Below are 134,415 nucleotides of genomic sequence, written 5' to 3'. Positions count from 1 at the left end.
GGTCTCGGTCCTCACATTTGAAAACCAGTGCTGCGTATCCCAGGTCTTTAACCTTGAACCTGGGTCTCTAGATGAACTGCGGTGGGGAAGGGGTGGTCCGTGAACCCCCTAAACTCTGGTGCAAGTGAATGCGTCCATGTCTTTTCTCTGGGCGGAGTCCAGAGTTTTGATCATGTTCCTCAGATTCTGAATGGAGTTAAGAACTACAGGCACACGGGACACCTGGGTGGCTCAGTGGATTAAAGCCTCTTCCTTCGGCTCAGATCACGATCCCAGGGTCCTGGGATCAAGCCCCACATCAGGCTCTCTGCTTGGCGGGGAGCCTGCTTCCCCCTCTCTCTCTGCCTGCCTCTCTGCCTACTTGTGATCTCTGTCTGTCAAATGAATAAATAAATAAATAAATCTTTAGGGGCTCCTGGGTGGCTCAGTGGGTTAAAGCCTCTGCCTTCGGCTCAGGTCATGATCTCAGGGTCCTGGGATCAAGCCCCACATCGGGCTCTCTGCTTGGCAGGGGGCCTGCTTCCCTCCTCTCTCTCTGCCTGCCTCTCTGCCTACTTGTGGTCTCTGTCTGTTAAATAAATAAATAAAATCTTTAAAAAAAAAAAAGAACTACAGGCACAGTGATGTCCCCTGTCCTGGGAATCGGAATGCTTGGGGACCTCCCATGCCAAGCCCAACCCCCAGTGCCCCCGAAAGGCCCTGCCTGGGGTGGCTAGCTGTGATCTTGCCAGGTGGGCACATGGCACCCCATGGTGGAAAATCTCACAGCACACTGGGGGTATTTACAAGAAGAGCCACCCCCCCAACCCTGCATCCACGGGGAAGGCTTCCCAGAGAAGACGGCATTTCAGATGGGTCTTGAAGCATGAATAAGAGTTTGCCCAGTGACACAGTGGGAACAGGCATGCCCACTCACGTCATTAGTCCCTTTCTTATCACGCGTCCCATGTATTATAAGGAGCTAGAACTGACTCTTCCCTGTTCCCCGCTAGACCGGCTTTCCTTAAATGTAGAGACACCCTCTCAGCTTTGAACTGTCTCCTCGTCCCTTCACATAGCACAGGCTCTGCGTCAGTGTTTGAGGCGTTGAATGAATCAGAGGAGCCCGGAGGGGCCAATTCTCAATGCAAAGGGGGGTAAATTGCTGATAGCAGAAATTCAAGCCACTCTCGCTCAGAAAGACCGCTCACCTCCGAACCTGTGAGCCTCTCTCGGGAGGCCCAGTTAGAGGCCAAACCTCTTCTGCGGCTTGGACCTCTCCCTGCCCTTTCTTCCTGATGACCTCCCCCCATCCCTTGGTTCCTGTCTATCCCTGCCTCTCCCTACAGAAAACCCTGAGAGTAAAAGAAAGCCTCCGATATCCTCACTCTGAGCCCACACTGAGCCTGGATCATCTTCCGTGGGACCTGCCATCTGCCTGCCCTAGCCAGACACTACCTTTAAAATGCAAAGCTTCTGGAAAGGAAAGGCACCCCAACTTGGAGCAAACACCCCTGGGTGGGTGAGCCTGCCAGTTTGCCCCTGCCCGAGGACCTTGGATTCCTAAAGGCTCTGAGCACCAGGCCTGGCAATGATGTGGAGAATGGCAAAGATCCCCTTGGCATTGGCTCCTCCCAAGGATACCCCAGGCTCATTGGGCTCAGAGCAGCCCTCCCTGATCCTCCAGCCCCAACCTGTCATCACCCCAGGACCTCATCAGCCCTCCTGAGCCTGGGACACTGGCACTAGGAAGAAGCTCTCTGGACGCTGGGCTCATAGGATCCTACAAGTTCCTCCAGCTCCTTGTTATTTACCCCAGCTGCCAGGTTCCAGGCAAAGCCAGTGACACACAGCATCCTATGGGGTCTTATGGGAGAGGGACTAGTGTTGTCCCCACCATTAGACAGGGTGCAAAGAAGAGGCCACACAGTCCTGGTCACACACCTAGAAAGGGGCAGTCCTGGGAGGACCTGAAGGTCCTCCTCAACAACAGACACACACACACACACACACACACACACACACACACACACACTCCTCCATTTCACAGGCCGGCAGACTGAGGCTGGGCCTTGGGAAGGCCCCCAGCTGGCATCCCATTTTCCCCACCAGCCTATGCAGAGCTCCCCTCCCTGTTCCTCGGGTTCTTGAACTATTAAGATCATGGGCTCAAACCCCTGGAATCTAAGGATCCTAAAAATAGAACGTAATTTCTTAGAACGGAGTTATGGAGGCCGAGATCTTTAGACTCCGTGTCCTTGAATCGGAATGTCAGAATTCCTGAATGCCAGAATCGGCCCTCTTCCACCTGGAATTGTGCACTCTGAGACCTTGGAGTTCTTTCTGGCTTCCTCAGCCTGGGAGCCCTACGTCACCCATCGGTCCACCTTGCCGCCCTATGCGTGCATCCTCCTACTGCATCCCTGTGGGGCAGCCAATCACAGCCCGGGGCCGGAGGAGGCAGGAAAGTGCCAGGCTCCTGAGAGAGGAGCAGGGAGCTGGGCAAACCTAATATCCAGGATGCGGGGACAGATGCCCCCAGGGAAGCCCAGAGGGAGCTCTGAGGATGGGCCTCCCCCCTGCTCAGACACACGCATGTACACTGCACGCACACACACGTGCTAACACACAGGGTCCCGGGAACACAGCATACCCAGCCAGGCCCTGCCTTTGTACTGGGCGGAGGATGCCACAGACCCTCCCAAAACCGCCTGCTACCCCAGAAGACTATGCCTCTACCCTCATCTGGTCTCATCTTTCTTGTCAAAGTTGAACAGGCTGGGCGCCAGAAGGAGGAAAATTACAGCTTCCCGTGGGCATAAGCCAACCTACAATTTAGGTGCCGTCCTTTCTTTAAGGAGCTGGAGTCCTGTGCATGATCTAGTTCATGCTGGGGGAGGAGGGACTTTTCCTCCCTGTCTGGTTTATCTTTGGCACAAGCTTGCCTGAAAGCTGGGGGCGGACTCCTCGGAGGACTGTTCGAGAGGCGACAAAGGCCCAGAGACAGCAAGTGGCTGTCCTGAGCCACACAGCAATTCAGGACAGCCCCTCAGAGATGCCAGACACCCCAACCACTTTCCGTTCGTCTGCCCCCATCCGCTTACCCTCTTGAGCGCTGGCTCAGGGGTGCGGGAACCCTGAGCTACTTAGTTCTTCAGCCTTAGCACCTGGCGCGGTGCCCAGCAGTGGGAAATGAGGGCAGACCAGCAGGTCAGCAAGTAGAACTCGGAGCGAGGTGAGGCATTGCTCCCGGGCACCGGGCTCAGACCCACATCAAGAGATCCTCACAAAGCCCAGGACAGAGGATTTTTAGAGAGGAGGACGCTGAGTCTCAGAGAAGTTCGGTAACTTGTCCAAGGTCACTAGCTGGTGAGTGCGAGACCAGAATTCAAACCCGGTTCTGTCTGTTCCTCAACCATCAGTACCTCCTGGCCCTGCTGGCTTCCCTTGAAGGCCCCCGGCTGAGAGGAATCTAGGACCGGGACCTGGGATGGCCCTGAAGCCTGCAGGCTGATGCTCCCCAGCCAACCGAGTTCTGCTTTACCTCTGCAACCCCAGGCCTTCCCCCCAAAGATCTAGATTGTGCTAATCAGTGCCAACAGACTCACTCCCATTCCAGGCCTGGGTGTGACCCCCAGGAACACACCCCGCAAGCCCTGGACTGGGGGTTTGGGCTCTGCCACGGAACGATAATCCCTAATTACTGTGCGACCTTGGGCAAATCGCTTCCTGTCTCTGGACCTCAGTTTCCACCTGTTCCAATGAAGACAGGTAGATCCACCTCCCAGGGTTTCTGTAAAGATTAAATGGGAGTGTGCTGAGCATGGTGCCCAGCACAGAGGGGGAGCTCAGGGAAGCTGGCCCCGGGGCCGAGGCCCAGGGTTTCTTCCAGAGCTCGGACACTCGGCTGCTGTGTGATTCCAGTATTCTAGAATCATGGCACGAGAATCTGAGATGAACTTGTCCCTACCCCCCACAGCCCACCAAGAGGTCACAGGGAGGCCTTCTTCCTCCCTGGGCCTGCCCACTCTCTCCCAGTCCCCAGCCGCAGCTTCCCAAGCTCATCCCGGGCAGAGGATGGGCTCCAGCACCCCACCCTCAGGGACCCCCCCCCCAGGCCCCAGCCTCCTTACCTGCCCATGGGGTTGCCGCCAGGCTGGTTACCATTCTGCTGCCCCCTCTCCCTGCCCAGTCCCCAAGTGCCCAGAGCACCCTTAGCTGGGGTCCCCACACACTGCCCACTTCTGGACAGCTTACGGCCCGAGCCCCTTCCTAGGCTTGCAGCGGCCACGGCTGCCCACAGAGACTCTCCCATCTGGTCTCCGGCCCTGACTTTCCACGGGCGCCTGGTGCGTCACCCCCCATCTCCAGGACACGTCCTGGAGAAGGGGGGGTTAGAGGCACAGAGGGGGGGTCTGTGGGCAGGAGCTCAGTGTGGGGGCGGACAGAGAAACTCCCAAGGAAAAGAAAAGGGGAGCAGGGACTGTCGGAAGCCAATAGAAATAGAGGGGAAAGGGGGGTCGGTCGGTGGTGGAGAGAGAGGCAGAGGGAGAAGAGGGTGAGTGGGTGGAAAGCCAGAATGAGGGGGAGTGATAAGAAATGCGTGGCAGGAAGAAGAGAAACAGGAGCAAAGAGGAGAGAAGGGGCGAGAGGGAGATGCAGAGAGAGGCAGGGATGGAGAGCGGAGAAGGAGGAAGGAGAAGGAGGGGGTGGCAGGCAGAGTGACAGAGAGGGATTGTGCCACAGATGGTGACATGGAGAGCCAGGGAAGGAGGGAGCAGGAGTGGGGGGAGGGTGCGGGAGGGGCCGGAGAGCAGGTGCAGGGAGGGGGGAGGGGTGGCAGGTTAGGGAAGGAGTGAGGGGGATGGAGGCAGACCCTGTTACCGAGGAGATTTGGCCACCCACGCTGGCCCTGGCTCGGGCAGGGGGGGGGGGGGGGGGGGGGGAAGAGGAGAGTGTGGTGCTCAGAAAAGCTGGGTGCTCCCCTAGGCCACCGTGGCACATATCCCCCAGGGCGACAGCTCAGTCCCGAGGCCAGACAGGTGAAGGGATTGGGCAGTGCTGGGAGGGCAGGGGGCGAGCACTGGGCTGTGAGTCCACGGTCCTGGGAACAGGCTGGACACCAGCCAGAGGAAGGGTGGGTGAGGCAGCCTGGAGAGCCCAGGGCGTTGGGGGGGGGGGGGAAGGGGGGTTGTGGAAAGACAGGGTAAAGAATACATATTTCAGGCTTTTGGGGGCCAAGGGCAGAATCAAAGATATTACACAGGAGAAAACAAATGTCCACTGTTTATAAATTGACACAGTTCAAAATGTAGTAATAATTGAGGGCAACATTGTATGACCCAGGTCTGCTACTGAGAAGGGTGGAATTCTCTGGGCCAGGGGACGCCATGCTAATTAGAGTTCAGGTTAGTATTTCCTATCCTCAGATCGGTTGCAAATGCTTATCTATGCTGACTCTCCATTAGGAGTCAGCAGTCTGGACAAAGGCAGGTGGCGGGCAGACTTGGCCAACACGTGGTCTAGGTACTCTGCCCGGGGCCTGAGTGGCCCCTGGATGTGTACTCCGGCTCCGTTGACCCAACTTGAGACCACCAGTGTGAGTCGACCCTCCTCTGGGCCTGTTTCCTCATCGGGATCGTTGGGAGATTGGACTGGATCATTCTTCAACTCCTCTTTCGATGGGACCATTATAAATGTCTGGGGGTCAATTAGCAGTGGCAGCTTTGAATGAACCCCCACCCCCCGCTTCACAGGCATTGGCCACGGCGGCGGGGAGCAGAGCAGGGTATCCGGTTTACAGATGGGAAGCTGGGTCCCAGAGAGGGAAAGCGATCACACAGCCAGCGAGTGGAGAGAGAAGGGCCCCATGTTAACGGTGTGTTGCTAAGCACCTTCCCCGCAGAGCAGCCTTGCCCCTGCTCAGAGGGCGAGGGGGGACCAGTCAGAGAAGGGAGGAAGGAAGGGCAGTGAGTCTTGCTTGAGCACCTGCGGTGTGCCAGGCACCATCCAGACCGCTTCCCATGGCGCTCCATTCCTCACGACTGGGGCAGGGTACACTTTGTCACGAGGCACCCAGGGCTGGGAAGGAGTAGGTCCTCAGACAGGCCAGCATCAGATTTTTCCAGAAGAGCTGCTCTGGCTGCCGCAGCGCACAATAGGACTAGGAACACATCTACTTTCAGAGGCTTCTGGAGGCCCCGTTCCTCTATGCTGTCCTTCCACCTGCGAGGGGTCGAGGGGTCGTAGGCAAGCCAGCCCCTCCCTCCAGCCCCACTGTTCTGTCTGTGCAAGTTCCTGAAGAGTAGGGGGGCTCCAGAGAGCTTCTGGGAGGGAGGGAGGGGTTTCCAGGGCTCTGTCCCTCTCCTCCCCGAAGCCCAGCTAGGGCTTCCCATCCCCCTCAGAATTAGGCCCACCCTGTGCAGCCCTCCAGGCTTTATAGCCCGTTAGCCTTGCCTCGGGCCCCGGCCTTCTCCTCTGCTCATTTCCTTCTTCCCTGAGCTCCAGGCACACCCAACCTCGCCCATTCATTCATTCATTGACTCTAGATGGGCAGTTCAGGCCTCTGGGATAGTGAGAGGGACAGAGCAGTATTTAGGGAGAGGGCCCAGGTGGAAAGCAGAGTGGCTGCAGGGGAGGGAGGCAGGGGAGGCAGCGGAGGGCCCTGTCTCAGTCCGCATGGGTCAAGAGCTTCACAGGTGGGAGCAGAGGAACTTCTTGACCTAATTTCTGTTCTTCGAAGGCTCACCAGTCAGGTACTGGTGACAGTGTTGGTCTCCGCAGGGCCTTTGCACAGGCTGCGCCCCCACCCTGGCCACACTCCTCACGTAACCCCACTATGTGGGAGATAAAGTCCTTCCTGAGGTGGACTCCTCCTGGAGGCTTCCCCGTCCTAGATTAGCTAGACCTCTCCTCTAGACTTCCCAGCGACCCCAGCCTCACCATGTCCCCAGGCCTGGCACCAGCTGGCACAGAGTAGGTGTTCACTGTGTGTCTATGGAAGAGAAGAAGATGGGTGGACATCAAGCAGCAGGGTGTGGAGGAGGGGAGACTGTAATCCATCAAATGTCTGCTGGGGGCTGAGGGGTGGTAAGGGGTCCTGGGCAGCAGGTTGGGGCAGGTGTGGCCTGAGTCAGACAGCGTCCCCCAGCCAGGGGCCTTACCCAAGCTGATGTAACCCAGGGATCCCTGATCAATCTCTCCTCCTGAGGTGGCAGGGCAGAAAGAGGATGTGCGACTCCATGCCTGTGAGCCCTGGGAGGCTGGGGATGCTAGGTGTCAGAGCCGGGAGGTGGCCCCACCTGGCCTGGCATCGAGGTCCTGGAGCATGAGAACCTCTGACCTCAGGTCAGTGCTGTCGTATCTGCCTAGTATCCTGGAGGGACTGCCTGGACTGCCTCTCAAAACCAGGACAGTGCTATGTCTGCCCCATCACACCCTGACCTCCCCTAGATCATGTCTAGGGCCGTGTCTCCACCCTCAGACTAGAGGGCTTCACCCTTAGGCTAGAGACCAGGGACTGCATCTCTGCCATCAGACAGGTGGTTTCCCAGAATTTGGGGCCCAGGTTCCTCCCATTCCTGAGAGCCCAGATGGTGCTGTCTCCTCGCCCTTTTCCCCTACAATGACTAGGCCAGAGCCAACCGTGGTGTAGGCTGGGGGCCTGAGCTACTGATGCTCCACTCACTGGCTGTGTGACCTCGGATATGTGACTTAGCCTCTCTGAGCCTCTGTCCCTCAGCTTCAACACCTGCTGCGCAGGGGTGGTGAGATAATAAAATTAGTTAATCCCTATATACTGCAGCAGTTCCCAGGGACGCTGAGAAGCTGCAGGCAGCGTGAACCCCCCTGTCCTCCTCTGTGGTGGGGACAGAAGGGCTAGCCGTCTGCACCGGTGCGCCTCAGCCCCTGCTCTGGCCCAGTCAAGCAGCGTGACTCTGTGAAACCCCTCTGCTAACTTCCTCCTTCGGTAGAATGTGTCCACCTTCCTGTCTGGCCCTGGGTTCTTATGATGGTCAAAAGAGGAAATACCTGCGGGCTCCTGGCCCCCAGCACCACGCTTCATGGCTTCTACCTCGGACTCTCTGCTTTCTGACCTGATCACTGCTCTCCATCCTCCAAGTCTCCCTTCTGGGCCAAGCAACCATGGCCTCATCCGTCCCCCTCCTTCTGCCCTTGCCCCACCTCCTCAGTGGGGAGAGTGAGTCCTTTAAAAAATAAGTCATGCTGGTTCCTTCCTCCTTGAGACCCTCTAGGGCCATGGGCTGGCTGCTGTAGAATGAAATCCTCTATCCTTTCCGTGGCCTGAGGGGCCCACAGAACCTGCCTCTGCCTGCTTCCTTCTCACTCGCCCCTAGGACTTGGCTAAAAATAAAGGCAAATAAAAAGTAATTGCATTACAGATTAAAAAAGAAGACAGAGGAGGGAGCGTCAGAGAATGGGAAGGCAAAGTACTGTTTGCAAGTAAATTTTAAAAACCAAAGTGATAAAAAGACTTCTAAGAGCAGAAAATAGCTGTCCTCCCGTGGCCTTGACCCTTCCCGATCCTGAAGGCAATTCTACCCTCCGAGCTCTTCCTCCTCATATTTTCTCCATCTTGCCAAATATTGGATTTATTTTTCTAGCTCCCAATCCCCCAATTTTGTCCATTATCTACTGACTTCCTACTACGGTAGATGAGGATTGTAGATTTCTTACACACTCTGGTCCCTTCTCTCCACCATCTCCATGAAACGACATTTTCAGTTAAGGGTGTGTTCAGTGGTTTCATTAGGAATGGACTGTAAACATTATTTTCCGCCCAGCCTGGAGTTCATAATTGTTTCACTTTTTTCATTTACTTCATTGTTGTTGTTGTTGTTTTTAATATCTCAGTTTTGTAGGACTCTGTACTTGCAAACACTCCTCTGCTTTTTAAAAAGCTAACAGGGGAGTTTCCAGGGTCTGAGCCAGGTGAGGATTTCTGCCTGGATGCATCTAAACTGCTCCCCTCTGTCCTGGTTGTCCTCTGTGCCTGTGCGAGGGTGCTGCCCTGAGAGTCTCCCTTTAACGCTCTATCAGCAATTCCCTTCAGCATTTTCCTGTGTTAGATCCCATTTCTTGAATCTTCCTCCTTAGTAGTTTACTCCCTGATTTTGTGGGTGCACGTCTTCTGGTAATTTCCTGAGCAAGTGCATATGTTTGAGAAGAGTTCATTCTCCTCACACATCATATGATAGCTGGGCTGGGTATAGAAATCTAGGTTGAGAATTATGTGAACTCGAAGGATGGAAGGCATCTGTCCATATGTCGAGCTCCCAGTACCACTCTTTTTTAAATTTAATTTTAATTTTTTAAAAAAATTTATTAAACATTTTAATTTTAAAATTTTTATTTTAATTTTTTAAATTTTTAAATGTTTAAAATTTTTATTTAAATTTCACTTAGTTGACATACAGTGCCATATTGGTTTCTGGAGTAGAATTCAGTGACTCATCATTTACATACAACACCCAGTGCTTATCACAAGAAGTGTCCTCCTTAATACCCTTCACCATCTATCCCATCCCCACACCCACCTCCCTCGTCAAGCCTCAGTTTGTTCTCTATTGTTAACAGTCTCTAATGGTTTATTTTCCTTTCTCCTTTCCCTCCCACCCTTTCCCATATGTTCATTTGTTTCTTTCTTAAATTCCGCATATGAGTGAGATCATATGGTATTTGGTCTTTCTCTGACTGACCTATTTCACTTAGTATAATACATTCCAGCCCCATCTGTGTAATTGCAAATGGCAGAATTTCATTCTTTTTTGATGGCTGAGTAATATTCCATCATATATATATAATCTCTTCTTTATCCATTTGTCCATCACTGGAGATTTGGACTCTCTACGGTTTGTCTTCTCAGTACCGTTCTTATTTTCAAACCATTGTGTGTAAACTGAGGTTGTTTTCCCTTTATTCTGGAAACTTCTAGGATCTTTGCTTTATCCCTAAATTTCTGCAATTTGGAAATGCTTGTGTTGTGCCTCCCCCACTACAACCCCTCACAACATGGTCCCCCCCACCAAGAGTTTGGGGGCACTTAGTGAACTCTTTCAATCTGAAAATTTGTGTTCTTCAGTTCTGGACAAGATTTTTTTTCCTTTCTTTTTTTTAGAGATTTTATTTGCTTATTTATTCATTTGAGAGAGAGAGAGAGAGAGAGAGAGGAGAAGCAGAGGGAGATGGACAAGCAGACTCCAAGCTAAGCACAGAGCCCAGTATGGGGCTCAATCCCACGAACCCAAGACCATGACCCAAGCCAAAATCAAGAGTCAGACCCTCTGCTGACTGAGCCCCCCGAGGCGACCCTGGACAAGATTTTTCTATTATTTTCTTTTGAACCTCCTATTATCCACCTATTGGCCTCCTGGAGTAACCCTGTGATTTTCTTTTTGTTCACTTTTAACATCTTATTCTCCCTTCTAGGAGTTGTTTTTATTATTGTTGTTGCTCAGTCTGTTTTAGCTTCCAAAACTTCTATTTAAAAAAATTTTAATAAACACATTTCTAATTTCTTTTTTTTTTTTTAATTTTATTTTTTAGGGTGCCTGAGTGGCTCAGTTGATTAAGCGACTGCCTTTGGCTTAGGTCATGATCCTGGAGTCCCAGGATCGAGCCCTGTATCAGGCTCCCAGCTCCACAGGGAGTCTGCTTCTCCCTCTGACATTTTTCCCTCTTATGTTCTCTCTCACTCACTCTCTCTCTCTCAAATGGATAAATAAAATCGTTTTTTAAAAAAAGGATTTTATTTTTTATTTCTCAGAGAGAGAGAGCACAAGCAGGGGGAGCAGCAGGCAGAGGGAGAAGCAGGCTCCCTGCTGAGCAAGGAGCCCAATATGTGACTCAATCCCAGGGTCCTGGGATCATGACCCAAGCCAAAGGCAGATGCTTAACCAAATGAGCCACCCTGGCATCCCACGTTTCTAATTTCTAAGAACTCTTCTCTGTTTTCTGATTGTTCTCTTGTTATGGTCTTCTGTATTTATTGTGGGTGTGACAGGTGTCCTTCTCTCCCCAAGGATAACAGTGATGATTTCTTTTAATTTTTCTTCTGCTCACTGCCTTGTCTCTATTTCTTGCTAGTTCCTTTTCCCCGGTTTGTTTGATTGGGTCTCTTTCACAACAGAGTTTCCCTCAATTGTCCCTTCATCTTTGTTACCCATTCATTTTTCAGAATGAAACATTAAAGCTCGGATCGGGAGCTCCGTGTCAAAGGGTAGAGCTTGCAAAATAGCGAACATCTCTGAAGGGACAGCTGGCTCTTTTGTCAAGGATACCTACCTGTTACTGAATATCAGCCTCTGTAAGACTTTTCTCTAGGGGGGTCAGATCCTGGCCACAGATTCCCATCTGGGATAAGTACATGCCTGGGTTCTAGCGTTCCTGAACTCAGCCAGGGAAGGGGCTAGGGTCTCCCTTTTGAGTATTCAGACTTCCACTGAATTCCCCTGCATCAGTCTGCTATTGCTGTGTAACAGACAACCACACAGACCTCTACAGTGCCCAACAATAAGCATTTCTTTTACTTCACACCTTCAGGTCAGCTGGGATGGGTTGATCTAGGCGGGGCTAAGCTAAGCAGATCTGCTTTGAGCAGCAAGTCAGCTGGATACCTCTGCCCTTATGTTCCTGGCACCAGTGGGCTTACCAAGGCATGTTCTTTCATCAGGGCAAGAGAGCATGCCCAAGGGTACAAGCACAACTAGGCTCACTTATGATGCACAGGCTAACATCCCACTGGCAAAAGAGCAAGTCACAAGGTCAAAGCTAGCATCCAGTGGAATGGGCAAGTAGCTCCGCCCCTGGAGGTGGGCGTTGAAGGAGTGATATCTGCCAAGCATAACCAAACCACTACATCCCGAATAATCAGTCTGGGGCCTCACCCCCAACCTGCCCTGTAGCTGGCATCCTTGGGTCCAGAAATCTCTGGTTGGATCTTCGCACCGAGCCTAAGGACGGGTGGTTGCCCGGCTGCATAATGTAGTGGGGAGGCCCTGCAGGTCTGATTGCTCCTTAAACAAACTTACAGATAACCCACCAGTTTTCAGCCTCCCGCCTTGCCATCTGTGGTGTCTGGATCCCCTACTTCAGGGCCTCCCAGGGGTTCTGCGAGGTCAGTCAGTTTGCATCTCTCCCACCTCCAACCCCCCCCCACCCTGCCCCAAAACAGCAGGCACTTAAGTTTGCCTTCCCTGGGCTCTGTTAAATCATTTACCACCCCTCCATCTGCTCTCCAGACTTGTATGCTGTGGTTCAGGGTCACAGGTGTCTCCTGGTTTCTTTGAAGATGAGAGTTTATGTTTCTGTTTCATGTTCTCCTTATTGTCATGGCTCTTTTTCAGCAAGGGGGAGGGGGCTGAAACATCTCTACCCCGGCACCTTGAAACCAAAATCTCGTCCTTGCTCTGTTGTATTCGCTTCTGCGGTATGTGGATCAACCACATGGCGGGGGTTGATTTGCTCATCTGTCTGTCTCATTAGCCCCTGAGCCCCCAGGGAGCAGAGGGCGAGATCTCACCATCTCTGTACCTCCAGCCCCCACACAGCTTGGCATGGAGCCCAGGGTTAGTACATGAACTGAACTTCAAATTACATGGATGACTGCTCATCATCTCACCTACCTTAGGGCCTTCAGAAGTCTTCTAGAACCATCTTAGATCCCTGTCTCCCTCCCCAGAGCCTATCCTACCTTCCCTCTTACAGCCCATGAGACCCAGGTGGAGTCAGATGTCCCCAGAGGTGGCTATGTCTCTGTTGGGGAGTTAAGAGGATAGGAAGGAGAGGGAAAAAAAAATCAAAGGAAGAGATAACAGGGACCTCAGCCCCGGAAAAGTCACTGTTTTAGTATACCATGGTATTGTTTCTCGTGATTTTACAAGTTCGCTGAACTCAGTTGGAAGTTCTTCTGCCTCATGTGATTTTGGCTGGGACCATCATCATCCGGGAACTTGACTGATTTCTGATGCGCGTGACAGGTCCCTTGGCAAGGACGGCTGGAAGGCTGGGCTCAGCTGGGTCACTGGACGAGCTGGGTCTCTCTCTCCATTAAAGTCTATTCTTCCATCTGCTTACTCATTTACATAAACAACATGCACTTATCCAGCATCTACGACGTGTCAGCTACTTGCTAAGTTCATGGTGAGCCATCCAAGCAGGTCATTTCTCAGGGCTCTCTGCTGGCTCTGAAGGGCTCCCCTACCTGGGCTGCGAGCTCCTAGGAACAAGCCCATGTTTGACCCACCCTCAAACCCTGTGTTTGCTGCACAGTCCCCATAATGATTCGCTAAATGAGTAGATGACTGAATGAAACCATGGTCATACAAGCATTTGTTAAGGCAAGAGGCGCACACCGTGGCATCTGAGAGGCACAGCTGTTTGTAAATGAGAAGGAGCCCCTGAGCTGCGCCTGGCAGGGACAGTGGATGCAGGGAGGCCCATGAGGTGGTCATGGCTACCGTCCAGAGAAGAGACACAAAAAGCCCGGAACAGGGAGCAGAAGCGGGGCCAGATAAAGGGGTGGAGTTAACATACAACGAGATGCCAGATTTTCCAGTTTTGGTGACCACTGGATGCTGGGCGAGGGAATTAGGTGAGCCAGGGGGACCCCCAGGCCTCTGCTTTGGAGGAAGGAGCAAGGAGCAGCCAGGCTCTGAGACCGGAAGCCCCAAATGAAGTAGCTCATCCGGCAGGTGCTTTCCACGCCCACCAGGAAATGATGTCATGGCAAGGCTCCCAGTCTGATGCCCTGATGCCTATCCCGGGCCTAGTCCTGCTAGGTGGGTGTTCAGGGATGGTTGCCTTTGGAGTGAAGAATTACCAAGTTGTCAGCTTCTGCCCGCAACCAGCAGCTCTTCCTGTTTCAAAACCAGCTCCTCACCTACTCCCCTGGAGGTTTCTCTTTCCTATCAAAAGGGCCTCTGGTGCTCAGCCACTTCGCAAAACAGAAGTGAGTGACTCACCCCAATGTCCAGTGATCGCTGGACACAATGATACAGTGGAAAGAGTACGGGGTTAAGAAACCTAAAATCTCAGTTATAATGCTGTCAGCTAACAGTAACGGAGGCCTGACCCACCACGGTGTATACCATCCGTGGTTTCATTTTCCTTTTGTTCCTATAACAAGGCAGATTTTGACATTGGCTCAGCTGCCGACCAAAGGTGTCAAGGATCCAGGCTCTTTTAATTTTTCTGCTCCTCCATTCTGAACATGTTAGCGTGTATCTTCATGTTTGTGGTTTCAAGTGAGTACGATGGCTGCTGCAGCTCCAGACATCACATCAGTATTCATCAGGGAAGGGGATGGGACAAAGGGCAGTGTCCATTATTTGGTGGTAGAGAACAAACACTGTTGCAGAAGTCACCTCTCCAGCTGACTTACCCTTGCCTTTTGGGCCAGCGCTGTGTACCCTTGGGACCCCAGCTGCAAAGCAGGCTAGGAAAACAAGAGTTTTAGTCTGGGGCTGGACACCATACTGTTCTGCACAGAACTAGGTGTCTGTTAGCAAGAAGGATGGGGGTAGTGGAAGAAGGTGGGAGAGTAGAGTGTCTGCCGGGGTGAATTGAGCTCTAGCTCTGGCTCCCATTCCCTCCTGGGCCTCAGCAAAACCCAGTGGCTAGAACCTCCTTTGGAAGGCTCCTAGGGATTAAATGAGATAATTTGTGCTAGGTGAGAACACACAGAGGCAAGAGAATTTATTTACTGACGTTACTGGCATAAAGCAAGGACTGTGCCCACTGGGATGGGCTCCCAGGAAGAGATGTAGGGCAGAGCCCCGGCCCCTACCCTCCCCCACCCTCTGCTTGCCCTCTACATGCAGGGAAGTTCGAGGAGCAGAGGAAATCATTCGAGGAAAAGAGGACCAGACCAGGGTGTGGAAGGGCGTGGATGAAAGAGGTCTCAAAATGGTTTTGAGGAAATGAGAGTTCAGTCCCAGGGTGGAGGGGAGGAGAGAGGGAGGGGAGTGTGACCCGCCCCCGGGGCCCACCAGAAAGGGGCCCAGATTTATCAGAGGACCCAGGAGGGCTGGGAGCAAAAAAGGCTCTCCTCCAACTTTGGCCGACTGGAGGGGGCGCCCCAGGGCTTCTAAACAACAAACGTATTCGGTGTGGGGTCTGTGTGTGCGTCATGTATGTGTGGGTTTTTCACGGGGGTGGTTGGTTTCCAAGGAGAAGTAACCTTAAAAACATAAAGGCCTTGTCTGAGCTGAAACTGAGAAGCGCCACGGGGTACCCCCACCCCCGCAACCCAAGCCCTTCCAGGAGGCCAGTGAGCTGGCGGGCCGCCTCCCGAACCTCAGGACATAGGGGGCAGCCCTGGGGGATCAGAAGGTAGAAACCCAAAGCATCTCGCTGGCTGGGAGTTGGGCGACTCCTGTGCTGTCAGGGGTGGGGGCTTAGATCTCTCTTTTTATTCCTTCCCTGCAGCTTCTCTAGAGAGTCAGCCCACAAGGGCAGGGACTCGTGTGCACCGCTGGACCCCGCACCTAGAACAGAGTGAGAAGGTGCTCAAAAAATGTGCATTGAATGCACGGGTGCCTCTGGGGTAGGGAGGAGTAATCATTCCCCGGCGCAAAAGGCCGGCACTTGCAAAGGAGCAAACACTACGGTGGGACCTGCTCCACACCAGGTGCCGTCGGACTTGACAGATGAACTTAACTCCTTTCAACAGCTCCTCCTTCTCTCGTAAAGAAACTCGCCTTGGCTTAATGCCTGCCGGACAGGCATTGCTTCCTTACACCACCGAGACACTTCCATGAGCTCCAGCAGTGGAGGCTGGGGAGTTCTGACTGCCTGACACCCACAGCCCCACATTCCAGCAAAGTCTCACTCTTCATTTAGAAACAAACCCCTCCATCCTAAAACGCAAGGATTATGCCCGGTTGCCTCCACTCCTTGCTCCAGCAGGGCGAGAGGTCAGGCCTGGCCAATCACAGCTCAGCAGCCCCCCCCCCCCGCCCTGACAAATATGATTGGTTGAGGTGGGGTCCAAGACGTGGGCTGGTCCAATCAGAGTAAACCTTAATTAGAACTTCACCTGGGGCGGAAACTCGACTTTTTTTTTTTTTTTTTTTTTTTTTTAACTAACTTTGAACCTGCAAGAATGCTCTGAGTGTCACCTGCCAGAGAATGAACCAGATGGCGCAAGGCAGAGCAAAGAGGTACAGGAAAGCAAGCCCTAATGACATGCTTTGAGCCCCCTTGATCGAACTGCTCCTGAAGTCATGATATTTCCAAGTTTCATAGGATCAATAGGTTTATTTTCTGCTTAAGCAGGTTGAATTAGGTTTTCCATTTGCAGTAGCAAGAGTCCTTGACTCGCAGGGTCTGAAAGTTTCAAGACTCCTACAGGCAAATGTAGCTCTGTGAATGACGGAGAAAGACTTGAGCGACCAGAGGAGTCAGTGGGATCCCGGTTTTTGACTGGCTGTTGCAAGGACCCACTGACATGCAAAGAATTTGATTTGATGTTGTCCAGAAAAGGAGGGCTAAGGCCGCAGGAGCAAAGTTCTGAGACACCCATTTTAGCTCAGTAGAAGGAGAACGTTCAGACAAGCAAGACCATCAATACTGGAGTAGCTACCTCAGGAGGGAGTGAGAGACCCATCCCTGAAGGTATTCGAGTGGTGGCTGGCCACCATCCTGCCCGAAATTTCCAGAGGGGATTCGGGCATTGGGTGGGACTGGGGTCAAGGGGTAGATGCTGCCACGTGCGGCAGCTGGCGCTGACCACACTAATGGCTCCCTTCTGGCCCCTGCAAAGGCGGGAGAATGAAGGGATCAGAGCGGAGCCTGCAAGTTCACAGCCTTCCAGCCCCCAGGGGCTTCCAGCCTGGAGAAGACAAACAACCAATCTGCAGCCATCTGCTAAGAAACACCACAGGGAGGGGACAGCAGGGCCAGCCGGGGTGCCACTGGGCTTTGGGTGAGGACCCCGGAGGTCACAGCCATCTGGCTGGGAGGGCTGGGCGCCACCTGGAAAGGAGATATGCAGGGGGTAAGGACCTGGGGACAAGCAGAATCGCGTGCCCCCTCATAGCTTTCCCCATTCAAGGCTCATGGCCACCTCCCATCTTTTTGTTCAGGTTGGCCCTCCCTGCTCGGCCCACCCTGCTCGTCCACCACACCGAGGGCCCTCCATCCTTCTTGTCCCAGCTCTCCAGGCTGCCTCCGACCCACACGGGTCCCTTCTCCGCCCAAAGAGCCTCAGCTCTGTCTGCCCTGCCTCCACCCTTATGGATGGGTGTTAGGTCTCCTGGGGTCAGGGGCCAAAGGCATCTTTCCATCCCTCTTCCCTCCTGCAGGGCTGGCAGAGTAGAAGCCTCATGGGACCCCTGCCGTGGCTCTGGCTTTTTCTGACACACCTTCCTTCTGAGACCGAGGCTCCCCGCAGAGGAAGCTCAGGCAAATAGGGAAACTGAGGCCGCTTTGATACTCCCCCTTCTGTCTTGGCCTAAATGCCATCCCCCTGTGAAACAGAAGGCCACAGAGCCATGGCAGGACGCCCCTTCCTGGTGGGAACATGTTGTGTTCAGGTGGGGACGGTCACGGAGCAGGGAAGGAAGCCCTCTTACCCTACAGGATGCTGCAGGGACGCTTCTGTGGCCGCGCGGGCTGGGGGCACAGGACGGCCCGGATCGCCTCGTCAAAGACGGTCTTCAGGCCTCGCTGGGTGAGGGCCGAGCACTCCAGGTATTTTACAGAGTCTAGTTGTGGGGGGGGGAGCAGGGGGAGCATCAGGAAGGCAGAAGCCGAGGTCAGGGACGGCCCTGGGCAGAAACCTCTCCCGAGCCACACACTGTGCCAGGCCGTGGGGCCACGGGACCACCGCCCCGCGCCTCCGCTTCCTCGTGCCTGGAATAGGAAGCTGGACCTCAAAAGGAGAGGCCAAGACCCACAGGGGCAGGTCTGAAGTTTTCTTAGACACGGCAGCCCTTAATTTGTGGAAGGCAGGCAGGAGTTTGGATACATTCCTGTGGGGAAAGGGGGCTCAAGTGACAGTGACTGAATCTCTCTCTGCCTCTGTTTCTTCTAGAAACTTCCCCAGGAGGCCCGAGGTGCTCGCCAGGACCTTCCAAATGTCATCTGACCATTCCTTAGCGTCACCTCATTTTACAAATGAGGACACCGAGGTTCATAGGTGGGGAGTCGTCTGTCCAAAGTCCCATGCTGGATGTTTCTCCTCCCCTGAGGGGTGGCTGGGGGCTGTCGGTGAACGGGATGAGAGTGCTTTCCCTCCCCCACCTGAGGGACTGGCCTTCTCCCAGGTGACAGCTCAGGGCAGGAGCTGGGGGCCCAGACAGCCAGAAAGGCAGGCTGAGCCCCCACTCCAGGGGTAGCATTCCCTGACCTTCTGGAAGGAACCTCTGTGAGTTCCCATGAGCACTACAACACAGTTTCCCTGAAGTAAGGAACCGCAAAACCCCTTCTTTGAGAGGGCTGGGGGCTGATTTCAGGAACAAGAGGAAAGAGAGGGGCAGGAAGGGGAACTTTGCCCCCATGCTGGGGTCTGCTCTTCTCTGGGGAAGAAGCAGACAGACTCTGATGGGCACCTGTTCCCTGCCAAGCACTGGCCTGGGTGCTTCCAAAAAACCATGTGAAGAAATACTTCCCCACTTACAGATGATTCCCCACTTACAGATCAACAAACAGGCCAAGAGAGGGGAAGCCTGGGTCCCAATGACACGCAGCTGGGGAGAGGGGAGCCAGGACTTCCAGAGAGGGCAGCCCCTGGAAGGAGGAAGCCCACGGAGGACCTGGGGTTGGGAAGAAAGCAAAAGTGGGGCAGGGACAAAGAAGCTGAGGTTCAGAGAGCATGTCCCTCGCACAAAGTCACGTGCTGGATGTCTCCCCTCTACTCGGGAGCACTCTCCCACCAGGCAGCGTGGGCAGTGGTCCCAGGGCCTGGCTGGGGGGACAGAGTGCCCTTGCTTCGGGTCTGGAAGCCTCATCACCTTATAACATTCTGTGCCTAGAAGGGTGTCCCGGGCATCCGGCTACTGTCTCCCTGCAAGGACCATAGCCTGTGTCCACTTCTTCCACACCTACCAAATGCCTCCTCCCTAGAACCAGCCACCCTCTTGCTCTTCTTGGCCCAGTGGCATCCAGAACAAGGGTCCTGAGTGGGGATGCTGGGCTCACTTTGACTCTGCCTCTGACCACCCGACGACTCCCGTCAGTCTGTTTGTGCCTGAGTCTCCCATCTGTCTAAGACATGGTGACCTAGGACAGCTTGTCAAGCTGAGACAGGCAGAGCCAAGCAGCTGCAGAGGATGTGGTGGGGGGCAGGCTAGGAGGCAGCTGCTGTTCCCCCCTCCCCCATCAGACCTGCAGCTCTCCTGGGCCTCCCCTTGGGCCCAGACTGGTCCGAGTCAAGTTCCAAAGTCACTGCCCCTGCCCTACCACTTGGGATCAGCTCCAGGAGGGATCATCCAGGGACCAAGGCAGGACCCCGAGCCACCTCCTTACAGAGGAGAAAGCACCTTCGGGGATCACGCAGGCCAGCTGGTGCAAATGGAGAAACTGAGGCCCAGAGGGGGGACCCACTTTCCCAAGGTCACACACACTATCAGTGCTAGAGCCAGGACCAACATCCAGGCTTCCAGGCCCCTTCTCCTTGCCCCAAAGCACATGCTTTAGAAGGGGATGGGTCACATGAAGGCTAGAGAGTCAGACCCCCGGGGCAAAAGGAGTTGGGGGATGGGCTGGTCAGAGAACAAGAGAAGGCAAGGGTACAACCCCCGCAGGGCTGAGGAGCCAAGGACCCCAGGGTGGGGCTCAGGATCCAAGGCTTAAGAGGCAGCCCACGACCCCTTGAGGGAGATGGCCATGTCGCAGGACTAGTCACAGGAAGGGGGAGGTGACAGCTGCGGTTTCTCTTCCTGTAGAGATGTGAGTCCCCAAAGCCCTCCCACTTCCGGCGGAAGGAAGAGCGGTGGGGCTGAGGCAGTGCTGGGGCGGGGAGACCCTACCTACTCAGGGGCCAAACCCTGGACCCGCAGGACCCTGTGGCGAGGCAGAGTGCCCCAGGCCGGGGTAGGGGGTGTCACTGCTCATGGGGGTCAAACCCGGCTGGGGACACCAGGTTCTAGGGCAGGTGTCCCATCCCCAGGCTTCAGGTAGGTCAGGACTGGACCTGGGACAGCAGGCACAGGTGCCGGGAGAGAGGCCAGACCCCCCAGTCACAGCCTCCCTGGGGCGGGCAGCTCCAAGTCCCCACGAGGAAGCCCCCAGACCAGCAATTTGCTATCTTGCATTCAAATTCCAGTTCTGCCACCCCCTGTCTGTGTGACCTGGAGAAGTCACTTTACTTCTCTGGCCCAGGGATCAGGAGGCAAAGAGCAGCTGCGCTGAGGAGGGGGGCTGGGGAAAGGGAGGTGAGAAGGAGGCAGCAGGGAAGTCATCCTTCAAATCTAAGGCAGAGGCACGTCCTCCAGGAAGCCTTCCTGGATAACCCGAGCTTGACTTGGCTGCTCGTGCTCAGAGCAGCCACCGCACATGTCACTCTGTGCCTGCTTCTGTCAGCTCTAAGGCACTTCTCCCAGCCAGCCAGCTCCCCTCTCCGAGCCCGAGCCCCGTACCGATCTCCTTGGCCAGGGCCAGACCCTGCGGGTAGGTGATGGGCGCCAGTTTCTTCTCCTTCAGCCTCTCAATGGTGTCCTTGTCGTCCCGCAGATCCAGCTTGGTGCCCACCAGGATGATGGGTGTGCTGGGGCAATGGTGTCGCACCTCGGGGAACCACTGGGCAGGCGGTTGGTGGGGGGGAGGCCGAGGGGGCATGGGCGGGGGGACAAGAGGGGCGCCAAGTGTGAGAAGAGATGAGGGGGCATGAAGGGGTGAGGAGAGGAGGCATGAGGTGGTCCAGGGTGGGGGGGATGTGGTTACAGGAAAAGAAGAAGCAAGATTCACGAGAGATAAAAGGCAGGCAGAGGTTGTATGCAGAGGAGAGAGGGGACATGGTTATAGAGTGTGGGGAGGAAAGCGAATGACCCCAGCCCCCTCTGAACGCCCTCTGAGTCTCACCACCAGAGTCCCCAGTGCCACCACCCAGCCCTGGTTGGCCCTGGGAACGCTCTCTGCCGACGCCCCCTGCAGCCCCTCCCTCCCTCAGGGTCACCTGCCCCAGGCCCCCAAGGTCCCGCTCTGTGCTGCTCACCTTGGCCCGGACGTTCTCATAGGAGGCCGGGCTGACAAGGGAGAAGCAGATGAGGAAGACGTCCTGGGGACAGAGCAGGCAACGGTCACCCAGAGAGGAGGCCTGGAGGCATCCCAGCCCGGCCCTTCCATACCTGGGCATCCCCTGAGCTATTTATCCAACCCTTCCGAAACGCCTGTCCCAAGTGGTGAATCCTCAGGGGACCCTCTACAGGCAGTGTGGCTACGGCCCCATTCTATAGATGGGGAAAGTGAGATCAAGGGCTTGCCTCCAGAACCCGTACTCCTCACCAGGCACTCACTACCTGTCAGCTGGTCGCCAGTCTGGAAGGAACACCAAGGATGCCAGGGCCTAGCAGCCACAGAGCCGCCTGCAAGCTTGCCCCCCATCTCTCCTCCCCTCCCCAGAGCCCCTGGGACTCAGAGTCCTGGGATCCCTATGGAGGCCCCATCCAGGGTCTGCCTGGGGAGCCAGGAGGTGCCAGAGCCCATAGAGGCAGAGGGGCTGGAGAGACGGGCACAGTGAGAGCAGGGGTACTGAAGGAGGGCAGGGAGGGGCACGGGGAGGAGGCCCTGGCTCCACCCAGGAGGGCACTGCTGCGATGGGCAGGGCTCCCCAGCCACTGGCCCCAGGGCATCGTCCCCAGCCAGAGCAGGCTGAGCTCAGGGCAGCTCACCGTCTGTGGGTAGGAGAGTGGCCGGAGGCGATCGTAGTCCTCCTGCCCGGCCGTGTCCCACAGTCCTAGGTTCACGGGCTTGCTGTCCACCATCACATTGGCTGAATAGTTGTCAAACCTGTGGGGGGACAGAAGAGTCAGTCTCCACGCCCAGAGCGCAGGCCTGCGGTCAGCCTCGCATCGCTCCGTGTGGAGGCCAAGACCCAGGCAGGGGCGGCCAGAGGCAGTCGCACAGTGCTGGGCACTTGGCTTTTCTTTCCTTTTTTTTTCCTTACTGATTCATTATATTAAAAAAAAATTTTTTTTAAGATTTTATTTATTTATTTGACAGACAGAGATCACAAGCAGGCAGAAAGGCAGGCAGAGAGAGAATTGGGGGAAGTAGGCTCCCTGCTGAGCAGAAAGCCCAATTCAGGGCTCCATCCCAGGACCCTGGGATCACAACCCGAGCAGAAGGCGGAGGCTTTAACCCACTGAGCCATCCAGGTGCCCCTACATTAAAAAAATTTTTAATACAGGTAAGCATCAAGAGGAAAACATTGTCTCCAATCACCTTTCTGCCCCTGCCTATCCTTTGAGAGGTGATTTTTTTTAGGCCATAGGCCATTTCCTCTAAGGCTTGATCCGACTTTCCCAACCTACTACGCTGGCCTGAGGTTGGTCACCCCCATGGCAGGAAGGGTCCCCCTCAAAGCAAACCCTGAGACGAGGAGGCAACACAGTGGCAGCCTTGGGAGGGGAGTGGGGAAGAGACAAGGAAGGGCCAGCCAGTGAGCTGTTACTGTTGGGGCCCCTGGAGACAGGGTGCCTCTAAGGGGCATGACTTGGGGTCTCTATCCAGCCCTCTCTTTCATTGGCAGAAGGATGTCCTGGGGAGCTAAATTCCTGGTCTTCCAGCCCACCCCCGAGTGCACACCGAAAGCCATCAGTCACAGACAATTTCAAGAAATGCCACCAACACACACAGATAAGACATGCGCCAAAGGGATGGTGGGGCAGGGTACTGACAGGAACAGCCAAAATCCCCTGCCAGCACCAGCGAGACCACCTGGGCATCAAACAAGCTTCTAGATTTTCTTTTTATTCAACCCAACAGTATTTCTCACTAGAGGAAGGTGCTGGTTTCTCAGCCTGTGGGAAAGAAGACTGGGATCAGAGAGGTATAGTGGCCTCCCCAAGGCCACACAGCCAGTGAGTGACCAAACTAAGTGGGAAATCAGTTGTGTGTGATTCTAGCATTCACTGCCCTGTGCCTTCTGGAGATGCCCTCACCTCCTGTCCATGAGATCCAAGGATCATCATTTTGTCTCTCCTCACTGAGGCCACCCATGCAGGCTCTGCTTTGCATCCCTGGACCTGGCCCACTGAGACCTCAGGCTCCTCTGCCTTCTCTTCCCCTCATACGCCAGCCAAGCTGTTTCTTGGGCAAAGCCTACACTGCCTACCTCCCTGGACTTGCTCCTGCCCAGAATGCCCTTCCCCACCTCTCTTTGTCCAAATGTTCCCACTTATCCTGACCACACAGTCCTACCCACTCTCCAGGACTTTTCTCCCATCTGTGCCTCTGTCTAGAATAAACTTTTATACCCTTTCACCCTTGTCTCCTATTTGTGCTTCAAAATCCTGCCTGGGCAGTTCCTCCTCTCTGGGGAAACCTCCAGGCCACTTCCTTCTCTATCCCTCACCTGGAAAGAGCTCATTGTTCCCTCCTTCTTTATCTTGACTGAAAGAGGCTGTTAGAGTGTCTCTGTCTTGCCAGGGGCCCTGGGCTCCAGGAGGGCAGGGCCTGTGCCTTCTTCCTCTCTAGTCTCAGGCCTGGCACTTAGTGAGTGGATCGAAATTAAAGCGAACCGAACGAAGCCCTTGGAATGCCACCTCCTTCAGGAAGCCCTCCCAGAATGCCGCTCAGTGACAGGCGGAAGAAGCCCTAATGTTTCAGAGTGACTCCAAAGACACCTGTTCTGAGAAAGACACACACACATATCCAGAAGTGAGCAGCCTGGCATTTTAACACACCATGCTTATTCATCCGTGGAGCGTTCCAGTCACCTCTCAGTTCCGCAGATGACCGGTTCCCCACTGCCTGGAAGTTCTTACAGACACTCCTCCTCTGACTTCCCACTCTTCTTCCTCCCTCACTCCTCCTCCCCGTGCCCGGCTGACTCTTACTCACCCACCTCTAGCCCCATCTCCAGGTCACCTCCTCCAGAAAGCTTTTCCTGGCCCCCAGCCAGCCAAGCCAGCAATCTTTGCGCCAAAAGCAGGCGCCGTGCCTGGCTTGCTCCTCACGGCTCCCTGAGGCCAGCACAGTATAAGGCACATAGTAAGTGCTCCGTGTACCAGCTCTGGATATCACCCACACTGCTGGGGGATGTCAGGAAGAAACCGCTGTCCAGAGAGACACCACAGGGCACGATGGGAAAAGAAGGGCCTGGGTTGTCCTTGGCTTCGGTCAGCAACATCCCTTCGGGACACACTTACAGGGTTGGGACACTCTTCTCTCTAATGTCCAGCCTGAAATTCTGGTGCCCAAAATCCGCCTAAGATTCTTTGAGCCAAAGGCCTGTGTCCTTTCGGAACCATCCCCACGGTCTCAGGGTCCATGGCAGTGGGGAAAGAGCGGGGTCCTGGAATCTTGGAGCAGCCCCAAGTACCAGATCTGGGGCCTGGCAGAAAGTTAGGGACCTTTCTATGTTAGGTCTTGAAGTCCCAGGTAACCGAAGACAAAAGAACCTCAAGTTACTCCCATCAGACAGATGGGGAAACTGAGGCCTCAAGATGTCAAGTAACTTTTCCAAGGCCAACCATCTCATAAGCATAGGAGCTGGGATTCGAGCCTTGCTACTTCTGTGACCTCAGTTAGTGAGCAAGGGGCCGGGGCGGGGGGTGGGGTGGGGAGACAGCCACCAGAACTAGGAGGGACCAGAGTTCCTTGTGAAGCCTCGTGCTGGCTGTGTGACCCTGGGTGAGTCACCTACCTTCTCTGAGCCTCACTTTTTTCAATGTGAAAAAAAAGTCCTTTCTCTTAGGGCCATTAGGAGGATCCGAAGAGACAGAGGACAGTCAGGTCACCCCGAGGGGAGATGCTAAGCTGCTGAGATCACATTTCCAATGTCCTCACACATACCCGCTTGTCCCTCCCCAGAGGCCTGGCCGCCAGGGCCCAGGGGATCGCTACAGGCACGCAGCAGGGGTCCACGGCCCCCCAGGATCCCCCTTATTTGAGACTCAGGGGCAGCCGGGACCAGAGGAACCGTACACCACCACTCTGGCCAGCCCCCACCGCTTTTTCCAGATAAGGAAACAGGCCCACAGACAGGAAGGCACTTGCCCAAGATCTCACAGTCAGTTGGCGGTGGCCAGGACTAAGTAAGTCCTGTTCCCCAATTCAGAAAATCCCACAGGGTAAACATGGGGGCTGTTTTGTGGCTGGAGAGGCGGAGGTTCGAGCCTGGGCGTGGGGCTTCCCTGAGCTGTGGGAAGACAGAGAACTCACATTTGCTGAACACCCAGGGGTGTCAATGACCGTTCCAGGCCCTTCCTACTTAGACCATCTCAGTGGGCCCAGGGAGCGGTTACCACCCTTGTTCCCATGCTACCCATGAGGGCACAGACTCAGGAATAGGAAGAGACCTGCCCAAGGTGACACAGATGGCGTGTGTTCACCCCAAGTCCGTGCGGCCTCCCTCTGCATTCTCAGGGCTGCAGGCCCAGCCCTGACCCTGGAATGGAGTGGAGCAGGGGATTGGGGAGGTGGGAGAAGGGAGCTCAGCACACAGCATCCATCACCTGACCCCCACCCAAGCCCATCCCCAGAAAGGAAGAAGGTGTACTCAAGGAACCCAGAGATCAGAGGGCATGCATGGCTGGTAACATGGGGACCAGAGAGGAGTGACCAGGTCAGGCAGGGCGTGGGCCCCTCTTGGGACTCAAGTCTCGGTCCTCAGGCCAACAGGTCACGGCGGAGACGCTTGGCCAGGCGTGGCTGCGGGGGTGGATGATGTGTGATCACATCTGCATTTAGAAAAGGCTCCTCTTGGGGCGCCTGGGTGGCTCAGTTGGTTAAGCGACTGCCTTTGGCTCAGGTCATGATCCCAGAGTCCTGGGATCGAGTCCCACATCAGGCTCCCAGCTCCATGGGGAGTCTGCTTCTCCCTCTGACCTCCTCTCTCATGCTCTTTCACTCTGTCTCTCTCTCTCAAATAAATAAATAAAATCTAAAATAAAATCTTTAAAAAAAAATAAAAGGCTCCTCTTGGCCACTGGGTGGAGAAGCCTGGAAGGAGGGTCAGAGGGGAAGCTGGGGGGCCAGTGGGAGGCTTATAGAGCTGGCAATGAGAGAGGAGAGAGGAGGGTGGCTGGGGGAGGTGGAGGGTGTCCCAGGCGGGGCACAAGGGGCTGCCCGTGGTGGCAGGACGAGGGGCGAGGGGCAGTGAGCGCCCAGCGGAAGACTCTGGATGTCCACATCCATGGAATTCCAGGCTTGACTTGTCAGGAGGTGAAATGAAGGTGAAAATCAAGTACTGGCCAATGGGACCTAGATTAACTATGTGGTTTTCCTTCCCACCAGCCGAACTGTCCGCTGGTGGCTGAGTTCTGGCACCTTCTCAAAGCAGACCAGAGCTCCCAGTCACTCCAGAGTGCCAGTGACACGTTCGCTCTGTTCTAGAAGCTGGTATGATAGCCATGGACTGGACGGACCAGGGCCCTGCCCTCCCGGAGCCATCAGGGGAAGTCAGATCAGGAAGGGCCATAAAGAACATCAAGCAGGGGGGTGGTGGCGCCTGGGTGGAGGGAGGGACCCCTTGAGACAGGGGGTCAGGGAGCTGATCCCTGAGCAGGGAACTGAGTGACGGCAAGGAGGAGGACGGGGTGTGGGGGAGGCTGATGGGATCCACAAGGAAGCCCAAGGGTCTGGAGTGAGTGGGTAAGGGTAGTGGCTACGGTAGGAGATGAGGCTGGGGGTGGGGGGCAGGTGCCATTCAGGGACTCACACGGCAGGAGAGGAGACGGTATCAAATGTGAAGGGGGGCCGTGGGGGGGGTGGTTTAGGTCTGGGCACAGCTGCATCTAATTTTTACTTTTGAAAATTCATCTGGGCTTCCTTTTGAGAATGGTTGTAAGGGGGAGACGTGGGTGGGGGAGAGCCCCTATGTCACAGGCAGGCAAGCGCAGGGTCCTCCTGCCATGTTCTGGTATCCCCAGTACCCTGCACAAGACCGGCTTCTGTCTCCCCCTCTGTGGCATGAGGGTTTGACCCTGAGCTATTAACCCCCCACCCCTGGCAAGGAGCTGAGCACAGTTCACCTGCTTATCTGATCGTGAGCTGGCCTACGTGCCTCCCAGGCCCAGCAAACCCTCCCAGCCCCAGCAAACTCTTCAGGCCCCAGCAAACCCTCCCAACACCAGCAAACCCTCCTGGGCCCCAGCAAACCCTCCCGGCCCCAGCAAACCCTCCTGGCCCCAGCAAACTCTCCAGCCCCAGACCCCCCCCCCCAGCCCCAGAAAACCCCCCCAGCCCAGACAACCCTCCCTAGAAAACCCTCCGGGCCCCGAGCCCCAGCAGCTCTCCCCATCTTATCTCTGTGCCAGAGATTTCCTGTTTTCCCCAACTCCGCTCTCACCAGCGGCCCCCACCTCCCAATGTCAAGAGTTCTGCGTGACTTATCTCCCTTTCCCTGTACCAGGGGTACAGGCACTATAGCTGGAACCCCTTGGAGGGCTCGTCCAGAGCTGAGCAACTCTGTCCAGGACCACATAGGAAGGGGACAAGCAGGACTGACACATCTTTGCAGAAGCCGAGGCAAAACGAAAATGCAAGATCCCTTGTGCAAAGGCCAAGAATTTCAAGATGGCCCTAAGTGTCTGACCCAACTCCCCAGAGTCCTGAAAGGCAAACCTTGCCTGGCTCATTCTGTCCGGTCTGCAAGGGTGGTGTCCTGAGGCCACCAGGGGCCACCAAGGGCCAGGGCTCTCCAAGATGTTAGGAACAATTGGGTCCAGCCTGCCCTCTGCTCCTCTCCCTGTCTTGCACCAGAGAACACGCCCTTCATCTCCCTGCCCAGGGGAGATGCCCCAGCAGTGAGCCTGGGGTTACCCAGCCCAGTCTTGCCCCCATAAAAAGGGAAACTGAGGCTCTAAGAGGGGAAGTGACTGGTCTAAGGTCCTTCAGCAAACAGGCCCCCAGCCCAGCTGGGACAGGCAGAGGCAGGACAGCAGGCAGCCAGTGCACGGTCGATGACAGTGACCTTGTGCAGAAGCTGCCTTTCCTCTGGCCTAGAGCCAGCCCTCTGTCAGCATTAGGAGGTGACTGACGGCCCAGGGGCAAATACGGTAGGTACGGAGTGGAACGAGCGCCATCACCAGGCCATCTGGGGACCTGGGAGCCACGCTGGGGCAGAAATTGGTTTTCCAGGCTCCCTTCCCCGGTGTCTTTGCCCTGTCCTGGCTGCCTGCCTCCCTCTGGCCCAGGCCGGGGTGCCGGTCAGGGTCCTGGGGGTCAGGAGGCCGCCTGGCTGCCGTGAGCCTCAGTTTCCCCCATGGGCGGCCTGGGTGGAATGCCATCTCTTATGGGGCTCAAGTAAAGGCACACATGTGACGTTCCCTGCAGGGGCCAGCACACGGCCGGCCCTCAGCGGCTGGAGGCTAGCTCCGATGGACCGTCTCAGGGCCTCTCCATGAATTCGAGTCAACTCAAACACGTCCAGTGTGTATAAGACAGTGCGTAGATCACGGCGTGCCTGAGACACCGAACTGAGCTGATGGGGTGACCCAAGGGAACTGGCTGAGCCTTCCCACCCACAGAGACTCCTGGTCACGAGAAAGATCAGATCAAGTCCCTCTGGGGAGTGAGAGGGCTGTGGGGCTGGGTGAGAAAGTCTCCCGGGGGAGGGGCCCTGCAGCTGGCCTGGAGGTCTGAGACGCATGTGAAGGAAAGGCACTCCAGGCAGAGCAAACCGCTTGAGCAAAGGCCCTGAGGTGGAAATGCCCAAGGAGTGTTTGGCGGGGACAAGCAGATGCTGGAAGGGAAGGTTGGGAGAAGCCGGGATACATGAATGTCGAGTTGGGGGTGGGGACGCTGTCCTGTGAGCAAGGGGGCTGCCGAGGGCCGAGGGCCGGTGCTTTCCCACGTACATCCCTCCCGAGGCTGCCACCCACATGGCATCCAATAGCAGCCTTGCCTCCACCCTCAACAAGAGGGCAGGGCCTCCCACTGGCCTCCAGATGGCACTGCCCTCTCCCGTAAGTCCCGCTGTCTGCTCCGTGGTGGTGTCGAGGCCAGGGACAGCCTCCTCCTCCTCCACCAGCCCACGCTCCCCTCCACTTCTCAGCCCTGCATCCCCCCCTTTGCCCACACCACACCCAGCTGGGAGGCTGCCCATCCCGCCTCACCAGCCCCGTCTCTCCCGCTCTGACAGCCTTGCCACTGGTCCGTCCGCACTGCCCCCCTCAACATTGCTCACTGCCTCCGATGGGTCATCAGGCAGCTCTGCCAGGTGGGGACACCCCTCCAAGGCCCCACCCAGGGCCCAGCCCACAGGAAGCGCCTGACAAGGGGGTGGGCTTGGTGATGCGTGTCTCCCCATCCTCCCTGCTCCCGCCCCCTGCGGACTCACACGGTGGGGATGTACTCTCCGGGGAAAGCGTTGGTGGTGTAGCTGATGAGAAGGCAGGTCTTGCCCACGGCTCTGAAAGACAGGAGGTTCGAGGAGACGGTGGTCATGGCCCCTGCCCAGGACACTGGGAGGTTCCCGGGTCCCCTAGCCCAGCCCTCAGGGAAGACCCAGCCCCACCTCTCTGGGCCTCAGTCTCCCCACCTGAGAATGCCAAGATCAGTGGTCCCAAGCCTGAGTCACAAGGGTCATCCAGGCTATTTGTTAAAGGGCGGACTTCAGGGTCCTGTCTCAGAGATTCTGAGCCGTGGTGCGGAACAGGACTGGGAATCTGTATTTTTAACAAGCTTTCCCAGGTGACACCGACGTGGGACAGTTAAGAACTGGGGGTACCTGGGAGCCCACTGAACTGGACAATGCCTTGGGGCCCCTGGTGCCTGACCAGCCCTCTGCCGTCACATGCCTGGGTTCCAGATCCCAGCTCCACCACCTCCCAGGGGCATGGCCTTGGGCAAGGCACTTAATCTCCCTTCTAAGTTTCCCCATCTTGAACATAGGGATATGAGGCGTTTCTCCTCCTAGGAGTGTGCTGAATCGTAAATCAGGTGAAGCCCATGGAAGAAGCCAGCACCATATCTAGCAGAGCGTAACAGCTAGTCAACATCAGGGAAAGCCTGTCCCTCCCTCCTCTTTCCCTCCCACCTCACCAGAGAGAGCAGCCATTAAGAGCACAGAGTTTTGAAGTCAGAGAGGCTTGGCCTCACATCCCATGAGGTCTTGGGCAAGTTACTTAACTTCTCTGAGCCTCAGTTTTCCCATCTGGAAAATGGGCTTCATATTAGGTTGGTGGGAAAACCAGATAGAGGGGGTGTGACTGAGTCTAGTGCCTGATGAATAGTAAGTACTAGGGACTGCTCGCTGGCTTCCTGGGGTGGGGGGGTCTGCAGGTCGCTGGGGCTGGGAGGGGGCACAGGGAGTGCAGGGCAAGTCTAGCAACCAAAGGGGCAGCCCTGGGCCTTCCAGACCTGCTCCTGTGTTGGTCATTTCCTGTTCTGAGGAGGCCGGCCACCTTCTCCCCGCCACTGCCCTGCCCAGAGCTTGCCACCAAGGTGACTTTGAACGACTGGGACGTTGGCTTCTGCCCTCCCCTCTTCGGATCAGATACAAAGCGGAAGTGAGCAGGGCCTGGCCTGCGGGCAGATAAGGCCAGGCGGGTGCTTCGGAATCAGCTGAGGGCTGATAAAGGGACCCACTCTCAGGAGACCTATCAGAGCCGAACCAAGTTTGTCTGTCATGTCAGGGCCACTTGACCCAGGCCAGGAAAGATCTGAGTCTCTCCAAGCCTCAGGTTGCCCCTCTGTAGAATGGGAGTGTTGGAATGAAGGTCTACCAGCTCGAGATGCTGAGGTTTGCTGGACTGGACTCCCAGGAAACCCCAGGAGGCATCTGTGGGCTGGGGCCTGAGTCACTGTGGAAGGCTAGCACCGGAGACCGGCAGATCAGGCAGCTTAGACCTTGTTAGAAAGAGGCCCACGGGGACATGACAACCTGAGGTCACTGTGCTCCCACAGCCCAGAAGACCCCTCAGCCCAGCATAGCCCTCACCGACCCTCCCAATCACCCTCCCATTGCTTCTTTCCTCCACTTTCCCTTTATGCCCCCTCCCCCTCCTGCTTCTCACCCACATCCCCCACACATCCTCCCCAGCCAGGCAGGCTGCAGGTGGGGAGGGGAGAGCCAGGCAGGGAGGAGGGGAGGAGGTTAATAGTTATTGAGCACACTATGCCCAGCACAGCCACTCAAAATAGGTCAGGTGACCCCACATCAATCCCAGGGGTGTGGTCTCTTCCCAGATGGATGAACAGAGGTTCAGAGAGGCTCTGTGACTTGCCCAAAGGCACACAGCCATGCAAGCCAGATACTAGAGCCCAGATCAGCCTGAGGACAAAGGCCAGAATCTTGGCTCTCCACCCCTGCACCTGCATCCTCAGAGTTAAAGACCAGTCCCGTAAGAGACGTGCTCCAGGTCTCGGGGTGCAGAGGAGGGGCCCCAGGCACCTCCACCCTCCGTCCTGTGCCCTCCACCCACCTCCACCCAAGCAGCTTCCGGAGTGAAGCAGGCAAAGAGGGTGAAGCTGTCCTCTGCCCATCTCAGGGAGCTCTCTCTGGGTCCCGGGACAAGAAGGGAGCAGCTCCTCCCGCTGCCTCCCAGGGACTCCTATTTGGGCAGGACAGGCGGATCTCAGGGTACCCCAGTCGAGAGCCTCAGCCAAGTGAGGAAGATCAGCCAGGTACCTACCCATCTCCCACCACCACACACTTGATGGCCTGCATCGTGTCCGGGGCCTGGGAGGCAGCGCTGGTGACAGCTCAGGGCACAGAGGGTTTCTGCGGGCTCCAGGGGTTGGGAGAGTTTGGCAAGGCGCCCCGGCAGAGGAGCAGCCGTAGCAGGACAGGAGGCAGGAGGAAGCGGAAGTGGAACTTACCCAAGCTGCTGCCCCAACAACCGTTTGCAGAAGGCGGAGCGTGCGGTCTGGCAGAACAGCTCGGGGCCCCTCAGGTGCTGGGCTGGGGGGAGACCTGGGTACCCTCTGGGCTGGGGTGTCACTTCTTGCCCCTGGGGCCAGGCCAGAGCTGTTCTCCAAAGACTTCAGGCTTCCAGGAATTCAATGGATCGCAATTCTAAGTGTTAAGCATTTAATGAGTGCCTACTGTATGCCGGGCATAGTATCAGGCGCTGGTGAGTTCAGCCTTGCAAAAGGTACAGCTGATCCCTGGGAAAGATGCCAGCTGACACATGTGTCCGTAAAACAAGGCAGGAAGCGATGGGGTCACAGGGGATCTCCAGGGAGGGGACCTCAGAGCTACACAGAGGGAGAGCTGGGGCCCATGAGCATTTGAGCTAGCACCCAAAAGCTGGTGCCAGAGAGAGGGCACTCCAGGTGAGGGGATTGCATGAACAAGACACAAGGCTCCCCCCAAGCAGGTGCAAGGATGGGGATCCCAGAGTGTGGAAGGATGGGAGAGGCAGGGAGGTGGGGGGCAGGTGGGGGGCAGGTAGGGGGCAGGGGCCTGCAGAGGGAGAAGGGGAAATAAAAGGGAAGTGATGGGCAGTGCTCCGCATGAGCCAGTCCTGTGCTGGAGGCAGCCTGGGGGGACCAGGCGCCCCGGGCTGAGGCCCCGCGGCGCATCTTAACGATGGACAAATGGAGGGTCCAAGAAGGCAGCGGACTCTCTAGGTCTACCCAGCCTGAAATCAAACCCAGGGCCAGGTGACTCCAAGTTCTTCTGGCACCTCAGCTGCTGAGGGGACAAAGCCTCAGTTCTGCAGCTCATGGGAGGGTGAGTGCCCCCCCCCACCCTTAGCCATGAGTCGACTTGGGATCTGAGCAGCACAGCCTCTCCCCGTGGCCTCTGAGTTCACCTGGTTCCTACCGTTCCTTTTGCCACTGCTCCCACACCCAAGCGAAGAAAGAAGCAGAGCCAGTGGTCAGCCAGGTTGGACTGTCACTTAGGACGAACCAGGAAACCCTGGGACAGTGGCCAGCTCCAATAGGTGGCCAGTCAGTGATCAAAACCAGCCAACAAACTTGGGTATCTTTCCCCTCTCCTTTGCATAAACTGAGCTGAGACGGTGGGAAACACTTCACGGTGCTTAGACCGGGTCAGGAAGGCCAGTGGCCCCACCCCCCTCCAGGACCCACCCTGGGCTTCCTCCCTAAGGACTTTCTTCTGGGTGTCCCGCTGTTCCGACCTTCTTTGTCCCATCCACTGCTCGTCCCTAGAGCAACCCCCGTTGACCTAAACAACAACAGCAAAACCTAAATGCGATGTGATATCCTGGCTTGGATCCTGCAACAGAGAAAGAACGTTAGTGGGAAAAGTGGGAAAATCCAAATAAAGTCTGAAATTGAGTTGACAGTATTGTCTCAATGTTCATTTCTTAGTTTTGACAAAGGTACTGTGGTTACGTAAGTGAGGTTGATGTAAGGGGAAACTGGGTGAAGGTTAGAGGCGAATTCTCTTACTATCTTTTTGACTTTTCTGTAAATCTAAAATTGTTCCAGAACAAAATGTTTATTTATTTAAAAAGAAAAGAAAAAAAAGAAGAAGAAGAATGCACCTCTTTGGGGAGACATGGTATGACTTGGGAAGCATAATATGTATGGGTTTTATCCCCTGTTCTCCCCTCTAGGGCGGGACTCCCTTTTGCAGTGAACAGTCTGCCCGACCATACAGGGCCCCAGTGGTCCTCCAGACTGAGAAAGCCACTTCTCCAGACAACCCAAGCAAAATCCTCCCTGACTTAAGGCCATCAGACTCCCTCCTTCATTCTGCATGCCTCCGATGATACACCACTTGAATACCTAGCACTGGGCTTGCTACTTCAGGGAACAAAAACACAGATTAGAAAGCTGGCCCCGAAGAACTTACGCTTCACTGTGAGTGACCCAGATGCCCTGAAACCGCTCTCTTGGAATGTCCCCATCTGCAGGCAGCCCGCAGGCTGTGTGGACGGGCCAGGGTTGGCAGAGGAACAAGATGGGAAGTGAGCAGCCTGGACGGCAGCATCCGCGTGGCTGTAGGACTGGAAGGACAGTGGCCACAGCTGTGTGCCTCCAGCATGAGATTCGCGGCTCTGAGTACATGACTGGAGGGGGCGCTCTTCCCCCACTTTATAGATGAGGAAACCAAGACACAGAGAGGCTCCCTGACTTGCCCAGGAGGACACACTTGTGGCCACTACACTGGAGATGAATTTAAGTTCTCCTTATATAGGTTCTCCCTCCTTTCACAGATAGGGAAACTGAGGCCCAGTCCTTGTGACCAAGACAATGATGCCGCAGTCCCAGCCTCCGTGCCAATCCTCCCCACTTTATCTTTTTTCTTCTTTTTGAAGGGTCCATCTTGAGATGTAGTTTACATTCGATAAACAGATCCATTTAAAGTGTACGGTTCCATTCATTTTGATGGATCTATACACCCATGAACCCTTCGCCATGATCAAGATACAAAACATCATGGACACTTCCATCACTGTGAGAAGCTCCTTCCCTCCCCTCACCACACACAGAAGCTCTGATGTGCTTTCTGTCATTTTACATTACTTGGCATTTTCTAGAATTTCACAGAAAGGGAATCACCCAGTATGGACCCTCTGCAGAAGGCTGCTTCCATTCAGCATGTTTTGGAGATACAGCCGCGTTGCTGCCTGAGCTGGGCCCGTCCCTTCTCCCCAGCGGGCTGGCTCCCGAACGGGAATGTGTCACCGGTGGTTACTCATTCGGTCCTGTCCTCTTTTAACCACACTGAATCACAGAACCGCGGGGCCTCTGGGCATGCGTGCAGAGATCACCAAGGCCATGTTTACCCAACCCCGCCCTTGCACCACGGGTATCCAGCGCTTGGTTCCACAGAGCAGCCGTCCAGGCCCTGCTCACATACCTCCAGTGACGGGGAGCTCATTGCCTTAGGAGATAGTCTCTTCTATCCTCCGGCACCTGGAACTGTTACAAAACCCTTGTTCATTTCAGCCCCAATCCACCTCCCTAGACTGTCCTCCCAGAGGTCCCCTTACTCAGGCCACTCAGATCTGGGCACTCCCTCCTCCTTATCACAAGCCTGAGGATTTGTGTTGGTAAATGTTTAAACTTCTACTTCTAGTTGGGTTATTTTTGCTGGGATGTAACCTAGCATGATGTGAATGTGTCAGAATGTACTTATCCCATCTCCTATGGATGGATGGATAGGAGTGAGGTTTGCAAAACTTGCTTTACAAACAGCTCTGCTATGATACATGCAGACCCCCCGGGGTAGTGGGTGAGGTTTCTCTAAAACAGAGCCCCAGAGCTGAAGGCCCTGTATATCTTTTCTTTCAATAGAGTGAGCAGTCATGCTTCAGGAGCGCTTGGGGTCCACATTCTCGGCCACACTTGGCCTTGTAGGCTTTACATTTTGGTCAACCTCATGGATGTGAACCACCATCTCATTGTGGGGTTTTCTTTGGGGGGGGGGGTTAGATTTATTTATTTAATTTTTAAATATATCTTTTATTTATTTATTTGACCCAGAGAGAGAGAGAGAGAGAGAGAGCACAAGCAGGGAGAGCAGCAGGCAGAGGGAGGGAGAGACACAGACTCCTTACTGAGCAGGGAGCCAGATGCAGGACTCCGTCCCAGGACCCTGGGATCATGACCTGAGCCAAAGGCAGATGCTTAACCAACTGAGCCACCCAGGCGCCCCTCTCATTGTGGTTTTAATTTATATTCACTTACTTCTGGTCCCATTGAGCATTTTTGCAAGTGTTTACTGGCTGTGTGTGTTTCCTGTTCCCTAAATTGCCTCTTCATATTTTTTTGGTCCATTCTTTTATATTTATTTGGGGAAGTTCTTTGTATACTCTGATTTCCAAATTTTGGAAACATTGCTATATGCATTACATGTCTTTTTCCTAGTGTTTGGGGTGTCATCTCATCAATTGTGGCTTTTAATAGTTTTTATTTGAATGTAGCCTCATATAAACTTCTTCCCTGGTGGTGATGTTTTTGAACTGAGTCATAAGAAATCCTACCCTACACCCCCCGTTTCATAAAGATGTTCTCCTATGTTTTCTTCTAAAGCTTTTAAAGTTTTGGGGCACTTGGGTGGCTCAGTCATTAGGTGTCTGCCTTTGGCTCAGGTCATGATCTCAGGGTCCTGGGATTGAGCCCCACGCCAGGCTCCCTGCTCAGCAGGGAGCCTCCACTTCCCTCTGCCCCTCTCCCATCGTTCTCTCTCTCTCTCATTCTCAAATTTTAAAAGATTTTATTTATCTGTTTGACAGAGAAAGACACAGCAAGAGAGGGAACACAAGCAGGGGGACTAGGAAAGGGAAAGCAAGCTTCCCACGGAGCTGGGAGCCTGATGCACCGGGCTCGATGCAGGGCTTGATGTGGGGCTCGATCCCAGGACGCTGGGATCATGACCTGAGCCAAAGGCAGACGCTTAACACCTGAGCCACCCAGGCGCCCTCAAATAAATGAAATCTTGAAAAAATATAAAGCTTTTAAAGTTTTCTTTTCATGTTAAGGCTTTACACACTTGGGGTGGATTTTAGGATATGGTGAGATACGGAGTTAATTTTGTCTTTTCCATCAACTGCTCTGGCACGATTCACTGAGGCATCCTGCCTGCCTTTCCCCAGTGAGCCACAGCCCGCCCACCTGTCCCCTAGCAGGTGTCTTCCCGGGTGTGAGTCCACTCCGAGCTCCTCTGCCTGTTAGTCTACTCTCATCTTCCCTGAAGCCGACACAACATTGCTTTAATTACCGAAATCCTCTGCCAGGTCTCTGTATCTGGCAGGGTAAAAATTCTCTTCTCTTGAACTTCTTCAAAATGGTTATCACTGACCATTTGCTCTTTCATATGAATTTGAGAATAAGCTTGTCATGTTCCAAGAAGAACCATGTCAGGATTCTAATTAGAATCTGGTTCAATTTATAGAGGAATTTGGGGAGAATTGACATCTTTGTGATATTCAGTCTTCCTACCCATTAACATGTCATATTTCCTCTTTATATCTTTCAATAAAGTTTTATAACATCCCCCCAGAAAGGTCATGCACATTTTCCCACCAGTTTTATTCCTTGATAACTTGTTACTTTCTGTGTCATCATAACGAACACCTTTTGAAATTGCATTTTCTGTTTGTTGCTTCTATGCCGGAAAAATGTCAAATTTTGCATATTGGACTTATATTATACTTATAGCCATACGGATGAAATTCTTGTTATAATTTATCTAGAGATTTTGCTACTAACAAGTCTAAGACTGTCTTCGTAGATAGCCTTCATTGGTGGAAAATGACAGCTTTACTTCTTCCATCCCAAGCTTCATAATATTAATGTCTTGGGTTGTCTGGAGACTTTACCATGGTGTTGAACAGAACCCGTGATCCTCTCTGTTTTATTTCTGATTTTTGGAAGAGTGCTTCAAGGGTTTCACCATTAAAGACGACGTAGGCTCTTGGCAGGTATTCTTAGCCATTAAAGAAGTTTCCCTGTTATTGTTAGTAACGGCAATTCTGTTCCGTTTTTATCACAAGTGTTTAATTTTATCGAATGCTTTTTTCTGTGTCTATGGAGATGTGAATAACACTAATCCATTTTGCTGGTGTTCAACTACCCATGCACTCTCGCATAAACCCAACTTAGCCACTCTGGGGAATGCTGCTGGACGTCCCTCATTAGCCACTGTCTGCTTCTTCTTTCTTCTTTTCAGTTACAATTGACGGGTGGACAGAGCAGCTCCTTCTGGTTCCTGCGCAGGCGTAACCCACCGCTCCACTCCATTTACCCGCTCCTAGGACGCTGTCTTGGCTTTTCTCTTCACACCCTCGGGACCATCCCAGCCACTCCAGGGTTCCCACCGCCATCCCCAGACCTACAGAAGATGCTCTCACCTGATTCCAGACATCCATCGGCCCGTCCAACTCAACATCCCCCCTTTCCTCCCCTCCCAGTACAACACAACCATCCCACTCCCCTAACCTGGGACCGAGACAGCAAACATTTTTTTTTAAGTTTTGTGGTTCTATTTTAATATTTTCACATTACTCTTGAATGAGTAATACATTCACCTGATCCCATGCAAAAGAGCTTATCATGATAAGTCAGCCTTCTGAACCACGACCAAGCCACCCAGTCCTTCCTAGGAGGCCACCTCCATTGCCAGTTTCTTGTGTGTCCTTCCAGGGATCTTCCAGCAGGAAAAAAAAAAAAAAAAAAAGCATTCTTCACTTCCTTTCTCTGACCCCAAAAAGAATCCCACGCTGCCCAGTGTCCTACACTTTGCTGCTTTTCCTTTACTGTTTACCTTGAAGTTTGTTCCGTGTCCGTTCAGAAAGAGCTTCCTTCTTCATTTTTGCAGCTGAATGCCATTGCTTAGGCGTGCCGGAATTATTCTGATTAGTTCCTATGAAAGGGCAGGTAGGTTCCCTCCCTACCGGCCTTTGACTTCTCCCACAGCGAGGCCCAAGTACCACAGTGCGCCTGCGCAGTTCCACCAGGTGTGAGTATCTGAAGGCCCCGCCCCCTTGGGAGGGCTGGTGGGTGACGGGGGCATCCTTTGAGCCAAATACCTTGGGGGGGTGGGGGTTGGGGGGTAGTACCTATTCATTCTCCCCCCAGCAGAGCTTGAAAGCTCATCTCCCACGTTCTCACCAAGTCTTTCAGAAGACTTTCTTATTCCCGATGCTCCTGGAGGCAGTGATAGTCCAATGTCGATTTGCGTTCCTTTTAGTACGAGTGAGAGTTTTTCCAGGGGGTTAAAAGCCATTTTCAATTTCCCTTTTCTGTGAACTGTGTTTTTATACCCTTTGCTCATTTTCTTGCTTGGCGTCCGGGCTTCTCATTGATTTCCATATTAGGGAAGTGAGCTCTCCGTCCGTCCCATGAGTCGTGTTTCCCCCCTTCCGTCGCTGGCTTCGCTCATGGCGGTTGGAGCCGTGAAGACATTTTCATATCGATATTGTTCAGTTCATTGACGATTCTCAGAAAGACCTCTGCCACTCTGAAATCACATTTAAAAAACTTTTTCCCGCAGCGTATCTGCTTGCAGTGTTAAGGTTTAACTTTTTACATTTGGGCTACACCGCACAGAGCAGATGCAATTTGTTTTCCAGGTGGCTGCCCGGCGACCAGCGCCGTTTACCTTGACAGTGTATTTTCTCACGGCTCCCTGAAAAGCTGCCTTTAGCTTCTACACATTCATTCACGTGTTTGACTATTCCTGGATGGGTCATTGTTCCCTCAGCTCAGTCTCTGGCCCCAGGCCCCCCTCAGGGCCCCCATGGTCGAGGGACTACTATTTGTCCACTTAAGCTCCCACTTCCAGCCCTCAGCTTTAGCTGAGAAGGCAGGTAGGGGAGTGTCAGTGCTGGGGGCTGTGGGAGGAGGGCTGGGACCTTTCCAACTGTGAATGGGATCCTGTTCGCCCTGGCCCTCAGTGAGGCTCACTCTCGTTCAGGGAGGGAGGGTCCCCATCCTGGTCCTCACCCCCACACTTCTGTCCATCTATCACGCCCTGGGCAGACCCCTGGAAGCTTCAGAGCCACATTCAGCCTGGCCCTGCCCCTGCCATTCCCTCTGCCCCAAATCCCTGTCCTCCCCATCTACCTGACTGGATCTTATTTCTCCCCCAAGACTCAGCATTGGGTGTCCCCCCACCCCGGGCCCCAGCACCCTCTGCTTACCTCCCCATTCCTTAGCCTTCTCATGGAAGCGTAGGAACAGAGACCCCAACCCCAGCCTGTCTGGCAGCCTTCAGGCACGCACACCAACGGCACAGGACAAGCCAAGGTATGGACGCACCTTTGCTCTAGACAGAGCGAGGCAAGGAGTCTTGGGAGTGCTTCTCCACTCCATGCATGGTATCCTCCCCATCTTATCCAATGGGTGAGTCTTGGGTTTTGACTCTCAAAGTCCCCTTCCTCCTCCTTGGACCCAGGCCATTTGACCCCTTCGCTCCTGCCTTTCTGCCAGCTTCACTGCTGGGCGGCCCAGGGGACTCTGATGCTGAGCGGGGAGGGGAAGACACTTTCAATTCTGCGGAGGGGGTAGGGAGAGGATGGCCACCTGCCGGCAAGTCCCCTGGGCCGGATTAGGTTGACACGCACAGCGTATCACACCGCACATATGTAACAAGCCAGTCCTGGGTGCGAGGCCCCTGTGGACTTGGCAGTGGTCAAAGCCAAGTGCCTGCCCCAGGGAGATCACGGGTTGCTAGGGACACAGACAATACACAAGTTAATACATATAATGAGAATACAGGTGGCGAAAAGTGCCACGAAAAGCTAACAAGAGAGACGAGAAAGAAGAGAAAGAGAAGGGGAAAAGTCAACGTGATTAGAAGCCAGACTGAGCTCTGCAAGGATGGGGAAAGGGTTCCGCCCAGAAGGACCCTCCGAGGGCAAAGGCGGGAAGGAGTTCGAAGTGTTTTCAAGGGCGGCAAGAAGGCGGGTGGGGCTCAGTGAAGGGCACACGCAGACCGCTGGAAGGGCCTCGAAGCACCAGTGACCATCTCGCCTTCCTTCCGTGAGCGGGAAACGGATCCGCATCGCGAAGCCGCCCCCTGGCGGCCGAGTGAGGAAGAGCCCCTAGCGGGACAAGGGCAGAAGCTGGGAGTTTGCTCTCACCTAGACGCCCAGGCGAGAGGGCCAAAGGCGGGGACCAGGGGGGTGATGGCAGAGGACAGGAGAAGTGGCAGAACCCAGGATGTATTCTGTGAGGTCTATAGGATTAGCTGATGCAGTCAGCAGGATGGCACCAGTTTCATTGCGAAGATGGACGTGCCCTTTAACCAGAAAGCAGTGCCTGGGAGGAGAGGGTTTGCAGGGTCAGCAGTCAAGGTTTCCATTCTGGATATTTTGGTCGAGAAGCTTGTCAGACAAAGACAGGTCGAGTGCATTGCCTGATGAGTCTGGAGCAAGGGGAAAGATCCAGGGTAGCCATGAGCATGGAGTTGTCCCCATGTAGAGATACTCAAAGCTGCAGGAGGTCTCCCAGGGGAGAAGTCCCGCTCAAAACAGGCAGGGCCACCTGCATGACCAGAAGCTCCCTTCCATTGCCAGCCTCCCCATACCAAACAGAGGAACTGGGAGGGGTAGGAGGCAGGAAAATCCCTTCTACCATACATGCCCATCTGGGGCATATCTGTGTCCGTTCCAGGTTTCCCGGCCCCGCCCTCAGCCCCTCCCTCGCCAGCTGCCCTGTCCTCTCTTTGGCCACTTGCCCAGACCCCCATCCCCCTGCACTCCCAGCCAGCAGCCCATTCTTAGATCTCTCGCCCTACACAAGACCCTTAACGTCCTCCTTCTTTGTCCTTCCCACCACATACCTGGCTGGTCCCCTCCCAGTAGCCTAGACGTCCTGACCCACCCCGTCTACCCCTGTGGATGCCACTTCAGGCTCAGCAAGATCCCATGGGCTCGACCAACCTCTTGCTGAGCCCCGAGTGCTTTCCTACACACACACACACACACACACACACACCTCCCCTGACCACATTCTGGAACCACCAACCTCTCCTTTGGATGATCTCAGCTTCCACCCACCAAACCCGTCCTGAGACAGCCCTTGTCCCCCTGCACCTTCCGTTTCCCACTGGAGGCACCTGTGTGTTCACGGCCGCCTCTGCTACAACCGCTCCTCAATGCGCAGCTGCCAAGAGCGGCAGGTGGACAACCCCCTTCCCGACCTCAGGCCGCAGAGTCAAAGGCACAGCCATAACCACAGCTGGAAGGGACCCGGGAGAAATGGCGTTCTGAGCTTTCTAGGCCCTACAGTTCAAGGTAGCACAGCAGAGGGGGAAGAGCAGAAGGCAAAGTGAGCCGACCCACAGCTTCATCTCAGGCCCCATTCTCCCAGATTCTCGGCCGCCTGGGGGCTACGGACCCCCTTTTAAGTACTTTCCAAACGCTCATCTTGCATTGCTTTGGGTCCCTTTGCCCGGCTCTGGGTATCCGCTGACTCTCTCATGGCAGAATCCTGGCAGCAGAGGCCTGAACACGCACTGGGTCATTGTCTCGTTCAGCAAAATGTCAGGAGCAGGCAGCCCAGCCTGGAGCCGCAGCCCTGTGATGCCATCAGGAGCCCAGGCTCACCCTGTTTTTTGGCCCCAGCATTCCTAGCGTTTGTCCTGCCTCTCACGCTTGCTGTCTTTGCTGCAAGATGGCGGCTGCGCCTCCCGGCCTCCCACCCACGTGCTGAGTGGCAAGAAAGGGGAGGGGAAGGGGGCCCAAATGGCCTTCTCCTGAGAGAATTCCCTTCTGTTCAGGAAGGGATGCCTTCCCCAGGGACCTCCTCCTTAGCCAGAATCACATGGCCACCTTGGCCACAAAGGACGCTGGGAAATGATGTGGCTTTCCAGACTCTGTCACAGAGGAAGGAAATTGGGAGACTTGAGGGAGTCAATCTTTAATATTTGTCACAGCCATAAAGGGAATTCATTGGCTTATGTAATCAAGGTGTCCAGGCTTTAGGCCTTGGTGGATCCAGAAGCTCATCCAGACTCCATCTTCTGCTCTCCATCTGCCCACTCACGTCCTGTCAGGATCCCTCTGGTGGCACCAGGAACCCCAGATTTGCATGATCCTCCCCGCTGGAAGTCGCAGCTGAAAAGGAATCTCATTTTACTAGTTGTTCCAGAAAAAACCCCATGGTTGAATCGCATTGGCCCTACCTTTGTCCCTGGTCCCCTCTTGAACCAATCACCACAGTCAGGAGATGGAATGTTACGAGCTGGACATCCGTCATGCCTTCCCCATCCCGTTCCTGGATCTAGGGATGGAGTCGACCTCATATATCCTGTGGGCTGGAAGCGGAGGGGTGGCGGTCCCAAAAGACCTACCTCTGAATAAGGTAGAGCAGATGCCCCAATAAGCATCAATGACCAAGACCTCGAGCTCCCACCCTTGCCTTCCCCGACTAGTCTCCTCCTATCCTTCTACCTCTCCGACCTCATCTTCAGTTCTGGGTCCTTCTCACAGCTTGGACCCCAAAAGGCTGGTTTCTGTGGGGATCTGAACTTGCCCATCCAAAGCTTCCATGAACAAGCACTTGCAGTCCTGTGACCTCACGGTCACCCTCACATTGATGACCCCCAGATACATTTTCCCAACCTAGATCTTGCCATGGAGCTCCAGATCTGCTGAAGGAGCTAATTTTTACTATTTGCTGCAGCCATAAAATCACATGACATCAAAGTTCCCATCCTACCCATGTTACATGGACAGTTCTGCAGTATTCGATAGAGTCATAATATCATATAACCGGCACCGCCCTCCGTCCCCAAAGCCCTCGCCATCTTGTCAGACTGGAACTCTGTCATGACACACTAACTTCTCACTCCCTCTTTCCCCAGCCCCTGGCACCCACCTTCCTATTTTCTGCCTCTGTGATTTTGACTAGTCTAAATACGTCATGTCATGTAAGTAGAATCATAAGGTGTTGGTCATTTTGTGGCTTCCTTCACTGAGCACCAAGATCTCAAGGTCCATCCATGTTGTAGCGTACGGCAGGATCTCCTTCCTTTTTAAGCCTGAATAATATTCCAACGTGAGGAGGCTGCACATTTGCTTATCCATTCGTTCATCTGTCAGGGGCACAGGGGTGGTTGGCACATTTTAACTACCTTGGATATTGCTGTGGTGAACATGGGTGTACAGATATCTCTCCAAGACCCCGCTTTTCATTCTTTAGGGTGTAGCCCCAGAAATGGAGTTGCCAAACCACCTGGTGATTCTATTTTCCATTATTGGAGGAGCTGCCATACTGTTTCCCACAGCAGCTCCGCCATTTTACCTTCCTGCCAACAGTGCCCACAGGTTGCAATTTCTCCACATCCTTGCCAACACTTGTTTTTGGTTTGTTTGTTTAATAAAAGTCATCCTAATGGGTGTGAGGTGGTATCTCATTGGAGTTTGGATCGGCCTCTCCCTATAGTGAGCGATGTTGAGCATCTCTGCATGTCCTCGTTGGCCATTTGTAAGTCTTCTCTGGAGAAACCTCTATTCAAGTCCTTTGCCCATTTTTTAATCAGGCTGGGTTTTTGTTTGTTTTGTTTTGTTTGAGTAGGCTCTATGCTGGGAGCCCAACATGGGGAATGAACTCACGACCCTGAGATCAACCTTGAGATCAAGATCTGAACTGAGATCAAGAGTCAGACACTTAACCAACTGAGCTACCCAGGTGCCCCTGTTGTTTTTTTTTTTAATTTTAGAAGTTTTGGGGGTTCTCTGTATGTTCTGGGTGTTAATCTCTTATCAGATATAGGATTTGTAAATATTTTCTGACATGTGGGCTGCCCTTTTACTCTGTTGATGCTGGGTTTTGATGCAGAAAATTTTTAATTTTCAGAGCTCCCCCAGGATGGGCAGCCAGAATGCAAACTCAGGCCACGTGAATGCAGAATGCAAGTTCTTAACTACGGACAGATAGACAGATGGACAGGTGACGAAGGGATGGATGGTGGATGATGGAGGGAAGCTGGGAGGGGGAACAAAGGAATAGTCAGGGGGATTCCATGAGAGCCTTCTGGAACTCCAGCTACGATCCAGCCACACCCCACCTGCCCCCTCCCCCCAGCACTCCTGAGTGAGGGTGAGGTGTGGAACCCCATCACCTCAGGCACAGAATCAAAGGGGAACTCAAAACTTCACAAATCAAGTTAAATAATATTTTGTGTTATTTTTATAAATCAGTCAAAGCAATAAATCATGGTGGACAAAATACCCACCACTTAAATAAAGATAGGATCTAAACCAGCCTTTGTGCGACCTCACCTACCTCCCCTTGGTCAGGGCCCTACCTACCAACCCTCCCCCTCCCCACCACTTCACCTCCACTCCTGCCCTGAGGTCAGCAACGGAGGGTCATGAGGGCAGAGTGGAGAGGGAAAGGGAAGACAGGGTCAGGGTTACTGGGCTCTGCTCAGCCTCCAGTCCCGGCCACAGTCACTACCCAAAGACACCCCCCACCACCACCATCCATCCACTCCCCACTCCCAACCCCCAAGGCCCAGGCTGTGGCTTCTCTGGGTGTCATCCCTGAAGCCACCACAGGGAGGAACCCGCGAGCTGCCTTTGGTCTCTGGGTTTCCCAGGAAACCTGAGGAAGGGGGCAACCAAAGGGACACCTACCATGCCACCTTAGGCCCCCTACCACACCCCCCCAGCTGACTCCCAGAAGCTAAGGATCCAAGCCAGGCGCTCCCAGTGCCCCACGGCTGGCCCAATGCCAGCTGCCTTTAGTGTATTCCTCCATGAAACCCCTCACACCCATCCCCATAGGAAATGTCATTTCCTCCAGTTTTGTGGAAAAGGAAACCGAAGCCCAGAGAAGGAGAGGACAAGCATTCTGGACATGTCTAAGGGCTAAGGGAGCAAAAGTCCCATCTTGCAGAGTTGGAGATCAAGGCTGAGCATGGCCAAGTGACCCAGCTCCCATCACATGGCCAGACTGGACAGAGCCAATGAGGGAAGGCTGGCTAGTGTTCTTTCTGTGCCCTCAAGCCCCCCACTGGGACCCCCACCTGCGAGGCCCCAAGTGTTGGCCTCAAAACTCAGGTCCAAATAGAAGGCTCTAGCAAGTGGGAGTCAGGAGTCCTTTCTCTCCCCTCCCTCCACGTGCTGACACTGGGCAAGGTGCGTTCCCTATCTGTGCCAGGCCTGTCTCAGGACCCCCATAGACTTGGGGCCACACGGAGAAACCAGATGTGGCCTCCTCCCCAGCACACGGAGCCTGAGGAGCTGCTGAGGGGATAGAAAAGGCAGTAGGAAAAAAGAATGAAAACAACCCTCGGAGTGCTCGGGCTCCCAGCCTCCTGCCCCCCGCCACGGTTTTCTCTTCATTGGGGGAGAGACCTCAGACACCCCTGAGGACCTTCCAGCAGAATGTTCGGGGACTCGGGGGTCACGAGCTCACAAGCTGGGCTATTTCACCCAGCTTCTGGATAACTAACAGTTCCGATGAACAGAGTTGCCCTGCCCATATGGGGAGGGCCGACCTCAGAGCAAAGGTGAGGGCCCCAGCTCAACGCTGGAAACTGCTGGAAACTGCTAGAAACGGCTGGAAACTGCTGATAGACTCCGCTCTCACTTTTTCCCAGAGCTGCTCTGGGAGGGAGCGTTACCACCTGACACGGGTCAGCAGTGGGGAAGACACTCTGACCCCAGCCTGCTGGGCAGCTGACTGCCTTAGTTAGACGGCACTTGACTGCCGCTGGACATTGTCAGTCAGGGATCCACAGGCCCTTAGAGCTGATGTGAGATATCCCTGGCCCTCCACCCCTGCTATTATTCATTCAACAATGGCACCACAGGCCAATCAGACAGACCCAGCCTCATCCTTCAGGGCGTTCATGCTCCAGTGATGAAAAGCAATTTTGAGCAAGCAGTTAGGGTGCAGGGTTCTAGGATTCTGGCAGAGTATACAGGAGCCAGGAGCATTTGGTTAGGACACAATGCCCAGAGAAAGCACAGTTTAAGCCAAAACCTAAAGCGTGGGTAGGAGTTGGCCAGAGATAGGGAGGAGAAAGGGTAAGTCAGGTGGAAGGAGTAGCATATACAAAGGTCCTGGGGCATGAGAACATGGACTGATCAAGACAAAGGAGGATGGTCCCTAGTGCTGCAGCACAGGGCAGCGGGCAGCAATCGACTTCCAGTGGGTCTTGCCGGTCGTGTTGTGGGGTCTCAATGCCATCTGAAGGGCAGCAGGAAACCCCTGATGGTCTTTAAGCAGAAAAATAATGTGACCAGTTGGCTTCCAAAGCAGGATGTCCCAGGGAGCCCCAGCACCACCCAGAGATGACACCAAAGTGGCAGGGAGTGTCAACAGATCATTTTGTTAAAGTCTATAATCACACTTTCGAGCAAAAAAAAAAAAATGAGCCTCTGAGGTAGACTGAACCTGCCGTAAGTTTAAATCCTCAAGTATCAGATTCCAATCTTTGAAGGACTGACAAAAACTCTAGAGAAATGGCTTCCCAAGTAACTCGAATTGCTGTCCCAGAAATAGGACTCAGCCGTAACCACGAGAACACACAAGTCAGAACCAAGACTGGGCCGGCTGGCACAGCTGCGTGTTGGCACAGCCCCTCTGACCTTCTGCGTCTAAGTCTGTAAAGTAGACACTGGAGATGCCCTTGGACCAGGAGAATCTTCTGGCCTTTCCTGTTGGGCTGACCACCTCCCGCCCCAGGCCCTCCACCCTTCCTGCCAGCGGCCCTTGACTCCAGTAGAGTTGCTCCTTCTTAAAAACACCCTGCCCACTGCCACCCCCGCTCCTGGGGACCCCACCTTTTGATCTGTTCTCAACACCACAGCTCTCTGCCTCCACTTCCTCAGCTCCCCCTGCCTCACCACCTCCCACCCCGAGCTGCTAACGCACCCGATGCCCAGAGACCTTCACTTCCCCAACACCCACCGGAGGCACGACTGACCACTTCTTCAAAAGCCCTCACCTCGGGGTCTCAGACCTGCTTGGTTTCCTCCTGGGCCTCCACCTGCTCCCTTCTCCCCACCCCCATCCCCCGACCCTGTCCCTGTGGTAGCGTTTCCCTCCGGGGCCCCCGTAGGCTAACACCTTGGTTACCACCAGCCGCCCCCTCCATCCCGCCTCCCTGGCTGGGGAAGCCCGCCTCCCACCTGCAGCTGCAAATGCCAGATGCTCCATTTCCCAGGATCCCTGACCTCCAGGTGTCAGCGGGGACCTGCCTGGGCCAAAGGGGATGAGCAGCAGAGCCCTGGTGGGTGTTGCCATCTGGCAACCGGGAGGGAAGCCCAGTGCAGGGAGACGCTGCCCCCTGCTTGCCCAGACCTTGGCCCCATCCCACCCCACAGCACAGACACCGAGGTGCACTGGAGCCTTCTGCTTCTTCCAGGCCCCACTCCAGTGAGCTTTCGAGGAGGTAGAGCCCGGGGCCACCTCCTGTGTGCACGTGACATGCACGTGTACATATGCTTGATGTGCAAATGCGTATTCCTGTCCCCAGCAGAAACTACAGTCCAAGCCCCAAACCCCTGCCTCCTGTGTTGGAAAGGGGAAGTGGGAGTCAGGGAGCCCTTAAGTGGAGGGTAGAGTTGGGGGAGGGGGAGACCTGAGGCAGAACTAGGGCCTGGTATCTGGATTCCTCCCAATCCCACCCTTCTCCCTATCTCAAGCCTCTGAGCCTTTGTTCATGCTGTTCCTTCAACCTGGAACCCTTCCCACCTCCCACCTCCCCTGAAGCACATGCTCCGGCTTGACCTTCCATAGGATTCTTTCCTTTCTTTAACAGATATCCAAGACTCTGCACGGGCATCCCTGCTCCGGGAGGCCTCACTGAATGGGTCGGAGCCCCTGCAGCCCCAGGTTTGCCACTGAGGTTTGGCGGTGGCTGTTGAGTTTTCCATCCCCAACACCCAGCGCTCAGGGTCACACTCGGGAAATCCTGGCCTCCTACTCTGTGTGAAAGGATGACTCTCACCTAACATCTCCCCTCCCCTCGAAATTCCACCCCACGAGTCCCAGGCTCAGACTCAAACATTTGGGGAGGGCCCACGTTCTCAGACAGCTGAGCTGGGGGGCACCGCTAGATACAGGCGGGTGCTTTATCCCAAATACACCTGTACTCTGAATCCTGCCCCACGACCCTTACACGTTTTGCTTTTGCAGCCTCCTCCGCCGCCCAGAAGGAGGAGATGTTCTTATCTTCCCTTTGCCTGTAAGGAAGCCGACTCGCAGGGTCAGGTCACGTGCCCCGGGCCACCTGGCTAGAGCTGGGATCTGAGTTCAAGCCTCAGACGAACACAGAAAATGCACAGAAAGTTCAAACCACCTTAAATCCCACAACCCAGAAGCAATCTATCTGTTAACGTTTTGGTGAATATCTCCATCACGTATTGGCAGCCAAGGCATCAAACAGGTAAGCCATGAGTCAGAGACACCCGTTGGGTTGGCTTTCACCTTGCTCTCCAGCTCAGTATTTTGTAAATTTTTTTTAAAGATTTTTTATTTATTTACTTGACAGAGATCACAAGTAGGCAGAGAGGCAGGCAGAGAGAGAGGGAGAAGCAGGCTCTCTGCTGAGCAGAGAGTCCAATGCGGGGCCCTATCCCAGGACCCTGGGATCATGACCTGAGCAGAAGGCAGAGGCTTTAACCCACTGAGCCACCCAGGTGCCCCTTGTAAACTTTTTTAAAAACTAATTGTTTATTAATATCACACCCAAATTTATAAATCCAGTGATCCTTGAAAAACAGAGATCTGGTCATCCCAGTCTCTTATCTTTTCAAGGCAACAGTTGGCTGGTCCTAAGGACCAGCTGCCCACTTCATATGGGACAAATCTCTCCATTTTGCCACAAGCCCCACCATTCCCTGTTGTGCCCTCATTCAGCTTACCATCCTGCCCCATGTCAGGCTGACAACCTCTCTCTAGGCATCTACAACAGCTAACATTTATCAAAAACCTACAACAGGCCAACCCACCTCTCAAACGCACTTGACATGGGTTAACTTCTTTCATTCTCAAAGTAATGATATGAAGTAGGCATTATTATTATGCCCATTTTGCAGATGAGGCAACTGGGGATGAATTGCCCAAGACCACGGTGAGAGCCAGGCAGCCTGGCTCCAGAGTCTGCCGCTGACCCCCGTTCTATCTGTAAACACTCCCACACTCAGCCCTAGGTTGTTCCATAGCAATCCGTATAGTCTAGGATCATCTGTATCATAAAAACAAGAGAAACTAAAAAGTCAAAACTTACCCCAGAAAGTAGCAAGAGGGGACATTTGTTGCCTTTTCTATCCAGTTTTTCTTCCTTCAAGGAACTGCCCTTCTTCTGGCAGTTCTGGTGGGACTACCCCTCCCCCTCTCACTTCCCTCCTTACTGGGAGGCTGGGCATGTGACCCAGTCCTGACCAATCATGGCATTCCTCCTATGATATTACAGGGATTGGTAATCCCTCTCTGGAGATGGGCACGTGACCCAGGTCTAGCCAATCAGAGACTTTCCCTGGGATTTTTTTTTTTTTTTTTTTTTTTTTTTGTAAGATGTCTTTCCAAAGTCAAAGGTGATCCGGTGTGAGGAGCCTGGCACTGTTTGTGGCTGGGCTGGCTGCCCTATGGACAAAACCCATCTTAGAAGGAAATAGCTCAGACAGACTGAAAGAATGGGCAAGAGAATGAGAGAGAGAGAGAGAGACATCTTAAGTCTCTGATGTCTATATCTGCAAGGTCATCCATATCCCTGACTCTCCAGAAACTGAACCAGTAAATCCCAGTTTAAGCTAGACTGAGTTACATTTACTGAAAACCAAAAGATGCTTGAATTCTACATCCTTATTATTCTCTCCAATGACTCACACAGGCGCATCATCTGGACTCAGCACAATTTATTAACCATTCAGTCCCTGATGAGTGCTTGACTCTTCCCAAATTTCCCTGTCACCAATGGGTTGCTGGGAAGAGCCTTCATGGGCTCATCCTCTTCCACGTGTGTGCAATTATCTCACTAGGGGCAACTTCTAGACATGAACTTGGACATCAAAGTGTGTTCTGCTGCCCTTGACCTCCACCCCTGCCTTTGACATACTGAGCTATGGACCATTCCCCAGATCCAGCTTCCTCCTGTCCCTCTGTGCTACAGGCTCCCCGTAAGTCTTGCGGCCAAACCTGGACAAGGAATGACAGGTCAGGGGGATATCAGGCATGTTTGGAAAGCTCCCTCCAAAGCCCCACATGCAGTTGGGGTCTCACAGCCCAGAGCCTCAATAGTCCCAAGATTCAGGGGTGCTCCATCTGCCAGGCAGAGGCTCCCTCTGGTTCCAAGTCACGAGAAAGAATGAGAAATCAGAGAAAATTAAGAAAGGGAGGGACTTGAGAGATGATTCATCCCAGACACACACCCTACCCTCTACCTGCCACATCCCACCCAGCCCAGATGACTTAACCATGTGCCCCATGTGGCCCAAGATTTTTGTCTGTCTTGTGCCAATACCAAGAACAGCATGTGGCACGTAGTGGATATATATACATCTACTGAATGGATGGATGGATGATGGGATCGATGGAAGGTTTACTCCAACTGTGCAGCCAGTTGTGGGTTCAAGGGCAGGTTCTGCCCCTTACTCACTCTGTTAAGATCCTCTCTCTGCAGATCTCTTAACCCACATGTAAAGGAGGTCATTGATTTAGACCACCCCTAAGCTCTTTCCAGCTCTCTTGTCCTCAAGTCAGCTATGTCCCACAGGTGAGGAATTTTGAGCTTTGGGGCCACAGAAAGCAACACCTATGCGGTTTTACTACAGTTGGATCCAAGTCCTGGACCCTTCCTACTTTTTGCCCAAAGGCAGGGCAGGTCATTAAACTTCTTTCCAAATGTTTGAAATGATGCTTGCCTAAGTTTAGAGTGAGAATGAAGTCAGACAATGCAGAATCTGAGCTTGCCTCTTCCTGGCTGTGTGATCTTGAGCAAGTAACTTAACCCCTCTGAACTCAGCTTCCACATCTGTAAAACAGAGATAGTAATACACTTCGTGGGGCTATGGAAAAGGTTCAATGAAAGGATGTGCAAGCACTTAGCACAGTGCCTGGCATGTAGTGAGCACTCCACAAATGCTGGTGGTGGAGGTTGTCTAAAGACCTCCCAGATCCCATGTCTGGAGACTGCTGAGTGTTGTCCCATAACCAACTATGGACTCCACATAGTTCACATGGAAGAAGCAGAGATCCGTTTCAGGGAAAAGGACTGACCTCAGGCCAGAAAGAGCCTCAGGGAGAAGACTTTTAAAGAAGCTCTTCCCATCTTCATCCTTCTTCCTACCCGAAATTCAGGCACAATAGCTGTAGATCACGCAGCCACTTTGGGCCATGGGGAGACCTTGAGGATAGAAGCAAAAAGTTAGAGGGAGCCTGGATCCCTGATTCCCAGGCTTCTATGAAAACAGTCCTGTATTACCTACCCCAGGCTTCTTTCTCATAAGAGATAAATACACCTCTAATTTCTTTTTTTTTTTAAAGATTTTATTTATTTATTTGACAGAGAGAAATCACAAGCAGGCAGAGAGGCAGGCAGAGAGAGAGGAGGAAGCAGGCTCCCTGCTGAGCAGAAAGCCCGATGCGGGGCTTGAACCCAGGACCTGGGATCATGACCTGAGCCGAAGGCAGCGGCTTAACCCACTGAGCCACCCAGGCGCCCCACCTCTAATTTCTTTAAACCACTGTTAATTGGGTTTTCTCTTTCATATGAAGAAATACAATTTTATCTGTCCCCATTTTGCAGATGACCAAAAAAATTAAAAAAACAAAACAAAAACAAAACAAAACAAAACAAAAACACCAGGCTCAGATGGGAGAAATTCACAGAGTTAGCCAGGGCTGACTTGGGATTTGAATCCAGGGCCTCATGGTTCCTCTCCTATTAAATCTACCAAACCCATTGCCACCCACAATGAGAGGGTCCTTCCTTCCCAGGCTACTTGTATAGAAGCTGTTAGACATGAACAGGGCTGGAGGGGCAGAGGTTGGAGAGATGCAGTCACAGAAGACTTCACAGAGAAAGTAGTGTTTGAGTTGAGTCTTAGAGAATGAGTCAGTCATAATAACTGAACCATTCGGCCAGCCCTTCAGACAGAACGGGAAGCCCCAGATGCCAGCCTGTGTCCCAAGGAAAGGTACATCCACTGGGGCTGGCTGCATCATTAGGACACATTTCAGGGGTCCCCAAGACCACCCTCAGTTTCAGTGATTCACCTGGAGGACTCAGAGAACTCCGCACAAAGTCTTACCTACAACTATGATCTATGACACCAAAAGGGTAGAAAGCAAACCCAGCAAAAGTGCCTGGGGTGAGGTCCGCAGGAAGCTAGCACGAGGGTCCAAGAAACCTCTCCCAATGGAGTCACACAGGAGACACTAAATCTCCAGTAGCAAAGCGTGCAAATACATGGGGGGTGCCATCAACCCGGGAGGCTCAGAAGAAACTCAGCCTCCCAGGTTTTTACTGGGAGCTGGTCATGTAGGCACCCTCTGCCCAACATATACCCAACTTGCAGACTCCCAGAAGGAAAGCAGGTGTTCGCCATAACCCACGGTGTTTGCACAGTTTAGGTTCAGCGAGCCTCTCTCCTCAGGGAACAGCAGGAACCCTCCAGAAACCCAAGTTCCCAGACAGCAACCAAAGGCCAAACTTGCAAGTGGGCCTTGTAATGGATCATAGTCCCAGTCCTGCTGTGTTAACACTTCTACATGGGGAATGACACCTTCCTTCCCATTTCTGTTTTTGAAGTGACCCAGGAAATGGGTTTTCATGTCTCAGACCCAGACGTGGAGAGAAAAATCTAGTTTCCTATGGAGACTGTTTCAACAAGTTTCTTTGAGAATGACCTTGAGTTAGGCACGAGCCCAAGGGCAGGAGGGGGATTGGTTCCAAGAGTCTTGAGAGCACAGGACTGGCGGGTCTGGTCCTGAGCAGACCACTAATTCAAGTTCCAACTTGGTCAAGCATATCCAAAAATGAGCCTCGGTTTCCACCTCAATGAAATGAAGGCGTTGGATCTCACCTGTATCAGTGAGCTTTTGCTGCATAACAAACCAACCCAAGAGTTGGCGGCTCAGAACAGCAAACGATTGTTATTTCTCACAGTGGTACAGGACAACCCTGAGGGCTGGGCTCCACTCAGTGGTCCTTCTCCCAGTGTTGGCCAGCCTTGCTCATGAGGCTGCAACCAGACAGCCGTCAGGACAGCTGGGCCATTCTCCGCCCGGCCTCCCGGCCTCCAGGAGCTAGCCCACGCTGGTTCCCATGGCAGCCAGGCAGGCAGGTGGCCAGAAAGAGACACAGCCCAGATTCAAGGGAAAGAGAAACAGACCCCACCCCATGACAGGAGGCGTGTCACATGCGAAGTAGCCATGCAGAGGGGGGTGCACACAGGGAAGGGTAGAAAGGGTAGCCAACTTTGGCATCAACCACACTGTCTCCCCCATGTTCTTTTCATTCATTCATTCATCTGTTCCTTCATTGCTCTTACCAGACACAGAGACATAGAGGTGACCTTGTCCTCATGGGGCCTCCAGCCTCATAGGGAAACAGATGAATGAATCTATGGGTGCCACAAAGTTACACCATGTGAGCATTTATTTTATAGAAAATTTCTTCACACAAACTTTGTTCCATCAAGAAATTGGATCCACCTGCCAGAAAAGGCACAAGAAATAAAGTTGGGAATTTTAACCAGAAAGGAAAAGAAAACCAAAAGGGAAAGGAGACCATGCTCATGGAGTACCCACTCTGTCCCAAGTGTCTTATGCACAGTCTCTCCCACCATCTTTTCTATAACCCCGAGGTGAGGATTTTTATTCCCCCTTTACAGGGAAGTAAACTGAGGCTCATGGCAGATAAGTAACCTTGCCCAAGTCCTCACCGGTCCCAAGTGGCCAAGCTGAGAGTCACACAGCTGAGTCTGGCCCCAAAGTCCATATGCTACAGTCGAACAGCTGTAAAGGAGCCTCAGATTTGACTTTGAGTTTCCTATCAGCCTGAGGGAAGAGGGAAAGTAAACCTACAGCCAGCTGGTCACTAGACAGGAAAAAGCCAGACGTGTCCTTGAGGGGAAGCAAAGCCCTTCCTAGCTCTGAATCCATTTTCCTTTTCCCAAGGGAGAGGAGACAAAAGAGAGCCTGTAGAATAGAATCTGGGGGGCTCAGCTGTCCAAAGTGACCCTTCAGCTTCTGTCTGGGGAGGTTGCTAAGTAAACGGCCCATTGTTCCCCTGGAGAAGACTGTGTCCCCCAACAGTCAGCAGCCACGATGTGCGCATGTGTGCGCATGCGTGTATATGTGTGTGTGTGTGTGTGTGTGTGTGTGTGTGTGTGTGTGTGTGTCGTCTGTCTCTCTCACTTTCTCTTTTTATCCCCCAACCCCTCCCTTTGTTTGTCTCTGCTGTCTCTAAATCTCCCTTGCCCACACCCAAAAATGCAAAGAGTCCCAGCAACCCGAAACTCGGCTGGTTTTAGGAAGTGCTGCTGCGTCAAGAGCCTACAGACCAGATCCTAGCAGACAGGACTGACTTCCTCCCCACACGGCGCTGGGCGGGGCCTCCCGGAAGGGGCATGCTGTTAGCTGAGGTGACACATCTCTGCCCGGCCAGCTCCAACGGCAGCTGGGTCAGCAGGCAGCGGCAGCACGGGCCACCCCCTCCCCAGGGCCTCAGAATGGACCTGTGCCACCCAGGTAAGCACCTGGGGCCAACCTCTCTGGGCCTCAGTTTCCTCCTCTGTAAGACGGGGACAATCGTGCCTGCTTTCACAGGATCCTGGAAGGAATCGATATAGAAATAGATCTAAGACAGGTGGGAAATTCAGAAGCAAGCCACAAATGTTTATGAGCTCAGGCTGGCTGCCTAGCTGTGCTCCAGGAGCTGGGGATCGGGTGAACAAAGCGGGCCGGGTCCCTGCTTGCCTGAGCTCACGCTGTAGGGGGGGCGTACTGTAGGACAGACAGTAAAGGTATTTATGGAATATGTCAGGAGGTGACAAGAGAAGGAAGAGCCAAGTAGGGGAAGGACGATGGGAGAAGGTGGTCGAGAAGGACAGGAGGACATAGCATTTGGGCAGAGACCTGGAGGAAGGAAGGAGTGACCCATATGGGTTTCTGGGGAAGGAATATTCCAGGGGGAAGGAACCGTCAGTGCAAGAAAGATTGCTCAAGTTGCAGATGATGGCGTTGGTGACAATGGCTTTCTGGGCAGCACAAGGGCCTTGAAGCTCCTGTTTGGCCTTTAGGGGTTGGGGGTAAGGACAGCCTTTGGGGAGGCTGAGACCACCGCATAGAACGCTGCTGAAGGGGGCCTGAGGAGGAGCCGCAGAGAACCCTGGCTGAGACCCTCCCCAGTGAGCAGGACCATGCATCGGGGGGGAAGAGAAGAGGCACAGTCTGCACAGTCAGTGGGGGAGACGACAAGTGGTGCTGGGTTTCTGCAAGGCAGGGAGAAGGAACGGAACAAAGTGTCCATGCCCTGTACTCAGAATACCCCAGCCCCAGCACTGCCTGGAAGTCCGGAGGATGAGGGCTGCCAGGAGCTGTCCAGTCCCTGGGTTCAGAGGACATCTACCCTGTGAGCAATAGAACCATTTTTCTTCAAACAAAACCTAACAGAGCGGGGCCTGACCCCGCCCACTGGGCCTCCCGCGGGCTCTGGGGAACACAGTGAGAGAACCACACATCCCTTTCAACAGTCCTTGGGCTTTGGGTGGCATATGGCTCACAGACTGGACAGGCTCCTGGGCATACGTCTTAGGTCACGCCTAGAAGATAAGCGGGGACACAGGGAGAAGGCGTGGGGCTCCAGGTCACTCAGCAGATAGGAGGCCATCAGAGGCAGGGAGGTCACGCCCGCACACCCAACCCGTCTTCCCACCATTAACACTTTGTTCTTTTGGGGCTTCACAGACTGAGATCCTTCAGAACGGGGATGGCTGTCTCTCTAAGGGGAAACGGAGGCTCCCGGACATGAACTGGAGGGGAGGGCTGACTTGCTCGAAGTCAGGCGGCCAGAGCAGGGACAGGACCCTGAGAGGAGACAGAGCCACCATTTAGCCTGGGCTGTGAGAAGCAGGAGGCCAGAAGCTGCTCTCTTGAGGCTGGCCCTGGGTGGGGAGTGGATTGAGTAAAGTCAGTGAAGGTGGCGTGCTGACGGTTTGAGATCTCCGTGGACTCTTCGTTCATTCACTCATTCACGCTATCAGCAGTCCTCCCGTGTGCAGGGCCTGTGCTGGGCAGTGCTAGGGACAGTGACCGGCCGTGGGGAAGCCGCTGATCCAGGATCTGGGAGAAGAGGGGGACAGATCCTGCAGTTCAATGACCCAGGGCAGATGAGGAAGCGATTCCTTCCACCTGGGAGTGGGTATATCTGGGAAAACTTCCTGGAGGAGTCAGAGGGAGGGAAGGAAGGTCATCCTCCCTTACCCAGAGTGGGTCTTAATCAATGCCCCTCCACAACCAGATGACTTCCCCTCTCTGAGCTCAGATTCATAATCTGTCAGTGGACACCGTCGCCACCCCGGCCTGAGCTGGGAAAGTGAATAAGTAGGGATTGGGGGTCAGCCCCACCCAGCTTGGGTCCAGCTCTGCACCCACTTGCCGGTGGTTGTGATGGCCTTTTCCTTCTGTGGGCTCCAGTTTCCTGTCTGCACCATTGACAGGATGGTGGCCAAGGTCCCCCAGGACAGCTTCCCCCCCTGCCCTGTGTTCTGCCCAGAAGCAGATCAGTCCCCCTCCCCCAGGACCTGCTGGGAAGGCGAGAGGTCCAGGCAGCCAAAGCCTCTACGTGACCAAAGACAGCACCTTTGGGCTGGTGCAGGGAGGCCGGGTGCAATTAAAAATAGACACAGCTTGGCTCTGGGGGTGGGGAGGAAGCCACATGACACCCACAAAGCCTTGGGGGCTGGGCTGGGGAGCAGCGCCACCGGACACCCCCTTCTGCCCCAGTGCCCCTCACGCCGAGACTCTGAGAAGCCTCTGCCCTTGGGGGCCCCAGGATCGCACCCTTCTCTTGCCCTGGAAAGGGGAAGCAAGGCCAGCTGTCCTGGAAGCGGGTCTGCAAGCAGAACGATTTCTAAAAATATGATGGGAAAGAGGAAGGACAAAGGGGAAGTCGGGAGGAGCTGGGGAGCGGGTCGGGGTGGGCACCGGGGCACCCCCAGCTGGCCTAGGTGTGGGCGCAGAGGGCGGCCCCAGCCTGCAGCATGGGTGAGGCCCATCGTCCACGGGCAGCCCTTGGGAGGTATGAAACTCAGAGCCAAGGGAGGAGCCAACAGAGGTCACAGTGATGGCTATGGTCCTCCTTTTATTATCTGTTTGTTTTATTACTACTGTTAGCAAATTGCACCTCCCATGAGCTGCTCCGGTGTTTGAAACTACAGCATCAGGGCTCTCGTTCTGTGTCCTTGTCACCCTCCCTGAAATATCTGTGCCCTCAGCTCTGAAATGCAGAGACGTCCCCGCTTTGAAACACAGAGCTGAAGGGTTGGAAGGTCGGGTGCTTCCCGTGGCCGTTGGGACAGCACAGGCATCAGAATCCTGTTGGGGTCAGAATCCTGCCAGGAGGGGATAGGGGACAGAGAGAATCCAGGAGCTTGCCTGTCAAACCACAGAAGAGGCTCTGTGAGGAAAAAATGCAAAACACCCCCCCTCAGGCCATCCCACCATCCCGAGAACTTTCCACCCACACCTGTGCCTCAGTCTCCCCAGCTCGAGGAAGTTGGCTGGCCTTCTGTCTCAGCCCTCCCAGAAGGGGAAAGAGGAACAAAGTGTGGGCATCTCTGAGCATCTGGCCTTCATTCTCGAACAAGTCGTCATGGTCAGCATTTCCAAGTCGGAACCCCTGGGGCTGGGGTCAGCTGGGGTTTTGATGATTTGCATGAAAATATCTGGCGTCAGAGGACCCAGATCAAGGCGGTGGCCTCGAAGTCCCAGCCGGGCCTGGGTGTGACCATCTTCCAGCTGTGTCTCCTCGAGCGGGTCACTGGACCTCTCTGAGCCCCAGGCGTCTCATCTATAGAGTGAGAGCAGACAGACCTTCCTCCAGAGCTGTCATGGGGACCCAGTGGGATAGAGGATAGTGAGAGCCCAGAGCCCACAGGGCCTGGCACGTAGTAGGTGCCCCCGCAGTGTGCCACCCCCCAACAGACGGCTCCGCTTGTTTATTGAGCAAGACCTCAGAGCGGTCCACACAGATCCCGGAACTGCTGTGGGGACAGGAGGAACAGACACCACACAGGAGGGCACCTGAGAGGGGAGAGGATGAGTGGGAGCTGCCAGGCAGAGGGGAGAAGGAAAGGCATTGCTGGTGTGGGGAAAAGCCGGCACACAGGTCCGTGGGGAAGGCGCACGTGGAAGCAAGCCAAGGACATCCGGGTCAGGGACAGCGCAGTGTGAGCCGGGGACTGGGGGCATGTGTGTGGGACTGGTGGGCCTGGGCCAGATTCCAAGTCTTCTCTCCAGGACACGGGGATGCTGTAGGAGACTGGATTGCAGGTGCAGAGTGGAGGCAGGGAGACACAGGGAGGTCCTACCGTTATCCAGGGCAGAGCCTATGGTCTGCGTGGGGTGGGGTGGGGCTGTGGGAACAAAGGAGATGCACAGGGCATGGGGGTGGGGAAACTTGAGGGCCAGAGAAGGAGCTGTGTGTCAACGTGCCTCCTGGGGTCCTGGCCTCTTCCAGGGGTTCTAAGGATTGAAAGGCATAATTTATACAGAGCTGCTGGCCTACAGTAGTTGTTTTGAGCTGAAGTTTAATGGGACGCTTGCTTTGTCCCCTGGTCTAAGGGCCACCTCCCCCCTCCTCTCTGGAAACCAGGGTCTCTAGGCCTGTGGAGCTCAGAGTAGCAAGGCTGGAAAGGAAGACTCCCCGTGGGGGTCACCAGGAGGAGGGTACATGGAGTCACTCCTCCTCCTTGGGCCTGGATCCGTGTCGGTGACTTGTTGGGGACAGAGCACCTTCTAACGGCGCATCCAGGTGGACAGTACCTATCCAAGCAGGATGTAGGCTCCGGGCTGACACCTCAGCTGCACCTTCGAGAAGCCGCGCCATTGTCCCATCAGGCCGGCAGCTGCTGGTGGCGAAGTGGTGGAGAGGACCAGCGGGCTCCAGGCCATACGCACCTCCCACACCTGCTTCACTGTAAAGAGAGTCCCTTGGTCCAGTGTGATGTTGGGCAGTACTCAGAGTGAGTGGGCCGATCAAGCAGTCTGGAAGCCTCCAGAAAGGGGCCCAGACAGAGCATCCGTGGGAAGGAAGGGCCACTGTGTGACCAGGGCATGTGTGGCTTTCGGTCAAGACAGATCGCAGGCCTTTGAGAGTAGAAAGGATCCGACATTATCAACTTGTCGCCAAGTTGCTGGTTGGCCTTCCCGGGAAACCATCGGGACATGCAGCAGTGGCAGGAGCTGGGGAAGCCTGGGTCAGAGGCTCTAGACGCAGCTTCTGCCCGGGCCCCATGACAGTGTCACCCACGGACAGTTGTACCAGCATGGGGTTGGCCTGTCAGAGACGAGCTGATGTCACTGGCCGATCATGCTGTCTGCTTGGTGGTGCAGGCTTTCTCCTGTGCTGGATGGTTGCCAGGGAGCATTAGTGTGTCTCGCAAAAGTCCTCACCCTCGGGGCACCTGGTTGGCTCAGTCCGGTGGCTCAGGTCATGATCTCAGGATTGGAGGATCAAGCCCCACATTAGGCTCATACTCTGTGGGGAGTCTACTTGATGTTCCGTCTCCCTCTCTCTGCTCTTCCATCCCCTACTTGCATTCTTTCACTCTCTCTCTCTAATAAATAAATAAAATCTTAAAAAAAAAAAAATCTTCACCCTCTGTGTCCACTCCTAGGGGACCATCTACTTATCTTCCTCAGACCTCTCTGTTCCCAATCTTCCAGTCTTCCCTCTTTCCAGCCTCAGACCAAGCCATCCTCTCCTGGTCATTGTTAACCTTAAGAAATAAAACTGCCAGTTACTTAACCAGCAAAGATGAATTTATTCCAGAATAGTATAGAACTACAATCCAGGACAAATGAGCTAGGGCCAAACCCTGGGCGAGTCTGCAGAACAAAGGACAGGAGGCTCTTTTATAGAGGAGAGGGGAGTCGGAAAATTAATCCCCAGTTACCTGGGAGCTCAAGAGAAGGTAGCTTTTCATCACTGAGTTGTAACTTTCTCATCCACTGGGCTGTTGCTAAGGGAAGAGAAAAGCCTCCTTCCTCCTGCTGGGAGAGTAAAGGAGGAGCTAAAATCTTTCCCACTTTCAAGGTGTGTCTCCTCCAGTGGGGTCTGCAATTGAGGAGGGGGTGAGAGCTCCCCCTGCTGGCCTCCTGACTCCAGTCTAGATTTCCTCTTGGGAATTTTCACACCCTATATGCACGTGTATTCCTGCTTCACGCTCCTGCTCTTTGCCCATGAAACCAATAACCAGGAGCCCTTCCACAGTTCTGCCCGCTGGGAGGACTTCTCACACTGTCTCTCTGGGACACCTTTGAGCAGGGCTATATAGTTCAACAGCTATTTAGTTTTTACGGGTTCCCAAACACTAAGCCACCCATTCTGGAACCAAGTTCAGGTGTTTTGCTCCATTGCCAGAAAGATCACAAGGGACCCACCCAAGCAGACATAGTGTGAGCTGAGGGACCTGGTGCAACCACAGTGGGTGACACAGGGACCTGGGTGACCTGTCCATGGAGCTTACTGGAGCCCTCTGTTCACTGAAGGAACCACTTATGAAGGGCAATCATTATCAATGTATTATTATCATATGTAATTGGCCCAGCATTGTAGGACCCTTTCTTCTGGGGACCTTCTCCTCAGTCAGCAGAGTCTAGGTCTGAATACCGGTTCAGGTCCAGAAACTAGGCAAAAGGTCTTGGCTTTTTATGCAGTGGCTGTCCCTTGGGAGGGGCAGCTCCATTCGGCTGAGTTGGGCTCCTGGAGAGGAACTCAGCTAGGACAGCAACAGGCTATGCCCCCACCCCACCCCCAGCCACTGAGAAAATGGGTGCCTTCGTCCTGCAGGGGGGAGCAGATGGCACAATGTAGCACCCATTATACATGTGTTGGACACTTGTCCTATATTGACTACTTGCTTGGTGCCTCCCCATCCCAGTACCCAGTTGCCATCTCAAAGTTCAAGATGGCTGCTCAGTCAATGGGAGGGAGAGATAAGGAAAGGGAGCCCTTAATATTCTCTCTGCTTGCCAAACTATGGAGAGAGCCCAGATGTCCTTTGATAGATGAATGGATAAAGATGTGGGATATATATACAATGGAATATTACTCAGCCATTAAAAAAATGAAATCTTGCCATTTGCAATGATGTGGACAGAACTAGAGGGTGTTATGCTCGGCAAAATAAGTCCATCAGAAAAAGACAATTCTCATATGATTTCACTCGTATGTGGAATTTAAGAAACAAAACAGAGGAGCACAGAGGAAGGGAGGGAAAAATAGAACAAGGTGAAACTAGAAAGGGAGATAAACCATAAGAAACTCTGAACCATAGGAAACAGACTGAGGGTTGCTGGAGGGGAGGGGGTTGGGAGATGGGGTAACTGGGTGATGGGCATTAAGAAGGGCACGTGATGTAATGAGTGCTGGGTGTTCTATGCAACTGATGAATCACTGAGCTCTACCTCTGAAACTAATCATACACAATATGTTCATTGAATGTTTAAAAAATTTTAAAATATTCTCTCTGCTTTCATTTGGGAGATATAATAACTATCCTTGCAAAACCTTGAAGAAAGGTGACCCCCCAAAAAAAATAGAAAGAAAGAAAAGAAAAGAATAGAAAAGAAAAGAAAAGAAAAGAAGAAAAGAAAAGAAAAGAAAGTGACCAGTTTCCCTAAAAGAGTCCGGGAGCGTATGGGCAGGAGGACAAGAAATGGCAACCTAGGGTGGAGGAGCTTCATGGGCAAAAGTGGGGAAGTAAGACTGAGAGACAGGTTGGGGACAGTGAGGAGCTGGCAGGCGGGACTGCCAGACTCTTACTGAGAATAGTGGGAAGTAAGGCTGGCGGGAGAGGCCAGGACCAGGATGAGAACTTTTCTCTCTGAGTAATGAGGAGCCTGTGGAGATTTTGACAAGGCAAGTGCTGTGGATGGAACAGGACACACAACGTATTGGGGGGACCGCTGATGCTGATGCGGCACCTGGCACAGAATACCAGCACACACGCGTCTCCCTTCATTCATTTCCAGGTGAGGGGGAAGGAACTCAGGCTTTGTAGCCAGCCCAATCCAAGTCCCACTCTGGCTCAGCGGCTTGTCCCCATGGAATTGTGGCCAGGTCACCTCATCTCTCTGAGCCTTGGTGTCTAGAGCAAGGACTGTGAATTGTCCCCCAAAACCCAGTCACCCCATCTTACATAGCAAGGGCATCAGGACTGCCACACTAAAGACTCATTTCCCAGCTTCCCTTGTGGCTAGGTGTGGTCATGTGACTGCTTCTGGCCAATAGCATGTGAGGCAAAAGGATACACCACTTCCTGGTTGCACAAATAAGTAAGGGGTTGAGTGATAAGCCCGGGATACGGGAAAGGAGTAAATGAAAGTTCCGAGGAAGGACAAAGGTATTCGGCAAGTGTTCTGAGTACCTGCTACGTGTCAAGCTCTTTCTAGGGGCCGAGGATGCAACAGTGAGCAAAATTCTTGACGTGTCTGCTCTCCCGGTGCTGGGAGTATGAGTAGAACAGAAAACATGCAGATCAACAAAATGACTTCAGGGAGTCTGTACAAAGAGGGTACAAAGCTGGGTCGGAAGGGAAGGTGGAGTGTGTAGTCACTGCTTTAGAGTGTGTAGTCAGGGAAGGCCTCCTGGAGGAGGTGACATCAGGGCTAAAGCCCTGAGTGACAAGGGCAAGCAAGCCAAGGGTTTCTGGAAGAAAGAGGGCCCTGGGGAAGCAAGAGCTAGCCTGTGTGGCTGAGCAGAGTGATGGAGGGGATGGTGGTGAATGGGCCAGTGACCGCAGGTTCTTCTCTGTCCAGACCCAGCAGAGTTGAGCAGCGGGGAGACCCAGGAGCTGCAGCAGATCAAGTGGCACCGAAAGCAGCTTCTGGAAGACATCCAGGTGTGTGCACACTCACACTCACACACGTGCATGCACACGTCCACACACATGCTCGTGCTGACACACCCTCCAAGCCCACTCGCCCACAAGCAAACCCTCGCACACACTCACACGCCTCCCCACTCACACCTGACCTCAGCCTGGTCAGAAGGCGGGGCTGGACTCCAGCCCACGCATGGCCTTGGCCCTGGCCCCCAGGAGTGGGGTGGCCAGAATCCCAGAGGGACTCCCCACTGCCAGTCCCCAGCTGCCAGGACCCAGAGGGAGCCAGGAGCGTGGGGGAGGAAAGAGGGGACAATCAGCAAAGCACTTGCTGTGTGCCGTGCCCCGACCAGTGCTCTCCTATACTTCATGGGACGGCAGGCTCCACTCCCATCCATGTGGCTCCCAGCAGGCCTCATCTCCACGCTGAGCCTCAATTTCAGCCCCTCTAAAACTTAGACCATTTCATCAAGGTAACACCAGTGTGTGCCCGGCACTCGCCAATGAACAAGTTGCTCAGCCGTTCACTCGTCTGATTTTAGGCTACTTCTGAGGCAGGCCCTGGTTCTGTTCCTGGAATGTGCCAGGCTCCGTCCTGCCCCTGGGCCTTTGCACTCACAGTTCCCACAGCCTGGGACTCTCCCAAGCTCTCCTCGTGGCACCTCCTTCTCATTACATTAATTAGGGGGGTCCTCTACCCCCGGGTTCCTCCTGCAGGAACAAGATGAAAAAGGCCAGAGGGGAGTGGGGAAAGCACAGACTTGGAATCAGGACTTAGACAGGTCACATCACTTCTCTGCACCTCAGTGTCCTCTTCTATAAATTCCACTAGGATTACTAGGTCCTTGAGAAGAGGGCCTGCACTTTCTGGTACCCTGGTGTACCCATAACTCCTGGCCCATAGTAGGCACAGAGTCAAGGGCGAATGACAAAGTCAATGGACGGGTGATGGAAGCCAGAGAGGACTCGGGGCCTGGTCCTAGGGTGGGAATTCACGCTTCGTGGCTGGGAGGCAGTAGGGAGCCACAAAAGGTGTTGGGGAAAGCTAGGTGCCAAGTTGTCCTTCAGGAAGCTGGCAGCTGGGTGGAGGAGGGCTTGTCGGGTAAGCTTGGCTAAAAGGCAGGAGATGCCACAGCTGCAGAGGGGAGATGGGAAGGCCGGAAATAGAACAGGGTGAAGGGTGGGAACTTGGGGACTGCCTCCCCCAAGACAGGAGCCCTTGGGGAATTGGGCATCAACAGGAAATAGGTTGGCTTGGGATTGTGAGGATAAGAAGCATCTGGGAAAGAGATCTGGTCAGGGGTAGGGACCCTCTGTGGCAGCTCAGTGGAGTCAGGGGTCATACCCGGGGTGAAAGTGGTTGTGGGGGGAGGGGGTTCAGGAATCTTTTTCCATCCCAGCCTCCGTCCCTGACTTTGCACCCTGTCACACCTCCTGCCACCCCACAGAAACTGAAAGATGAGATCGCAGATGTGTTTGCCCAGATTGACTGCTTCGAGACCGCGGAGGAGAGGTGAGGGGCCGGGCCAGGGGACACTGAGAAGCTGCCAGGGTGGCTTCCCAAGGATGTCACTCCCCAGGAATGAGCATGAGGGAGCAGGGGCCATGCCTGGGTCTGGGGTCCTTGTGAAATCAGGGCATCTGCATGGAGGAAGAGACAGTGGAGGTGAGATAGGAACAGGGAGGACCCTAGACTCCATCGTGTGGTGTGGTCTGGTCCTAACTCCTAGCTGACCTCTCTTGAGAGACACCCTTACCCTCAACCCCTCCACCCAAAGTCTCCCAACCTACCCTGACCCAGCCCCTGATCTGTCGCTGGCCAGGAGCATCATGGGATGGGCCGGGAGAAGGAGAGTTCAGCCCCAAGGAGGAGGACCAGGAACCAAGGACCTCACAAGTACCAGAGCCTGGACAGGGCAAGGCCAAGGCTGGCCCACCTCACCCCTCCCACAGGGTGTCATCCACCTGTACCTCCTATGGGAAGACCACCCCTCCCCCGGCTCTGTGACCTGGGGCTGGTCCCTGCCCCTCCCTGGGCCTCAGTTTCGCCACTTGTGGCGAATAAGAATCTTGGTTCCAGGGCGCCTGGGTGGCTCAGTCTGTTAAGCGTCTGCCTTCAGCTCAGGACATGATCCCAGAATCCAGGGATCGAGCCCCAGTTTGGGGCTCCCTGCTCAGTGGGGAGTTTGCATCTCCCTCTCCCTCTGCCCATTCTGCCCCCACCCCCACTGTTCATGCTCTCTCTGAGAGAGAGAGAGAGAGATTGAGAGTGTTGGTCCTATATAATCCCCTAAGGCCTCAGGCAGGGACTCCGACATCTGTGTCCCAGGAAATCCCCACCCTGCCCTCGCCACCCCTTGGTCTCTGATGCCTCTAGTCACCGTTCTAGACCCACGCACAAGTCACACGGACAAGCATGGACACACACAGGCACCCTGTTCCAGCTCCAACAATAGCATCCCATTCACAGAGCACCTACCACTGAGCTATTTTGAACATTTCCCCCTCTCCACAGTGCTGGGAGGCAGGTGATGGTGTCATCCCCATTTTACAGATGAGAAAACTGAGTCCCAGAGAGATAAAGTGATTCAGCTTCTGTGGCTCAGCCAACAAAACAGAGGTGGGATTTGCACCAGGAGTCTGGCTCCAGCCTGTGCCCTCACCTTCAGCCTCCCTGCTGTCCTGCCCCCACTTTGAGCACAGCCCCCGCACCCGCCGCCAACGCTCTCCCTGGAGCAACTCTGGGCTCCCAAGGCCATGGCTCCAGAGCTGGTTAAAATGCTGATGCTGGGCCCATCAGAAGAATCTCCTTTAGCAGCTCTGAAAGGGGCCCAGACCCTGCGTTTCTCTCGCTCTCCCAGGTGACTCCAGGCAGGGTGTGAGAACCCCACTGGAGGCTCTTGGGGAATATAGGCTCTAGTGAGCAAAGCATCCTTGGGGCTTGGAAGGGCGGCCCTGGGGGCCCGGGGTGGTCCCGACTGACATCCTTTGTGTCTACAGCCGGTTGGCCCAGAAAGAGAAGGAGCTATGCATCGGGCGTAAGAAGTTCAACATGGACCCGGTGAAGGTAGGCATTTGTGGGGGGCTCAGGGGGTCACAGGGCCGGGGGAGCTGTACACCAGACACCTTCGCAACGTCCTCTTGTTCCCCTCAACTGACAATTACCCACCGTACAGAGGAGGAAACTGAGGCCCAGCAGAGCTCAGCACCTTGCCCAGCATCCCACGGCCCATCGAGGCTGAAGGGGTCTGTCACCCCACAGCATAGCATGAGGGGGTAGCCATGGCGGAGGATGTGGGGACCGTGCATGAGGTCCGCGGACTTGGACCCTGCTGCTTCCTCCTTTGTGAAACGGGCTTTGGACAGTGGGGCCCTTAGATCTCGGGGCTCAGTTTCTAGAAGTGTCTTCCAGCCTCTCGGTCTGGGGGCACTGGCACGGAGAAACCCAGGGCTCAGGGACCAGCCACGTTCTCGCCCTTTCCCCCCTCCATTCCCCACTCCGCCACCCAACCTCCAAGCAACCTCAGCCCCACCTCTCACCCAGCTAGGTGGCAGAGGGTTCCCTTCCTGCTTGAACAAAGGAGGGAGGAAGCCACAGGCTGACAGGCAGAGGTGGGGTCAGGGCAGCCCAGGCGTCCCTGGAAATTTCCTGCTCACCCTGAGGAGGCTGCCTCTTCCCCATCACAGGGACACAGGCTCACAGTGTCACACACCCGTGCGCCTTCTGCAGCCACAGGAATCTGACCCCAGCCCCGTCCACACGGAACACACACACACACACACACACACACACACACGTACACGCGCACACAAGCGCACTAACTCATCCTCCCACCAGAGCACAGGGAGGGGCCCCCGAGGGAATCCCATGACCCTCTGCCGGTCAGTGAGAGCCTCCCCCAAACCTGCTCCCCCATCTTCCAGCAAATTCTTCTCCAACAGGAACAGGGACATGGAGGAGCCCTCCTGGAAAACCAAAGACGGACCCTTTAAACTCCCCAAATTAGAAGGACAGATTCTGAGTGCTGGGGGATGGGGGAAGAGGTGTGTGTGACATCGTCAGATCAGAAAAAGCAGTTTCATGTAGGAAGGGAAGGAAAGGCACCACAATGGACACTGTCTCCCTCTGAGTGGTGGGACTTGGCAATTTCTTCTTCTTTTGATTTAGCTGGTTTTTTCTAATTTTTATACAATGAACATAAATTACTTGTGAGGAAAAAAATGAAACACTATTTTTAAATAAATGGGTTTTAAGGGGACAAAAGGAAAGTCTGAATCATGGAATCTTAAAAGTTATAAATTCACAGAATCATTGAAGACTATAATCCAAGTGTTCAGACTGAAGGGAACCTGAGGAGCCCATGGCATGAACCTGGTTCATTGCAGGAATGCTATCTCTCTTTGTATGCCTCCAGGGATGGCAGACTCACCACCTGCTAAAGACAGCTTCCCTTAAGGAAGGACAGAACTTCCCAGAACAGTCTGTGCCTACGGCAGAATGCCAGGCCCCAATGCGCCACCACCTGTCTTGCAGTCTGGCCTCAGGCCACCCCCTTCCCTTCCTCCTCTCCCACTGGCGACTGTGTCGGGGCTGATCATGGGTTCTGTGTACCCCCTTTAGGGCATCCAGTATCTCACTGAGCACAAATTGCTGACCCCCAATGTCCAGGACATCGCCCAGTTCCTGTACAAGGGCGAGGGCCTCAACAAGACGGCCATTGGCACCTACCTGGGGGAGAGGTAAGGTGGGGTGTGGACTTAGGGAGATAGGGAATGTGGGTGTGCAGGTGTGCATAGGTGTGTGCGTATGTGGGCAGGTAAACGAGCGAGTGAATTATGTTAGGGAAGTCATGACTCTTGGGCTTGAAAGGGCTAACTGATCACTTCTCTCCAACTTCTGAACCCAAGCCTGGTTTCCTTCCTTCCTTCATTCACTCATTTGTTCAATAAATAGATGTGTTTTAGTATTTACCGTGTGCCAGGCAGTGTCAAATTGCTGGATTTAGCCTAGTGAACAAGACAAACAAAAATCCTGTCCTTAGGGAGATACATTCTTGCACAAAAGACAGATCCCAAAATACGTAAAATATGTTAGAAAATTATAAGTTCTTTGGAATGCAAATAAAGCAGGGAAGGGAGATGAGAACCACTGAGAACCACAGGTCAAGGGCTGTGACGTCAGATACTGTGGATGGCAAGAGTCTTGTGAAGGAAGTGTCTCATGGAGAAATTGATGCTTGACACTTAAAGGGGGTGAGCAGTGAAGACCTCTGGGGGAGGAGCATTCCAGACAAAGGGAAGAGCACGTGTCAAGGTCCTGGGGCAGAAGCATGTTCAAGGAACAGCAGGCTGGTGACATTAGAAGAGACCAAGGGAGAAAAGAAGTAGGAGGTGACAAGGCGGAGCTCCGTGGGAGGGTTCAGGGCAGAGGAGTGGTGAGAAAGGACCCCTCTGGCTGTTGGGGGTGGCAGGTGGGCTATAAGTGACAAGGGGGGTAGCTAGACCAGCAACGCTTCTCCCAGGTTCCCCGGTGAACACGTTCCTTCTCCTAAGAGAGCAGAGGATGCAGATGGCAAAAAGGGCAGAGCTTCCAGTTTTGAGCTAGGAAGAGGGAAGAAATAAGAGTAGGCATGGTTCTCTCTATTTTACAGATGGGGACACTGGGGCTTGGGAAGCCCAGTGGCTTAAGTAGGGTCATCCAGGCAGGAAGTGGCAGAGGAAGGACTTGACCCAGAGCAGGCTGTTCTGAAGCCGGAGCTCCCCTCCCAGGTGAACACCCCATGAGGGTGTGGGGGGAATGATGTGGGCTTAGACAGAGGTGAGCAGAGCAGAAGGTGGCTGGATCTGGAAGGAGGACACGGCTCCCCTCCTCTCCCTCCCCCACCTCAACCCCCTCCGGGAGGTGGGTGCCCACAAGTTCCCAAGTGCGTGTGCCCTCCTTTCTGCCCTCTCCAGGGATCCCTTCAACCTGCAGGTCCTCCAGGCCTTTGTGGACTGCCACGAGTTTGCCAACCTTAACCTCGTGCAGGCCCTCAGGTGAGTTGTCCGGGGAGCGGGGCTCAGACCCTGGGGGTGGCCCAGCCTGGGGGGCGGGGAGGGGGTCCAGGAGCCACACTAATGGCACAAACACAGCCTCACCCTTGGTCTCTGATGCCTCTGATCACCTTCTTGTGCCTCCACGACTCCTCATGCTTGCACATTACATTATTACAGCCGTATTTCAATATCATGATGACTGTTACCGTTACTTCTGCCATCCCCGCTACCTTTGAGATTAGTGTTTCTTTCATTTGTTTTATTAATACAGCATAGTAGGTATTCCCTCTTTCATATATATGAAACTCTGGAGCCAGACTTCCCGGTTCATATCCCAGCTCTGCCACTCACCCCCAGGGCAAGTCTCTGTGCCTCAGTTTCTTTGTCTACAAAATGGGAATAATAATAATACCCATTAGGGGTGACTGGGTGGCGCCATTGGTTGGGCATCCAACTCTTGGTGTCAACTCAGGTCATGATCTCAGGGTCCTGGGATGGAGCCCCACGTCAGGTTCAGTGCTCAGAAGGAAACTGGCTTGAGATTTTTTTCCCTCCCTTTTTCTGTCCCACCACCCACTCGCTCCCTCTGTCAAATAAACAAATAAATCTTTAGAAAAATGATAATAATGGGGCATCTAGGAGGCTCAGTCCATTAAGGCTCTGTCTTCGGCTAAGGTCATGATCCCAGCGTCCTGGAATCAGGACCCATGTCCGGCTCCCGGCGCAGCAGGGAGTCTGCTTCTCCCTCTGCCTCTGCCCACCCCCTCCTGCTTGTGCTCTCTCTCGCTCTCTTTCTTGCTCTCTCTCAAATTAACTCATTATTTAATTAGTTATTTAAAAATAAATAAATATAATAATAACAGTACCAAATTCATAGGGCTGTAACAACTAAACAGAAAGTACTTAGAATTGGCTTAGTAAGTCTTGCTGCTATGGGTAATGCTGGGAATGCTGGGAAAATCAGCTCCTGAATGGGGGGATTTGATCTGGACTTTGAAGGATGATGAGGAGTTTGCGAGGCAGAAAAGGAAGAAGCCACTAACATCCAAGCAATGTGGCCTTCCCTTCGATTCCCATGCTCTTTAAGGGGGAGGGGTAGGTGGTTGGGAGTCTCAATATTCATTCCTTCCTTCTTTTATTCATTACTGAGCAGTCCCTGGGCACTCAGGCCAAGGTGAGGCCCAGGGGGAGGTGTGAGAGGAGCTACACAGACAACCCTTGACCTTGGGGAACTAACTTTGAAGCTCTGGAAGGACTTAGGTTCAAAGAACAGGAAAACCTAGCCAAGAGAATGCACCTACCCAGGGGTCTCCTGTCCAATCCCAGGGCAGACAGAGCACCCCACCCCGGGCTGAGGCGGAGGAGGCCACAAAGGGTTCTGAGACCAGAGGAGCAGAGAGGAGCACAAATTTTGCTCCTGTACTTTGAGAGAAAAGCCACCTCCCCCTGAGCCTAAAGGACGGAGGCAGACACTCCCATTTACAGGATAAAGACTTAGGCAAGACAGGCAGAGCAGCTTCTCTGGGGTCCCCAGCCACCCCCACCCACCCACCCACAGCCCCATTCCTCCCCCAGACAGTTCCTGTGGAGCTTCCGGCTACCAGGCGAGGCCCAGAAGATCGACAGGATGATGGAGACGTTTGCCACCCGATACTGTCTCTGCAACCCAGGCGTCTTCCAGTCCACAGGTGCCTGTGTGAGAGGGGACCTGGGGCTGTGGGAACCCTCCATGACCGCAGGCGCATGGCCACCCCACCCCCTGAGCTCCCCCCTGCCCCAAGCATCGGGGCCCTGGGAGCCCAGACTTCTTCGCTGAGTGCCAACTCTGGGCCAGGCCCTCTGCTGGGCGCTTGTCATTCGGAGCTGCCTCGGGGCCCAGTCCTTGGGAGAGGACACAGGAAATAATGCACAGTTCCCCTGGCTGAGGGCAGCAATGGCAGAGTCAGCCTATCCAGGAGGGCTTCCCAGAGGCAATGAGGTCTGAAAAGGGCTTTAAAGGATGAGTAAGAGTTCTCCAGGAGGTCAAGGTGGAGAAAGGACTTTTCAGGCAGGAGTTTTCATCAGAGCAAAGGCCGGTGGCAAGAAACACGCTGGGCAGGAGGCCGGGGGCACGGGGGTCTAGAAAGATCTCAGCAAAGATCAGTACTGCAGCCTACCATCCCGCCCCTAGCAGGGCAGACAAGAAGTCTCCACGGCAGGCTTGTCCTGGCTTCTTCTCTGTACCTGAAGTTCCCCCAACAACAACAACACGTTCCATTTCTTGAGCCTTACCTGGGCAACATCAGGTGATCCTGGCGTCCGCTCTCTGAGGTCAGCAGTGTTCTCCTCTCTGCATCAAATACAGATACAGTCTGTCCTCTGTCACCTCCACTAGTCTAAATATCTCATGAGGCGGGGGGGCATGTCAGATTTATTCACCAGCAAATCCCCCATCCACAGCACTGGTGGGTACACACTACATACTTGCAGAAAGGATGGAATTTTAAAGCCCCAGACTTGAATCTAATAGTCTAACCGCTTCATTTTGTGACGGTGCATGTAACTGGCCCCCCCTTGTGCCTCAGTTTCCTGCTCTGTGCAGTGGGGTTAGTAAGTGTACTTGCCTCACAGGGCTGTCATGGGGACGGGCGGCCACTAGGTGGTTCTGCTGGGTGCGGCTGTTTTCAGAGGTGAAATCCTCAGTGTTCCAGAGCATGAAGACACTTTGGTTTAAAACTCCCAATGTCACAGATGTGGAAGCGGAGGAGGTCAGGCACATCCCTAAGGTCCACCAGGATGCTGGGGACGCAGCTGGACTGCCCTGGCTCAGGACCTGGGGCTTCAAAACGCCCCAGAGGAGCAAACACCTCCCTCCCAAATGCTTAGCCCCTGAAAGTCTGAAGAATGGAACAGCAGCTAGGGCCCCAGGAGCCCCGCAGTGCCAGCAAGTCGGCCAAGCAGCACATGACTAAGCCTTGAACAGTGTAGCCAACAATAAGTGTTCTCCGAGTTCTGAGGAGGCAGAGAACAGAGTGGGCAGGGGGCTGGAAGGGCTCGGGGAGAGGCTGGAGCTGGAGCTGAAAGGGGAGGGTTGAAATGGGTAGCAAAGGGAAGGGGAGGGCATGCCCAGCAGGGCCTCCACCCTCCCACCCTGCAGGAGCCCAGGTGCAGGGGTGGGAAAGTGTGGGAGGGACTCAGCCGCTGAAGTTTGTTTGGAGCAGGGAGGCCCACAAAAGTGGGGAGGAAGCCGGGCCTCGAATGCCAAGCTAGGACAGCATGGGCCTTGGGGCGTTGAGACGGGTGATGCTTGGCCCCTCGAAGTGGTCAGGGCAGAGGAGGGGAGAGTGATCGGGGCCAGGACTGTGACCACTGTCCCATCTCGCAGATACCTGCTATGTCCTGTCCTTCTCCATCATCATGCTCAACACCAGCCTCCACAACCCCAATGTCCGGGACAGGCCACCCTTCGAGCGCTTCGTGTCCATGAACCGTGGCATCAATGACGGTGGTGACTTGCCTGAGGAGCAGCTGCGGGTAAGAGGGGCATGGCCCACCCCACCTGGTCCCCAGGAACCCAAGAAGGGCCCACCCTTGGATGGATAGCCCAAGAGGGGGCTCCTCTGAGATGGACCCCCCAGCTTGGCATCTGTCTTGAGATGGGCCACCACGAAAGGGGTCAGTCCTGAGATGGGCACGTCCAAGGGGCCCCCATCTTAAGGAGGATGTCTGCTGTAGACCACCTAGGAGGTCCTCCCAGACTCCATCCTTTGGGGGACCCTGGGCACCCATCATTCATTCGCACCTTCTAGAAAGGGTGCTTCACACAACGTAGCTATATTGCTTAGAATCCCAGATTCTTAGACTCTCAGCATGTCAGAGCTGAAAATTCTCAGTCTCTGCTCAAAGCCTTCCCTCCTCCAGAGAGGGGGAAACTGAGGCCTTCCATAAGGCAGCTTGCAAGCCAAGCAGAATGCGGGCCTCCTGTCTCTTCCTCAAACAGAACCCACCCCAGCCACACTGCACCAGGCCCTGTGCCCAGCACGGGGCACCCAGGGATGAATCAGCCACAGACCAAGCCTAGGCCAAGTTCAGGGTCTGGTGGGAAGATGATGCATATATGAATTATAGCCCTGTGAATTATTATTCATGCTTTACTAGCTACAGGAACATAGAGACACAGAGGACACTACTGTCCCTCTCCTGGGGGCAGAGGAAGGGGGTCATCCTAGAAGACTTCACAGAGGAGGTGACTTTTGAACTGGGCCTTGAAGGTTGAATGGGAGTTTTCACAGAGGAAAACAGAGAAAGAACAGTCCAGAAAGGGGAAACTGCCAGAACCCAGGCCTCACCTGGCTAGGAATGGGAGAAGGGTCCAGAGGGGCTGGCTGGGGTTGTGGGTATGAATGCACAGGGACAGGTGGCAAGGTGGGGCCGGAGCCCCTCGGAAGGAGGCTTCGAGTGGCAGCCTCAGGGGTTTGCCAGGGAACTATGGGCAACATGGTGCTGGGAACAACGATGCCGTAAACACAGAAGTGAGCTTCAGAGCCTGCTGCAGCAAAAATGAACTGACAGCTAATTTCCAGAACCAAGGATGCCCCAGAGCTTAATAAAGTTCCTGTCGCCTCCCGGTGACAGCCTGGCAGGAGGGGAGGAGAAGGTGCGACTCCCCCCTCCCAGCTTAGCACCCTGCCAAGTCTGGGGCGAAGCCTGGGTCTGGAAGGACTCGGTGCCCCTCCCTGTTTGAGAACTACCATGCCCTTAGCCCACCACTGTCCTCGGTCCTCAAAGGGGAAAGTTTATCAGGAGGGCAAGGGTAGGGGGGACCCCAACCAGGATGAGGCCTTGAGAGCTGGTTTGAGCTCAAGTCAAATCCCGTCCCCCCCCCCCCCCCCCCCCCCCGCCCGCCCGCCACCGTTTGCTGGTCTGTGACCTTGGGGAATGACTCACCACCAACCCCCTCCAAGCCACTATTCTTTCAACCAGGATAATGACGCCTGCGTCACCCAGCTACTGGGAGTAGCAATTTGTAAAGATGTAAAGGCCAGAGCCCCTGCCAGGTACAGAGCATAGGTTCTAAATGATGGCTTAGGTCACGATGAAGAAGAATTAATAATAACTTTAAAACCCCAGCACTTAGTAAAATGCCCGAAATCTCAAAGGCATTTGGGAATCGACAAGTCATCTCATTGTGGTACCAGTGGCAGGAGGCTGGGCACACCTGGTCTGGCAGATAATGAGTTAATGACATGCAAGCATTATTGCCTCAGCCCCCCAACCGCCCCCCCTAGAGCCTTCTTGAGCACCTCCTTCAGCATTTTTCCCAATTCAAGCCTTTTGTTAATAACAATGCGCTACATTTGTACAGAGCTTGTAACTTTCTCCGCCTAGGGCTTAAGGATCTAGTACCTCAATTTAGCTTCACACTCTGCCTGGGAGGTCTGGAAGGGTTTATTAACCTCCTGGGCAGCCAAGAGGCGAGCACAGAGGGGAGGGGGGAGGAAGAGAGCGTTGGAGTCACAGCCTCATCCAGGTCCCTGCTCCCCCACTCTCTGGTTGTGCGACATTTGGTAAGTGGCTTGACCTCTCTGAGCTCCCAGCTCGTGGGATTTGTGTAGAAATGTAAGGTATTTAGCCCAAGTGCCTGAGTCGTTCCAGTTGCTAATGAATCCAGAGGCTTCCCTGGATTAAAAAAGGGAAACCACACAAGGGAATCCACACAAAGGGAGCCACGCAAAGGGAACCACAAAAGCCCGGTCCTCCCTGTTCAAGGGTTTTTACTGCAAAATTCCGGGGCGGGGGGGGGGGGGAACCTGGGTGCGGTGTGGTTCGGGGGCATTTGCCTGCCTTCTCTCTGGGTCTCATCTTCCCTACGTGTAAAAGCAAGAACTCACCTTTAATCACCGTCAAATAGTCAAAGTCTGCCACTTTGTGGAAGGAGTACCCCATCATGGTCCAGGAGTTTGGGCCCTGCTGAAGACACAGAATGCTTTTAAGCTGGGCCAGGCTTCAGAGGGGTGCACTATGGGAGGCGGGGGACAGGCGACAGGGGCACGTCTTGCCCTGGCTATCCTGATAGGGTTGAAGCAGAATGCCTGAGAGACTCAGGGTGTGGACTCAGAGGATAGGAGATCACATGCCAGCTCTGCCTTTTATGGCTATGTGACTATGTAAGCCTCAGTTTTTTCGTCTGCAAAGTGGGCAGATGGTGGTGCCCTCAGGTGGCTCTCCTGAGAAGCAGGGTTAATACACTTCAAGCTCCTGGCCCTCGGCAGGTACCCAAGAAATGCCAAGAAGGGGGCCACTCCCCTGAGAGAGCTGTCCAGGGAGGGAGCTTAAGTGGGAGAGGGGGAGAAGGAGAGAGGCCAAGAAGGAGGGTTCTCCAACTTCTGGTGTTATAGGTGGAGAAACTGAGGCTCAGGCTGGGGAACAATCTCCCAGTTCAGGGCATCTTCTGCTGTGGGCAGCCCTGGACCTCCTGGGTCCTTGTCCAAACATCTCCATCTCCTTTAGAACTGACCATATACCAGGCCTAGTTCTGGTCCCTCTATGTTCTCATTAACTTCTCCTGACACCCTTAAGCAGTGAGCACCCTTCCCAGTTTACAGCAAAGAAAACCGACCTCCAAGAGTGGTAGCTGGCCGGGGGTCTCATAGTTTGTGAGGACATCAGATTCGAACCCATGTCTGTCTGACTCCAGGGCCCTTCCTTCTGCAGAAACCAGAAGGCAGGATTTGGGGATGAAGGACTTGGCTGTGCTACCCAGCTACCAGTTGCTTCCTGGCTAAAGGAATCTCAGTTCATGTAATGCAAAAGATCGGGGATCGATTTGGCTTCAGATCTGTCAGCTTCAGGCTCGGCTGGATCCAGGTGCTCAGTGAGGTCAGGACTCAGTCTGGTCTCTCCATCTCTCAGCAGCCTTCTCCTCTATGTTAGCTTCCCTCCTAAACAGCTTCTCTTCAATTTGCGGCAGAGTTGGCAGAGATGGCCCAGGCAGCTTCAGTGTTCCTTCTGGCTTAGCAGTTAAAACTAAAGTCCCAGAATTAAGGGTTATTGACTGGCTTGGGTCACATGTCCTCCCTAAAAACCAGTCACTGTGGCCAGATCGGAGTCAGTCCCTCCTTCCTGGAGCCTGGGGCGGGAGAAGGGTATCAACCCCCGCTCAGCAACCTGGACAGAGTGTGTCTGGGCAGGGGAGGCCCCAGAGGAAAGCCAGGGGGCAGAGAGAGAAGAGACAAGACCAGCAGAGCCTCTGGAAGGTGGCAGTTGTCTTTCGAATCAGGTCTATCCAGCCAGGTCTGGTGGCCGCCCCCGCCTCCGCGCAGGGGTGTTTACTTATGGGGGAGGGCTGGTGTTTACAAGGTGCTTCAAGAGTAGATTAACCGAGCGTTTCCTCTGCGGAGGCAGAATGTGCAAGCTGACAGGCCACCCGCAGAGGCTGCCAGGGGCCCCTTGTGGGTATCACACAAGGAGGATGAGGCCCCTCTGTCTGGCCCCCTGCTTGGTCCTGGGCCTCCCAAATGTTTGTCTGTGCTGACAGCTTTGCTGAAAAGGCCTTTTCTGCCACTGGCCTTTGTTCGATCAGCCAGCACCGCTCAAATTCCCAGGGCTGGGCCTGGGCAGGAGGGGCGACAGGGCTGCCCAGCTGCTCCAGGGGTACGGAGGTCGGTTCCAAAAAAGGGCAGATGGTCCCTGCTTCTCCCTACACCCACCAGCACAGCCAGGCTGAGCCAAGGACTCTGGGGACAGTCCAAAGCCACCTCCATCAAGCCTAGGAAAAGCTGTTTCTGGCAGGATTATAACCCCAGAACTATCAGGTCAGCAAAGAGCTTTTAAAAACCAGAAAACACCATTTCTAAGACTTTGGGGGAATCAGACAGTACTTATGAAATTTTTCATTTAAAATCTCAAGGAAACCATCAGAACAGCAGCATACACAAAGGCAACAGAAGGAAGTGATTTAATTATCTTCGAGATGGAGCTCCAGCTCTGTGTCTGGTTTTTTTTGTTTGTTTGTTTGTTTGTTTGTTTGTTTAAGATTTTATTTATTTATTTGACAGACGGAGATCACAAGTAGGCAGAGAGGCAGGCAGAGAGAGAGGAGGAAGCAGGCTCCCTGCCGAGCAGAGAGCCCGATGCGGGGCTCGATCCCAGGACCCCGGGATCATGACCTGAGCCGAAGGCAGAGGCTTTAACCCACTGAGCCACCCAGGCGCCCCTGTGTCTGGTTTTAATAAGCAGAAACAGTCAAGAATGTTTTTCCAAACACTTAGAAATAAGGGCAGGTTGATCATAGAACACAAGTTCAAAACACACTGAGAAGATCCACTGCAGACATCCACAACTCCCCCACAGGGAGGTCTCAGCCCTGGCTTGCATACCTCCAGTGACGAGGAACTCATTACTGTACCAGGTTGCTCCATCCATATTCCAGCAGCTCTAGCTGCTGGAAGGTGTACCTTGGTTAGAGGGACACAGAGGAGCAACCAAAGGGTTGGAGTTTGACTGCCCCCTGGAGAACTGAAATCTGTTTTCGGGGAACTCCCACCAGGTCCCTGCCCTTAAGAGCCAAGTTGGGCATCCCACCTTAAGTGTGTCCTTGGTCCGAGCCTCCCGACAGGGGCAGTCAAACTCCAACCCTTTGGTTGCTCCTCTGTGTCCCTCTAACCAAGGTACACCTGGAAGTCTCCGCTATAGCAGCTAAGCAAAAAGGGGGCCCTCTCCCCTCGTGGATGTTACCTAAGGAGGCCCTGCCCCTGGCTGCTGTCCCCTCAGTCGTATGCGAGTATGTCTGAGCACTTATATGTGTGCGCACACAGGTGAACATGTGGGGGTCTACAGGTCCCAGCTGAGTGTCCTTGTCTGCAATGGGGGCCAGGGTGGGGATGCTGGGGGAGTGGGGGGAGGGGACCATTAACCGCCTGGTTGGTAAAGAATGGCCAAGTGGCTTGAGGCCAGGCCCTGGGGAAGTCCTGGGGGTTGTGACACCCAGGTGTGCCCTGGCGGAGCACCCCACCCAGCGGGGGAGACCCGGCCCAGCAAGCAGACAGGCACGGGCAAGGCGGCTGGGCCCGATCTCTCTGAGGAGCAGCCTCCACGCGTGCTGCTCTGGCCCCAGAGCCCTGGGCGGGGGGACCTGGCGGGCAGTGGCGTTTGGGGGCCCCAGCCACCTGGGGGAAGCGGGGAGCGTTTCCAGGCCACAGGGACCCGGCACGGTCCAGGCTCTGGACTGGGGTGGACATCACAGCCTGCTCTTTGCCTCCCTTCTCTGGGGACAGAACCTCTTCGACAGCATCAAGAGCGAACCCTTCTCCATCCCTGAGGACGACGGCAACGACCTCACTCATACCTTCTTCAACCCCGACCGCGAGGGCTGGCTGCTCAAACTGGGTGAGGCGCACACCCGGGCACGCTAGGGCACACTCGGGCACGTGGCAGGCACACTCAGGCACACACCAGACACATGCACACATTGACATGAAGCCTCGGAGGTATAGTCAGGGAACCCAGCCCTCCAGCCATCCACCTGCCCCATCCCTCCATCTGTCGGTCCTGGGACAGTGGGGGCGGGGGAGGACGAGCAGGAAGAGGAGGCGAGAGGCCAACAGACCCCTAGACACTTCAACTACACGCCTGTCTCTCTTCCTGGAGGGCTTCTGAGGAAGCCACACCCAGAGAGGTTAGGGGACCTGTCTGAGGCCACACAGCCAACAAGTGGGTGCACAGAGGGTTGGGTGTCCCTGAAGGATGGGGGAGGAAGTGGGACAGGATGTGGCTCGGGGGAGCTTCCCTTCAGCATGACGAGGAGGCTGGGAGGACCTCCAGCCCGCAGAGAGGAGCCACAGGTGAGGGTTGGGGGCCGGCTGTAGCCCAGACAGGCTGTTAAACCTGGCAGGGCCCAGCCCCTGGCCCCGGGCACACTCCCGGACGCGTCCCCAGCAGAGACAGCCCAGCCAGGGACAGTGGCGTTTGGAGGCAGGTAAGGACAGACACCTCATGTTGGAGCAGAGACCTGGGCTGGGGGGTGCCTGCCCAAGCCCTTCATGTCCCCATACCCAAATTCCAGCCCTTCTGCAGACCACAGGGAATCTCTCCTGCCCAGCAGACCCCTCCCAGCCCTAGGGAGACTCAGTCACAGATCCCAGCTCCTCCACGCATGTGCCGGTGGTCAGGTTCCTCAGTCTCGGTTTCCACCACTGTGAAATGGGGGTCACAGTCACTAAGAGGGTTCAATGTGTGGCAAAATGGCCAAGCACTTGGGCTCTGGAGCTAGGACACCGGGCTTGAATCTGAGCTCTGCTGCAGGACTTTGAGCCCACGACTGAGCCTCCCTGTGCCTTGGCCTCTTCATCTGTAAAATGGCTTAATTACAGGTCCTCCCGATAGGTGGTTCTAGGGATTAATAAGCAAATATTTTCTAAAAACATCTAGGACATTGTCTGGCAAGCGAAAGATGAAATGCTTAGCCCGGTGCCAGTCAGGGAGTAGGCCAAGGGATGAACTGAGGGCGAAGGGTGACCGCTGGTCCTGGGGCCTGATCATGGAGGAGCCTTGAATGCCAAGTCAAGTGGCCAGGGCTAGCCTGGAGTGATGAGTGCCACTAGGGTATTTGAGAAACAAAGCGATGGGTCTGGGGGAACGTGTGGTGAGCTGGGGTTTGGGAGGTTTGAGGGGACGGGACAGAGGAAAGCTCTCCAGGCCCCGCTCCCATGGAAGGACATATCCGTGGAAGAGAACAGGGAGAGGAAGTCCAGCTGACTGTGCCATTGCCTTCTTGCAGGAGGCCGCGTGAAGACATGGAAACGGCGATGGTTCATCCTGACAGACAACTGTCTCTACTACTTCGAGTTCACCACGGTGAGCGGGGGTCTCCTGAGCCTGCCCCTGCCCCTCCTCCCAAACTCCCACTAAGCGGTCCTCTCACAGAGCTTGGGGCCCCTTTGAGATCATTCACCCCTCTCTGCACGCATTTCACAGAGGGCGAAACTGAGCCAAGGCCAGACCAAGCTTACAGTCCAGCCTCCTAACTCCCAGCCCAGGCTTTCCATGCGTTGCTCCCCCGACCCCCACCCCAGGGCTGGACAGAATCTGGGAAGATGAGTGCGTTCCTCTATGAGTTTGCGGAGCCTCACAAGTTCACTCCCTGCCCTGGGTGTCAAGGCTGCATTTGCTGATCCTGGCCTTCCCCCGCCCCTCCTGTAGGATAAGGAGCCCCGGGGAATCATACCTCTTGAGAACCTCTCCGTGCAGAAGGTGGACGACCCCAAGAAGCCAGTAGGTGGCGCAGCGGGGTCCTGAGAGCCCCAGGCGCTGGGGAAATTTCTGAACCCCAGGTGGGAGGAGAGGGCGGCTGGCCTGGGCCCTCCAGGAAGCCCTCAGTGGGGTTTGGGGTTGCCTCAGGTTCCCTCCTGAGGCCGTGGATCCTGGGGGCAGGTCAATGGCATCAAAAAGGCATGGTTTCATTGTCTCTCGGAGCCCGCTTCTGACACTAGCTGATGACCTCGAGTAAGTCTCTGCTCCTTCCTGAGCCTCAGTTTCCCGGGCACTGAGCTGGGGGTTTTAGGGGAAATGGTGGACTTAGGTCGAGCCTGGCACATAGTAAGTTCTCAACGTGAGAAGGAGCAGCTCTGGCCCCCTGGCCTGGCACGGGAAGCCAGCCCCGGGTGGCGTGTATCCCGCTGTCTGTCCAAGCCCCAAGTGGCTGGTCCTCTCTGAACGCCCCAGAAAGCCTGGCCCAAACGCCCTCTCCTCCCAGCCCTCCCTGGCCCTCACCCAGCCACCTCCCCGCAGTTCTGCCTGGAGCTGTACAACCCCAGCTGCCGGGGCCAGAAGATCAAGGCTTGTAAGACGGACGGCGAGGGCAAGGTGGTAGAGGGCAAGCACGAGTCATATCGAATCTCGGCCTCCAGCGCAGAGGAGCGTGACCAATGGATCGAGGCCATCCGGTAAAGGGCTGTCTGGGCCTCCTGTCCCTTCCGGAGGCCCCTGCTTCTCTCTGGGCTTTGTCTCCTTGTCTGTAAAAGGGCCTAATCCGGAATCTCCCTCCTGTCTCTGGCATACAAGATCTTCCGCCCAGATTCCGCAGCCAGGCCCTGGGGCCACAGGGGAGGGAGGTCATGGAATAGGGGGACAATCCCGCAAGACGTTGCACGAAAATCTCTTTGCCGGGTGCCTGGCACGTGGTCAGTGCTCTTGAATGGTTCTCTCGTTAGCACCAGGATCCAGAGGGAGCCTGGAAAGACCTGGTGGAGACGGAGGGAAGGGCTCTGTAGGGGAAAGGACCAGTGCTGGTGAAGACAGAGGGCAGGTCAATGAGTGGCCTCCTGGACAGCAGCCCAGAGTCCTGGGGGTGCTGGTGCCAGGCAGTATGGGGGATGGGGCACGTGGCTCTGCGGGGACCGGGCAGTGGGAGACCAGGCTGCGTGGAATAGCAAGACCTTGGTTGCCATGGCAACTGGTGTGGGTTTCTCCTGGGGGCACCGGAAACAGAGAAGGGGTGTGGCCAGGTGAAGAAGGCATGGAGTAGGGGCTGATTTCGAGGTTCCAAGATGGACAGTGGAGGGACAGGTGGAAGGGAGGCAGGTGAGAGGCAGGAGCTAATGGGGAGACATGGGAGACGGTGGGTCCCATCAGCCAGAGGAAGACACCAGAGTGGTCGCTGGGCTGGGGGCTGCGTCCCAGAGACTTGTGGGGTCTATGCCCTCGAGCCATGCTGTAGTCCTGTGAAACAGCCCAGCAGGACCCACTTGGACCTCCATTTCACAGATGAGGCCCTGAACACCTCCCCCAGTCCCCTCAGGGGAGGGACCTGCTCTGCCACACAGCCAGTGCGGGGGGTGGGGGGCAACAGGTCTGCTGGCCCCACTTGGGCTCCTTCCACCTCCTCTGGGAGTCTGAAAAGGGGTCCAAAGAACTTGGGGGGGGGGCAGAATTCCTGAGGCTGTCCACTGTCAGCCTGACCCTCTCCCGCCTTGCCCGTGGGACTCCGGGCAGGGCTGACTCACTAGGGCCTGGTCCTTGGTGGGGCCATCGGGCCCTTCTCCCGCAGCAGGGCAGGCCATCCTGTCCTTGGGAGACCCACCCCCTGCTACGAGCCTGGGGAGCTGAGAGCATGCTGGCAGCCAGCTCAGCCCTGCCATCCTCTCACCTGCTCTCATTTCAGAGCCAGCATCACCCGAGTCCCCTTCTATGACCTGGTCTCTGCTCGGAAGAAGAAGATTGCCAGCAAGCACTGAGTGACCCAGGAGGTGGTGCAGGGGGGCAGGCGTCGCGGTAACCCCGTGACCTGTGGTTCCTGGAGACATACGTCCCTCCACAGGGCACCCTTTCCTGGCCCACAGACTTCACCCCCGCCCCCATGACTTTGACCTACCAGGAGCAGGGTAGGGGGCAAGGCTCAGGAGGATGGGTGGGAAACCCCAAAAGGCCCCCACCCCCTGCCCCACGTCACTGCAGCAAGGAGTGAGGATAGCAGCTAACGAGGCACCTGCCCCAGAACCCAGCACCCTGTCCTCCCTTTGGGCCTCAATTTCCTCTTCTGTGAAACATCTCCTGTACTCTGAAATGCTGTCGGCCCTCGGGGGAGGAGGAGCCGTGGGGGTCCTGAGGGCTTCCTGCCCTTGGCCATGGCAATGCCTCCTTCTGCTCAAGGGGGTTCTCAGCCAGCCCCTCCCCTGTCTTCAACTGGGGCTTGGCCGTCCCTGCCTGAGGGACACACACAGAGCTCAGACCCACAGACAGACAGGACCGCCGGGAGTTGCCAGGAGCACTGGACCAGGAGCATTGGACCCAGCACCCGCAGTCTCCGTCCCAGCTCTGTCTCCAGCTTGCCATGTGTCCTCTGCCAAGTCACAGTCCTCTGGTTCTCGAGACACTGGGGGTTTGGATAGAAACTTCTCAGCCCCTTCTGTGTCTGTACCCCCCCCACCCCAGTGATGGTAACAGCCATGGGGCAGGTCCCGGCAGTGCCCCAGCTGCCACCTCCCTCCTCAGGGACCACTTCCTTCAGGTAGACGGACAAGATTGTAGTGGATCCGCCCAAGGATCTGGCTGGACATGGCTGTTCTTGTTGCTTGAGTTGGAGGGACTCTGACCGAAGGCTGCTGGGAAGCCAAGAGCAGAGGGGACTCCAATCGCAAAGATGTCCATTTTGGAGGAGGGACAAGTGGGACTCCTCAAGAAAATGGCAGAGAGCACTCCAGACAGATGTCTTCAAACAGGGCTGGTGATACAGCCAAGAAGCTAAGAAGAGAGAGCTTTGTGAACTGTGGTTACCAGGAGGGCTGCCTGGAGGCAGCGCCCACGCCGCTGAGGGACATAGAAGCTTGGGGCAGAGTCCCAGCCCTGAGCAGGGATCCTGTGAGGGGCTGCCCCAGCGGGGTCCTGGCATCTGAGACCCACGGTAGCGCCACCAAGAGTGGAGCTGACTTCCCCGCACATAGGCAGGCAGCTCCGCCTCCAGGGAGGCCCAGTCTGAAGGAGGATTCCGTGAACGGGCTCCTTCTCAGAAGCTCTTCTCACCCCCTCGCACTGGCCCCAGGGGAGTCTCGGGAGGGAAGTTCCCTGGCAGGAAAGCAGGAGATGCCATTGCCTCTGCCCCACCACCAGCCTAAGTGGGTGAGCCAGAGCAAGGCACATTCCCCAGGGGAGGGAAGACAGTCTCTCCTCCCCTCCGCCCCCACTGGCACGCGCAACCTTTCGTGGAGTCAGGAGAGAGGAGCTGTCTTGTGAGTAGTGAGATCCCCATCTCTGGAGGTGTGCGAGTGCCTGGTAATGACACGGTGCTGAAGAGGGTCTGAGTTGGGCATCTGCAGGGGGCCTTGGCGGACATCTGAGGATTTCCACAGACCCCATGGCAGCCTGGGAACTGGATAGTAATGCTGCCACCTCCTTTTACCCCTGAAGGGGCAGTGAGAGGTCAGGGAAGGAGGACTGGGCTGTGAGGAGCATGGGCTCCAAGGTCCTCTCCTGCCACTGGCACGCGCTGGCTGTGTGGCCTCTGCCACCCCTTTCCCTCTCTGGTCTTCACCTGCCTCTGTCATCATTGAGAGGGCAGAAGCCGTGATTTCCCAGGCTTGCGTGGCTGTCCTGGGACTCATTCTGAAGACAGAATAAAGCTCATGATCCATCTGGGGAGGGGGTCCGTCCTCTCTGTGACCACACCTGCCGTCCTTGATGCCCCTCGTTCCTTTCCCAGCTGAAGGCAGGAGGGCCAGACAGGGAAAAGTCAGCCCTCAGAGGGCCCTAGACCCTCATCCTCAGGGCAGCACGGCTGCCACCCAGACAGATGTCCCCAGAGGCTGGATTTGTGACAGAGGTCCCCTCAGAGCAGAGCAGGGGTGCAGGGGCCCTGCCAAGGCCAGGAAAAGGCAAAAGAACTTCCCAACAGGCAGTGCTGGCCAAAGAGAGTGAGCGATGGCATCGGGAAGCAGATGTCCAGCCTGCCTCAGCACAGGGTGACACCAGCAGTCACTGCAGAGGGAGTTCCTGAGCTGGAATTCAGTAACCTTCACTTATCGGTACTTTCCACAATGTTTAAGTAACGATAGTGTTCCAGGCACGGGGGGGACAAGCCTACGTGGGGTTTACAATCGGGTGATCCTGAATTCCGGGGTTCTAGGCAGCCCCTCTGGATGTGTTGGGCACTGAAGTGGCTCCCACGCCCTTCCCACCCACCCCCTGCCTGAGATTCCACCATCGAGTTGCTCCTTAAAGAGGGAAGGTGCTGAACTGATCAATTTCTCCCTACATTCTTTGCTCCGCCCCCAGCACCTACCGTGTACCAGGGTCCATGCCTGCAACTGGGCATCCAAAGATGATGGAGATAAAGCCATGGCTCTCAGAAGAAGCTGGGTGCTGCTGGGGGGGACCCAGTGTGGAGGGGCAGGGACAACCTAGATCAACCCGTGCTGCTATGGCCAGGGACACAGGGACCAGTGGGGGGCTGGGCTGGGCAGAGAGGCCTCTCAGAGGAGCTGTGCGTGAGTGTTCGTTGCCAGCTGGGTCAGGGGAAAGACACACATCTGACCTTGCAGTAAGCTCACCCCGTGTCTGCTGCACCCCCACACACACACATACCGACTGTGAACTCCTCCCAGGCCAGACTGTCCCTGCTCGGTGCCGGGCACACAGCAGGTGCACAATAATTCCTGCTTAGAATGAAACCGTCTCCAAAGGCCCTCTGGGCCTCAGCCTTGGCAGGTGCAGGTGTGTAGAGACACAGGGAACTGGGAGAAAGCTGGCGCTGCTGTGGGTGGGGGGTTTGGCCGGAGAGGCGGACAGGCAGGGGAGGGCCACATCACAATCGAGAAGGACCAGTGGGCTGGGACTTGCTGACCCAGGCCCCTCGAGCTTCTCCCAGGTGGTCTCTGCTCACCTCCCTGCCGGCCCGCCACTTCTCGATGTGGGCAGCAGGGGGCTCCCGCCACACGGGAATGAGAGGTTTTGCTGTGCAGCCTCGGGGCAGTGGGAGACCAGAGCTGCCCTTTTGCCAGAGGGGAAGCTGCCCTGAGTAGAACTTGGGTCTGGGCATCCCAGAAGGGGAAGCAAGTGGGTCTGCAGGCTCGAGCAGCCCTCAGAGGCACCGATGAGCACGGGCCTGCACTCTCCCCTGCTGCGGGACCCAGGCGCTCCTGCTGAGCCCAGGAGTCAGACACCTTGGCTCTCTCCCTCTCTGGCTCTGGGACCCTACACCACTGGCCTTGCCCGTCTAGATGCCATCTTCCTCCTTGAAGGGTTGAGCCACGTGAGTTCCATGACACAGACCTTTAATAAGGACGTCCCTGCTCAAGGGGGTCTCAGACATGGGCACAACGCAGCCCTGGCCCTGGGGTAAATTGGGAGAGTTTGGGAGGAGTGCCGGGGGCGGGGAGTGGATGAGAAGGTTCCCGGAAAGCCACTCACTGTGAAGAACCACAGGGGGGCAGTAGTGAGAGCTACCCAGAGGGCCCAGGTTCAAGGCTTAACTCTACCCAGTGCCTTAAGCAAGTTCCTAAGCGATCCGAGTCTCAGTTTCCCATCTATAAAATGGGAATAATTCAATATGTTCAAAACACTTAGAAGAGTGTTGGGTACCTACTCGGAGTTAAGTGCTATCATTATTACAAAGCAAACCATGCACGTGCTTTCTTTTTTTTTTTAAGTTTTTATTTTAATTCCCATTAATTAATATACAGTGTTATATTAGTTTCAGGTGTACAATATAGTGGTTCAACATTTCCATACAACACTTATCATGCACGTGCTTTCATGGTACAAAAGAGGCTGGGGCCACTGGAATAGGAAAGATTCATGGGGGCAAGAGAGTTGAAGATCTGGGAAGCCTTCTTGGAAGAGGCTCCCAAGAAAGATAAGCTAAGTGGAGGCCAGAAGGAACTAGGACATGGAGGTGTGACAAGGCCAGGTACATCTGGGATTCCCTTGGGCCCCAAACACAAGCCCCAGCGGGCCAAGAAGATACAAGTCTGAGGGAGGCTGGGCCCTAGCAGGGGCCGAGGAGCAGACACAAGACACCCTCGAGTCTCTGAGACCATAGTGCCCTCGTCATGAAGCTCTGACTGGGGATCCGGAGACGTGGCTGCAGAACAGAGGCCATCCCTGAGCAAGGGGGGACAGGCTTGGCACAGGACGCCCCGGGATGGAGTGGGAAAGAGCACGGGGGCTCTGGGAAGTAAGCAGGGGTGGGGAGGTCTGCCCTGTGCCTGGGGAGTGGGAGCCCTTCTGGCCTGGTAGCCCGGAATTGGCCCTGGGGGCCTAGGCCCGGATGCCAGCAGGCAGGAGATGGGGGGCAGGTAGCCAGGAGTGCAGCGGCAGGTGTGAGAGACCTGGAGAAATTGATTTATTAGGGACAACTAGAGAAGCTAAATATGTTTGCTAGCTCAGCGATGACTCAGGCATTCCCCAGGGGTCCGCAGAGTGTGAGCATCAGAGAATCACAGAGAGGCCTCCTCCCACCCTGGCTGCCAGCTTCGAGCCCCTGCTTCCCCTCCATGAAAGCCCCACCCCCCACCCCAATGCCCCAAGGGCCTGGCCTCCGAGGGGCAACAGACACCCCACCATTCCACCCAGCCTGCTTCCCCCCCCACACCCTGTCAGACCTCCCCAGGATGGCTGAAGAAGTAAGACACATCTAGGTCAAAGTCCCCGCCTTGCCCCAAATTTCTGCATGATCTTGGACAAGAGGCTGACCCTCTCTGGGGCACACAGTCACCAGAGAAGACCGATCCCCAGCAACAGCCCTTCCCCCTCACCCTGTCCTGCACTGTCGGTACCACCCCATCCAGCTTCTTCTAGGCAGCTGTGCTCACGGCCTCCTCTTCCTAAAATCCAACTTCCCTCCAGGAGAAGAGCCAGATTCCACAGAGGCTCCTTGGGGGAGAACATGCTCTTCCGGTACCTGGTTCCAGGCCAGCCCTGGGCTCTGGGAGAAACATGGATGCGTCAGAGGCTGAGGCCAGAGGCCAGGAAGAGAGAGGAGGGACAAATGACCTCCCTGAGGGGCAAAGCACTGGGAGCTGCAGGGAGGAACAGGGGAGAAGGGCCGGTAGGGGTAGGGAGGAACACCTGCTAGACAGGTGGGGAGGGGGCAGTCCTGATGAGTTTCCCCAAGTCCGGCCCCAGTGCTAGTGTGCGGGCTGATCACAAGGACAGTGAGCCCAGTCCAACATGTCCCCTCCACAGATGTTAGCTGCCACTCTTAGATTCTTGGTGGAGGCTTCCTTATAAGGCTGAGAGCAAGGGTACCCTTACAGGTGCCAGGAGCTGCCCATGCCCTCCTTGCAAGACCAGCTAAAGCCCTCCTCCTACAGGAAGTCCTCCCTGACCACCCCAGCCCCTTTAAGACTCCAGAGATGTCAGAAAACAGGTGTGCTAGCCCCAAGCCTCCGAAGGAGACCCAGCACCTGCTTTTGTCCTGATCTTAAGTGCTCACAGTTTTGGCTTTTGGCGTGCAGGTCTTGTGGTTTGGGGCTGCAAATCTCAAGGTGGGCGGTGGGGGGGTGGGGTCTGCTGCTGGACTCCAAGGTCCCCAAGCCCTCTCCTCCTTCCCATCTTCAGCTTCTGCCCAGGGACTTCCAGCCTCGTCAAGGGGATGCCTGGGCCTGTAAAACCATCTTTCTCCTTCCTCGTGAGGAAACTGAGGCTCACGGAGCTTATAAGACATGGCCAAGGGGTGCCCCACCGTGGACGCTGCACGAGGAAGACAGAGGCAGAAGGTACCAACACATGCTGAACAGGCCTCCTCTCACTTGCTTCTCTCTGTAACCCGCGAGGTCGGCAAGGTCGTTCCCATCCAACGGATGAGAATGTGGAGGCTCAGCGAGGTTGTGACTTGCCCAGAGTCACGTGGTCCAAAAGTACCATCTGCTCCACTTGTTCCCACTGGGCTATTGAGGCTAGGAGGACCAGTGATCTAGCAGGGAATTTGCGGCTGCCCAAGAGGATTAACTCCTTGACCTTAACAGTCCCTTTGATCCTCTGAAGCGAAAGCTTAATTCCCTTCTCTTCCTCCTCCGGATTTTCATTTAATGAATAAGAGCCCAGAGAGGACCCCCGCTTTGACCCCAAGAAAGTATTTTTTAATAAAATGTCCCCTATTTAAAAAATACTAAAACAAACTCATTATAGAAAAGTTGGATAATGCGATGATCAGGAAGAAAATAACTTAGCTCAAAAATTCCTCCCTGTGATCAGTCTAAACACTTGCGATTATTGCTAGCACACCTGCAAGGTTTGTGTGTTACATCTGTGCAATGCCGCGGCAATTATAAGTCTGTAACATGTGTCCTCCTAACACCGCGGGCTTCACATTCCCCCACGTGTAGCAGTCAGGGCAGGCTAGGTTATGCCATGTAACAGATAACCCCAAAATGTCAGTGGGTTCGCATGCAAGAGTTTATGCCTTGTTTGCACGGTCTGCCCAGTGTGGGGAGGTGGGTGGCCGGGGACCTCTGCTTCTCAGTCACACAGGAACCAGGCTGAAGTAGTCCCATCCCCACCCAAGCTTCCAGGAGCATCACCTGGTTATGACACATCAATTTGGCTCACATTTCATGGGCCAAAGCAAGTCATATAACCACCTAACTTCAAAGGGGATGAGAAGGGGACCATTGTGGGGACTGAGTTCAGCTAACATTCGCAGAGCTCTGAAAGGCGTGACACTAGAGTTCGGTTTAAGAGAGTTTGATTCGGTGGGGGATTCAATAACTTCATGTTTCAAAATATTGGTGAATTTGAATGGAATTGCACTTATTAAAGTTTGCATGCCTCTCATGTCTCTGAGTGGGAATGGATTTCTTTCCATGCAATGGTTAAGCACCTGTGTTTCTTTCGGGTATGAATTGTCTGCTCCTGCCCTTTGCCTGTGTACCTGTGGGTTTCTCAGCCTCATTACAGAGCGAGACAGCAGACGCCATAGCTGTTCTTCTTTGCTACAACGATTTTTCCAAGGCTGCTGCCTGCTTTTCTACAGGGGTCATTTTTCAGGCTTACAGAGTGGACAAATCCATCTGACTTTCCTAGTTTTATTTCTCCGTCAATTTTAAGCCGAGATGGTCTCCCTTCTCCAGAATGTGAAACATATAAAGGAATTGGATTTTGAGTGATGGGAGGAGGATGTCCTCCGGCTCACCTCAAACCCTCTGCTCACCGCACAGGGCATAGGCAGGAACTGGGGGTCTCAGCACTACCTATCCGCCCCCCAGCCTCAGCCCTGCCCCATAGACATAGGCAGAGTGTCTGTCTCCCCATCCGCAGAGGCCCCCACTGGAGGCGCATAGGGAGTTCAGGATGGCAAGGGGTCCCTGGAAGTTCAAGTGGCCCATCCCCACCCCGCCCTCCACCCTGCTGGAGACAGAAGAAGGAAGGGCGTGAGAACCGGCCCCAGGCGTTAGTAGCTTCAGGTTCAGATTTCTCAGGTGTTTGCCCTGTGGGCTTTGCCTTCTCAGGTCTCTATCTTCTCATCTATAAAATGGGAGTGATGAGGGCCACTTCAATGGAAATTTTTAAATAGATCAAGAACCTCAGTGCGCTGAGCAGAGTGCTGGGTGCCAGATGCACACTGAATAAAAGAACCTGTGGTTATGCCCCGTCCTACTCCCACAGGCAGGCCATGGGCCCCCAACCTTTTCCTCCCTTGGGACTGAAATAACCCGCACTGCGGCCCCCAGTCCCCAGCACCGCAAAGCGCAGACCCTCCAGCTGCAGCTCCGCCCGTCAGCTCAGGCTCCCTGGAACCTCTCCCCCTCCCCGCCCGCCCCGCGGACTCGGCGAGGATAGGGCGCGCTTACGTTTGGGGCAGCAGTGCGGGAGGGACTGGACACCCCAGCCTACCTCCCCCACACGGGGCCCAAGAGCCCAGCCAGCAGCAGGCGCTCACCCCGGGCTCCCGGCTCCCGCGCCACCGGGGCTCCCGGCTCCCGCGCCACCCGGCCTGCCGCTGGGGCCTGATTTCCATAATAATCAGCCACAGATCTTCCCTGCCAAAGGCCTGGAGGCTCCCCCCCCAACCCCGCCGCTGCCGCCCGCCCCCCATCAGGGAAGCTCCCCCGGGCGGCGCCCACGCTCCGGACCACCCCCGCCGCCCCGGAGGGAGCCTCATTTTTAAAAGCTTTCCAGAAACCAAGAAACCGAGAAACCGTTGGCGCTGGTGGCAGCTGGGAGACACCCGCGTGAAGGAGGGGGGCTGAGGATGCGGGAGGCACAGAGGCAGAGGCGTGGAGCAGTGGAGACCAGGCTCGGAGACCCCGGGTGGAGAAGGGAAACTGAGGCCGCCAAGGGAGGAGGCGCCTTTCCAGGCCTGCTCTCAGGGTAGCCTCCCTGTGACCCTAACAATGGAATATTTTACTCTACAGATAGGGAAACTGAGGCCCGGAGAGGTTTAAGGCCTTCCCACCTGGTGAGGGGCTGGGCAGGGACCCCCTTCCAGAATGGCCGATCCAGAGTTCATGGCCTACCCGCCCTGCCTCCTCCCCCAAGACTAGCCGCCTGGAGCGGAGTGCATCCTGGAGGACTGGACCACGGGACAGACTGAGCAGAGCCCGAGGGAGGGAGGCGGAGGAGGGGGCGCAGCACGTGGAGCTGGAGGTCCCCAGACTTGCAGATCCAGATTGAAAACCAGGCTCTACCACCTCCCAACCACTGTGGCCTAACTAAGCCCCCAAGCCAACAACTGTTTTGGGACAACATGGAACCCAGCATGGTTTTTACATTTTTGAATATTAAACAAATTGCTTACTAAAATCGTCTCCAAAATGAATATTAAGTAAATATATATGTATATATCAATATATATTTATAATATTTATAATAAATAAATATTCAAAAATATTCCAAATTAATGTTCAAAATAAATATTCATCATTTGAATATTTTAAAAATCAAAAGAATATTTCCTGACACATGAAAGTTATATGAAATTCAAATCCCAACGCTCATACAGCTTTATTAGAACACCAGCCGTACTCATTCATTTTTGCTCCTGAATTCAGCTGCCTTTTCCACCACAAGGGCAGGCTTGAGTCTGGTTGACAGAGAGGTATGGCCCCCAAAGCTGGAAAAAATTTCCTACTTAGCACCTTCCAGAAAATGTTCGCCCACCTCTATACTTAGGGAACAAGTGATAAAGTCTCTGAGGTTCCGTTTCCTCATCCGAAAAAGTGGGAACGATATTAAATGAAAATTAAATGAGAAGACCAGCAAAGCACCATGCATGCCATTAGTCCTTTCTACTCCCCCATTGGAAATACCTTTTATTTTCTCCTAGCCCTGCTCCTTACCGCCTCCCCCATCCCCAGTCACAGCGCCTGGATGGACGCTCCTTGAGCTCAAAGTGTCCCTCCCCACCCCCTAATTCTACGCTTGCTTCATTCCAAGCTCACCAAGCTGAGCCCCCAGCTGCCTAGCCAGTCAGTGAGCAAGCCTGCTGGTTCCATGTCCGGTGCCCAGCACAGTCCCAGGCACACAGCAGGTGCTCAGCAAACATTTTCTAGACGGATGGATGGGTGGATACCTCGAAGTCTTCTTTCTCCCATCCCCTCCGCTCTGACCTTCATCATCACCTGCCAGGTCTCTCTGTCCCCTTGGAGTTCTCTCCATTTTATCTCCTACCCTGCAGACAGGGTGACCTGCCTCTGTCATGCCTCTCCACCCCCCTGCTCCTTGCTCCTCTCACAACCCTCTCCATTCAGGCCACGCTCCTCCCTGCAGTCTTACCGGAAACCCAAACCACTAGCAATCGCCTGAATCCAAGATCAAGCCTCCCTCCAGGCGGGGGCTCAGGCTGTTCCCTCTTGCCTAGAATTTTCTTTTTTATCTCCAGTCCAGGGGGCCTCTGGCATCCTCTACTGGACCCTCCCAAGACCCGTTCAGACCCTGACTCTATGAAACGTTTCCAGATCTCTCACCCACCTCTACTGCCCCCAGTATACCAAAGCTCTCCTCGCACCAGTGGGCCTTCAGGGCGATGCATTAGGAATATGCATGAGCATGATTCCATGAATATGCATTCTCCTGGTGAGCCCTGGAGCCTCTAGAGAACAGAGAGTGTGACTGGTATTTCTGTATCACCAGTCCCAGCAAAGGCACAGCCAGAGAAGGCACTAAGGACGTGTTTTATAAATGAACCAAGGAAGGAAGGAATCGGTACAGACGGCATCCAGCCGGTTGTCCCTTGCTCAACAACCAGTGGCTCTCCAGTTCTCTATAAGGCATGGAGGCCCGGTCTCCAAGTCCCCAAGACCTATATAAAGTGCCTCTGATCCATTGCCTGGCCTTGTCCCAAGCTGCATCCCCCAGGCCTATCCTCCCTAAAGTGTCCCAGTCTCCAAGCACTTGCTCATGCATTTCCTTCCCTTTTCCCTCCCCCTCTTCATTCACCCCCTTTTGTGCCTATGGGAACCCTGACCATCCTTGGAGATCTCACAGAGCTCGGGGACCAGGAGCGCCTGAAGTAGGGGGCCAATGACTCTCGTGTTCCCCAACCCCACAGCAAAAGACAGTGCACAGGGGCTCTGGCAGGAGGACTTGGGTCCAGGGTGAATGAAGCCCGTTAATGTCTGCCACAGACACACCGGCTCACCTCTCCAAGTCAAATGGAGAATAACACCCGCCCCAGCGGGCCACCAGGGAGGTTAGAGACGCTGCTATCTAAGGTTTCCAGCCCCCAGTAGGTGTTTGATTAAAAAAAAAAGCAGCTATGTCCAGTCCTGCTTGGAGCCCTGCTGCCCAGAGAGGAGGTGCAGGGGGCAGACCTAGACCTCCCCCCAACCTGCAGCCCCGACCTCTGTCTTTCTCGTTCTCTCCCTCACCCCGACAGCGCCTGCAGCCAGCGACGGGTGCGGCTGTGGACAGAATGCCAATGAGGCCCGAACCTAAGCAAGCCCATCGGAGAAGCTGAGGCTGGGACAAGGCTCCCAATGAAGGCAGGGCTGGACAGGGACAGGGGCAGGCAGGATGGAGGCAGAGACAGGAGAGGGGCAGTGGCTGGGGTAAGAGTCCTGGGGGAAGATGAGGCGGCTAAATAGGAGAGGCGCTGGGGCTGCGCAGGGTGTGGGGTAGGCACTGGGGAGGAGCCAGGCTGGGGCAGGAATCTTCGACTAGAGCAGGAGGGCTGGGTTTAGGATAGAGATAGGGCTGTGGCAGGGATCAGTACAAAATCACCTCCAATCACCTCTGGGGGCAGGAGAGGACTCTGTGAGAGAGTAAAGGGTCCTCCCAGGCCAGGGGACAGAAGGAGGCGGTTTAAGGAGGAGTTGGGGAGGAAGAAGGAGTACAAGAGGGGAGCCACCGACCTTGGGTCATGGGGACAGCCCCACCTGTGCCAACCTCCTCCTTTTGGCAGGTGGCACCAGTGTGGCACAGGGTGGGGGTCGTGCAGACCAAGGAAGCATCCAGACCCCAGCAAAGGGAGCAGTCAGAGTCCAACCAGCCTATCTCCTGACCCACAGAGGACGCAGGGGAGAGGGGAGTGAGAAGGGGTAAGATGGGGGGCAGGGTTTGGGGGCTGACAAACCAGACAGCCCACTGCCACGGAAGGAGAATCAGACCCCAGCCACATACCCTGTTCATTCCACACCCTCCTTTTGTGAAGGCCAGAGCCCCCCCTCCCCGGGATGCTTTTATTTCCCCATTCTAAGCCCAAGGCCTCTCAGCCCCAACTCATCCTGCATGTCCATGTTCAAGGACCCTCAAAGCCCTCATCCACTCCAGCCCTGACTTCCCCCAGCAGCAACCAGTCTCTCCCTCGCCCTCAGGGCTCAACACCGCCAGTTCCCTTCTGGTGGTCCAAGGTCCAAGGGTGCATGCTGGGGTGCCTACCCCCATCGATGAGCTGAGTCCTCACCAACATCACGGGGAACTGTCATAGCCTGGTGGTTAAGCTCCTGAGCTTGGGACTCTACTGGACCCAGGTTTGAGTCCCAGGAGGTCCGTTCTCATAGGGTAGGTGCTTCCTAGCCCCGCCCCCACCCCGCCCCTTCCCATTGCACTGTAGCTCAGGACACACACAGAGCAGGGACCCAACCATGGCCCCCCGGGGCGGAGCTGAGGGGCCCTCCTGTTCCCTGCGGGGCCCCTCAGGTCTGAGAGGAGTCCTAGGTATCTACCCTGCCTGGGCTTCCCAGCCCAAACCCGGACCTGTCCAGCTTGGGAGAAAGGCCCATTGCTCATTCCCCTTGAGTCTCTGCGAGTCGGGCAATCAATCGGTCACCATGGAAACCAGCCCTCCAATCAGAGGCAGGCGCTTCCAGAACGCGCCAGCGCCACCCACCCACCCATTCAGGCCAGGCTGTGCCGATCTCTCACCTAGGACCGCTCTGGGGGGGATAAGGGGAGACCTGGCATAATCTGCGGGCACCTGCCTGCATCCCGACCATTCTGGGGTCCCAAAGAAAGAACATTTTCTTGGAGGTGGGGAGATGGACCACTCTAGCTGACCTCCTGATTTTTACAAGCTTCACTCCCATACCTGACTGCCCTCCATGCTCAGAGCAGACCTGTTCTGAGCAGGGGATCATTAGCTAGATCTGGCGGGGATCATTAGCCCACTGGGCAGAAGGGAAAGCTGAGGGAAGCCCTGAAGGGCAGCTGGGCATACACCTCCTCTCCGAGCCCCACATCTCCACCACCCCTTCCTTCCAGGCCAGAGAAGCGGGAGCAGGAAAGGGGCGGGCAGAACTCCTGGCCCCATTACGGCCAGAGCCGGCTTTCCCACCAGATCCGAGCCTGCACTCACAGTGTCCATTAGTGCCAGGCCCACCTGGAACCATTAGCCAGGATCTATAGGTGTGCTCACCCACGCCCAGCTGCAGCCTCCAGCCCCAGGACCTCCTCCTGCGGTGTCTGCCAGCTTGGACAGAGCCCAGACTCTGAGTCAGAGAGCCCCAAGGCCGACAACTGGCCCATCGCTAGTGAGCCTGTGCATGCCAGGTCAGCTCTCTGAGCCTCAGTTTCTGTTTGGAGAATGGGAATGGTTACCTCTGTCTTGTAGGGGAGCGGTAGGGTCAAACCAAGGACCTAGAAACCTTAGCACAAGGCATGGTGTGTGGCTCATACTCAGTAAATGGAGAGCGGCCCCTGTCTCCACCCCTGTTGTCCCCTCTGGGTGCCCCAAACCATCCCTTGATGTTGAGCTAAGGCTTCCCAGGGGCCCCCTTGCTAAGAAGAAGAAGGAGGCAAATATTACAATCATTAATAACCAGCCCAGGCAAATGGAAGTTACAGGTGAGATTTGCAGAAGGCAAACACGTGTCCCCCAGACACAGCGAGGAAGAGGCAGGATTTGAACCTGGGTCTGGCTGACTCAGTCCTGAGTCCTGTCTGTGGTCACACACACCCTCCTGGCCAGGCCAGCCGCAACCAGAGCCCGTCACCCTGTGCCACTGTTGCCCAGCTCCCCCCAGTGCTCCCCGGGGCTTAAAAACTGGCTGTGTTCCTGGCACCCGAGGCACCTGCCCCCACATCCGGCCGCGAGGGGTGCTTGCAGAGCTACAAGGGGCAACGAGGAGATGTTGAGATGCAAGGGGGCACCTGAGCTGGTAGCATGATGGGAAGGGTTCTGGAAGGAAGGAAGAGGTTATTTTCCCTCTTCAGGCTGAGGTCCTGACACCACACAGTCACTCCGGCTGCCCACTGTTTGGAGTTTTCGCCGCTTTACTGTGCCCTGTCTGCTAACACCCAGGGATGCTGTACTGAGAGCCCTCTGGCCCAGCGTCCCAGGCTTGGCTCTGGGAGGCCACTGTTTCAGTTTCATTTCCTCCCTCCCAAACCCAGTGTTCTCTCTCCCGTCACTTTCACTGAGCACCTACTATGTGCCAGACATGGCAGGACACACATCTACTAATGGCCCAGCCCCCCTGCTGGATTGTGTCTCTCTTAGAGACCAGGAAGGAGATAGAGGCACAGAGAGGTTAAGCAGATTTCTCAAGGTCACCCACCTGATAAATGCTAGAATCAGGATTTGAACTCAGATCTTCAAGTCTTCAAAGGCCATGATATCAGTGTGCTACCTGAAGGAAGGACGTGGGACCTCCTTGATGGCATCTGTCTCTTTTCCCTGCACGCCTTCCTAATGATTCCTGTAGGACAGGATGGAGCAACTTGATTCCGGCTATTATCATATTTCTGCTTCCCTTTTCCCTCTTCCCTCCTCCAGAAAACAAATTGATTCATCAAATTATACCTTTAATCTGTCCTGGGGAAGGGGCAGGATGAGCCTCAGTCCCCCCAAGGAGGAAGCAGGGCTGATAATCAGCCCACCCAGCCATGCACTGGGAACGTTTCCCTATGCTCTACCCTCCCATGATTAAACACTAATTGCCACCATGCTCTCAAATTGAGGACTTTAATTTCCCGAAACGAAAAGTACATTTCAATCAGTTCCTCTCCGAAACCGTCCCTCCTAAGAGGAGCCAGGACCAGAACACAAGCTCTTGGAGAAGGAAGACAGATGAGCCTACTTCCTGCATGCCTGCCACCACCCACCAGCACCTCCACATCTGTCCTTCCCAGGTGTCCCTGAAGGAGGGGGGCCCGAAGTGTTCAAGGAACACCCAAGAGATTCTTAGAATTGTGGGCTCAGAAAAACGAGGCAGGGCCCCTGGCCCCGGGGTCAGAACGAGGATGGCCCAAGAGGGCACAAGGATGGTCGGCCACAGGCAGGGTGGCAGCTGCCCTCCTCCCCTCCCCCACAGCCCCCCCAGGTCATTCTGGTCCTTGATGCTCCATCTCAGCTCAAGAGAGTGTGTGGAGGCTGGTTAGGAGCTCAGTAGGAGAAGAGACTGAGAGGGGAGACAGATGGCCTCCCCTTTCTGGGTCTCTGTGTCCTTATCCGTCCCAGAAGGAGCTGCAGAGGGGCTCAGAGTCAGGAGCTCAAAAACCCTTTAGTCTGTGCCTCCCAGGACCAGGACTAGACCGGGTGCAGATTCCCCAGTTCAGACCCTGGAGGAGCTGGCTTACCGGGTCTGCAAAGGGGTTCTAGCTGCTGACAGTTTATTAAGAGCTCTCTAAATGACTCTAGTGCACGACTGGGGGTTGGGAACTGCTAGCTAGCCCAACCTCCTCAGTTACCAGGTATGAAAGCGGGCCCAGAGAAGGTGACTGTCTAGCTCAAGGTCACAGAGTGAGCCAGAGGGCTAGGCCAGATGACCCAACTGCCCTTCCAGTTAAAATATTTAAAGGAAGGAAGTAAAGACAAAGAGTGAAGGGGGGCTCAGGTGCGGCATCCACTGTCAGGAGAGGAAGTGTGACTGCACAGTGGGAGGCCAAGAACCCTCAAATTTCCCTTTGGGAACCACATTCCCTCAGCAGTGTTGGTTTTAGACTTAAGCAAGTTACTCCTTTATTCCTGAATGTAGAGGGGCTGGGAATTTGCACACGGTCTCTCTATGGTCCATTCTGGCTCCAGAATCCTCCAGCCAGGCCATGGGGAATCACCATCGCCATCACCATCATCATCCTGCCACACGTTTATTGGGCATTCACTAAGTCAGGCGCTGAGCAAAGCAATTGCCATGGCTTGCTCTTTTCTACTCTCTCAAACATCCTAAGATCTTATCCTCCTTCCCCACCGCACCCCCAGCCCTTCCAGAGGAGCCAAGTGAGGCTCAGGGACAATCAAGCAGAGATAGGGTGCTGGGGACTCGAACTCCACTGCGTGGCCCTGGAGGCAACGCTCCAGGACCTGGCGGTGCACGGGAGACCCAGGGGAGGCGGCGCACCCTGGGCTCAGCAGGCAGCAGCCACCGCCGCAGGGGGCCTTCACAAAAGCACAGCGAGGCCGAGGCTGCCCATGGCCACCCAGCCTGGGTACTCCCCCACCGACCTGCAGCGTCAGGCATAGATCCACTGGGAAGCAGGGGGAGGGCTGCAGGGTCCCCAGCTTTCGTGGACCACCTCTCCTCTGAGCTTGAGGAATGGGGGAAAGGGGCGCGAGTGCACTGGGACAGGGAGGCATGGGGACACCAAATAGGAGACAGGCGGGACCCCTAAGGAGAGTAGCTCCAGAACATCCAAGGGGAAAAGGCTAGTTCGTCACCTGGTCCACTTCCCGTATTCCCTTGCTTGCGTCCCTGGACACAAGCACCCCCCCCACCCCGCCGCACCCCATGTCGCAGGCGGCTGGTCCTAGGTCGGACAGCCGGAACAGGACCAGAACCAGGTTGCTCTCCAGCGGGTTCCCAGCACTAATCCAGAGGCTGGGAAGGGGTGGGGAGCAGGGGACGGCGGGGACCTGACGGCCCCTAGCGCAGGATTTGGAAGGGGGCAGAGGAGGACATCCAGGACGGCGCCCCTCCCGCCCCGCTTTCCCCGCTCCCCCCCGCCCCCGCTTTCCCCGCTCCCCCCAGCTCCACCCGCACCACCCGCAGCGGAGGCGGCAGGAGACGGAGCCTCGCCCGCTCCAGCGCGCCTCCTCCGCCTCCCCCGCCTGCCCTGGCTGGCGCCTCCGTGCTCCGCTGTCCCCCCTCGCTCCTGTCGCGTCTCCGCTGGCTGCCCGCTCCGGGACAGCTCCCCCCTCCCCTACCCCACCCCAAACCGATCCTCTCCCCTTTCCCACTAGTTTTTGGCGTTCGCTGCCCACCTCTCCAACCCTGCTGTGCGACCCTAGACGACTGCCTTAACCTCCCTGAGCCTTAGTACTGGCCTCGTGTATAAAATAGATGGAAGTGGGGAAAAAGATCAGAAGAGCCTGGTGATGGAATGGGTTAAAAGGTGGGGGGGAGGATGTCTGTGCACATATTTCCTTTCCTATGCATGTGTTTGCATGTCTCTGCACAGATCCCCTCGCGGAGAATCGAAGTGCAAGCGAAGCTGTCTGCCTCCCCGGAAGGGAGCCTGTTCCCCGGAGGAAGAGACCAGGAGATGGAGACCTGGTATTGCACGATTGTCTTTTAAATATTGAAATATATGAATGCATTAGCAATTCCAGTGACTAGATTAAATAAAACGCAAACATTTACAAAACTAAACTTTGGGAATACCCGTATCTGGAGGTGTTGGGATTAAATGAGATAATGTGTGTGAAGCAGACAGACACGCAGGACTCAGGCAGCCGCCCCTATTTTGTCACTGCTGGTTTGCTAGCTCTCTCTTGCTGGCTCTCCATCTCTGTCCCCTCTCCTTACCTCCCCCACCTTCTCCCAGCCTCTTCTCTGCTCCCTGCCTCTTCGGTCTCCCTCCCATCCTCTTCTGCTCCCTGCAGCCCCTCCCGGAGCTGGAGACAAGCACCGTGCCGCCCACCTCCAGCCCATCTCCAGGGAGGGAGGTGAGGAAGTGTGATGGTGGAGCTGGGCTGTGGTAGCCCCGGGAAGGAAGAGGGGCCGCTGGGCTGCCCGTCAGCCCACAGGATTCCCCTTGGCTAGGGATGCCCAGCCCGACTTCAGGGATAGCCCCCTCTTGGAGCTTGGAGTGGTGGCGGGGTCCCTATTTAACCTTGATGGTTCATGAAAGGGTGGGAGGGGGAAAGTCAAAACAGCGGGCATAGACCCCAGGGGACTGCTAGAATGCCCCGTGCACTCCCTTCCAAGACCTCAAGCCCCAGCTACACACACAGCCTGTCACAACATCGGGAGGACTCCATCACACTGCACACTGCAGAGCGTCACCCCCCACTGCCCTCCCTCTTCTCATTGACAGGCTCCTCCCCGCCTCTCCTCCCTGGCTTCTTCCAGCTCTCCCCTTCCTGATCTAGGCAAGAATGAACCAAGCTGGCAAAAAGTAATCCATCCTGGAGCCCAGTCTCGGATGGGGCATTATGGCCTCAATGCAGGGCACGGGGTGGGGCTGGCTTTCCAGAATCCAGGCAACAGCATCTCCCAGGGCTCTGGGGCACAGGAGAGGGATCACCCTGGCATCCCCAGAAAACCAGGGCAATGGGGTAGGGCTGGCCTGGAACTCAGGGCCTCGATCTTGGGACTCCCTAGAAAGACCCTCCTCACTCCCTCCAGGCCACCACCCACAGTGCAGGTCTCAAGGGACCTGATGCTGGGCTAAATCGTAATGGGTCTTTCCCAGTGGACGGCTCCCCAGCCTGTCTCTGTCTGTCTGTCTCTGTCTTTCTCTCATCGTTGGTGACTCCACAGCCTTGAGGATCAAATTAAACGATTCCATTTGGGGTTCAAGGCCCATCAGACCCAGCACCATTGGGCTCCCTTGCATCATCAGCGGTACCGTCTATCAGGTCCCTATGCCAACCAGCTTATTCCTGCTTTCTGGAATGTGCTATGCACTTTCTCTGCCTGAGATGTGCCCCCTGGCCTTCAAGGCACAGCCTCCTACCTCAGGGAGGTCTTCCAGAAGGTGCAACCCCACCATCACACCCCCATTTGGGAAGCTGACGGTGCTCACCTTCACCTGTGGGAGGAACCCCGTGCAGTCTGCAACCATGGGTCTGTCCTGAGCTGGGGGCGTAGGGGCCGGGGTCTGACCCAGCTCGGAGGCTCCAGGAGCACAGGGACACGGTGACCGCAGATGGATCAGAGGAATGACGGGCAGCAGGGTCTGCCCAAACTTTGGCCAAGCAGGGTCCCAGCTGTACTCAGTGCCATCAGTGCCCAACAGAGAAACAGCCCCCCTTGCCTTTACCTCCAGCCTTTACCAGAGACCAGCAAGGCCCATGGGATGGGTCCCTTTACCAGGTGAAAGAACTGAGGCTCAGAGAGGTAAAGAGACTTGTCCAAGACCACACAGGCCACCGTTCCTGAGCTTCCAGATCGCCTGCCTTGCGGCTGTAGTCAACTCCCAAGCCAGTTCCACAGTCCTTTGACCCTGATAACAACCCTGCCTGACTCTGTCCCTCTGGCCCAGAGGATCTCTCCTCCCTGTCCCCTACGAATTCTTCTGATCACCCTGTGTATGCAATCCAGGTCCCAGCCCCACAGCCCCTACCTTCCTCTCACTCAACAAGCCTGCTGCTCTCGCCTCCTTGGTGTTCCCCAAGCTCACCCCTGAGCCCTTTCATGTGCTGGTCCCTCTGCCTGGGACACCCTTCCTAAAGCTCTTTGCCTGGCTGGTCCATCGGTCCCTCCTCCCCACAGCCTCTTAGGGAAGCCTTCCTTGAGCTCCCATTCTGAGTCCAGCTTGCTCGCAGGTCCCTCACGAGGCCCTGGCACTCCCTGCACACAATCATCTGATTGTTTATTTCATGTCAGGCATTGCTGTTGGATCACAAGCTCAGGAATGCCAGACAAACAGCACATGTTTGTCTCCGGCACAGCTGTGGCTGTGGAATCCCAGCATCGGACACTGTGCCTGGGCATAGCCATCCTCGGTCAAAATTTGCTGAATGGATGAATGAATCCATGGAATTTGCAGATGGACATGTGGGCTGGGCCAGATCACATAAGGCTTTAAGTGTTGGACTAAGAAGGTGAGTAGGGCATGGGGGATCTCTTTCTACCTTCCTTTCCCTCACCAGACACCTGACTTATGTCCCCCCCCCCAATACACACACACACACTGGGAGCAGAATCAACATGTTTCCCAGTAACTGTAAGGTTCCCAGCCATTCTGGCCCTCCCCAAACACACACAGACACACACTGAACCTGGAAGGCGTAGGAAGAGGACATGGGGACTGTGTCAGGAAGTGTGGGTCACCACAAGGCCAGAGCCCCGGCCAGAGGCCCGGATCAGGCTCTTCTTTGCCTCAGGCAGCCCTTCGGGCCATGTTGCTAGCTGCTAGCCTATCCCTTCTTTCCCCATAGAGCCCTGGGGAAGGCTGATGTCAGCACAGCCAGCGACGATCTGCAAGGTCTGTCTGGTCACCAGGTCAGCATCAGAAGAGAGACACTGGGACCTCCAAGGGGCCTGGCATTCTCTGGCATGTTCCCAACAAGCCTGAGACAGCCAGGCCTCCCCCAGGCAGAGCTGAATGGCCCCCTAAAGGTGTGGGCTCCACATTTAGAGTTTTCAACCCAGGACCTCTTAGCTCTTCCTCCAGGGGATGGGGGTATGGAGGTGTGACAGGTGAACTGGGACCCTCATAGGTATGTGGAAACAGAAGAGATAAGACGAAGGGATGGAGGGCTAGGACCTGCAGCTTGGGCAAGCCCCATAGTCTCTCTGGGCCTCAGTTTACTTATATGTTGAAAGAGGTGATCCAAATACACAAAGATGATTCTTTAATTCCACTTTTGTGAGATGCCCAGCATTGGCAAATTCAGGGAGACAGAAAGTAGAAGGGAGTTCCTGGGGCTGATTTGGGGTGGGGAGAGAAGGGAATGGGGAGTTACCGTCTAGTGGGCAGAGTTTCTCTTTGGAAGATGAGAAAGTTCTGGAGTTGGCCGGTGGTGATGGTTGTACAACAGTGTGAATGCGCTTAGAGCTTAAAACTGGTTAAAGATGGTGCATTTCATGTTATGTTACTGTAGTTAAAAACTACACACACACACACACACACCCCAAGTGGCTGGGCTCTACCCAGCAAGGCTGGCTGAGGCTCATCCAGGGAAGGTGGGGAGCAGGAGGAGCCCCAGCCCCAGAGATGAGCCAGGAGGACCCTGGGGGCTTTCTGGCCAGCCCCATCGCCCAGCCTATCGCCTGGCCTGTCCCTCCATCTGCAGTTCGCGAAAGCTCTTCCTTTCCTTAGGATGCCCCAGCGTAGACCACCAGATCCATTCCGGGCCCCAGTAGGCTCAGACACCCCCACAGTCCAATAACCTGGGCTAGGGAAGGGAAACCCGCCACACGATCCTCTCCTGCTCACACTTAAACCCAGCCCGGCACCTGGGGACTGTTCCGGAAACAGGCACTGCCTGGAGCCGAATCCTGTCCAGACAGGGCCCCCTCTGTAGGCAAACGCCTCCCCTCCTTCCCTTCTCCACTGAGACCAGCCTGAGAATATCCTCCCAGCGAAGAAAGAGGCAGAGGACACTCCGGGAAAAAGCCAACTATCCCCGTGAGAAGCTGCTATTAACCTCCTGGGAGGCTGGAGAGGAGAAATAGCAGGGAGTGGGGCGCTTTCCCGGCCTCCCCCGCTGTGATGGAGAGCCGGAAGGCGGCCGTCAGGTGGCAAGTGGGCGGTGAGGCGCTTGGAGTCCAATGATTTCTGCCACAAATCCCCATCACCGTCTGGCGGCTGCCACAGAGGGAGCACCTGCTGGGTGCTCGGGGGCCTCTGTGGACACGGCAACCCTCGAGAGGCCGGGGCCATGGGCACTAGCCCCATTGTACAGATGAGAAAGGTGAGGCCCCGGGCAAATGGAGGCAGATCCACAAAGGTCCCACAGCTGAGAGATGCCTGCCTCCCAGACCACTTCTGTCTGAAGCTGAAGTCCGAGAGACATCAAGACAGGTGGAGGGAGAGCGTGAACAAGAGGGATGATGAGGAAGGAGACCTGCTCACTGTCCTCACCAGCGGCCACAGGGCAATGATGGCAATGGGAGTTCGGGGCTGAGTGGGTCCAAAGGGAGGCAGAGATGGAGGGCAGGAGTGAGCCTGCCTCTCAGGGTTCTGGCTGCCACGGGGGGGCCCCCTAGCAGCTGGAGGAGGCTCAGCCTCTTCCCCCCTCACTACATGGCACTGTGGCCAGTGGCCATGGCCCTCGCCCTCTCTCCCTGCCCATCCTGGGCCCAGCTTCGGAGCCAGGGAGTGCTGGCCACAGTTGGGCAGCTCCCACACTTCCTGCCCAGCTCAGGGCTGAGTCCACAGTGCCCACCAGCTGGGCCTAGGGTTGGGGAGCAAGTCTGAGGGACCTGGGTCTTGGTCCTGGCTCTGTCACGGTGTGGCCTCAGGCGAATCACTTTCCCTCTCTGAGCTACGTTTCCAAGATGGTTGAACATTTCCCAGAAGGTTCTATTTCTGGGGTTGTCATGCTCTCTGACAATAGCACTGGCTCAGAGAAAGCTCTTTGGAACCATCTGGAAAGCACTGATTCTGGAGTCCAAAGAGCTGGAGGGTCAAATCCTGGCTCCCAGCCATTCATTAAGCACCTTCTGGACCCACACACGGTTCTGGAAGCCAGAAATATGGGCTTGTTTGATGGCTGGTAACCCCTGACAATTCTGAAACCCTTGGTTTTCTGATCTGTAAAATGGGTCTGTGAGGACAGCACCCCCCCCCTCACAAGGGAGGAAGAAGAGGCACAAATGAGACCATTTAGGAGAACTCGCCTCACAGACAGATCACTGACAGGGTCCCCTTCTTGCGGGCGCTCTGTGGTCAAAACCACTTACAGCTTGCGTTGCCTTCAAGGGAGCTCTGAGATAATTGGTCACAAAGACGGTGCTACGTCTGTGTTAAGTGGATACTTCCCCCAGCCTCTCGCCCTCGGCCCTACCACGCCATGCACTCCCCACCCTCCCCCAAGAGAGGATATGGGCTTGGGTCCCTGGAGGCTGACAGGTGGCACAGAACAGATCAGGTGGCACAGTTCCATCTCCTGCTCCCAAACCTTCCATGGCTCCCAATGTCCTCCAAGGGAACTCCACTTCTCCTGGGCTTTCAGGCCCTTGGGACCAGAACCCCTCCCTCTGTCCAGCTTCCTCTCCCATCTTCTTCTGTCCTCCCCTCAAGCAGGGCCTGCATCCCCACTCCCACCCCCCCCCCCCCCCCCCACCCCCCCCACCCCTCCCGCCCTGCACTTCCTCAGAGCAAGCCCGCTATAACCCCCTGGCTTACTCAGGCTGTTTCTCCTGCCCAAAAGCCTGGCCCACCTCCTTGTGGGAGCTGGGGAGAGGAAGGGTCGCCCTGAGCAGAGGTTCCAAATGCGATGAGAAAGGCAGCCCCTCCCTTCGTGGCGCCAGCGCAGCCCAGTCCTGGCAGCGCACCGCACAGTAGAGTGTGGCTGTCCCTCCCTGTTCCTCTCCTCCCCAGCCCCCAGATCCCACAGCTGCCCCTGGGTTTTTTCCACCCTGCTCCTCCGGAAATCCACTCAAATTTCTCCGGGGCCCAGGGAGCCGCTGGGCTTCACTGTTGATTTTTCATAAGTGATTATTGGCGGCAGAATTTGTCACCTGCACAATGAAAGGAAAATGAACCTTTCATCAGAGCCAGCCTTCGGAGGCTTCAAGAGCTGGGGAAGCTAGGTGTGGGGAGGGGAGGGGAGAGGGGAGGCATCCATCCTGCGGCTCTGCACCAGGCCTGGGCAGACAGATCCATTTCAAGCCCCTCCATCCCGTTAGAGCAGGGAGAAACTGAGGCACAGACAGCTGGAGAGAGGGCTCCCACAGCAGCTAAGGGACAGTCCTGGGCAGAGAACTCAGCCCAGTCCATCAGCTCCCTGTGAATGCCAGTAAGGTGGGTCTCTCGGAGTTAGAGTCACAGAAGCTGAAAGAAATATGGCAGATAATCCACTTCACAGACAGAGAGACCGAGGCCCACCATGGGCCAGTGACTGGCCAAGGACACACAGTAAGGTGTCACAAGGTGGGAGACTAGATCTCAGGGCTCCTGCCCTCAGGCCAGGCCCCTCCCTCTGTCCAGGAATCCTCAGGCATGAGGGAGGCCCAGCCCAAAGATCTAGAACACACATTCCCCTCCCTACCTCCCGCTCCCCCTTCTCTCCCCACAAAACCCTGGGCTCTGGGATCCCACCCCCTGGATACTTTGGGACCACTTGAGCCTCAGTTTTCCTCAGGGGAACGGAATTCCCACCAGCCCACTATTCGGTCTGCTGTGACTACTAGCTGTCCAGGGCCTGGCACAGACGACGCGAGCCTCCAAGCCCAGCCAGGCTGCCTCCAGCCTGAGGTTTCTGTCCATCTCTCAGCCCAATGGCTCTGGGCCCGTGGTTTTTCCTCCTCTTCTCCTTCCCCCACGTTGGCCAACTTCCCCCTGCTGCTAAGCCACCCTAACCCCTCCCCAGTGCTCCTGCTAACTCCAGCTGCCAGCCAGGGAGGGAGGAAGCTTCTCTTCCAGGGAACCCCAATCTGCCCCGCTCCCCCAAACCTCCAAGCCCCACCCTCTGCTGCCCCCCACCCCCGCAATCTCCTCAACCCCCCTCCCCCAGCTCTTTCGGGCCTTAGCCTCCTCCCTCAAGCCAGTCAACCAGAGGGTGGGCAGAGCTGTGCAGGGGAAGGGGCGAGCACCGGGAGCACCTGCCATGGGGACGGGCCAGGGTCTGAGAGCCACACTGAGCTCCCACCCCCACTGCATGGCAGCCCAGCCACCAGGCCCCATGGCTGTCTCCTAGACTGAGTGACAGGCACCTTCCTGCACTGGGCCGGCAGCAGCTGCCTCCGCCATCACCACCACCACAAGACACACGCACACAAACCCAGCAGACACCTCACACACTCATGCCAATCTACACACCCTCACTCGCACACGTCCATCGCTCCCCCTGGAGCGCTACAGCCGCCACAGAAGCCCCTGGCACTGTTGGCTCTCCAGGGCCCAGGAGGGACAGTGTCAGGAGCAGACAGACAGACAGACTGGCTCAGGGTGCCTTCTGTCACAGCCCAGTAAACTCTGCCTCCGCCTTTCCCCAGCGGGCTGCCTTTCTCTCCTGCTCCTCAAGCTGGTGCCTGGGGGGTGGGCGGGAGGGGAGTGTAGCAGGGGAGGAGGGCAGGGAGACCCTGGTCACATCACCACCCCCACTGCACCCCTGGAAAACTCCCCAGGCCCTCACATTCAGGGGAGGCCCCAACTCCTTAGCATGGCCTTCGAGGGGCCTCCTGAGCCGAACCCTGCTGCCCATCTCCTGGGGCCTCACCCAGCCCAGCTGCTCCAACAGCGGGCCCCCCCCAACCTCCCTCCTGCTCCCCTCTTCTCCCCAGCGGAGCAGCAGGGGTTTAGGGGCGAGCCTGAGTGGGAGTCCCAGCGCTACCACTCCTGAGCTCTGACTCAACCTCTCGGATCTCTGTGGTCCCTTCTATAAGGTGAGACCGTCATGGTACCTGCCTCCCTGGGCCGTGGGATTTGTTCATGTGAGACCCTTAGACCCTTAGGCACCTAGCACCTAGTAAGCACTCGGTGTGGGCCACCATCACCTCCCCTGCCACCCCCACTGTACCCTCTGCCAGGAGCCCCTCTCCCTGCCCCCTCACCGAGGTTGAACTGGCCTGTTACCCGTCCACACCACCTCCCAGCTCCACCAGACTATGACGCGCAGCCTAGCCATCCCCACTCTTTGCACCCTCTTTGCCTGTCACTGTGCAGTTTTCCCTGCCAGGAAACCCACTCGGCTCTTCCCTCTCTATCACCTTCACTAGCCACCTCCTCCGGGAAGCCCTCCCGAGATGCTCTTTGTGGTGGCCCTGGGTGGTGCACAGGCTGGGGACCCAGGATGATCTGGGTTTGCTCCCTGAGTGTGTGGACTTGGACAAGTTGCTCCACCTCCCTGAGCTCAGTTCCTCATGTGGAAAATGGACCAATAAATGCCAAAGTCCCCGGCACACAGCAGGTACGTAGACAAACTCTGAGGCACACACCTCTTCCCCCATGAAGGGCCCCCCAGTCCCTCCTTGACTCCTGGACTCAGCTGTGGCTCGCCTGTGGCATGGAGCTGCCCACCCACCCCCTTGCCCCTGCACTGCCCCTGGTGCAGCACTGAGCATTTCACATCTAGAACCCTCTACAGGCAAACACGACAACCCATCCTTCCTGGGCTTACTGTGGAGCCCTGTTTCTACTCAGGAAAGATCTCAGGCTGTGCATGAGGTGGGCACTTGCCAGGGCTCCCATTCCAGGCCGCTGGGCCCTCCATGCAGGGTCAGGACCACAGGCTGGCAGGGGTGGGAGCAGGGAGACTGTCCAGGCTGCGTCTGGAGGCAGGGGTGGGGGGGGCACCAGTCTGGCCAGGGCACCCCCTCAGGCCTTCAGAGGCCCTGGCAGCTGCTCTGTCCCTGCCCCTCTCCACCTCCCACCTTCCTCCTCTTATTTCTCTCCGGAATCGCTTATCCAAAAGTTCATTTTGAAAGAAATCGATTTCCAAGCTGCTTGGAGATGCAATTTGATTTTTCATCTGGAAGAAATGATGGTTAAGGAAAAGTTTGGAGACTTAATCACCGTGGAAGGCCATGGAAATAAAGAATTCCTCTGCCCTTGGCCAGAGACCGTGGGGCCCATGGGCAGCTCTCCCTGCGACAGTGGAAAACAGGTGTGTCCAGGAAGGCGTGGGCACGGCCCCACGTGTGCACACAGCATACGCACACGCTAGGCACGCGCACATGTGTGTGCACACTGCCCACATACACACAGCCCCCACTCGGTGAACAGCCCGCACCCACCCCTCAGGGGGCCTTGGCCACCTCTCTGCAGCCCCCTCAGCTGTGCGGGCCAGCAGTGAGTACAGTCAAACTCCCTCTACCCCTGGGGTCTCTCTGCCTCTACCCACCCCAAAACCTCCGGCATGCTGCTCCGGGACCAACCTCACCTTCGTTGTTTCTGGAAGGGGCTGACTTCCACACTTATTGCAAAGGTGCAGACGTTCACTGTCAGACAGCTCGGTGCCATTCCGCAGCCTCCATGGGCTTCCGATCGCCTGGCTGGACGAAGATCACAACCTAAACCACAGACACAACAACCTCACCTCCGGCCGCTGGAGCCCAGCTGTGCTCGGTATCCATCTGCCCCCGTGGCCCCCGACAGACCGGGCAGCTCCTGGGCCTGAGCCTGGACCAGCACCCTCCATGTCATCAGGGAACACATGGAGTTCAGAGAGGCTGAGGGACTCACCCAGTGCTGCACAGCTGGTAGGTGGCCATAGACAGCCACGTACACACGCACATATGCACGTACATACGCTAGTCACCAGGCCTACGACCTACCATCATCCATTCTTTTGCCTCTGGACGATTCCTCTTTGAAGATACAGGTTTCCTCGGAAAAGGCATGATGTCTGATACTCTAAGGCAGAGAACCTCCAAATTCCTTGAATCTGGGGCCAGAAAAACTCTAAATCCAATGTCTCTACTATTTGAAGCCCCTTTATGACATTCTTGCCTGGGGTTATTGGGCCTAGAGAGCTTACCTGCCGTCTCCCATCTCCTCTGAAGGTCACAGCAGTGTGACGGCCTAGAAAAGACTAAGCCCTACCATCAAGGAGGCCAGGGTCCAGATCCCAGCCCCACCACGTAGCTGTCCTGGGGTTGGCCATGGACTAATATACTTCCTGGGGACTTGGATCCTTAGGATAGAACCAGGGCCAGCGAAGGGCTATGCCCTCGTGAGGGCAGGGGACTAGGCAGCGGGAGGATAGACGGCCCTGCCCCGGACTGCCCCAGCAGGGGCGGGCAGCAGAGAGGTGCCCGTGCACGAGGCACAGCCCTGGGGACCAACCAGGCCCTCGGCCCAGATTCCTGGCTCCTGCCCCAGTTTGGCAGACCGGCCTACTTCTGCTCAAGGATACTGGGAGGTTCTGGAGAAGCTCCCTATGGACCCTGCCCATCTCTACCTCCGGCCTCAACCCGGTCCTATACCCACACGCCTGACTCCCAGCTTTGCACAGGGTAAGCCCGGTCAGGGGAGACCCCTTCACGGACCTTCCTCCCTCCCAGGTACATCGGATCCCTTGGTCCCCTCCCCCTCTCCCTCATCCACCAGAGAATTACCTGGCATTTATGCCCAGGGGGTGGGGTGGGAGGGTTGTCACCGACGCCATGTGAGGCTCTGCATGGGAACATGTGTGAACCCATGCTGGGCTTACATCCCCCCTCACCACTACCGACTTGTGCTAGCGGCTTTCTCCAGCCCGGAACATTCCAGACTCACCACCTTCAGGGTGTGATTATACCCACAGAAGTTAAGGCTCAGCTTTTGAGTTTCTAAATAAAAGTCTGAAGCGTGTGTCTGCGCGCAGCCCAGGGAGGAAGGAGATGCTCGCCCAGTCGGTGGGCACAGAGGAAGCCCGCGCTTCCTGAGACGCCAGATCGGGTGGGGGAGGACAGGCAGTTGAGAGTTAAGTAGCCATGGGGCTCCTGTGGGGTTCCCCTAGCTCCTCCGGGGGTTCCCCTAGCTCTGCCCCCCAGGGTCAGCAGCCAGCAGTCAAAAGCACCCCTGGTGGAAGAACACAGCGCCCGGAGGGCATGGCAGCGCACACCCGCCACATCCCTGCCAGAGGCTGCTGTCCCACTGTCCCTGCCAGAGCCCAGCGGCCCAGACACACCCCAGGAGAGCAGGCAAAAGGAGAACTCAATGCACCAGCATGATCCCTTGTCTAGAAGGGACCAAGCAGCAGAAGCGTAGAAAAAGCAGGAACGGAGTAGAGGCAAGAAATAAGAAGACGTTTAGTTCCTGTAAACGTCACGTGAAGTCGTGGCCTGAAGAAGTTTGCTGCCCAGAAGGTGACCTCAGCGGGGGATGAGGGGAGCGTGGACACCCTGGGCCCAGCAGCTGAGTGAGTGAATGCCCACAACCCACCCAGCGTGGGCTGGGGGAGCATCCTGAGGCCAGCCCAGGTCACCTGAGGGGCTGCAGGGGCTGGGCGGTCCCTCCCCTCCTCACTCTCCTCTCCCTTCTCACCACCTGCCAGCCCCTCTGGTGATGACATGCCCCAAGGGCTGAGGGGTGTGACACCCAAGCCCCTAATCCTGTCATTAGTGATAATTACTCCAGTCAGCACCAGGGGAGCCCGAGGGGACGGCCTTGGCACACACCCCAGGCATCTACCCATCTGCCCACTGTGTCAGAATGCTAGGGATCCCTGTTAGGCCCTCCTGCCATCGCCAGGCACAAGGCCCATGGGAGGTGGGGCAGGAGGCATGCAGCTGCTGCCCAAGCATTTCCCCAGGGCCACCCCCCTCCACCCTGTCTCCTGGGAATTCATCCCTTCCACCTGCCCCAGAAGCCTCTCCCTCTCATCTCAGGGTTCTCCTGTGGCCCAAGTCTGGAAACCTGCCTCTGCCCCTTGCTGTACTGCTTCTGCCTCCTGTTGGCTATGTGACCCCAGGGAAGTTGCTTCCTCTCTCTGGGTGTTTCCTCCTCCCTTAAACCAGGGGCTGGATTTAATCGCCTTCCAGCTGCTTCATCCTGCAAACCTCTCCCACAGGGCTTGTGTCCACCTGCAGCTCTAAGGGTCCTATTGCTTCCTTCCCTTCTCCCTTTACCCCCACCCCTGCCACTCTACTCCCTCCTCCCTCTGTCCCCCTCCTCCCCTGCCCTCCCTTCCCCTTTCCTTTCCTAGCCCTGCTCCCACCTGCCAGCAGTCTCCTCTCTCCCTGTCAATTAGACCGGCTCTGGCAGGGTGCTCAGAGAACAGGCTAGGGCACCCAGCTGGAAAATTGGGTGTCGGCGGCTGCCTGGAATCCTAATGCCCCCGGCCCTGCCCTCCTCCCCTCTCCCCTCTCCCCTCTCCCCTCTCCCTGAGCTGCTGGCTGGGGATGATCCCACTCCCCTGCTGCTCCCCCTACCCCAAGACCTGTGGGCACCTTTCACCTCCCTGAATGGGAGCCAGTGCCCCATTCCACTCCCTTGCACCCCACCAAGCTCCTCTGTCCCCTCTCTTGAGTTCTGGCTTTCTGGCTATGGGCAGAATCCAAAGCTTGGAGGAGAGAGCACTGGGCTGGTAGTCCCGAGTGTGGCCTCCCTGCCCATCCCACTCTGGGCCTCACTTTGCCCATCTGTAAAATGAGATTCCTCCTCAAAGCCCCACTGCGTGGCCTCCACACCTTTCAGTTTTTTGGCCAAAGCAAGAGGCTGCTGAGAGTTCACTCCGATCCTGCTCTGGTGGCTGGCCTCATCATTTATTTTGTTTTGTTTTTACTAAGAATGGGTTTCTCACAGACCTTCCCTCTGTCCTGGGGACCGCCTCCTGCCTGGCCCCCAAGTGTTTGCGTGCCTCCTGGGGCCCCCTAGGCTCCCTGACTCTGAGCTGGCAGTCCTCCAGGGTGGGGTGGGGGCACACAGGTGACCCCAGCCCTCCTTCCGCCCTCCCAGGCAGCCCAGGAAGGTACCTCTGGCTGGAACTGGAAGATGCGGTCTCCCCTCCCCCCACCTGCTCCCATCTGAAGCCAACACCACCACCCCCAACCCTGTCTCAAAAGCCCAACCCTGTGTGGGCTCCTCAGACCCGGATATGTCAGACATTGGCAAGGGGGGAGGACACCGATGGTTCATCCATCTTGGTGGGTTTCTTTAGTAATTAATGTTGCTTTTCATAATGATTGTTTAATTACCCAGGTAATAAGTAACCCTAGCCAGTAGCCTCTTAGTGTCCTCCTTAGAACGCACAGTCCCTCAGCCTGTAGGGCCTATGCAGGACCCCAGGGGACCTCCCATCAGTCCAGACTCCAGCAGCCTTCAGGGAAGAATCCTTATCAAGTACCAGCTGTGTGCTGGGTACATGCTGGGACTCTGGGGACATAGTGAGGAACCCGACAGACAAGTCCTCTAATTAGAAAAGAAGATCATTTCAGAGTATAATGGAAGGAAACCTAAGAGTGAGGAGATAGTGACTTGGGGCAGCATCAGATTTGAGAGCTCTGGGGACACCCAGACACCCAGGGGAAGGGCACACTGAGAAAGGGCCCCGAATGATGAGAAGCCAATATGCAAAGGTTTGGGGTTTGCCATTCTAGATGGTGGGAACAGCGTGTGCAAAGGCCCTGAGGCTGAACACGTGGTTGTCTGAGTCACAGGCGGCCAGTGCAGCTGAGACTGAGGTAAAAGACACAGTCCAAGCTAGACCACGTCTTGCCTGGTTGACCCTAGAAATTATAGACAATGCATTCTAAGCAAAAAAAGTAGCCCTTGGAGGTTTTAAGCACAAGAGAAGAAGTGTCTCCTTTTGTTCGTTTTAAATGATCTCAATATTCTGGCTGCTGGCGCAAAGTGGGTAGATAGGGATGGTGTGGCAAGAACGGAAGCTGGGAGGCCAGTACAAGGGATGTGCAGTGATGTGGACAAGACACACTGGAGGCCAAAGGGGTTCTGGCCATAGAGTGTCGTGGGGTGAGGTTCTATCCACGACAGTGAGAAGCACTTTCCAGGACCCTCTGCCCGCTTCCCTCCAGCTCTATATCTTGGTTCTTTTTAATTTCTTCCTCCTACCAAAGTTCTGCCTCCTCTTACATCCAGCCTCCAGCAGGGAAAGTCAGGTGCTTCTCAGCTTTGTCCAATTCTGCAACTGCCCTGCTGGGGAATGGAGGGGAGGCAGAGGGGTGTTCAGGTCCTGGAGGGAAGGAGGTACAAGGAGCAGAGCCCCCCACCCTGGGAGGGTGTCTAGTCCAACAGCAGCACTTATAAAAAACAACCAGATCTTTCACACCGCAAAGGTTGACCTCCAGCCGTTCTTTCTCCGGGACCTTATTATGCTAAGAGTGACCGAAGAGTGACCTCCTCGGCTTTGAGTCACTTCACAAAAGTCCGCGTTCTATTACCCGAATCTGGGTCATGTCAGGGTCCAGAAAAGGATGCAGCGCTGGAAGCGAGGAAAAAGGCAAGCCACACAATGGGAAGAGATATTTGCAAACAGGAGTCAGTTACCAATCAAGGCGAGAGAAGGAGATAACCTGAGAGCAAAGTGCACCAGTGACTTGAATGAGCTGCGCGAAAGGGGTGCTCACGGGGTTCCCAGAGATGGGAGCAAGGGCTTAGCTTCATTATCAGGATCCCATGGATTACCGGTGTATGCCCCTCCCCCGGAGGATATGAAATGAAACAGCTAGACCGTATGGAGGGCTGGCAAGGAGGCAGCACAATAAGAACTTCCGCGAACGGTTGGTGGACGGATGTGGAAATTGGGGCAAGGACGAGGGAAGCTCTCTGATCATAAAGCTGAACATCCACACCCCCTCTGGCTGAATGATTCCTGCGGCGGTGAAGAACCATTAGGAGCGAGCTCATAGACCCCCAACACCTGCGGAAGTTCGTTCATTGCAGCTTGATTCCTCGTGGTCCCATTCTCAAACAACCCACATGAGGGTCAGGAGGGGAAGGGCTGAATCAATGGTGGTATATTTCACAGCCGGGAGAACAGGCCACGTACAGCACACTCAACGCAGGAACTCTCGCAGACACACTGCTGAGGGAAGGCAACCAGACCCAGATGACCACATACCACACGATTCTGTTCATCGAACATTCATTCACACAAGTTAGGAGTCGAGAGAGCCGCAATCCTGGCAGGGCAGCCAGAGACCCGAAGGAGACATAAGGGGCCTCGTGGAAGGCTGGTCACAGACCGGGTCTTTCCCCAGAGGGCTGTGTCGTGAGCAAGCTCACTTTGTGAGAAATCTCACATTTTGATCTGTGTACTTTCTGTGTGTGTGTGTGTGTGTGTACATATATAGTAACTTCAAATGTGTTAACTTAAAAAAAAAAAAAAAAAAAAGGAAACCCTGCAGCAGGGTTTCGATGGGGAGGTAATAGGCATTCCCTAGCCCCACAGGACATTGGTGTGTGACCTTCCATACCTTTTTATACGCAATTGTATAGCTCGGTTGGATTTAAAACACACGTGCACACACACAACCGGGATTCTGCCATATCCTATTGGGTTGTTGTTTTTCCTATAATAGAGGCTGTCAACCTTGGCATTACGGACATCTGGGATGGGACCACTCCGTGTTGTGGGCTGTCTTCTGCACTGGGGGCGTTCTGTAGGGTTATAGCCCTGGCCTCTAGCTGCCAGGGTTGTTGCTCCCAAAACCGACCATCAGAAGTGGCTCCATGGCCCAAAGTCCCCGGAGAGTACAGCTGCCAGATAAAACACAGGCCACCCAGTTAACAGGCACCATCTGAAATTTTTCTGACTTTAAAAAAATTATGCATTGTTTACCTGAAATTCAAATTTAACTGCTCGCCCTGCGTTCTCATTTGCTTCATCTGGCAACTTACTGCGGGGACAGAATCGTTCGGGTTGAGAACCCGCGGCACCTGCCGTGTGGCTGGGTCCCTCTCAGGACACTAGGTCACCCCTCATTCTCTGCGACGGCTCTGTTGGTTCCGTGGCACAGAACGGGCCCTGGCTGGTTGGACCCTCCGTTCTGATGGACGATTTGCTTGCGGCCCGCCCAGAGGTTTCCGCAGCGGGGAGCCGTTCCGGGGAGTCTCGTGGGCACCACCAACACAGCCGCGGTTCGGCACGGCAGGAAGCAGGAGTGCCTGGGGTTCCTGGGGCAGCAGCAGCAGCCTCTTCCGTCTTTCTGCGGCCTCCGCCATCGTCTCACAGGTGTCCTCCCCAAGCCAGCTGCGTCCCAAGGCCTCCCTGGAACGCCCGCCGGTTCTTCCTGCGGTTTCATTGGCTGGGTCTGGTCACGTGCACACTCCCGGCCTATCACTGGCTGGGGCTGCAGTCCCCCTTAGACCAATCAGGAGCACCCATGGTGGTGGTGGTGGTTCTCACTCCTGTCGCCGGGAAGGCGTGGATACTGTTGGAGAGGACGTGCGGGGAGCACGTGGGCAGTGAACACCACTAGCTCACTCCGAATTGGCCCTGTTGCTAATACTCCCTTCTACACCAGGAGTATCAAGCAGATCGTGGGCCACCGCCCCTACCCCCGCCCCAGTCTCCCCCTTCCCCAACCCTTCAGTACACGCCTCTGCTCTTAAACTCTAGAGATGCTCTAACCCAGGCCTGCTGCCATCACACTGCCAGCTCTTGTGTGTCCCCCTGTGGCTTCCTTGTGCCTCCTCAAACAAGCCAAACCCCACTCGGCCTCAGGGCCCTTGCATCTGCTGTTCCCTGTCCCTAGATCAGTGTCTAGGGCACCTTCTCACCAGTCAGGTCCCTGCTCAGACATCATCTGGTGACTGGCCTCCCCTCAAATCCCCATCAAATGCAGCCTTGTCTCCCCATCTCAGGATCTCCTTTCCCATTGTTGCCAGAGGCCAAATCACCTTCTGGACCTAGTCTTATCAACAGTCTTCCCACTTGGAAGTTCAGCTCCTTGAGGGCCAGAGCTCAAGTTCTTTGTCCTTGGGGCTAAGGACTGCTGTGTCCTTGGGGCCTGCTGGGAGCAGCCCGTGGAAACGGGAAGTTCTCCGCTTCCCCGACTGAACCAAGCAGGAGAGGACGTGCCTCTGTGTACCGCGTGAATAGAGGCTGGTCCCCTACCCACAGCTACGAAGTCTAAACACTCAAAACCAAACCCCTTTCCTTTACCTATTTGGCAGCAAACCTGACCCAAATTGTTAGACTATTTAAAGTCTTTGTTTATCTTACTGTGAATATGGATGCAGTTTGCTGAAGAAATCGTGTTTTGTTAGGGGGTGATCTTGGGCTGGGCTCCCCAAAAGCAGGGCCAGAGATAGGACTTGGATGCAGGTGGTTTATGTGGAAGGGGATGCCAGGAAGCAGGAGGTAGCGACTGGGAAGAGTTCGAGGAACTGGGAAAAGCCCAAACAAGGGTCGTTTTGGGGGTCACTGCAGAGGACCATGGGGCACAGTCGACCCCTCTACGAGGGGTCCTCTGGGACCTCATCAAAAGGACTAGAAGCATCTGAGCACTCACCCAGCTGCCCTTGGGCCCTATCAGGTAAGGGTATCCCCAGAGGCACTCACTCCCAAGAACTTCCCAGCTGCCCTTGAGGGGGGCCACTGTCTGTAAGAGGTTGAAATCAGAGAGGGCTGAAGACCTCAAGGAGTCCCCAGCATGAAGCACCCTCACACCCTGCAAGGGAACACCCCAGAGTGGGGCATATGCAGCAAATCGCTAAAATCTGGAACACGTCTGGCCCCAAAGGTTTCAGGTTCCTAGGACAGATCGCCAGGATATTTTGATTTGGCCAAGAGCCCTCTAAACCGGCTGTCTACACCACACGCTCCCTCTGACCGAGTGTGAATATAGCCCATCTACCCCCACAGATGACAGTGGGATGGTAGCTCAGTGGTGACAGGAAAGGCAGACACTTGCGTGTGTGCCCTGTATCAGGTACTGTTCTCAGAATTATTGCTCACCGAGACTACAGATGAATGCTGTTTTTTGTTTTTCTCAATCTTTTTTTTTCAGGTGACTTAACACCCAAAAAAGACACAAGGCGCTGAAGGGACAGATCTGATCCAAGCATGCAGGTTAAGTCCACGGCAGGAGTCCAGCCCAGGTAGCTTATTAACCACAGTGCCACACGGTCTCTAGTGCTACAACAGTCTTTTCCTTCTCGCCAATCTCCTGAACAAAAAAGGACAGTTCATGATCTGACTTCGCATTTTTTTAAAGATTTTATTTATTTATTTGAGAGAGAGAATGAGAGAGAGAGAGCATGAGAAGGGGAGAAGGTCAGAGGGAGAAGCAGACTCCCCATGGAGCCAGGAACCCGATGCGGGACTCGATCCCGGGACTCTGGGATCATGACCTGAGCTGAAGGCAGTCGCCCAACCAACTGAGCCACCCAGGTGCCCATGACTTTGCATTTCTCTATGGTCACTTTATCAGTTAGAATTAGGCATGGGGACAAACACTAAGCCAGAAATGTATTGCTCAAGTAAAATCTTGAGCTTGGCTGTCTAGGGCTGACATGGCAGCTCTTCCCCACAGTGGCATCACCCAGCCTCTTTTCTTGTTACTTGCTGTGTATAATCTCTTGTTCCCAGGATCTCGCAGTACAGTATGGCTGCCAGAGCCCCGACCATCATGTCCTGTCTTCCAGCCAGCAGAAGAAAGGAAGGATAAAGGAAAAGGAGACCAAGAGCACCTACCAGCTATCTTTTCAGGAAGGTTCCAGGAATCTGCTACTTCTCTCTGGCCAGAACTTGGGCACATGGCCTCACCTCGATGTGAGGCTAGGGAGTGTTTTTATTCTAGATGACCCTGTGGCCAGCCAAAAATCAAGGAATTTGCTCCTATGGAAGAAAGGAGGGTGGATATTGGAGGACAGATAGTGATCTCTGCCACATTGGAAAGTTTCTTGGCCATTTTCATTTTACCACCTAAGAATCATCTTTCCAGTACTCTCCTTTTCCTATTGTATGGGTTACCCTTGTCTTAGTTTTAGTTATCCTTCGTATGGGGGACTCACTACTTACCAAACAATCTGTAACAACCATGCTTGGCCCTGAAGATTGATGTCAAAATCAGATGCGCACAGATTAGCACCAGACCAAATGCTGGCTTCCTTTCCTTGAAGTCAGGGGTTCCCCGATGCTGGAGGGTCTCACAATCTCCTGGAGTGCTAAGAACTCAGAGACTGGGATCATCGAAAGGCAAGGAGGGCCTGCAACTTTGTGCTTTTGCCAAGTTCCCCCGGCGGGAAGGACACCCACTGAAGTTTGAGGTTGCCCTAAGTTGTTAGCCGAATTCTCCATACCGTCATTCACTTCCTCGTCTCTGGGAGCAGCGCATGTGTGGCTGGGCTCCCCCCCCTCATTCAGAGCCCCCTTCCCCCATGCATCTTTGCATCTCCCAGAGACAGATGAGGTCTCCCTTGAGCCTTCGCTTTGCCAGGCTACAAAGTCTCGTCCTCTCCCCTGTCCCTTGCCTGAGGAAGATTCCCAAACCCTTCCAAATGGGATCGTTTTCTGCAGACACACTGCAGTAGGTCTCCCCAGGTGGGGTCCGGGCAGGACAGAAGAGCACAGAAGCTTCGCCTCCCCCAGCCTGGACCCTGTGCTTCTGTGCACGTGGCCCATGGTTGCCCCTAGGCCTAGAAGCGGCTCTGTCAGCCTGTGAGCAGACACGGAGCACACACTGCCGAGTCCAGGAAGAGAAGCAACACATCCATGGCCTCTCTCTGCATGTGGCTTCGAGGAACACAGACCCCGGACACTAGCAAGCTCCAAAGAGACGCTGTCTTGCAAGTAGGCGGGGGCAGGCAGGTCCAGGCCCTGCGGGACCCTCAGCTCTGCCATTTCTTTAAGCACAAGCCTCATGCTCCTTCCCCTTGGCCTTCCCTGGGTGTCAGCTTAGCTCCCAGGGAGGGTCCTCGTGGCCACAAGATTGGAGGGGTTCCAGGTATCTGTGTCCAGTTAGATCCAACAGGGTCTTCAGAGGAGGACGGAGACCCCACCCCCCACCCCACCCCGAAAGTCCACGGGCAGGTGTCCCCTCCCTGGTGGGAACCGGGTAACATGACCATTCCTAAACCAATCACTGGCAAGGGGGGTAGGACCACCATCATGGTGGCCTCAGCCCAGTCCAGCCTGGCCCTGGGCTGGGGACGGGACCCTGTCCAGTGCTATATCCAGTGCTATATGTTGGTGGGGGGGGATCTCCTGAGTGAAAGGAGAGGGTTCTTTACAGGAAGGTAGAGGGGAGAAAGGGAGGTCCAGCAGGGAAACCCCAGCAGAGAGAACAGCGTGCCCCGGGTGAAGAGCCCGCTCAGCCTGGCTGGGGGAGGCAGTGGGTTTCTTTCCCCAGACACGGGCACAACCAGATGCATGCTCCCCACAGTCCCTCCCTCCCGCAGCTGCAAGGAGAGGGACCAGGGCTCACTACGGTGGCAGGCAGGAAGCCAGTCTGGAAGCTGCAGCGATCACTCCAGGGGAAAGCCCCCAGGGGGAGTGGTGTCCATGGAAGGGGTAGTTAGCTTGGAGAAGGGCTTTCCAGGTAAAGTCTGCGGCACGGCCGGTGGCAGTGAGGGGACAGCTCAGAAAAGACCACCTGTGATGTTGACTGGGACAGCTGAGTGGTGCCACTTAAGGCGAGGCAGGAGGTCTGGGGGGGAGCCGGGAGTATCTGGGCCGGATCTGTGGCTGAGAGTCATCAACAGATGGACAGCGTCTAAAGCCCTGGGGCCCTGGAGAGCTCATGCCCTGGAGAATCAATGTGCGGACACTTCCCGAGCACACATGCCTTTCTCCAGATATTAAAGGGGTCCAGCAACATCTAAGATACAATCCATAGGAACTCACAACCCAGCCAGAGGCAGTCAGGGAAGGAGAGGAAGGAGCTGGGTGGTGGGAGCCACCCCCCCCCCACAGGGCAGCCGCCAGCACTCACCTCTTCACGCCCCCAGAGCTCCCCTTTTCCTTTTCTCCCACCCCCAGCTTCTCTGCCTCGCCAGCTCCTGAGACCTCCTCTGGGACCTGTTTCTTTTGGACAAAGCATATTGTTTTCCTCGCTGCATCATACCCTTCTGCATTCGGCTGGCATTTCCGGACAGCCTGGCTGGGCCAGGCCCGGTGGGAGTGCTTCCCAGCACTCCCCTTACTCAGTGAGGTCGGTGTGGCTGGCCCCATTTTGCAGAAGTGGAAACTGAGGCCCTGGAGTTCCGATGAGCCCTCCTGAGTCTCAGTGCCTGGGCCACCATAATCCTTCTCTTTTCAGGGTCACCCCTGGTGGTCATTTCTACCCTTGGCTCGGAGCCTGGCCTGGAACAAGTCATCACCTATTGATGAGTATCAGAAGCAGCCAGGCCTGAGGCAGTGACATGAGCTGAGGGAGTCTGGCCTGGTCTATACTAATCAGTGTTTGCTGAGCCTTGATCCCCTGGTCAGTACACTGGGCCGAAGAACAGCTCTGTATCTCACTCGCATGCTGCAAAGATCTAATGACTGGGTGATGTCCGTCTCGCGGCACCGTTGGGAGGTTTAAATGGTGAGCATCGTAGCCATGGGCAAACACGTAGTAGGTGCTTTGTTCCAAAGGTGAGGTCCTCCGGGGCAGGAGCCATGGACCGCTCACGCCCTCCCCCACCGGAGCTGCCAGTGGCAGGCCGGGCACAGTGACAGCTCAGGCACTAATGTGGGGGTTGGTTGGTAACTATTAAAGGGAGACATTGTTGGGGTGACTTCAGGTCCAAAGCCAGGAGGATGGTCCCTAGGCCAGAAAGGGCTGGGAAGGGGGGCACCCAGGGACCAAAACTAGGGTGTGCAGGAACACCAGAGAAGTGGAGGGAGGCGGTGCAGGAGCAGTTTCTGGGCAGGAGACAAACGAGCAGATTAAAGAGGGGACTCCAGAAAGGATTGCCACAAATCCTAAATGCAATCCTGATGTCCTTCTAGAGAGCGAGGAAAGAGCGGCATCCTCTTTCCTTGCTATCTGATGGCTGAACTGGGCTTTGGGGAATGGTAGTCACTGTGGAGACCAAGCCACGTGAGGCCCCATCAGGTACTACGGTTACTTTTTGCCATAAATCCTCACCTAAAGACTGTGAAGGGAACTTCAGTGGTAGTTAAGGGATGGCCCCAGTCCTGGCAGCCCTCCCCTCCCTGGCCCTTGCCAGTGTGCTGCCCCAAGGCCACTGTCCTTCCCTGGCATTTCTTGGCTCCCAAGGGACAAGGCCGTGTCTCCTCTCTGCGTCTATACTGCAGATGCCGGCCAGGACCCCTGTCCCCAATGGCACACAGAGCGAGGCTGGTGGGTTCACCCTCGGAGTAAGAAACTAGGCAGACCTCGGGCTGGGGGATTCTGCTGAGCGGCAGAAGAGGGAAGATAAATTATCCCATTTTTTACTTCACTGAAAAAGTCACCACTAGGACAACACCGTGAATGTGACCTGCCTTTCTGACCTCCCCTTCTCCCTGCCCCTCCCTCCCTCAGGAGCCAGCTCCGTCATCCCTCTTCCCTGGGAGATGAAATTCAGACCCACCCAGTCCTACACCATCTTTGCTTCCAACCCTGCCCCTCCTTGCACGGGGCATTCCCTCCTCTGTGACCAACTTGCACCCACCCAGACACAAAAAGCAAAACCGTTTCCTCATTTGACACCATTTGCAGAGCCTTGTCCTCCAAATAGCGGGCCTGTCCTGCACCATCGGCCGCTCTCAGTGGCTCCGGGAGCCCTAAGCCTGGGCGTGCCCATGGTGCTGGCAAGGCCTGGGCCAGAGCTCACAGGGGAGCTCAGATCCCATAGTCTAAGAAATCAAGCTAACAAACTGCGAGGACATCCTCCCGCCTTGACACAAAGGTAACTTCCCCATGACCCATGACCGATGTGAACTTCAAATTTTTGGACTTGTGAATGTGGTGGCCCAGGAGAAGGAGCCCCCTTTCCCTGGCCCTGAGCACACCCCGTTCCCTTCTCTCCCTCAGCACTAGCCCATAATTTGAGTGATCTCATATGGATGCCTATAATCCCCCAACCCACACCTCCAAACTCTGTCTACGCCCCACCCCCAAACACACACACACACACACACACACACACACACACACACACACACACACACACACATACAGCTACCCTTGGCCATCTCTCCTGCTGCAGGAGGCACAGTCTGCACTTGGGAGGACGGAGCCTGGAAGCAGGTCTAGGGCCAAACTAGGCAGACAAGGGTGGGATCCCAGGTATTTGGAGAAGGGTCTAGAAGCAGAGAGGCCCTGCAGACTTGTTGATCTGGGGGCTAGAGGGCCAGAGCAGGACCTCTGATGTGCATAGCCCGATCTAGGGCCCCTCTTGAACCTAGACCCATCTGCCTCCTCCCTTTCCCATCTCTGGGGCCGGGTCGAAATATTCTAAGATCCGACCTCCATCCTCCCAGGTCATGCCATGCTCCCTGGGGCCTGAGAAGGCTCTCTCCATCCCCTCTTTTCTGGACTTCATTCTTCTCATCTTTAAATGAAGGATCCTTAACAGAGAACTCAGCAGTCACCAGGATTTTAACAGCAAGAATCAGAATGCAGGCTCTGGCGGGCCTTGGGACGTCTTCATGGACATTCAAGACGCGGGACTGTCACAGGCCCTGGCCTCTTTCAAAGCTGGCTTTCCTTCCACTCTCTGCTGGCCTACAGGTTGGGAGGTCCTGCAGTGCCCCCTACCTTGGCCTTGGGCTTGCGACCCTCACCCTGAGGAGACATATGGAAGAAGCTACCTAGAGGAACAAGCCAAGCTTGGGGGTGCCATGAGGGGGTGGGGCTCCATCCCAGCCTGACCTTGATGCACTGTACCAGCTCAAGGAAATTCCTATTTTGGATCCTGTCCCCCAAAACATACAACAGAGCTGAAGCACCTACTTCACACGGTTGCCATGGGAATTATAGGCAACGTGGTCCACGGGAGAGATGGGAGGGATCAGCTCACCCCACTGTTGGCGCTGTGGAGCTGACACTAAGGGCCATCTGCCAAGGTCACACTGAAGCTGCGGGTCACAAGTGATTTGGCCCCACAGGTCACATGGGCTTCAGAGAGGTGTGGGAGGAGGTCAGGAGGCAGAAGGCAGTCTTCTGTTTCTGTGCCTTCCCCACCGCTTTAGCGAGGAGTGGGGGCCCTCGGCCCACCACTGGCTTCCACGGACGTCCATCCGGCTGCTGGGGTCCTAGTACCCGCAGTCCCAGGCTTCCTAAGGGCCCAAAAGGCAGCAGCCGCCTCGCAGGTGGCCTGGGGGAGAGCCCATCCGAAAGCACAAGCTCCAGTCTGGGTCCTTTTTACGCCTGACAGGTGGCCTCTCGTGACTCCTTCCCTGCTTCAGTGAGCTCTAGAGAATTCTGCTCCCTGCGGCAGAGCCCACGCCAGAGTCAATATATTCCCTGCCCTTGCCTCGGAAAAGGGATGCCTCGTTGGCCAAAGCAAGAAGAGGAAGGGGCAGAGAGCAGGGTGGAGGTCTCAGGCCTGTCCGGATTCCCGGAGCTCTCTACACGAGGGCACAGCCCAGGAGGTTGCCAGAGCAGGTCAGGGAAGGGGTAGGCAAGAGAGTTGAGGTCAGGGACTTTGAGAGGCTACAACTTCCCCTGTCCCCACCTGTCACTGTGTAACCCGCCGCACCCCCCAACACACACACACACACACACACACACACACACACACACACACAGGCAGGCATGATCTTGCTTAGTTGGGCAAGAACCAGGAAGACTGGCGAAGGGCTGTCAGAGATGCAGGGAAGGGCTCTTCAAGCCCAAGAAAGATTTGGAGCAGGACTTCCAGCCTGGAGGGGAACTGGGCAGGAGTGGGTATGGCAGACTTGGTGCTGAGGAGAGAGGGCCACAGACAGTAGGCTGGGGCCCCCCAGGCCTAGGGAAGGGGAAGGAGGACCCAGCCCAGGCCAGAGAGGCAGCCCCCAACCTCTCCTGGAGTCTGGACCCTGCAGATCAAGCTGCAGAACTCTCTAGGGAGGAGGAGAGGGGAGGCAGAGAACCCCGAGTCAAGCACTACCGGGGCTCCAGTGCCAGAGAGCCTGGAGTCTAGGACTCATATCAGGATGTCCTGGGACCCAAGATGAGCATGAAGGAGGAGAGGATGTTCCTGGAGCTTGGGGCCCGAGGAACAACACCATGGCTGAGTTCCTGGAGGCCAGGCTGGCGCAGGGCCAGGAACAGGCCTCAGGGGTGGCCTGCAGGAGGAGGAGGAAGACACAGTGAAGTTGGGAGCCCAGAACCTTCCCCTCGGCCTTGCATCTGGCACCAGGTCTCCTTTCTTGCAGGTAAAAGGCCCTGGGGAGGGGGCTCCCGGGGGCTGAGCGTTCACCCGTGTGGAAGATGGCAAATGTAGGGGCTGGCAAGCTAGAGACCGGCACCTGTAATCCAAGAAATGGGGCGAGCTGGGGCCAAGAGAAAGTCCAGACCCAGAACTGGATTCTCAAACCCCAGTGTCTAAAAATTTGAGAAAAACACCTCAGCTGCTATGAAATCACCTTAAGTCCCCTACTGCCCGGGAGCAGGGGAAGGCAGCTGGGCGGGGGGGCCCTGAGCCTCGGCCAGGTTGGGGGACCTTAAGGCAGCCCCAGCTGCAGAACCTGACCCCCCCAACCCCTCCCACAGACATGCCCCTTTCTCTTCCCATTCCGCAGTACAAGTTCATCCTGAACCTTCCCTCAGAAAACAGGACGTGAGCTAGTGGCTGCCTTCCCCGGGCCTTCCCTGAGGAGGGCTTTACCGCAGTTGGAGAGCAAGGATCCAAGCCAAGGGTGGCCTGGGCAGACAAGGAGGCTGAGGCCTGTAGGTGGCCCCCAGGCCCCACCTGAGCAAGGGTTTCCCTGGATGGAAGACCCAAACTCCATGCCTAACCAGAGAGACAAGTTGCCAATCTCTTGATTCCGGAAAAGGAGCAGGGGTGGTTTGTAGTTGTGGAGAAAGGGGCAGCTATGGCTTGAGGCCAGCAGAAGCCCAGGGCAGGGCTCTGCCCGGTGTGACGCTGCCCCGCCTGTGGCCTGCAGGAGGCCGCCTTTGGGTCCCACAGACACCTCGACTACCCAAGGCAGAAACACGAGGCAGGCAGGCCTGGGGGTCATGGACCAGAGGCCGGGGTGCCCAGGGCCGTGCCTTCCGAGACTTGCCTCAGAACCAGCCGAGACCGGGTGACGTCCCCAGTGCCCTTCAGGCACAAGGGCTGATCTTGAGGACACCTCCAGAGGAAGAGATTTTACTGCTGCTAAGTCAGGGAAGGGGGAAGACCCAGGGGAGTGGAAGTGAGCCACCCAACTAAATAGAAGAGCAAGTTCGTTGGCCCACAGCTCTGAGAAGGTCATAGAATAACCTTGAAACCATGAACACCTTCAAACCAAGCCCTGGAGGAGCTCGGGATGTTATCCTGGGAGCACCTTGGGAAGTGGGAGCCCACGTATGTGGGAGGAAGGTTCAGGAATCCAGAGGCAGTGGCCATCCTGAGCTGACAGCTCAAGGCGAGGGGGACATGATGGGGTTGTAGACTTCCTGGAGAAGACAGAAAAACCGGGTCACCTGTGGACACTGGTCTGAGTGAGCCCGTTTACAGGGCATAACCGGGAAACCGTAAAAGTGGGGTTGCCTCTGTCTGTAGCGTCCAGATCCCCACCCCCACTGAAATCGCCAGTATATCAGAGCTAGCAAGAGTTTACCCTAAAGTGCCCACAAGTCAGACCCCCTGGGTGACATGTGTCTTGTCGCAGGAAGAACACCTCCTTACCCCAGGAGGGATTAGAATTAGGTGTAAAACCCACATGTCGCATTTGTATAATTAATGTCTGATGAAGATATCTGGGTGTATCTCGTGTTTCAGTTTCTTTGTGTTGTTCGCTCTTTATAAGGCATCCATGTCCCTGAAATTCAGATTGATTTGTTTATAAAAGGAATTAATTCCGAATTGTGATTTTCCTTGAAAATACCACTCATGTGATAAGAAGATCGGTACATGACAAGAACCCAAAGTCACCCCGGGAGCAAGTAGAAATCTGTCAGGATGTAAGGCATCGCTGGTTCTCCAAATAAACGAAGTATTTTGAAAGGAAATCAGATAGGATGAACGTCTGGATGAAGTTTGGAGCTGTTAAAGACATTTGATTAACTGCATTTTGTAAACAGGACCTAAATTAACCCAAATCCCCTTCCACGTGAACGTGAAAATTTACTAGATCTGTAAGTAGAATAACCTCTGTGCCGAAATGAAAAGCTAAAGGTCTTTGCATTTGTACCTGAGTAATAACAGAATGAGTCTTTCTGTACACAAAAGCAAAGCTGTCCTTGAAGACACTTCCAAATTCCCAGGAACTGCCGATGACCCTTGAACCCCTGGGGGAAGGAACTTGAGGGGCTGGGGAGTTCAGGACAGTGGGAATGGAAGGACCTGGACTGGCCTGGATGGCCCCCATCGCCCCCCCACCCCCGCCAAAGGCTCAAGCCCACCTTTGGTCATGGTTTCCTACCGTTGGAAATCATGGGAGCCCTCCGAGAAGAAAGGCCCACGGTGATGGAGGCCCTGGAGCAAAGTATCAGAGGAAGGTGGCGGGGCGGGGATGGGGAGGGGTGGCCTGAGCCTCAGCCAGGCTGGGGGACCCCAGGGCAGTCCCAGCTGCAGGCTGTGCCCCCCCAACCCCACCCACAGACATGCCCCTCTCTCTTCCCATTCCACAGTGCAAGTTCATCCTGAACCTCCCCTCAGAAAACAGGACGTGAGCTAGGGGCTGCCTGGCAAGGGCCAGTCAGCAGAGGTACCAGGAGACCGCGGGCTGGGCTGAGGCCATCTTGAGACAGCAGCAAGGAGGGTGCCTGAGACCAGCTGAGCGGAGACGGGACGCCAGCTGGGGCCCAGACCGGGGGCTTTCGCAGAAGGACGCCATCCCCCACCCCACCACCAGTCCGCACCAGCTCTCAGGGAGGTGAAAGGGATCACAACACACCCATGGGCCAAGAGCCACCAGGGCCCCAGGAATGGCCCCGGGGTCAGAGCTGCCAAATGGCACCGTGTGACATCACTCGTGGCAGAACAGCTCGGTGCCAGGGAGGCCACTCGGGAGGACCCCACAGCCATCCAGGCTGAAGCCAGGGGTTTCCCCGAGGAGGGCTTTGCCGCAGTTGGAGAACAAGGATCCGAGCCAAGGGAGGCCCAGGCAGACGAGGAGGCTGGGGTCTGTAGGTGACCCCCAGGCCCCACTGAGCAAGGGTTTCCCTGGACAGAAGATGCAAACTCCATGCCTGAGCAGAAAGACAAGATGCCAATCTCTTGATTCTGGAGAAGGAGCAGGGGTGGTTCGTAGCTGTGGAGAAAAGGGCAGCAGAGCTCTCTGAAGACCTGGTGGGACTCAGCGGGCTGCCCGGAAGTTAGCCTGACAGTAGCCAAGAGGACACCCGCTGGGCCCCCATCACCCCTCTCGAAGGGCACAGAGCAATTTAAAGCCAGCCCGTGGCAAATCGTGGTCCTTGGCCACTGGCTAAGGGACATAATCCCTGGGCATTGGCTGAGAATCGTAATGTCCACACCCTGTCCGTCTCCTCAGGTCGGACTGCGAGCAGGGACGATGGAGGCCAGGGCACCCGGGGTGGGGAACGCAGCAGCTGGCCGAGGGCCTCCCGGCTTTTAAGGAAGAGGTGCCATAAGGCCCCAGCCCGCCAGGCTTGAGGGTTGTGGGGGGGACTAGAACCCTCTCGTCTCCTGCTGGCCCCTGACCTCTGACAGACACACTGCTTTTTTCCTTGACCCTGGGGCGGGATGGGATGGGGGGTGACTGCCCATCGAGGGGGCTTCATTCCTCAACCCTGTGTGTGGGACTCTGGTGAGAAAGGGAAATGGGGGGTCCTGGGACTCCCGCTTGGCGGGGGCGGGGGGAAGGGGGTCGACATTCAACACAGACCTTGGCCCCATTGTTTTAAATAAGAAATTTATTGCAAATATAGAAATTGATTCTCTCCATACAGGAATCTCCGAGTTGAGGAAAACAATTTCGTGCCATTCAGTTTAAAACAGGAAGTCGGGAGGAGGGAGAGGCATATATAGGGAAGAGAAAATAAATGAAGTTACCCCCCTAAAAGAAGAAAAGGAGAGGTTCTGGGCCCCCCCGAGGAAGGAAAGGTCCACACACAGCTAGGGTTCACAGGTTCGTAGCCCAGGGCCAGGAGTCCCCTCTGCAGCCCCCAAACCAGGTGCCAAGCCGCAGGGCCCACGGGGCTGGCGGCTCCTTAGGGAGGGAAGGGGGGGGGAAGGGGGGGGGGGGGGGAGGGAGGGAGGCAGCGAGGATAGACCCCTGCCCCTGTCCAGCCCTGTGCTTGTTTGGCGAGGGCAAAAGAAACAAGAGGAGGCCCAGAGCCTCCCGCCCACCCCATTCAACACCCCGTTCCTCTCCCTCTGCTCAGCAGCAATGAGGGACCTTTAATGAGGCCTGTGAGGCAAGAAGTGTAAATACTGGTTCTGTCTTAAAGGTGGGAGGACACAGGGTCAGAGAGGACAAGGAGCACGGCAGCTCCTGGGCGGGAGGGCGGAGGGCGCTGCGCAGAAGTCTTGCTGGGGAGGAGAAAGCAGTCCTTCAGGTGGGCACACGTCAGCCCTGCCCCTGTAAGCCCCTCGGGAGGCAGACCCGCCCCCCCCCCCCCCACCCAGGGCTTCTACCCAGAAAGAGCCCCGCTCAGCCACGAATGGGGTGGGATGCTGCTGAGGGCAGGCTCCCTCGGCCGGGGGTGGGCGCGCAGAGTGGGGACACCTGAGGAGGTTCTTCGGGACATCCAGCCACCTGTCACCCTCTTCCTCTGGTCTGGTCCTCTTGGTCAGTCCTCTGGGCTCGTGCCCCCCGCCCCCCTCCCCCTGCCAGGGGGTCCCTGAGCCCCTCACTGCTCTATCACCTTGTTTTAATTCTCTGCACAGTGTCCCTCACTGGGGAACTTTTCTCTGCACGGACGCCCCTTACAAGCTGGGGCCTGTGACTCTTGTCCCCCCATGCCTGGCTGCCATCTTGGACCCACGTCCCTAACTGATTTCGAGACCCTAGAAGACTTCCTTCCTTCCCTTTTCTGAGCTTCTGTTTCCGCACTGTTAAATTTTCAGGAGTGGGGATGGACGGTGAGCGACGTCCCATCGAAAACCTTAAACAGACCCTCAGCCAGGCCCAGACTCTCCTCTGCGTCCCCGGTCTCTGGGGCTACACAGGCTTACTCTTCTTCCCAAGTGGGTCTCTCCACTCCCACTGCCCCGCAGATAGCTCCATGCCCCACCTCCCCCCCACCTGGACTCGGGCAGCCTCCACGGGCCTCCAGCACTGCCCCCTAGCAGGCATGAGGAGGTGAGGGGCCTCCAGCAGGCAGGGGCGGGCCCTGGGACTCCTGAGGAGGCATCCACAGCAGACTAAGGTTTTGTTTTGGTTTGGGGTTTGTTTGTTTTTTTTTCCCCCTCCAGACCTCTGCATCTCACTCCAGGAAGGAAAACCATTAGCTCCAACAGACAGTTAGCAGTCCTGGCCCTCCAGGTGAAGGGAGGACCCCCCACCCCGTGCCACTCTCCCGCAACAGGCACCCAGGAATTTCTTCTGGAGATTCTCTGACAGGGACAGCAAAGCCCAGGCAGGACCCAAGGCAAGAAGGCCTCCCCCGGGAGGCCCACATCTCCTCGGGCCAGCTTGTCCCCGATTCCTCCATCACCCCCTACTTCCCTTCTCTCCTAGCTGCCAGCCCTCCCCGGGCCCGCCGTGCTCATCGCTGTTACAAACATGGGGCCTCAGCTGGCCAGACTCTGTGACATAGGTGTTCATTTGTCTTTCGTATTTTGCTCCCTGTTGGAGAAGAATGATCCAGAAGAGGACACAGGACACAGATGCAGGAAAGCCTCCAAGGTGGGCTGCAGTGCACTGGCCCCTTTCCCAGATCAGGGCAGCTGAAGAAGGTCCAGCCCGGCCAGGAGGCCAGAGGCCCGAGTTCGATTCTATTCTGCCTCCAAGATTGGTGTGATCTAGGCTGGGAAGGTCAGTTTACCTCCTGGAGTGGCAAGACACTCACTATTAAGACAGAGACCCCCAAAGAAAGATGGTCTGTGGTTTTTATAGGCCATCGTCAACCAGGAATGATGGGGGAATGGCAAGGGTGGGGGGCTTCTGCTCCCGCTGCCAGGAACCCTCTCTGTGGGAAGTGCCATCTCCGGTGAGACCAGGCCAACCCGGCCCTGGCTCCTTCCATGGGTTCTTCCCGCAGGGCCCCCAGCCTCCCCATGAAGCCCTGAGCTCTTAGCCCCCTGGATTTAGCTAGGTGACCGTGTCCTACCCCTCAGCCTGGTAGTCAAGTCACCCAGCCCTTCCCTCTTCGGGGGACCACCAACGTCTTCATCTGAAAAATGACAGCAGGTGGGAAAAAGAGGTCCCAGCATGCTCCCTTCCCTGGCAGGGAGGAGGGGGAAAGGGCGAGGGCAGGAAACTGGGGGCCCCAAGGGGCAAGGCAGCACTTGTGGGCCCAACGTTCAGAGAGAAAGGAGACCAGGACGGGGCAGGGGCTGCGTTTCAGTGGCACCTGTTTTGGGTCTTCTGCAGAGCTGGACCCTCCCCAGGTTTCAAGAGCTGCTTGTCAGATCACGACAGAGGGAACGTGGGCAAGAGGGGGCGGCGGGGGGGGGTGCTGGGAGTCTAGACAAACTGGCACATATACGACAGATGTTTGCTCAGAAAAATACAGTAAAATCGTCATGCAAATATAACAGGAGTCTGCTTCCTCACACCACTGGCTTTGCCCGTTTGCTGTTCTCAGTTTTGCCAATCTGGTGTGAGGCAGGCTTGAGGGGGCAGATTTCGGGGGTTGAGGGAGGTCTGCTCTGCACGTCCACGCTGGCCCCCTCCTCTCTACTCCCCAGAACAGTCTTTTCTTTGCAAATGTCACCCCCAAAGTGAGCCCTGGGCTTGGTCTGTCCCCCAAGTGGGTGTAAGGGAGGCGCTCCTGTGAGCCTAGCAGCTCCCCCCAACAGTCCTGCCCCAGACTCTACTCCTGGCAGGAAGGTCACTAGACCCCCCCCCAACCCAGGAGATGGCACTAGCTTTCCTGGTCAGCAACCCCCACACACAGTAAAGGTCTTAGTCTCACCCCAATGCCCACCCTCACCCCATAGCCACGTGCCCCAGATCTCAAGAAACCCAATGAGGTGATAGGCCAGAGGCTGGAGGGTCTCCAGCAGGGCTGTGGGGCGAGGTGAGTGGGCTCCTCCCCATCGGGAGTTGGGTGGGGAGCCAGGGAGCAGGTGGGCAGGTGGCCAAGGCCATAGTTGTCCCCACCCCCACTGGCCCAGGTCCTTATCAAAGGTGAAGGGCTTCTCAGCACCCTGACGGTGTGCTCAAGACCACAGTCTCAGGACCCCAGATCTGCCCCACCTCCCGCCCCCACCCAGACTCGACCCTGAAAGCCCCTCGCTGTTGAGAAAGGCTGCAGCCACCTGACCCTGCTCTCCCTTACCACCCTCTGCCACCCACACTGACAGAGAACCCCCAGGAGCCCAACAGTCCCAACTGCCAGGCCTTGGGTTGCCATGGCGACAGAAGCTGGCCAGGCAGAGGGAGGGGCCCCACGAACCTGCCTGCTCCCGCCCCCCCCACTCCAGCAAGGGGTGGCGGTGGTGCTCACTGTTTGTGCTTTGTTCGATGTTGGGTGGGGGTCGGCAAGGGGAGGAGCGGCCATTTCCATGGAAACATGGGAGCCTCTCTAGTCAGAGGGCGGGGCAGGGATGGGCAGCTGAGAGGTGGTGGGTGAGTAAGCCTGGGAAAGCCCTCCTTCCCCTGGGCAGGCCCCAAGATCCCATAACAGGATCAGGCAGGTGGGAGGCCAGGATGTGGGGACACAGGCAGGAAGACCCACCCCCCCAATACCCTGCCTCCCCACTGCTCCCAGGCAACACAGTTCACTGCTGCCCTTCTGGCATAAGGAAGGGTCCTAGAGGCCAAGAGAGGCTAGGGGGCTGGGGTGAAGGGGTCTGCACCTGAGAGGTGGTGAGAGTGGACCCACCTGCTCTCTTCTCAGACCCCAGAAGCAGCCCCCAGGCTACTTGGAAGACACTTGAAGGGGGCTGGTGGAATGGCCCTGTGCCTCTGCTCCTTTCTTGCAAGCCAGACCTCCTGTCTCTCTTGGGTGCTGGCATTGGGCGGGGGGGGCCTGGCGAAGGACCCCCAGCGTAATGAATCATAGCTCCACACTTGGGGACGTGGCCATGGGGCTTTCTAGAAAGGAAAAGCACCTGCCTGATTCTCAAGTCCCTCAGCCCCAAGAGACCACAGCTCTGGAAGGGGGTGGCGAGTAGACGAAGGGTGGCGGGGGTGGGGGGAGACAGCAAAACTGCCTAAACTGCCATGTGGCCCTGGAGCTATCACCTTCTTTCTCCGGGCCTCAGATTCCCCAGCCATAAAAGAAAGGAAACAAGGCCTAATGTCTGTCTGGTGCTCAATCCCCAAGTGACCTGTCCCCAGAGTCGGGGGGGGGGGGACCCTCTCTCCGCCCCAGACTCTTCTGCCCCACACCTGTCCCTAGTCCCAGAGCCCCAGACCCCACACCCCCTTGGGGCTTCCTGGCCTGCGCCCCGCCCTCCCCAGCCCGGCACACCCCCGCAGAGTCCCTGGGCAGCACAGTAAAGACGACTGGTTTCGGTATCAGTGTGTAAACTTGAAGGAGAACGTGTCTCTGTTTTCCTGTCCGTTGTTGTCGGGTGGTGGCTGTTCACAGTCAGGTGGTGGTCAGGTGTGTGCATGGGTGCGTGCGTGCGGGTGTGCGTGTGCGTCCGCTCCTCGGCCCCGGCCCCCAGCGCCACACCCTCCCCCCTGCCCGGCTGCGGGGCCCTTCCCCGTGGGGGCCCCCCCCAACCCTCCCCCGTCCGGCCTCACCGGGAAGGAGAGGGTCACAGCTTCTGCTGGGCCGAGACCCCCTTCCAGTAATCGAGGATGTCGTGCAGGTCCTCGTCCTTGGCGAACTGGACCTTCTTGCGCAGGGCGTGGCCGGCAGCCACATACACCTCCTCCCGGGGGTGCTTCTTGTAGGGCCGGAAGCGCTCCCAGATCTTGTGCGTGCTCTCGGAGGAGTACTCGGGGCTGGAGGAGTACCCTGAGTAGTAGTGTCTGGGGGAGAGCTGCGAGTAGGTGGAGTCCCGCTTGGAGCGGGTCAGCGGCTTGAGGAAGGACACGCGCTGGCTGAGGCTGTCGGCGCCCTCCTCGTAGTACAGGGCTGGGAAGCTGTGCCGGTGCTCGCTGCAGTGGTAGGCGGGCTTCACCTCCAGGTGGTGGACGCCGCCGCCCCCACCGCCCCCGCCACCCCCGCCGCCGCCCGCGGGCACCAGCGGGAGCCGGTCCAGCGGGCTGTTGAGGGGGCTGCCCTTCTCTATGTACTTGGAGTCGCCCTTGGCCAGCCCCGCGGCAGCCGGGTGGTCGGGCACGTCCAGGCTGAAGACCTTGGCGCTCTTGATGGAGCCGCTGGAGGACACGCTGCAGGTCTTGCGGGCCACGGCTGCGTCCGCGCTCAGCTGGCGCTGCAGCGGG

At 55.7% G+C, this 134,415-nt stretch overlaps 3 protein-coding genes and 1 long non-coding RNA gene across 4 annotated transcripts in view; 2 read left to right on the top strand and 2 right to left on the bottom strand.

Moving 5' to 3' along the window:
• Positions 1-16,242: 16,242 nt before the first annotated feature.
• Positions 16,243-31,912, bottom strand: LOC111157484 (Rac family small GTPase 2). The gene is made up of 7 exons (XM_022518914.1): positions 31,743-31,912; positions 29,447-29,518; positions 21,831-21,948; positions 21,155-21,217; positions 20,580-20,739; positions 17,574-17,705; positions 16,243-16,974 (listed from the first exon to the last, which is right to left on the bottom strand). The coding sequence occupies exons 1-6, from the start codon at positions 31,775-31,777 to the stop codon at positions 17,575-17,577; spliced, it is 579 nt and encodes a 192-aa protein (XP_022374622.1). The 5' UTR covers positions 31,778-31,912; the 3' UTR covers positions 16,243-16,974; position 17,574.
• Positions 31,913-54,937: 23,025 nt separating this feature from the next.
• LOC111157517 (cytohesin 4) lies at positions 54,938-84,696 on the top strand. Its single transcript, XM_022518993.1, has 13 exons — positions 54,938-55,191; positions 63,487-63,569; positions 65,000-65,064; positions 66,552-66,618; positions 68,173-68,291; positions 69,507-69,587; positions 71,163-71,275; positions 72,952-73,100; positions 78,842-78,953; positions 80,344-80,420; positions 80,766-80,837; positions 81,354-81,508; positions 82,726-84,696. Exons 1-13 carry the CDS (start codon positions 55,071-55,073, stop codon positions 82,796-82,798), a joined length of 1,287 nt encoding a protein of 428 aa, XP_022374701.1. The 5' UTR covers positions 54,938-55,070; the 3' UTR covers positions 82,799-84,696.
• Positions 84,697-111,017: 26,321 nt separating this feature from the next.
• Positions 111,018-118,914, top strand: LOC111157669. Its single transcript, XR_002641312.1, has 3 exons — positions 111,018-111,330; positions 117,884-117,974; positions 118,465-118,914. It is a non-coding gene; the product is annotated as an uncharacterized LOC111157669 (long non-coding RNA).
• Positions 118,915-133,449: 14,535 nt separating this feature from the next.
• LOC111157655 (extracellular leucine rich repeat and fibronectin type III domain containing 2) overlaps positions 133,450-134,415 on the bottom strand; it is a 2,846-nt gene continuing 1,880 nt past the window's right edge. The window contains exon 1 of the mRNA XM_022519264.1: positions 133,450-134,415. This exon is cut by the window's right edge and continues 1,880 nt beyond it. Coding sequence (XP_022374972.1) covers positions 133,782-134,415 — 634 coding nt within the window. The 3' untranslated portion in view covers positions 133,450-133,781.

The sequence above is a fragment of the Enhydra lutris genome, unplaced genomic scaffold, assembly GCF_002288905.1.
Source record: "Enhydra lutris kenyoni isolate GAN:26980312 unplaced genomic scaffold, ASM228890v2 scaffoldscaffold55, whole genome shotgun sequence".
NCBI lineage: Eukaryota > Metazoa > Chordata > Mammalia > Carnivora > Mustelidae > Enhydra > Enhydra lutris.
This window is presented reverse-complemented; position numbering and strand designations above follow the sequence as displayed.

Coding starts and splice junctions, on each gene's coding strand:
- LOC111157484 (XM_022518914.1), bottom strand. CDS start 31,777: ATGCAGGCCATCAAGTGTGTGGTGGTGGGAGATGG. Junction 29,519..31,742: donor TGTGTGGTGGTGGGAGATGG/GTAGGTACCTGG, acceptor CCTGTCTTTCAG/AGCCGTGGGCAAGACCTGCC. Junction 17,706..20,579: donor GGCCCTGGCCAAGGAGATCG/GTACGGGGCTCG, acceptor CCCCACAACTAG/ACTCTGTAAAATACCTGGAG.
- LOC111157517 (XM_022518993.1), top strand. CDS start 55,071: ATGCTGTTAGCTGAGGTGACACATCTCTGCCCGGCCAGCTCCAACGGC. Junction 71,276..72,951: donor AGGCGTCTTCCAGTCCACAG/GTGCCTGTGTGA, acceptor CCCATCTCGCAG/ATACCTGCTATGTCCTGTCC. Junction 80,421..80,765: donor ACTACTTCGAGTTCACCACG/GTGAGCGGGGGT, acceptor CCCCTCCTGTAG/GATAAGGAGCCCCGGGGAAT.